This window comes from Ochotona curzoniae, unplaced genomic scaffold (assembly GCF_017591425.1).
Source record: "Ochotona curzoniae isolate NIBS_2020 unplaced genomic scaffold, NIBS_Ocur_1.0 contig_1221, whole genome shotgun sequence".
NCBI classification, from domain to species: domain Eukaryota; kingdom Metazoa; phylum Chordata; class Mammalia; order Lagomorpha; family Ochotonidae; genus Ochotona; species Ochotona curzoniae.
The window spans coordinates 477,171-617,723 of NW_024464993.1; the positions used below are offsets into that span (position 1 = coordinate 477,171).

At 51.2% G+C, this 140,553-nt stretch overlaps 5 protein-coding genes across 13 annotated transcripts; all 5 read left to right on the top strand.

Moving 5' to 3' along the window:
• Positions 1-14,718: 14,718 nt before the first annotated feature.
• On the top strand, positions 14,719-28,483 carry DDR1 (discoidin domain receptor tyrosine kinase 1). Of its 7 annotated transcripts, XM_040996952.1 has the most exons (18): positions 14,719-14,907; positions 18,583-18,715; positions 18,808-18,910; positions 19,107-19,335; positions 20,562-20,709; positions 20,963-21,062; positions 21,430-21,616; positions 21,731-21,977; positions 22,480-22,575; positions 22,690-22,841; positions 23,245-23,410; positions 24,174-24,284; positions 25,389-25,633; positions 25,756-25,883; positions 26,005-26,223; positions 26,591-26,825; positions 27,252-27,401; positions 27,542-28,483. In XM_040996952.1, the coding sequence occupies exons 2-18, from the start codon at positions 18,625-18,627 to the stop codon at positions 27,680-27,682; spliced, it is 2,748 nt and encodes a 915-aa protein (XP_040852886.1). In that variant the 5' UTR covers positions 14,719-14,907; positions 18,583-18,624; the 3' UTR covers positions 27,683-28,483. The 7 variants fall into 7 exon arrangements, with proteins under 7 accessions (XP_040852886.1, XP_040852912.1, XP_040852874.1 ...); XM_040996978.1 differs by lacking the exon at positions 24,174-24,284; XM_040996940.1 differs by lacking the exon at positions 14,719-14,907 and having other exon boundaries at positions 18,317-18,715; positions 25,978-26,223.
• Positions 28,484-31,180: 2,697 nt separating this feature from the next.
• GTF2H4 (general transcription factor IIH subunit 4) lies at positions 31,181-36,574 on the top strand. The gene is made up of 14 exons (XM_040997024.1): positions 31,181-31,374; positions 31,910-32,052; positions 32,576-32,680; positions 33,012-33,143; positions 33,331-33,427; positions 33,516-33,604; positions 33,823-33,934; positions 34,054-34,122; positions 34,295-34,378; positions 34,616-34,748; positions 34,967-35,097; positions 35,270-35,317; positions 35,843-35,921; positions 36,272-36,574. The coding sequence occupies exons 2-14, from the start codon at positions 31,913-31,915 to the stop codon at positions 36,442-36,444; spliced, it is 1,392 nt and encodes a 463-aa protein (XP_040852958.1). The 5' UTR covers positions 31,181-31,374; positions 31,910-31,912; the 3' UTR covers positions 36,445-36,574.
• Positions 36,575-36,721: 147 nt separating this feature from the next.
• VARS2 (valyl-tRNA synthetase 2, mitochondrial) lies at positions 36,722-47,706 on the top strand. 3 transcript variants are annotated; one of them, XM_040997012.1, is made up of 30 exons: positions 36,722-36,828; positions 37,234-37,460; positions 37,609-37,690; positions 37,794-37,894; positions 38,151-38,272; positions 38,404-38,470; positions 38,566-38,663; positions 39,258-39,339; positions 39,466-39,585; positions 39,888-39,999; positions 40,580-40,668; positions 41,800-41,890; positions 42,098-42,225; positions 42,336-42,439; positions 42,585-42,666; positions 42,882-42,958; positions 43,040-43,109; positions 43,370-43,475; positions 43,626-43,696; positions 43,826-43,951; positions 44,120-44,224; positions 44,369-44,437; positions 44,532-44,610; positions 44,704-44,831; positions 44,924-45,076; positions 45,751-45,957; positions 46,567-46,678; positions 46,839-47,014; positions 47,162-47,290; positions 47,395-47,706. In XM_040997012.1, exons 2-30 carry the CDS (start codon positions 37,257-37,259, stop codon positions 47,494-47,496), a joined length of 3,192 nt encoding a protein of 1,063 aa, XP_040852946.1. In that variant the 5' UTR covers positions 36,722-36,828; positions 37,234-37,256; the 3' UTR covers positions 47,497-47,706. The 3 variants fall into 3 exon arrangements, with proteins under 3 accessions (XP_040852946.1, XP_040852933.1, XP_040852941.1); XM_040996999.1 differs by lacking the exons at positions 36,722-36,828; positions 47,395-47,706 and having other exon boundaries at positions 37,182-37,460; positions 46,839-47,025; positions 47,162-47,228; XM_040997007.1 differs by lacking the exons at positions 36,722-36,828; positions 46,839-47,014; positions 47,162-47,290 and having other exon boundaries at positions 37,182-37,460.
• A 3,902-nt stretch (positions 47,707-51,608) lies between these two features.
• On the top strand, positions 51,609-67,318 carry MUCL3 (mucin like 3). The gene is made up of 5 exons (XM_040997114.1): positions 51,609-51,660; positions 54,512-54,612; positions 58,140-58,194; positions 66,164-66,699; positions 67,172-67,318. Exons 1-5 carry the CDS (start codon positions 51,609-51,611, stop codon positions 67,316-67,318), a joined length of 891 nt encoding a protein of 296 aa, XP_040853048.1.
• A 1,047-nt stretch (positions 67,319-68,365) lies between these two features.
• Positions 68,366-82,433, top strand: MUC21 (mucin 21, cell surface associated). Its single transcript, XM_040997130.1, has 3 exons — positions 68,366-68,387; positions 80,248-81,683; positions 81,816-82,433. The coding sequence occupies exons 1-3, from the start codon at positions 68,366-68,368 to the stop codon at positions 82,002-82,004; spliced, it is 1,647 nt and encodes a 548-aa protein (XP_040853064.1). The 3' UTR covers positions 82,005-82,433.
• The last annotated feature ends 58,120 nt before the right edge of the window (positions 82,434-140,553 follow it).

Below are 140,553 nucleotides of genomic sequence, written 5' to 3' on the forward strand. Positions count from 1 at the left end.
TTTGTACTGTGTGTTTCTGTGCTTCTTCCACTGTGTTGCCTACTCAGGTCATGGACTTTCCCAGGGTTTCATAGAGGAGAGGCTGCAAGCAGCCAGGCTGAGATGGCGTGAGTTCTGGCTCGGTGGAGAGGCACAGCCGGGTCTACCTTCTGTGGTTCTGAGATAAGGCCTTCCCTGTGCTAGGTCTCCTAGCTTCTTCCCAGGATCCACTGCCTTTCTTTAGGCTGGCCAGCTACATTTCTGTCTATAGCTTCCAGGGATCCAGTTACCCATGCTTTGATCAGGATCACCAAATACCTCTTGGTGCCACTGAGAACAGGTTGTAGCACAAAGAAAACATCGTGAGCCAGTGCCTTGTTCCTCTACCAGGACAATCAACTAGTTTCTTATTATCCATATCCAGACCCGAGCTGGCCGCCTGCCTACCTGGCATGCCCTCCCTGTGCTACTGAACACCTTTGCCCTGGGCCTGACATGAGATTCCCCACCCACCTTTTAGCTGTGTATTGCGCCTTCCCACACTAGCTGACCAAATCCCCCATGGACATGTGCAGGATACACCCTGGATCCCCAGTGATGCTGGTCCTTCCCTTGGTCCCTACTGCTGGTGCACAGGAAGGGCTTAGCTTCTGCACATTCATTATCTAGGGCAAGGCCAAGGTCACTGCCGACCTCTCCCATCCCCAGCCCACTCCCTCACCTGCAGGCTGTTCTGACTTCGCTCCAGAAGCCGCAGTAGAGGTGTGCCCACTGCAGAGCCAGTACATGCCATGGTGCTGACCCCAGCAGCCTAGGGATTCTTATCCCTGGGAGCAAGAATTAGTCTGTGTTAGAGTTCACAGTCTTTCAACAGAATTTCCAAAACCTGAGTGTCCCTAAATGTCGCTTGGCTTGGCCAAGGCGATGGAATGGGGTCACTTGAGGGTCAGAACTGTTTCAGTGTCTTTTTCTCAAACTCTGCCAAGCCCCTCCCCTCCCCTCCCCGGGCCCTGTATTTCTGGGGTGTCAGGAGAGTCTGGCAGGCCTCCTGGGAGGCTGCCATCTGTCTCCATCTGTTGAGTGTGAACCCCAGGGAGCCGAACCTGGGAGGTAGACAGAGTTTGGTGTACCGGACCAAGAGAGACCCTGCCCTGCCTCCTGAGCTCAGCCCAGTCCCTGCCTGCACTCCAGTGCCCGCGGGGCATGTGCAAGCACAGTTCTCATGTGGACACTTGCCTTTCTCTAGGCTGACAGCGGAGGCAGGCCTGGACTCGACCTGGCCGCAAGCTGTGTGCGCCCCCTCTCCACTCAGCCGCTCATCAAGGATTTCCTGAGTTCCTCCCTCACATCAGCCACACAGTGCACGGAGTAAACAGGGTCTCTGCCCACGGAGTTTACAGTCTGACGCAAGATCGAAAAGCACCACACACACACACACACACTTAAACACACATTCACACACAGATTCACATGCATACATTTTCACACATACACATGCTTAAAATGCACACTCATATACTCACATACACTTGCACATACAAACACATTCACACAGACTCACACACTCACATGTGTATACAAACTAGCACACTCTCACATACACATACACATATTCACAAATATTCACACACATACATAAGTAACTCATGCCCACAAGACTCACACACACAGATTCATATACACACAGACACACACACACACACACACACTCTCTCTCTCTCTCTCTCACACACACACACATATATTCACATGCACTTTATATTTAACAGCCATGACTTTGCTATCGGGTCAAGTTCATCATGCCTGGCTGCTTCTTTTGCTTGGAGGAGTTTTGTATGTGAAGCCTGTGGACCGTCAGGCAAATGGAGCCTGACAGCCTGCCCCTGCCTGCCCCTCCTGCCCCTCCTGCTCTGGGCTGCTGCAGCCGAGGCCTGAACTTAACCCTTGCCATATCTGATGTCTTTCACTGTCATGCAGGCCAAAGAGAACTTTGTCAAGAGTGCCTCCCATTGGGACTTGCTCCTTCCAACCCCGCACCCTGGTCCCCAAATACCCTGTGCCAGACACACAAATGGGTGGTGAGGAGACGGGTCCAGCATTCTAAGAAGTTCACATATAAAAGTGGGTCTGTGCTAATCTTGGGGAAATGGGAGACCATTGAATGCAGAAACAGGGGGAGGTGGCAATCTGAGGGTGAAAGGAAGGAGGATGTGTGGAAGGGGAGGGGAGGCTGAGGCTGAACCTGGGGTACAGTGAGGATCTAAGGGAGGTCTTGGGGGGACACTGCTACTTGTCTAGGGTACGTTTAACCTGAAAGCCTGGGCAGTGGGATCATCACAAGAAGTGATTGATGATGACTCTGACCCTGAAAACAAAAAAATTTCTTATTTACTTGAAAGGCAGATCTTCTATCCACTGTTTTGCTCCACAAATGGCTGCAACAACCAGGGCTGGGCCAGGCTGAAGCCAGGAGCCTGGAATTCCATCCAAGTCTCCTTATAGGGCAGTGAAAGTGAGCCCTAGTCCCTGGGCCACCCTCCCTGGCCTCCCTGGCACATTAACAGGGGGCGTGATTGGAAGCGGAGCAGCCAGGACTCAATGCTGGCATTGCAGGTAGTGCTTTAACGTGCTGTATGACCATGGCTTTGAAAAACCTTGGGTATGAGTACCATTGTTCGTTGGGGTTTCCTGTGCATGTGCAGAGCTTCCTCTGCTTCTGAAAGGCATGTGGAGGAGGTGTGTTTCTGCCCGTTCCTGCTGCAGGTGAGCACAGGACCGACTGTGGGAAGAGACATGGTGGAGCAGCAGCATGCCCAGCCCCTCCCGCTGCTCACCCTGTCCTGGGGCGCGCCTCCAACCCTTGGCCCCAACTCCCACAGCCCAGAGCCACAGACACTGTCGTGGCCGCAGCTGAGGCTCTAACTCTGCCTCACAGTCATCCAGGCCCGACAGGAACTGGGACATTCAGATCCATGGCGGGGGTGGGAGGGGGAAGAAGAAAGAAACAGCTATATAAACGATCATTTTTTCCCCCAGATTGTTAGAATTTCAAATTCTTTTTTTTTTTTTACTTGCCACCTCTCTAAATGGTCCTGTAACTTGGAACACAGGCCCTTTCATTCTCTCTCTATTCAGTGTCTGTGGATCTGCAAACACACACTGAAAGCATTGAGAAGATACTACTTGATGGGACCCGTGAGAAATTGCTTTATGACTTGGATAATTTTACTCTCTCTCTACAAGGAGAGAGTTCCTGCAGCCAAAATCCCCAAGTCGGTTTAAGCATTTGAAGGACTGCTTCCAAGGACACATCTTGGCAGAAAAGAACCCTTTGCTACTTCCTATGCCCCAGTCTTTTGCCTAGGGCTTTCACGGGTCAAATTATGCAGAAGGCGGACTCCTGCTAAGCCTGAGAGAGCAGTATGTTGGATCTGACGCCTGGAGTGGCCAGCAGCCCATGGACAGGTGGCTTCTCAAACGAGAAGGTTGAATGCTGTTTATCAGCATTTGATGGGAGGTACAGAGCTCACTGCAGGGTGGCGCGGTGGCTAGGCGGCAACAAAGGAAGTGGGCACTTAGGCTGTTTAGAGCGTGTGTGCCATGATGACAGTAGCGGACTCTGGCTCTCAGGTGGGGACAGGTCACTGTAAAGGCCTTGCAAATGGTTTCCTTCAGTCTAGGCAAGAAGTGTGTGAAATAACTCTTGGACATTGCCACCATTCCCAGCTGAATGTTCCATAGACAAAATCAAGGTAGTGGGAGTCTCAGCTTGTAACTTGAATGGGACCCAGCTACCTGGGGCATGTGGCTGTCTGGTGGCAGAACAGCTTCCTTTTGGTGAACTCATGGTGAGCCCCCTTCTACCCCTTCTACCCTGCCCTGAAATGTCAGGAGAGCCTCTGTGCCCACCCCGACCCCTGCCATGGCTCTGAATTCATGGCGCTCCACAGCGGTGATGTTCTTGGTGTAGGCCTCCAACCAGGGCTGTTCTTGCTGCTTCCATGATGCAGCAGGCGTGACAGCTGCCCATCCACCTGCCTGTTCTGATTCCCAACCTGTGTATGATTTAGCATGAGAAGCACTTAAGTCAGGCCTTTTGAGTGCCCCTGCCACTAATCTCACTTTCCCTGCATTTCAGCTTTTATAGTATTATGCGAATCTGATCATGCCCAGGATGATTTTTTTTAAGGCTTTCCAGAACCTACTGGATAAGATCCGACCACCTTGGCAGGGCAGATGACTGGTTTGAAGAAAACGTGGCCAACCCTGGGAAAGCTTTTTTGCTGAAGATGCTTTTAGTGCTTGTAAAACAGTCACTCCTGACTTCCTGCTGGCAAAGCTTTCACACATTTGCTCTCTTGATTGTTCCAGCACTGCCCTCCCAAATGGTCAGAGAAGAGAGTCCCTTCCCAGCCCAGGAGACTGCTGCTGAGACTGTCACTGTGGGCTGAGGAGCTGGGCTTTGCATGGGTTGTTGGGGAGGGATGTGACAAGCGCAACTGCAGCACCCTGCTGAGGTCTACGGAGGGGAACACACAGGTGGGAAGCAGCAGGCTCCAGGTCATATTTGCAAGAGGTCTGAGTGTGTTCCTCCAAGAAACATGTGTTGAGGCTTGCTCCTGCTGTGTAGTGCTGGCTTTACCAGGTGACATCTGACGGGAGGTATGCACCTGCGGTTGGAGCTTTAGTCCTTGGAAGTGATGAATGTGGTTTTCATGGGATTCCACTTGGTTCCCACAGAGTGATTGCTATAAAATAGGAAAACTGAGCCCTCTAAGTGCCCAGGCTCCCTGCCTCACCATGCAGACTCACCCTTCCTCATGCTCTCCCATGATGGCAACAATCACTGTTTTGGTCTAAGCCAAGGGGACGCTCCCAAGACCACATGTTCTCTCCTTCTTGTATTTCCAAGCTTCAGAACTGTGAGCCAGAGGTCCACCTTGTGGCATAGTGGTTAAGTCACTGCCTGCTATGTTGGCATCCCATATCAGAGTGTTGGTCTGAAGTCTGGCTGTGCCACTTCTCCTCAGGGTTCCTGCTAATGTGCCTGGGAAAGCATCAAAGAATGGCCCAAGTGCTTGGACCAGCAACACTTACACGGAAGACCAAGATGGAGTTCTAGGCTCCTGGTTTTGGCTTCAACCACTCCTGGGACCATTGCAGACATTTGAGGAGTGAATCAGCAGGTGGAAGATCTCTCTTTTTCTCTGTTTCTCCCTCTCTGTTACTCTGTCTTTTAAACAAATATATAAAAAAGAATTTCCAACTTTCTCTTTATTGAACCTGTTTCTCTCCAACCCTCCTAGTCTATCTAATGGGCAAGTTCAAGCATCTTCTAAGGATTCCCTCTTTGGGGGAACATATTTGAGAAGCACTTAAATTTTTTAATTGGAAAAACTTTCCACTATGGAAAACTTCAAACACAGTTTTCAAGGGGGTGGGGTGGGATAGTACTGCCCAGCTGCAGTTTATGACCTCTGGGCTCATCTTGGCTCCTCCACTGTCAGCCCCACCTGCTCCATTGCCTTGGGGGAATCTCAAACATGATGTCATCTCATCCATTAATATTTTACTGTGGCTCTGAGTGTAGCTCTCTCTCCCCATCTCATTTTTAAAGACATAGCCATCATTATTATTTTCACACTTGAAAAACATCAATAATAAGTCATTCACATTATCATCAAATACCCAAAGTTAAAGGACTAATTCTTTTTCTCATTCTTCTCACTCTGCTCATACATTTTCTTAAAAAAAATCAGGATCTAAGGAAGAACTGTACATCACAATGGACTGATCTGTCTCTTAAGGCCCCTTACAAAACTACATGGAAAAAAATCCCTGCATTCTCTGCACAGTGCTTTTCTCCTTTAGTAGAGTTTTTTCTTCCCAGTATGCCTGATTGGTTTGGAGCGGGAGGACAGACCCTGCACTTCCCTGACCCTGGGGCTGCTGCGGTCAGCAGTCTGCGGACTGAGGTCAGGAAAATCCTCTCTCAGAGAGCTGGCTGCAAGGAGCTCCAAACTCTCTTCTGAGCACACACAACCAGCTCCAGCCGTTGTGGCCATTTGGGGAGTGAACCAGCGGATGAAGATCTCTCTCTCTCTGTAACTCTGTATTTCAAAAACAAACAAGCAAGCAAACAAGCAAGCAAACAAACAAATCAAGATCTCTATGAATGTCAAACAAGGCACAAACTACACTGTTGAGAGCAAAGAGCAAGGAAAAATGCAGCACACATACAGGCTGTGGATTAAGCCAGCACTTGTGTACCAGAACCCCATATTGGAGTGCCAGTTTGAGTCATTTCTGCTCCACTTCTGATCCAGCTCCTTGTTAATGAACCTGGGAAATAGCAGATGATGGTTTAAGCACTTGGATTCCTTCCTCCCATGTAGGAAATCCAGATGGAGTCCCTGACTCCTGGCTTCGGTTTGGCTCTTCCCTAACTGTTGCAGCCACTTGGGAAGTGAACCAGTAGATGGAAGATCTCTCCCTCTCTCATGCTCTGCCCTTCAAATAAATAAATATTTTCAGGAGAAAAAAAAAACCACATATAACTTACTTCTCTTGGTTTTAAAAAAAAAGAAGAATGCATGCATTTTGTATGCTTATTATGTTTTCTTATATATCTATAACAGAACATAAAGACTATAAGCAAACATACAGAAGCCATTTGAGGGTCTGCACCATAGTGGTTAAGGTCCTAGCCTTGCATGTGCCAACATCCCATATGGGCGCCGGTTCTAATCCTGGCAGTCCTGCTTCCCATCCAGCTCCCTGCTTGTGGCCTGGGAAAGCAGTCAAGGACAGCCCAAAGCCTTGGAACTCTATACTGATGTGGGAGACCTGGAAGAGGCTCCAGGCTCCTGACTTCAGATCGGCTCAGCTCTGGTGGTTGAAGCCACTTGGGGAGTGAATCAGTGGATGAAAGAGCATCCTTTCTATTTTCTTCCTCTCTTGTATATCTGACTTTCCAATAAAAATAAATAAATCTTTAAAAAAAAAAAAAAGCCATTTGCATCACTGCTTTGGGGAAAGAGGACCAGAAGAGACAAGATTGCCATGGGAGAAAATCTTCTTTTATGTGTTTGTGAACTGTGGGAAGGTGTTATTTACCAAAAACCAATTCAAATTATCTCAATATGAAAAGAAGACTTAGAAGTTTCAACTGAAGGATTAGGAGTAGTATTTATGTATAGGCAGAATTCCAGAGACAAGATGTGAGGGAGAGAGAGAAATGTTTTCCATCTGCGATTCACTCCCCAAATGACACAATAGCCAGAGTTAGGCTGGTCATAAGCCAGGAACTTCATCCAGGACTCCCATGTGAGTTAGGGACCCAAGTACTTGGGCCATCCTCCACTGCTTTCCCAGGCCATTAGCAGGCAGCTGGCTCTAAAGTGGAGCAGTCAGGACTCGAACTGATGCTCCTATGGGATGCTGACGTTGCAGGTGGCAGTTTAACACACAACACCAGAGCCCAGGAGCCACTTTTCAGAATTCACGTAATACTGCTGGCCGTGTCAGCTGTGCAAGCTCACTTGTTTTGGCCTCTGACATGCTTTCCTGTGCTGCCTCCTCTTCCCCTGCTGACCACTCCAGGTTGGCTCATCTCCTGCCCATCCCAAAGCATGGATACTCTTCAGATCCCAGCATGGTGTCCTTCTTGTGGTACTGCCATGTAAGTGATTCTTGCTTGTTTTCCCCATGGGAACTTAGCTCCTAGTATACGGCTACTCATTTCTGTGCAAGTCACCTGTTTTGTTTTGCCCTACCCCTTTTTCTCTTTTTCATAGATCATCAAGGTTACCTAAGCAGTGAGATGGCTGTGGTCACACCAAGCTGAATCTGTAAAGGGTAGAGCTGCTAGGTAAAAGTAACATGCAAAGACTAACATTTCCCAGACACCATCATTTTATTACAATCGTGTGTATATTAGGGGAAAATTCTCAACACCCTCGCTCCAATTTTAATTTTACTTTAAACATTTATTTTTATTGCAAAGGCAGATCAGATTTACAAAGAGGTGAGACAAAGATATTCCATCTGCCGGTTCTCTTCCCAAATAGCCACAATGGTTGGAGCTGAGCTGATCCAAAGCCAGAAGCCAGGAGCTTCTTCCAGGTCTCCCACACAGTGTAGTGTCCCAATGCTTTGGGGCATCCTCCATCATTTTCCCAAGCCATAGTATGGAGTTGGATGGAAAGTGGAGCAGCTGAGACACAAACTAGCGTCTACATAGGATCCTGGCGCTTGCAAGCTGAAGATTAAACTATTAAGCCATCATGCCGGGCCCCCAGATTTTTGTTGGAGTTTCCCAGGTGCCTGCCATATATCCCTTCACTTTGGGAGTCACCCCTCTCATCCTTAGTCTGGTAATCCAGCAGCTCTAGGCTCTAACTTCCCTGTTTTGCTTCATGAGAGTCGGGAGAATGCTGACCTTGAATAGTGATTTCATCCCTGCGGGTTTTCCTTGGAGACTCATGAAGTCATTCAAAGACTTAGTTTAGTGCTGTTGTAAGGGCCAGAACTTGGAAAATGGATGGATGGACTCTTTCGAAAAGAAAACCATTTTCAAGGACTGGATTTAGAATTTAAATGTGTGCAAACAAAGCCAATGAAGCACGTTTAATCCTTCAGTCCTTAAACAGCCATAAAACCAAAACCAGTGGCAGTTAACACAAACAGACGCAGAAGGACAATTTTCAAATGGATTTGAATTTAATGTGATGAATGTGTTTTTTTTTGTTTTTTTTTTTTTTGTAATGAAACTGCTGCTGGCAACGTGAGCTTGTACTGCAAGTGCAGGTTCTGAGCTCACCACCGTTTCCCACCCCGTGCCCAGCTGTGACTCAATTCTTCCCCTTCCCATGCTGGTTCAAATTGCCAAGAAATCTTTGTTGGTACTTGTCTTCTAGCCTCACAATGAAATCTTGAAACATTAACATAAACACAAATGCAGGCATTTGCATGAGGCTCAAGATTAGTTACATCTGTCCCAAAACATGCTTGCAATACCTTCGGTTTCCAAGGAAACGGAAATACGAAATGCACTATCTTTTACAGGGAGTCCAGAAAACTTTGTCTGAGAAACCCTGCCCCTGGCGCTGACTTTGACTTCCAGCGCGTCCTTGAGTAGATCTTTTCGCTATGCCCTTGGTAAACTAACAGCAATGGTTTGGGCCAGGCTGTTCTTGGGAGAAGAAGGGAGTCGTGGGATGAAGGGCCTCGCTCTCAGATCTGCAAGGACGCTAAGGAAGAGAGGAGAATCCATCGGCCACCTCTGCAGGTGGACAAACACTGGTGGCAGAGACTCTCTCGTCCAAAAGCCTGCAGTTTGAATTCCAGACCTGTCGGTTACTCTGTGGATCGCCTGACTTCTCTAACCCCGAATTTCTGTCCCTCTCTATGGGTGTACAGCAAATGCCACATTGCATGCAGAGCTGTCCCGAGGGCCAAATGAGACGACTCTGCAAAGCAACGGCTTCCAGTAGGCTTGGTTTGCCCAGCTCACTGCTGCGCATGCTCAGGTTTTTTCCGCTAAGGACAACAGGAAAGAGAAAGTGAAGGTTCTAGGATTCTGCCTACAAACGACCACCTCTCTGACATGGGGGTGGATCTGGGAATTTTGTAGCCCACGGCTACCCTCAGCTTGCATACAACTCTCACCATGGCACCCCAGGCCTGCATCTCTTTCCCAGCATTCTCCTCTTTCTCCCAACTTGACGCTGGTAGCCTAGGCAGCAGGCGCCCCCATGTGGCCCTCCTGGTTATTGTTGGGGCCGTGAGGAGGCCAGTAGGTTGAGAGGTGCTAGGTTAAAGTCCACCCTAGGTGGGGACACCTGGGGCAGGACTCCAGCTGCCCAAGGGCGTGTCCAGTCTAGCTGCCCAGGGAGCCAGTCTAGATTTCCCTCTGCTTTTGGGAAGAGTGAGAGATCTGGATGTAGGAGCAGTCCTGAGTGGGAGTTAGCAATTTGTCACAGACCTAAAGCAAGGTGCAACCTTTGTGGACCTAGTTTTCTTTTTAAAATAGTTATTTTATTATTATTTGTTTTTATCTGACAGGAACAGACACACACACACACACACACACACACACACACCCCTTCCATTCCCTGGCTCACTTCTAAATGCCCACAACAGCCATGGGTAGGCCAGGTGGAAGCCAGGAGCCATGGACTCAGTCCTGGTCTGCCGTGTGAGTGACAGTGACCCATGTGCTTGGGCCAACTCACCTGCTGCTTCCCCCGGGGTGCAGATCAGCAGGCAGTAGCAGAACCTGAGCCCGGGCACCCAAGCTGAGCCCAATTCTCACCCTTGGGTTTCCTGTTCCCACCAGCCCTGGCTTGCCCCAGGAGACCCTGGAGAGACCAGCAGATGATAGGTGAGAAGACCAGGCAAACACCCCAACAGGGACTGTGCTGTCCACAGGCTCCATCATGCCTTCCCCAACTGCAGGCATGACAAGCTCCTCTCTCCCCCAGGCTGTGCTTCATGCACTGGTGCTAGGTGCTCTTGGAGGACACAGACCCAACTACGACAGCATGCAGCTCAGACCCAAGTCCTCCTCCTCTCTGTCAGAACTCCTGCCAGGAGGACCCAGGTCTGCCTTTCCAGCTTTTTCATAGCTTTCTCATGGGACAGGGCCTGGGGCTAGTCCCAGCCGCGTGTTTCTGAGATCATTCGTGCCACTGTGTACCTTTAGCTTCTTTAGCCAGGAACAGCCTTGCCTCACCTACAAATCTGAACCTGACTGCAGGTCCACTTCTAGGTCTTTCCTGAGGCCCTGCACAGCCTGGCTATCTATCATGTGCTGAGAGGGCCTGGCCCCTTTCTCCTGTGGGTGCCCACAGCCCCTTCTGACTCTGCCTACAGCAGGTGCAGCCCATCTCCCAGGACTGTGTACGTATCAGTGTCTGACTCTGCTCTTGGCCCTGGCATGGTGAACGCTCAGAGGGCATGGAGTGGATCTTGATCCTCCCTGTGTTGTGTGCGGTATCTAGGGCCACGGCCCTTCCCTGTGCAAACTCCCCCTAAGGACTGTGAGTGGACTGAATGGGAGACCATGCTGGTGAGACTGGGTGGTTGCTCCCTTCAGTTGGTCCAGAGAGTCACTGAGTCTATCTCGTGACTTTGGGGCAGGGGAAGGGGCTTCTTCATGATGAGCAGCTGGGAGGAACTCAGCCCAGGACCAGCCCTGAGTGGCAATTCCATAGGTGTAGCCTTGTTGTCTCCTGTCCCAGGGAAGGGTGTGTGTGTGTGTGTGTGTGTGTGTGTGTGGAGGGCAGGCTTGCCATCCTGGGTTGAGAGGCATTGATGTTATCTGTTCTCTCTTTCTCCCTGCAGCCCACTCCACCCCACAATTCTAATCACTGTGTGCTTTGGGGACCATAGTTCCCAAGAGGTGGACTGCAGTGTCTGATGACATCATCTGTATATGAGATGACAGCTCAAGGTGTCTTTGAACTTGGGATTTTTGCTTCTTGAGGGTGCTCTTGGGGTTATCACACTTCCTACTGCTATTGGTGCCCCCAGGCTGCCAGGGCTCCTCCACCAAGCACTTTGGGGATTCAGGATCTTGCTGGCAAGCACAGTGCTGGGACAAGGAAGTGAATTGCCAGGACCGCAAAGGAGGGCTCCGAAGGACCACTGCCATCAGCTCTAAACCTCCTTCTCCCTGCTCCAATCCCCTGCCCCCACCTTGCTCCCAGAATCTTCCCGCTCCTCAGGATTCCGGGCCCCAGCCAGCCCCTACAGCTTTCAGCCAGCCTTCATCTCCCTTTGTCTGGGGTCTCTTTTGTTTGGGGTCTCCCTTTGGTTCAGTTCGCAATTCTCAGCCTCCCCTCCCATTCTCTTGGCCAGGCTGTTCCCTCCCTCTCTGCGGGGGCCGGGAGGCTCTGCGAGGGGAGCGGGGTGGGTTGCCATGGTCACGTTGAAGCCAGCCGCAGCTGGCCCAGGCAGCTGCTCCAGGCCCCGGCCGCTTGGACAAAGCCAGGAGGCGGCGGTGGCAGCCCCAGATCTGGAACCCCAAGGACCTGAAACTGGGGGAACTGGGACCCAGGAGAACCCCAGGCAGGCTGGAGGTGAGAGGGAGAGGGAGGCAGCCAGATCTGGACTGGGAAAAACACGGAGTAGGCACACACGGGGTGCTGGGCCCTCCCCTTGTGGGGAGTGGCTGGGAGGGCCTGGCTGGAGGGCTGAGGGGAGGAGGGGAAGGATGAGGAATCAAGCTGGGGCCTCCCTGTGGTCAGTGTCCTGTGCCTACAGATGGGCTTGCTTCTGTGTCGGGGCCTCCCTCTGGCGGACTATGCCACAGGTGGCATGTCTTTCTCAGCCTCTTTTCATCTCTGCGTTTCAAGTCCTAGCTCTTCTGTTCCAACGCCAACTGCTTTCTGCTAACTGCTCTTTGTCCCCGACCCCCGTGTGCCTCTCTCTGAGCCCCTCTCTGAGCCTCTCTGGCCTTTCTCGCTGAGGTTCTGTCCTTCCACTCTTTCCCCCAGCGACCTCAGTCCCTGAGGCTACCCACAGCCCCTTCCTTCTCCCTCAGGGTCCTCAGTCACCCATTCATACTCAGTGGCATCAAGGTCTGAGTCACTCCCCCCAGAGCCTTGTCCACTCCTCTCCCAGCCCCCACTCTCCTACCAGGGCAGCTCACTCTCCCCAGCTGCTGACCCTGTCTGCCCCCCCACCCAGGCAGCTGCATCTCTTAGAAGGGGGCTGCAGCTAGTGTGTGTGCTGGCGGGGGGAGGCATCTGGTCCATCCATCCTCCCTCCCTCTCCCTGCTCCTGCTGGGCGCCCCTGTGGTGGTGGCCCGGTGGTCGGCTGTCCCAAAGCTGTTCTCCTCTCCTACGTGCCTCTCCTCACATTTTTTCAGCTGTTTCCCCTCCTTTCTTTCCCAGGCAGCCAGAGGCCACCAACTTGAAGGGGAGGAAGGCCCCAATGGGAGGGCACACATGGGGGAGGGGCTCTTGAGGATGTGGGGGTCTCTGAGGTTGGGAGTGACGTAAGAGGTGAGGCATGGGCACAGGCACTCTGGGTCTTTGGCACTGCTCAGTGGGCCCCTGGGTGGCTGGGATTTCCCTCCCTGGCCTCTGGGACTCTCAGCTCCCGGCCCACATTCCAGCCGGCTCCAGCCCCCTTTCTGTTGTCACTTGACTCCACTGGGCCCCAGCCCTGGATCCCTCCCACTCTCCCAGTTCTGGGCTGGGGTGAGGTGGGCATCACCAACTAGGAATTCTTCCTGGGGGAGTGGGAAGAGGGAACAGAGGCTCCAGGAACCCCTGTATCTGGTGCCGCCATGTCACCTAGCCTTGGTCGGTACAGGCCCGGGCTGTGGAATGTCCCAGTAGTGTGCAAGGGGCTGCCACCCCGGCTGTCCCAGACCAAGGCTTCGGGAAGGAGGAGCTGAGTGGAGGCCCAGGTGAGCCGACTGGGGAAGCCTTGGCCACACCCCCAGAGCCTGGCTCCACCCCAGGCCAGCCTCTTCAGGGCCCAGATTCCGCAGTGGCCGACTCTGGGTAGGTGCTCCGGGACCCCTGAGGCTTTGGTGGGAGGGACTGATGGGCTGGGGCAGTTGGTGGCCACTTAGTGTGCTAGCAAGTCCCTTGGCAGTCTGAGCTCCTCCGGGTTTGTGAACCTGTGCCCACGCTGTGGGGGCAAGCTCTTCCTGGTAGTGCCCTTGTGTACTCGGGACTTTTCAGTTTCTTCCTGGGAACCTGTTGCAGCTGCATGCAGGGTGTGTGTTAGTTTCTGTTGAAGTGCAATGGAGCGGGAGACGTTACCGGGACATGGTGATATTGTCCAGGTGGCTGGCAGGTGTGGGAGTGTGGGGAGATGCAGGGCAGAACACCTCCTACCTCAAGCCCACCTCAGCACCCGGCCCAGCTGTTCTCTTTTCTTTCCTCCAGACTACCCAGCCCATCCCAACCACAAGCTGCCTGCCTCTCTGGGGGCCTCTTGCTTCCCTTCTTTTCTGGGTGTGTCTGATTTTCACGGTGCGGGTCGTCCTGCTCTTCTCATCACCCTCCCCCCCCAACCCTCACCCCCGCCACCTCCCCTGGTTCCTGGATCCATTTCCATCCTTCTCTGCCAGCAGCCAGACTCTCCCTGCCTTCCATCATGGCCAGAGCTGGCCTGTCGTCAGGGCAGTGAGCAGTACGCTGGGCAGGGACAGTGTGAGCCCGCTTCCAGGCTCCGGGCTGGGGGAGTGAAGGGGGGCGACACAGGCTGAGGCCAAGGGCGACCAGACTGTTCCAGGAAAAAGAAGGTGTAAGAAGCAGGGCGGACAGGTGAGCCCAGCTCCCTTCCCCCTCCCGGCTGCGGCGGCTGGGCTGGGCGCGGGCCTGTGGGAACCTGCTTCCCTTCGCGCTCCGGCTCTCTCCAGGAACCCGGCCCAGGAGCGGGGGAGCGAGGAGGGGCGCTGTCACCTCGTGGCCTGCCTGTGGGGGGCGGGATCTCGGCTGCGAGGAACGCCCGGGTGGGCTGCGGCTGTTGGCGGGGGCCGACCCGGCGCCTGGCGGCGAGCGCGGCGGGTGGCGGTGGGGATGCTGCGCCCGGGCGGGCACTGCGGGCCGGGGTGGACCTGGGGGAGGCGCGCGCGGGCGCGCGGGCGCGCGGGCGTGGGAGCTGCGGGGCGGCGCGGGCGGGCGCGAACGCGCGGCGGCGCGGGGGCCGAGGGGAGGGAGCGGCGGCTGCGGCGAGGGGGAGGCGGCGCCTGAGCCCGGGCCGCCCCAGCGCTGGCTCCTCTCCCCGGAACAGGCCCCCGACAGCTGCTCGCGGGAGCCGCCTCCCGACACCCGAGCCCCGCCGGCGCCGCCTGCTCGCGGCTCCTGGCTGCCTCCGCCTCCCCCTCCCCGAGCCCCGCCGCCGCCGCGGAGGCCCTAGTGCGGGGATCGGACGCCTGGGTCTGCCAGGAAGATCGGTGAAAGGTAGGGAGCTAGCGAGAGGACTCTGGGGCTAGGGGTAGGGGATGAGGGGGAGACAGGACGCCCGGGCTGGGCTGCAAGCTCCTCCAAGTCTGTGGACTGCAAATGGCGAGGGCGCGCCCCCATTTCCGACAAACAGTACAGTCCTGTGGGGAGGAAAGACCCCCACCCCCTTTTTCTCGGAGTGAAGCAACTGAAGCCCAGGGGACAGGTGCTCCTGTGCAACGCACAGGGCCGAACTCTACATGGGCCAGTCCCTGGGGACATCAACTAATTGTGATCACCCCCTCTCCAGCCAACTCCCAGCTGGACACGCTGGGCGCAGCCCAGAAGACTGAGGGATCCACATCAGATCTACCAGCCCCTCAGCCCCTCTGGGTGGTCTGGGTTCTTCCCTGAGCTTATGTCACTGCCCAGTGAGCCCCTCCCTCCGCCTTCCCCCAAGTCCCCAGCCGCCAGCCCTGAGGTCCCCCTCTGGCTAGACATTCCTTCCCAGCACCTCGTCCCCACCCCCACAGCCAGTGGGTGGCTGGTGCTGGGACCCACTGTGGCCAGGAGATGTAGATATGTTTCAAACTGAGCCTGCCCAGGAAGCAGGTGAAGGTGGATAAATGGACCCTGTCTTTACTGCTGTTCTTCCCACCCAGATTCCACCTGTTCCACATCCCTTTGGCTACGGTGGGCCTTGGGTTCCACTTTTTGGGGTGTACTGTGCACTAGGGCCTGTGTTTGTGTACCCCACTGTGTCCGGCTCACAGAGCACGTGGTGTCTGTCATTTCATGTGCAAGTGTCTGAAGGTGCCTATTCATTAAGGGATGGGGTTGGACTTTGGATGACAAGGAGGTGTGGGTGGGGTGCGATGTGCCCAAGCGCTTGCGTTTGTCCTGGCTCTGGAAGTCCATGAGACACCCAGAGGTATATGTGCGTGCTTAGCCCCAGTGTTTACAGATGGCTTTGTTGTTTCATGTGTGATGGTGCATGTGTGCACGTGTGCACGGATGTATCAAGCTGTGTAAGTGGTGTTGTCTGGAGTGGGAGACAGGGATTGGGAGAAGCGAGGAGTGAAGGGGCTGAAGTGGGGTGTCCTGGCCTCAGGCTTCCTGTTGGCGGGAACGGGGCAGGACAGGCAAGTCCGGTGGGCCTGGCTCTGTGTGTGAGGCAGTGGGGTTAGAGCTGGGGGTTGGGGCTGTTGCAGAGCCACTGGGCTGTTCCAGGTCTCTCTGCTTGGCTCAGCGCCCTGTTTTGGAGCCTGTTCTATTTACCTCCTGCTTTGTGTTTCCCCTCGAGGCTCCCCCTGCTGCCTCTCTTCTGCCCGGCTTTGTATCTCAGCCCGGGGCTTCTCCGGGCTCTGTCTGGCTCCAGTGACTCATTTGGGAGAGGCATGAGGGTTACTCAGGGGAACAAGGGCCCGCTGTTCCTGAGGGAGGTGGGGGTTCAGGGTGGCACCCAGGGACTGGTGCCTGTCTCCTGGGACTCCCAGCAGTGGCTCACCCCTCTACGCCCCATGGCCTGGACCTCCATTGAACAAAGGTGTGCTGCTTCCCGGTTCTAGCCTCTTTTCATAATTAGGGGCCCCCACAACTCACTCATTCCCCTCAGCTGCTGCTTCTGAGCCCTGGGGTCTCAGCTGCTTCTTACATTCCTGCCCTAGAGCATTGTGGGAGCAGCTGGAGGAGGACAAAGGGATGGGGGAGTATCCCCCCCAACTCCTACCTCCTGGGGTGACCTGGCTTCCCTCTTAGACCCGCCCCCATCTCCAAGGCAACTCAGTCTTCTCTCCAGCCCTGGTCTCCCTTCAGAAGCAGACATTCAGAAAGTGAGCAGGCGCACGGGGCAGGAGGGACAGGCATGTTGGGGGTCTGGAAGGGCAGAGCAGGGGCAGCTGGGGATGCTTTGGAAGGTGTGAGGCTGAGGTGGCCCCGGGCTGTGGGAGGAAGTGGCTGGGTTCTCTCCAGAGTCCATGACCCGGAGCAGGTGTTTGGGACCAGCTCAGGTTAGGTAGGACAACATTTCCTGCAGCCTGGTTTCATGAGGTGACAGTTGACAGTGGTTTCAGGTGGGATCTGGCTACTTGCTACCTGGGAGGGGACGGAGTTGACATTCTCCAACTTTTCTGGGCACAGATCACTGGGTCTGTGTTATGGTGCAGATTGTGATGCAGCAGGGCTGCGGGTGGAGCGGGGTGGAGCCTGAACTTCTGCATTTCCAAGGTGTTGCCTTGGCTGCTGGTTCAGCGGGCCCTGGCTGCTGGCACTCTGGGCCCACAGAGCCACAGATAACAGTGAGATTAGAAGGCCCTGGGATCCCCTACTTCTTTTAGAATTGCAGGCTCCTAGATGGGAGGCACCAGGGTGAACTAATCCAGGTGTTTCTGATGTTTAAGTCTATCATATTCTCAATTAGTAATTGTCTAACCTTTTTGGAGACACACCTTTATTTTTTAAAAATGAGACAATTTTATATTTTGTGTATTGTGTGATTTTACACAAAGGCTTGATAGCTACCATACATTATATACTTTAGAAAAATAGTACCACCAGCCTGTCTTGCTTTTTTGTTTGTTTGCCTTCCCTTCTTTGGCCTCATTCTTGGTAATTTATGTCATATTCTGTTGCATATATTCTCTTTCTCAATACAAGTACCCATACAAACACTGGGATTTGCTTCTTTTGTTTTCAAACAGTGGGGCTCATTTTTCAAGTTTCTGTATCTTGCTTTTTCACATCCAGCAGCTGCATAAAGAAATCACACAGGCTGGAGAAGTGTTTGCTATTTTGTTGCTTCTCATAGACACGTGGTAGTCGGTGAACCTTCACCTCCTCCCTGCCCCCCTGCCCGGCTGGGCCTCTCTGGGCATCCACAAGCCTTGTGACCCAGAATGTGGGTCCTTACACACAGTGCTACAATGGATATCTCTGTGCTCTTCCTTCTGTGGCTCCTCCCACTCCCTTCAGTCACATCTTGGTGGTTGAGGGGGATGCAGGGTGCCGAGGGTGTGCCTTTTTAATCAGGAAAACTTCATCAGATTTGCCTTACAAATAGCTCGCAACACAACCGCTTTTGTCATTCTCTACCCCCTATAAGATACTACAGCCTTAAAAACAGTCAGTCTGATGTGTATTTCCTTGATCCTACTGAATTTGACTATTAAAAAGACTTGTTGGAATTTTGGCTTTATTTGTCTCTGTTTAGATTCTTTGGGCTATTTGTCTGATGGGTTGTTAATATTTCTTTCCTTGTTGATTTGTAAGAGTCCTTAGTTTGTTCTTAATATCACTCTGTTTTCTGTCATATGTATTGCAAGCGTTTTGTGCAGACCTGTTGGTAATATAAAGCAGTTGTGTGGGGTTGTTCTACCTTCTCTTGGTCCTCTTGGTCCAGGGGTGGAGGAGGAGTGGGGCTTTATTAGATAACTGATCGCTGCAGCGTTAAGAGTGGAAAGCAACAGTATCGACCTCGCAGAATAACTGAGAATAAAGTTATGGATTCTGTTGAAGGGCCTGCCCTTGTTTCTGACACATAGGAAGCTTTCTAAAAATATTGCTGCCTCTTCTGCTGCTGTTACATAGTGACTGTGTGTCATTCACTGCTCTTGCTCCCAGGGCAGCCTGTCCAGTCTCTGCTATGGGCTGTAAGTCAGTCCCTGTTTAACCTACTGTCCACTTTGTGCCCTGCAGAGATGCTGCCCCCACCGCCTTAAACCTGTGGGATCTGGAACTATGGGGCTGGGGGCCCTGTCGTGTCTCCTGCTGCTGTTGCTCTTGGTGGTGTCTGGAGATGCTTCCGACATGAAAGGACACTTTGACCCTGGTGAGGAGGCTGCACCCTGGGTCCCTAAGGGATGCACCTTGGGAACCAGAGGTCTGTGGGCCCTGACTTGTTGCACGCCCTTTCTTCATCAGCCAAGTGCCGCTATGCCCTGGGCATGCAGGACCGGACCATCCCAGACAGCGACATCTCTGTTTCCAGTTCCTGGTCAGACTCCACTGCTGCCCGCCACAGCAGGTACCTACCTGGCACAAGTGGGACTGCCCGAGGGGATGCTCCTACCTGTCCTTTCAGCTCCTTTGCCCAAGACAGGAGGCTTTTGGGAGGGCTCATGTCACTGAACCCCTTGCTGTCCATGGCAGATAGGGAGGGGACTAAATACCAGATGCAGAGGTGGGGCCAGCTGTTCCCATTCCCTCCTTCCTCCTCACAGGCTGGAGAGCAGCGACGGGGACGGGGCCTGGTGCCCTGCGGGGCCCGTGTTTCCCAAAGAGGAGGAGTATCTGCAGGTGGATCTCCGACGGCTGCACCTGGTGGCTCTGGTGGGCACCCAGGGGCGCCATGCTGGGGGCTTGGGCAAGGAGTTCTCCCGTAGCTACAGGCTGCGTTACTCCAGGGATGGCCACCGCTGGATGGACTGGAAGGACCGTTGGGGCCAGGAGGTGAGGCTGGCGAGGGTAGCATGCCAGGAACTCTGTCCCAGCTACAACTGAGACACCACCTTCATACCTGTACATGTCTTCCCTAGCCCAAATCGTTCCGCTGAACTCTTCCCTGTGTCACAGGCCCGACTGCCTCCTGTACCTGTCCACTGGGATGGCTCATGGGGTGGCTCATATACTTGCCAGGAGCTTCCCTGACTCAACTTCATTCCCATTTCCCATACTTGCCTCTCACTTAGCCTTCCCCAGCTTAGGAAATGCCTTTCTACTGTCAGGTGGCTTTGGCCTAGAGCTTAGATGACAGCACTGGTTCCTCTTTCTCTCTCACCTTCTCCTTCCCAGGGCACTAGCATGTTCTCACTTCTGTGCTGTTCCCTGAGTTCTTTCACTAATGCCCTGGCACCTTACCCACCGCCTCCCCACCCCAGGCCATGGACTTATGATCTGTTGAGATGAGTGCAGGGGCTTCCAAACCTGCTGCCTGCTGCAGCCTCAGACTGTGTCTGTGTAAATCAGATGGGTCACACCCAGGACACAGGTCCCACCTGCTCCTCAGCTGGGGGCAGAATGCCTGGTGTAAGTGGCCCTACTTGTACTTTTCACTCTTGTTCCACCTTGCACTGTCTTGCTGGCTGTTCCTGGAATAAGCCAGGGCTCATTGCCACCTGTCACGGCATGTCACTGGCTGTGCTCTGGCCAAGGATGCAACTCCCCTGGCTCCATTTGCTTTCCCCTTGCCATATCGCTTTCCTGGAGAACCTTGTCTGACTATTGTGCCTCATTGCTCTGTTCTACTTCCTGCCTCTGCCCTTCAGAGCTCTTTGTCCTCCTAGACTCCCAGTCCGGCCAGGACAGTGGCTGGGCTCACCTCTGAGAGCATGGCTTGCATGGAGTGGGCCCCAAGCCAACTGCTGCTGAATGAATGCAGGAAAGTGGAGCCACTTGGAGCCAGGGTTGGGTGGGGGGAGAGTGCAGGACTAGGCAGCACTGGGTGGAATGTGTGGCTTGGACGGAAGCAGGTGAACAGATGGGGAGCTGAGCCGGCAGTTTGAGGACAGGTGGTCAGGGCTGAAATAAGATGCCTAGCAGCCCTCATTTTCCAAATGTCCGGCTGCACCGGTATGGCTGTGCCACCCTTCACGGGTCTCTTGGCCACCAGCAGGAGTTAGCTGTTGGCTGAGAGGTTAGATGTGACTTTGACCTGGAGCCCATCTAACCCCCACTAGGTGATCTCAGGCAATGAGGATCCTGGTGGGGTGGTGCTGAAGGACCTTGGGCCCCCCATGGTGGCCCGGCTGGTTCGCTTCTACCCACGGGCTGACCGGGTCATGAGCGTCTGTCTGCGGGTGGAACTCTATGGCTGCCTTTGGAGGGGTGAGTAGTCAGCCTCCCTCCTCTGAGAATCCAGTTCCCTCCCTTAGGGCTGGGGCAGGGGATGCAAAGCAGGGCATCCTGTCACTCTTCTCCCTGTTGGGAAGAACATAGCTGCTGCTCTGGTGAGGAGGGCACTGGACCACATTGCTCCTTCCATGCCAATGGGGTTGGGGAGAGATTTGAGGAAGGGGCCTGGGACCCTTACAGGCAGCTTTGTGTCTCTGACACTCCCTTACTTTTACCCCTGTTCCAGAGGGCCTCCTGTCTTACACAGCCCCTGTGGGGCAGACCATGTACCTCTCTGAGGCAGTACACCTCAATGACTCCACCTACGATGGCTACACTGTTAGCGGGTGAGAAGACACGGGAGGGTGAGAACTGGGGAGAGGGATGGTCAGCCAGGGCTCAGTGGGTCAGGGATGGAGGGGAGCAGGATGACCATCGATTCTGTGTGTGGACTAGAAAGAGGGACCCCTTTCCTGAGACTTCTGATGAGTACCATCATGGTGCATAGCTTGGAAACTGGATGGCTCAGCCTAGGGGTGGTGCCTGTGTATGGCTGGAACCCATGACTTAAGGGCTGGGTAGCTGCACAGATTTTGGGCAGGAAGGGGATGACAGGATGGGGGCCAGACCTGCCGGGCCATGGCAGGGACAGGGAAAGAGTACCTGGTTAGTTTGAAGCCCCTTCCCTCCCAACCTTGGTGCCCCACCCTTCAGTCTGCAGTATGGTGGCCTGGGCCAGCTGGCTGATGGCGTGGTAGGACTGGATGACTTCAGGCAGAGCCAGGAGCTGCGGGTGTGGCCAGGCTACGACTATGTGGGATGGAGCAATCACAGCTTTTCCAGCGGCTATGTGGAGATGGAGTTTGAGTTTGACCGGCTGAGGGCTTTCCAGGCCATGCAGGTGAGGGGCTCCGAAGCCAGGGAGGGGGCTATGGGGCTGCTGGGCTGTAGGGAAGGTGTGTGGCCCTGGGGCTCTTCTGCCCTTGACCCCTCAACCCTCATCCCTTCTTGCCAGGTCCACTGTAACAACATGCACACGCTGGGAGCCCGTCTGCCTGCTGGGGTGGAATGTCGCTTTCGGCGAGGCCCTGCCATGGCCTGGGAAGGGGAGCCGGTGCGCCAGGTCCTGGGCGGCAGCCTGGGGGATCCCAGAGCCCGGGCAGTGTCGGTGCCCCTGGGTGGTCGTGTGGGGCGCTTTCTGCAGTGCCGTTTCCTCTTTGGGGGGCCATGGTTACTCTTCAGTGAAATCTCCTTCATCTCTGGTAAGCCCCTGGATTCCTCGCAACTGGGTTCGGTTCCTGGCCCCGCTGTGACTCCTGCTCCCAATAGTCCCCTTTCCTGCCATCTCACCTGCTGTTCGTCCATGGGACTTCTCTCTCAACCAGGGGTGCCAGAGTCCAGGAGCTCCCTCCTACCCCTCCACCCCTTTGTTTCCAACAATGAGCAGCATGACAGTACCTGCATGTTGTTGAGAAATAGGTGGCTGCTTCTAGAAGCTTCCTGATACCTAGGACCCTTGCCCTGGGCATCCCTCCTCCTCCCTACAATTCAGCAAGGGTAGAGTTAGTGTCCTTGCAGTTAGGGCCTCCAAGGACCCTAACCCACAAGCACTGGGACGGCTGGATGCCGGCCTGCTCAGCAGCTAGTCCAAGAAGAGCTTATGTGTCCCTGAGGGTCACTCTGCGTCTGTTTCCCTGCTTCCTGGGGCCCCTCCTCTGACACCCTCTCCTTTTCCTCCCTTCTCTCCTTCTCCTGCTCTGACAGATGTGGTGAATGACTCCTCCCAGGCTCTGGGAGGCACCTTCCCGCCTGCTCCCTGGTGGCCCCCGGGCCCGCCTCCCACTAACTTCAGCAGCTTGGGTGAGCACCCTGGGCCAGGCCAGGTGGTGGGTGGGCAGACCTTGGGCACTGCTTCTTCCTAGACCTGCCCTCCCCTTCTTGTCGTGCTGGTGCTGACCCTTCTGCCCCTGCCAGAGCTGGAGCCTCGAGGCCAGCAGCCTGTGGCCAAGGCGGAGGGGAGCCCGACGGCCATCCTCATCGGTTGCCTGGTGGCCATCATCCTGCTGCTGCTACTCATCATTGCCCTGATGCTCTGGAGGCTGCACTGGCGCCGGCTCCTGGGCAAGGTGGGTGGGGCTCCTGGGCAAGGTGGGCATGGCTCCTGGGCAGGGTCAGGGGAGCTCCTGAGCAAGGCAGGCAGGGCCCACAGTGCATTTCCTCCCAGGAGGGTACCTGGGCTGGCCCATGGGGCAATCACCAGGCGGTGGGGCCTGCCAGGGTGCAGGGCTACAATCACTGGAACCCAGGAGGAGGGAGTGTGGAAAGGCACATGGAAGGCCTGTGTCTTCTGAGTTCAGTGCTGTGGTAGCTGATGTTTATGGGCTGATCAGATGTGGGCTGGAATTTCATTGTGAGGCACTGGGGAATCATTTGAATGCTCCAGAGCTTCAGTCCCCTTCCCTGTGAAATAGAACCTGTAGTAGCTACAGTTGTGCTGGGCAGTTAACATGGCACATTCTTCATAACCAGGCTGAGCGTCGGGTCTTAGAAGAGGAGCTGACAGTTCATCTGTCCGTCCCGGGTGACACCATCCTTATCAACAACCGCCCAGGGCCTCGGGAGCCGCCCCCTTACCAGGAGCCCCGGCCTCGGGGGAACCCACCTCACTCTGCTCCCTGTGTCCCCAATGGCTCTGGTAAGACCTGTCTTGTTCCAGTGCCACCTCTGTCATCCCCTTCTCCCCATTCTCTTCTCTTCATGTCTTCTGAAGTTTCAGCTCCTTTTTCTTATTTCTGTGACTTATGTCATCTTCCTTATCACTCCTTATAGTTGCTCCAAGATTAGCCCATGTGTCCCCCACAATGCCCAGTGGTCTCATCTGTCTCGCACACATTTCTCTGGTGTATCCACTTGTGTCTTCTTGGGCCCTCTTCTTTTCTGCTAGACTAACTGTATTTATTCTGTCCATTCTATCCATTTTCCAACTCCCATCCATCAATACTCATATATATATCCATTTGTTCATCCATTTGTCCTCTACCATCTATCCATTTCATATATACATTTATATTTACTTATATCCATTTGTCCATCCTCATCATCCATCCATCCTCCATGATCCATCCAACTATATTCATATATCCATTTGTCCATGCATCCAGTCATCCAGCCATCATCCACTCACCTTTCATTCATCCACCCATGCCATCTTTTCATTCTACTATCTATTCATTACTCATAAATCTATATCAATTCATCATCCATCCATCATTCATTGATTTGTTCATCAACCTCTGTTTCCACTGGTTATTTATCCAGCTAGCCAGCACCCTGCAGGTTCTCTGTCTCTTGGGACATCCATTCCATCAACCCCGGTCTTGCCCTCTCCCATGTCTTCCTGTCTGTCTAACCTTGAGTCTCATCCCTTCCTGGTGTCTCCCCCCTCCTTCTCCCGACAGCGTTGCTGCTCTCCAATCCAGCCTACCGCCTCCTTCTGGCCACTTACGCCCGTCCCCCTCGAGGCCCGGGCCCCCCCACACCCGCCTGGGCCAAACCCACCAACACCCAGGGTAAGCCCCTCTGCCCATGGGCTCTGCCAAGGCTCCCCATACCTCTACTGGGGCAGGGAAAAGCCCTCACACCTTGCATTGCCTCCCGTCTCTACTGTGGCCTCTTCTGCTCTCCTGAGCTCCCGGGCAGGAAGCTTGCACACCCTTAGCTCCCTTCTGCTGCTTCATGCTCCCACTGAAGGCCTTTCCTGAGCTGAGGAGTAGAATGCTTGCAGGTCTCTGCTCTCTCCCCTCCTCCTCCCCCTGCTCTGCTCTACAGCTCTCCTGAGCTAGGGAGAAGGTGGCTGCAGTGGCCCCAGGCTCTCTTGTAACTCCGCCCCCCTTACTCTCCCCTCTCTCTAGAGCTGCGAGGAGGAGGGCCTCCCACCCTGGGCGCTTGCCCTCTCCCCTCATGTGTCCTGTCTCTGCAGTTCCAGAGGTGAAGGCTCAGCCCCCTCCCTTCTGTCTGCCCCTCCTCTGCTCAGTGTTGCCTTCTCATTGTGGCCCCTTCCCCTGGGGTGAAGAGGGGATGCTCCGCTCTATCTCCTGTCTGTAGACAGCTTGTGGTGGTACCATGAGCCACTGTTTTCCTCCCTCTCTGTATGCCGTGTCTCTGCTTGTCTTTGAGCTTGGTGTGTGGGGTTGGGAGGCTTTGGGCAGAAAGAACCAGAATGCAAGGGGAGAGAGGTGAGAGGAGCTAAGTGGGGAGGAAGGGCTGGGGGTGAGCAGGACAAAGGATTGGAAGGAGGGTGGCTGGGTGGCTGGTGGCTGTGTTCTTCCATGGTGGGTGGTGGGGCTCTTTTTTCGGCCAGATCTGTCCCCTGGTCTCCTTGGCTGTGACAGGGGAGTACCAATGAGTACAACTTGATGAAAATTTTTGCTGGACAATGTCCATTGCTGTAACGATTGCCTCCAGCCCAGCTAAATCACTGCACACCAGGACTTTCTCTGGCTGGAGGCTGTTGGGAGAGCTGTCATGGAAGAGGCAGGTGGAGCCAGCCTCTCACCCAACTGGGAGTCCTTGAGGGTGTGTGTGGGGGAGCTCCAGGAGCCTAGGGTTGAAGAACTGGCTTCATGAACTGTTTCTGATGCCCTGTACTATCTTCTTTCCCCTCACCCTTGCAGCCTGCACTGGTCATTATATGGAGCCCGAGAAGCCGGGCACCCCGCTTCTGCCCCCGCCTCCCCAGAACAGTGTCCCCCATTATGCCGAGGCTGACATTGTTACCCTGCAGGGTGTCACTGGGGGTAACACTTATGCTGTGCCTGCGCTGCCCCCAGGGGCAGTTGGGGATGGACCCCCAAGAGTGGATTTTCCTCGGTCACGGCTCCGCTTCAAGGAGAAGCTTGGCGAGGGTCAATTTGGGGAGGTAAGAAGGATGCCTTCCCAGCCCGCCACAGCATCTGCTCTGACCACCATCTGCATGGCCCTCTCAGCCACATTATGCCTTGAGAACCTGTGGCCTGCTAGCAAGTGGCCTTCTTCCCCCAGGTGCACCTCTGTGAGGTTGAGAGCCCCCAAGACCTGGTCAGTCTCGATTTCCCCCTTCATGTGCGCAAGGGACACCCCTTACTGGTGGCTGTCAAGATCCTGCGGCCAGATGCCACCAAGAATGCCAGGTGAGGACCCGGGTGGAGGCCAGCAGTTGGGGTGGTGTCAGTGCTTGTGTGCTGGGCCTGGGCAATGGAGGTTGGGAGCAGGAGGAAAGTGCAGGCCCCCACCTCCTCCCTGCTTCTCCAGGAACGACTTCCTGAAGGAGGTGAAGATCATGTCCCGGCTCAAGGACCCAAACATTATCCGGCTGTTGGGCGTGTGTGTGCAGGATGACCCGCTGTGCATGATCACAGACTACATGGAGAATGGAGACCTGAACCAGTTCCTTAGTGCCCATCAGCTGGAAGACAAAGCGGCTGAGGGAGCCCCTGGTAGTGGGGAGGCTGCTGCTGGACCCACCATCAGGTACCTGGTCTCCTGGCAGGACCTACCCTGAAATCTCCCAAGTGGGTCTCCTCCTTGCCCCTCACCCAACCTGGGGAGAGAGGGGACCACAGGGCGGGAGGTAGGCAGAAGCTTCAGAGAGGAGGGTGCAGCTGTAGGGTTGCATGAGGAGCTGATGACCCCTTATGCCAGGGTCCAGAATGACAGAGCATAAAGTTTGAGCTTCTAAGGGGTGGAGATGAGAGCCCACACTGGTGCCTGCAAGCATGAGTGACCATGTCTGGGGAGCAAGCTCTCCCTCCTCTCCCGGGCAGATATCTGTGTAACAGGGAAAAGCCTGAAGCTGTTCCCAAGTGACCCAGTGTTTTCCCTCGGCTCCCTTACTCAGCTACCCAATGCTGCTGCACGTAGCAGCCCAGATCGCCTCTGGCATGCGTTACCTAGCCACACTCAACTTCGTGCATCGTGACCTGGCCACACGGAACTGCCTGGTTGGGGAAAATTTCACCATCAAAATCGCTGACTTTGGCATGAGCCGGAACCTCTACGCCGGGGACTATTACCGTGTGCAGGGCCGGGCAGTGCTGCCTATCCGGTGGATGGCCTGGGAGTGCATCCTCATGGTGAGCAGCCGGGCAGAGGGAGGAGATGTGGAGTGTGGCCACACCCAGCTCTGTGGTCTCCTTGGGTCACTTGCCTGCTCTGGGCTGTCCTTTCTCCTGGCTTGGGACTGGAGCAAGCAGGACCCTGGCAGGTGAGGGGAAAACGGAAAGGAGCCAAGAATGGATGTGGGGCACAGAGTCAGGGTGGCAGAGAGATGAGGGGGAGAGGAAGCTGTGGATAGAAGGGGTCAGGTGGGGAGACAGAGCCAGACCAGAAATGAGAAGGACACATAGAAGGATGTGGGCCAGGACCTGGAGAGTGCACCAGGGCATGGCGAAGAAAGGCAGATAGCCCTGGAGGGGCAGCGCAGGATGGTGGAGAGATGGGTGATGTCACATGGAGCTGGGGTTTCTCCACAGCCTGATGTCTCCTTTTCCCTACACCAGGGCAAGTTCACGACGGCGAGTGACGTGTGGGCTTTTGGGGTAACTCTGTGGGAGGTGCTGATGCTCTGCAGGGCCCAGCCCTTCGGGCAGCTCACCGATGAGCAAGTCATCGAGAACGCGGGAGAGTTCTTCCGGGACCAGGGCCGGCAGGTCAGAGCATTACGGAATGTGGTGGGATGGGCAGAGGATCTGCAGTGGAGAGAGGGGAATATGCAGAGCAGGTCTGTCTGTCTATCCTGAAACTAAAGCATGTTTACCGCCCACCCCTCCTTGGTGCTGCCACCATGCAGGTGTACCTAGCCCGGCCGCCAGCCTGCCCGCAGAGCCTGTACGAGCTGATGCTTCGGTGCTGGAGCCGGGAACCTGAGCAGCGGCCGCCCTTCTCCCAGCTGCATCGCTTTCTGGCAGAGGATGCTCTCAACACAGCATGAACTGCAGTGCCCAGTTGCCCCCGCCTTTGGGGAGCCATCTGGGGAAGCCAGCGATGTTAGAGCCAGAGGAGCCAATGGCATCCACCCTCACCCTCAGCCACTCATCACCTCTGAGAGGCGATGTGACTGCAGGTGGGCCCCTCCTTGCGGCTCCCTGATGGCTTCTGTCGCCCACCCAGCTGGCTCTGTGGATGGGATTCTTTCTGACCACTTCCAGCCATGCCTGGGGGAAGGGTGGGGGCAGATGTAGGGCAGACACTGGACATGGCCTTCGGAGCACCTGGGCCCCACTGGACAACACTGGTGCTGGGGGGAGGCTGTGCCCCCTGGCTTCTCTCTCTTCCTGTCACACACTGGACCCCACTGGCTGAGAATTCGGGGGAGATGGTGAGGAGGACAAGAAGGGGAAACAGATATTCCCTTGAGCGCCATCCTGGAATTGTCCTCAGCTTTGACTTGTCCTCCAGCACCCCCTGCAACACTGGAACATGGGGGTAGCTCCTGCCCCGACCCTCAGTCACTCCCACTTCCCACCCTCCATGTTGTAGCTAGAACTTCCCTAAGCCTGTACGTTTCTGTGGAGTAAATATTGGGATTAGGGGGAATGGGGAAGCAATGGCCTGTGGCCTGGGGGTTGGACATCTCTCTTGTAGTTGCCACATTGGTTTTTCTATAATCACTTGGGGTTTGTACATTTTGTGGGGAGAGACACAGATTTTTACACTAATATATGAACCTAGCTTGAGGCAGTTGTAATCTCCTGCACTAGGCAGGTAATAATAAAGGTTGAGTTTTCCACAACTCTGCCTGGGTTTCTTGGAGCTTTGGTAAAATCTCTCTCCTGCCTTTTGCTCCCATACCCTTTCTTCCTTCTCTTCTTTTTACCTTTCCCTCCCGGTCCCATTTCATATCACCTCTTTTGCCCAGCACAGGGGTTTGTTTCTACATAAATGTTACAGGCTTGTTAAAACACACACACACAAACCCACATTTAAAAAAAAAAAAGGATTTATTTTTATGGGAAGGACAGATTTATACAGAGAAGCAGAGACAGACAGAAAGATCTTCCATTCCATTATTTACTTCCCAAATGGCTGCAACAGCTGGAGCTGAGCTGATCCAAAGCCAGGATCCAGGATCTCCCAGGTCTTCCTACTGGGTACAGTGTCCCAAGGCTTTGGGTTATCCTTTGCTATTTTCCCAGGCCATAAGCAGGGAGCTGAATGGGAAGTGGAGCAACTATGACATGAATTGGCATCCATATGGGGTCCTGGTGCTTGCAAGATGAGGATTTAGCCACTGAGCCCCAATTTTTATAAGCTTACCAAGCTGGTAAGGAATTATGGTAGAGTAATATACTTCCTTTTTTAATATATTTAACAAGATCTTACAACAAGATCTTTGCCAAATGGTGGTGACCGTGAATGGTATTCTGAGGTTTCTACAAAGACAGTAGCTTGTAAAAATGGCTATGGCATTTATTAATGACAAGTTACAGGTACTGGTTATACTATTTGGGTTTTGCCCATTAGATATAGTTGAAGGAAATGCTAACTTTCAGTTAGAGGTTAGTAAAAATGGGTATGTAGAGGCCAGATGGAAAATTCCTGGATTAGAATAATTAAATGTGCAGGGGACCCAGGAGGCGTGAGTGGCCTGGCTGGAGCCAGAACCAAGAATCTGAATTATCCCTGAGACTTGGAGGGAAGAGCTGCAACCTCCATGAAAGGCCTCCACAGGGGGCTCAGGTGAGCTGGGAAATGCAAGCACTGGCCAAGCAGAGCTGTCTTGCCAGCAATTTATGTGAAAACTGCTGGATTTTGATTGGTGACAGTCACAGCTGAGCAAGAGGATAACAACAAAGCTGATTTAATCTGAGGCCGAGGTAAAAGGCCCTCCGGATCCAGGTCCTGCTAAAACAGCCACAAGTCAGACAGACCACTGTGTGCTGTGGGCACGCGGACAGGTTTGAGTTCAGAGGCCAGAACCCAGAATGGTGAGCAATGAGGACACTGAATGAGCCTATACTTCCTGAGGCTTGGAGCCCACACTCTCCCTTAAGCTCCAGACCTGTGTAACCACCAGAGGCTCACTTGAACTTCAGTCTTGGCAGATCATAATCTACTCAGCTGCACGGCTGTCACCCTGACATCCTCCTCCATACAAATCCAACCAGTACAAGTCCTGTTGATTTTGCTCCCAGCTCTCCCTGGAACTTGCCTCTCTCTAGGCCCTCCTGGCATACTGCCTCCATCTTGTCTGGACCACTGCAGCAGTCTCCCAGCTGGGAACTCTCATATCTGTCTGACTGCTCTCTGGTTTGTTTTTGGCTTTGCAGCACAGTGATTTTTTTTTTTTTTTTAAGTTTTACTTGAAAGGCCGGCACAGTGGTGCAGCAAGTTAATCCTCACCTGCAGTGTACATCCTATGTAGGGGGTCTGGGTGAAGTTCCTCGAGGTCTCCCATGTGGGTGCAGGGTCCTGAGGCTTTGGGCCATCCTTGACTGCTTTCCCAGGCCACAAGCAGGGAGCTGGATGGGAAGTGGCGCTGCCAGGTTTAGAACCGGCACCCATATGGGATCCCGGTGCATTCAAGGTGAGGACTTTAGCCGCTACTCCATCGCATCGGGCCCAAAAAGTTTTATTTTAAAGAGCAACATATACATTCCCCTCACCCCAAAGGGCCCTCAGTTCTTCCTGCCACACAGACTTTGTCACATGCTGACAACCATATGGGGCAGTGGCCTCTGGTCAACCTTGCTGGCCCTTCAGCAGTCTCCCCAGTCTCGGTCATATCCACTGATGCTCTCAAGTGCAGACGGATCTCTTCTGTGCAGTACGTACTAGGGACGTGATCTCACATCTACTTGTAAATGCAATCTTTTAAGGCCCCCTGCCCCCTCCCATTCCAGCCGGAGGAGCCCATATGTGATGGCAGGCCTGGCAGATGGCGGCATATGCCAGCCCCTAGCAAATAATTTATTTTTTCAAATAATTTCTTTAGAAAATGTTTACCACGACCTTCTAGCTAAGAATTGGAAGTGCTCTGGACAACGACACTAACACTTACTGAATACTGAGTACTCGCGTGTCAAGTAAGGCGCATGGGATCATGGTAGCAGCTCCGACTCGCGAAAGTTCCCTGGGACGTGCATAATCCCAATTTTAGCAAGGACAACTGGACCCCGAAAAATCTGGTTCTGTAGTCTCCACCTGCTTCCCCACCCAGGACTGCCCCTCTGCCAGAAGGCTCCGGGCGTACTTCTCTGCAAGTCCCGCCTCCTGACGACGCGAGTTAGAAGCGCCGTTAATAGCGTGGGCGGAGAGAACGCCGGAACAACATGGCCCGGCCCTCTCAAAGGGCAACCTGCCGCCTCCCGGCTCCTCGCGGTGCCTTTCGGGAGTTGTAGTTAGAGGCTCTCCAGTTTGCTCGGGGGCGTGTAAGGACAAGACTCGGACTCCCAGTATGCCCCGCGGCCCACGAGTGCATCGCCTGCCTGTTCTTAGCCTGCCTTTCTCACTCCTCTTCCTTCTAAATTCTCCATTCTGGGTTGCGACCTGTGAAGTCATTCGTTGGTGTCTGTATCTTTCTCTCCCATTTCCCCACAGTCTTTTCCCCTCTCTCCGGGACATTGGGTCCGTTTAAACGTCGGCTCGAGACTCGGAACGAGAGAGGGGGATCGACCCAGAGTGGTGAGGGGGTCCGGGAGGGCGGGTAAGTTGAGGTAGGAGAGAAGAGAGGCGAGGAATGGCAGGAAAATAGAGAAGTTAAGAGACAGGGCGGTGTGGATCAGGGTGAAGGGGGTGAAGTCAGCTGGAAACAAAGTGGAAAGTGGTGGATTTGGATCTGAGCGGCGTGGAGGGGAGAGTTACACCTCGCAGAAGTTGACTGGGAATGGGTAACTGGCGAAGGAGTGGAGAGAGAGAGGTTTGGGCTCAAACAAGTTTCCTGGCTAATGTTTAGATAAGGATGAGGCAAGGCATAAAAACACAATTACCAGCCCCATTTTCACTTGGAAATTGGGATGAGGAGATTGGAAAGAAGGTGGGGTGGGAGGTGGGGATCATGCTAGGAGAGACAGGAGGAGATAAGCGCCGGGAGTGGAAACCACAAAACAAAACGATATTACTGTGTGGACTGAGGGATCTGGTATCAGCATGAGAAATGAAGAATGGGGGACTCTGGCGTGGATTGTGGGGTATGTGGCTTAACCCTTGCCTCTCTCAGGTGATGGAGAGTACCCCTTCAAGGGGTGGATTGAACCGGGTGCATCTACAATGCAGGAATCTGCAGGAATTCCTAGGGAGCCTCAGCCCTGGGGTTTTGGATCGATTGTATGGGCACCCTGCCACCTGTCTGGCTGTATTTAGGTAAGGAGTCCCCATCTGGGCTGGCAGGGATTAGTGGGGAAATGTAATGCCATGAAGACTGGAATCCGTTATCATGGGCAGAAACTTAGCAGGCTAGTGGGACTTGGGAATTATTCCATAGCATGAGAGACCGATTTTTTTTTTTTTTTTAAGATTTACTTATTAAATTTGAAAGGTAAAGGTAACAGAGAGAGAAGAGAGATCTTCCATCTACTGGCTTACTCCCCAAATGGCTACAATATTCAGGAGTGTACCAGTCCAAAGTCAGGAGGAGCCAGGAGCTTTTTTCCAGGTCTCTTAAGTGGATTCAGGGTTCCAAGGACTTGGGCCATCCTCCGCTGCTTTTCTAGGCCCATTAGCAGGGGACTGAATGGAAAGTGGAGCAGCTGAGACTCAAACTAGTAGTACCACAGGCAGTGAGTGGCTTTTACTCCCTATACCACCAACCACACCTGCCTCTGAGATGTTTGAGAGGCAGTTGGGGCAGCCTCAGATCTTAACGTTTGACTTCTAACCTCTGCAGAGAGCTCCCGTCTCTGGCTAAGAACTGGGTGATGCGCATGCTGTTCCTGGAGCAGCCTTTGCCACAAGCTGCAGTAGCCCTGTGGGTGAAGAAGGAGTTCAGCAAGTGAGTCCCCACTGCATCCTTGGTCACCTGAGGAGCTCACAGACCTCGTCCCAGCTAGCCTTGTCAAACTGTTGTTCAGTGGAACACAGAGAGGAAGTAGTCATGGGTGCACCACGGAGCTCAGCAGTACACTTGGGCTGTGTGCTGTGTTTTCCCACCTGGAGAGTTTTTTGTGATGTCTGTGGCAAGCTTCTGAAGCTCTTACTCAGAAGGTGCTGGCTTCAATCTGTGAATTGGTCAAGAAAAGGCAGAAATGGGGGTCCTTTCTGGGGCTCCCTGGTTTTGTTCTTCAGACACACCTGCTCAGCACTCTCCTCTGCTTCTGTCACAGGGCTCAGGAGCAAAGTACAGGGCTGCTGAGTGGCCTCCGCATTTGGCACACCCAGCTGCTCCCCGGCGGCCTCCAGGGCCTCATCCTCAACCCCATCTTCCGCCAGAACCTCCGCATTGCCCTTCTGGGTGGGTATGTCACTGCCATCTCTTCCTAAGCCAGCCCAGGGTAACTGCTCATCCTGCTCCTGGACATGGCGGCTCTTTGTGGGTTCTGTCTTTGAGAACTGCAGCATGGGGTAGGAAGTGTCCCCATGTGGGCAGAGGGGCAGCCGGGGCAGAGGTAGGGGGTCTTTACTCTCAGCACATCCTGGCTTTAGGGGGAAGGCCTGGTCTGATGACACAAGTCAGCTGGGACCAGACAAGCACGCCCGGGATGTCCCCTCCCTGGACAAGTATGCAGAGGAGCGCTGGGAGGTAAGGACCTAGGGCTCTGGGTGTCCTGTGCGTGCTGTCGTGGCCCTGTGGCCCTTGGATGCCTCAGTCCCTCTATTCTGCTCCACAGGTGGTCTTGCACTTCATGGTGGGCTCCCCCAGTGCCGCTGTCAGCCAGGATTTGGCCCAGTTGCTCAGTCAAGCTGGGCTCATGAAGAGGTGAGGCAGCCAGAGATCCAGCAACTCCCTGCTTTGCCATCTCTCTTTGGGGTCCTTGAGAAGCGCATCTGTGGTGGGTCAGGACTGGAGGGAGGTGGCTGAAAAAGGAAAGGTGAATCTAGCATTGTCCAAGCCCCAGGGCTGAAACGTGAGAGTGCAGGTGGAGGCAGCAGCCCTTCTCTGCCTGAACTCCCCCCATCGCCCCTCTGTGCCTCCAGTTCAGAACCAGGAGAGCCACCCTGCATTACTTCTGCTGGCTTTCAGTTTCTGCTGCTGGACACCCCTGCCCAGCTCTGGTACTTCATGTTGCAGTACCTGCAGACAGCCCAGGTGAGGAAGCCAGGGACCACCTGCTGGCGTGTTCAGCTCTAAGAGCTGTGCCCAGAGAACTCCTCTCTTCCGTTTGCTCCCTCCCACCCCTTCCTTTATATGTATCTCCTTTTCCCTAGAGCCGGGGCATGGACCTCGTGGAGATTCTGTCCTTCCTCTTCCAGCTCAGCTTCTCCACTCTCGGCAAGGTAAGCAGGGGCTGAGAGGCAGATGGAAAGGGAAGGCAGGGTGTGGGTGATAGAGTGAGAGGCTAGGACTGTATGCACAGTGACCAGACATGGGAGCAGGAGGAGGAAGTGTTTCGGGGTGGGCAAGGGAGGGTGGATGTGTTTGGACACCCGGCTCCTTTCTTCTCCCCAGGATTATTCTGTGGAGGGCATGAGTGACTCTCTGTTGAACTTCCTGCAGCACCTGCGTGAGTTTGGGCTTGTCTTCCAGAGAAAGGTATGAATGCCCAGGAACGCGACTTGTAGTAGGTGCTGGGTTGCCATGGCCTTCGAGGCGAGGTGGGGTCATGAAGCAGGAGCCAGAAATAGTTGCCATTCCTGAAGACTTGGGTCCCTTGTGAGAGAGCAGTTGGGACTTGAGATTCTGTGTGCAGGGTGGGAGTTGTCACAGAACAGGAATTAGTGCTGTGACACCTGACACAGGATTTTGATCTTCCCCTTCTGCCTTTCCTAGAGGAAATCTCGGCGGTACTACCCCACACGCCTGGCCATCAATCTCTCTTCAGGTGTCTCGGGGGTAGGGGGCACTGTGCACCAGCCAGGCTTCATCGTTGTGGAAACCAATTACCGGCTGTATGCCTACACAGGTGCGGATGGCTGCAGGGCCAGGGAGAGCAGGTGGTGATGGGGGGCGCAAAGGAGGGAACAGTTCTACATGGCTCGTCCCAAGTGTCACGTGTGTCCCTGACACTGGTACTCACCGTCCCACATGTCACGTGTGTCCCCTGAGACTGGTGCTCACCATCCCACGTGTCGCGTGTGCTCCCCAAGACTAGTGCTTACCTTCTCTCCTTCCCCGGGTCAGAGTCAGAGCTGCAGATAGCACTCATCGCCCTCTTCTCCGAGATGCTCTATCGCTTCCCCAACATGGTGGTGGCACAGGTGACCCGCGAGAGCGTGCAGCAGGCCATTGCCAGCGGCATCACAGCCCAGCAGGTATTCCTGCTCCAGGGAAGCAGGGCAGGTCATGTCACAAAGGGCTGGGGCTGGTCCTGGGTCTGGTACCCAGGCAGTGGTGGGGGTATCTGAGCAGAGCACTAGGCATACCCAACCTAGTTGGTTGTCCTGCCTCTTGTTCAAGTCCTCCTGCCATCCTGTGTCTCTGTAGATCATCCATTTCCTGAGGACAAGGGCCCACCCAGTGATGCTCAAACAGGTAAACCGGCACCAGGAGGCCTCAGCTGACAGTCCCTGGCAATTAGCTGTGAAATGCTGGAAGAAATTCCCCAATGCGGGTACCATGTGGGGAGGCTGGGGGATGTCTTCAAGGGCCGTTATTTTTGTTTGTTTTTCAGGTAGAAGTTTTTATTTTTAAAGGTTTATTCCTTCTTATTGGAAAGGCAGATTTACAGAGAGAAGTAGAGACAGGGCAAGATCTTCCATCCCCTAATTCACTTTCCAAATGGCCTCAGTGGCTGGAGCTGAGCTGATATGAAGCTGGGAGCCAGGAGCCTCCTCCAGGTCTCCCAGAGTTGCAGGGTCTCAAAGTTTTGAGCCATCTTCAACTGCTTTCCCAGGCTATAAGCAGGGAGCTGGATGGGCAGTGGAGCAGCCAGGACATGAACTGGTGCCCATATGAGATCCTGGTGCTTGAACGGGAAGGGTTAGCCAATCAAGGCATCATGCTGGGCTCCAGGGGCCAGTATTCTTGAAACCTTACAGCCGGCCTTTGTCGCTACAGACCCCGGTGCTGCCCCCCACCATCACAGACCAGATTCGCCTGTGGGAGCTGGAAAGGGACAGACTCCGCTTTACTGAGGGTGAGTGGCTCCTGGTAGCCAAGGCCAGCGGAGGGGCAGCTGGAGGGGCAGCTAGCTCCGCCTCCACTAGCTGTAGTTTACTTTTTGTCCACTGCATGGAGGGAGGGAGGATGGCTGGCAAGACACTTGACTGGGGGATGAGTCAGTAGCGGGGAACGGTCAGGACAGTTTGGATTTGGCTAGGAGATGGAGAGTGGGAAGGGTAACCCACAGTCATGTGTCTGGTTGTGGAGAGCATTCCTGGGCTTCCTAGTTGCCTTTTGGACCAGGCTAGCGTTGTGGTGACCCCCCCGAGGGTGCACAGACCCCCCGCCTCACTCTCTACCCCCACCCCGTCCTGCACACCCCAGGCGTCCTGTACAACCAGTTCCTGTCGCAAGTGGACTTTGAGTTGCTGCTGGCCCACGCGCGGGAGCTGGGCGTGCTGCTCTTCGAGAACTCGGCCAAGCGGCTCATGGTGGTGACCCCGGCCGGGCACAGCGACGTGAAGCGCTTCTGGAAGCGGCAGAAGCACAGTTCCTGACAGAGACCCGGACCCGAGGGGGCGGGACCGGGCGGGGCGGCGGGCGCGACCTTACAACTCAGGTGTTTTCTGTTGTTGTTGTTGTTTTTTAATTTATGTATCGGGACTTTTCGTATCCAATAAAGTTATGGAAGTGAAGTCCGCGGCCCCGGGCCCCTCGGCCAGGTTCCTCAGCGCGAGCGCGCTCCTCCGGGCGCCGGCCGCCATTGGGCCGCGGGAGGAAGGGGTGGGCCGAGGCCGGCGCAGGCGCAGTGCGCGCGGCGGGGAATGGCTGGTCTCCGCGAGTAGCGTGGCCGCGGATCTCGTCCCGGGCCCGGTTCCCTGCGGTCCCGCGTCCCTGCAGCCGCCGCCGCGGGGCGCCCGGGGATAGCGCTGGGGTCGCCGGTGAGCGCGCGCCGGGGCGGCCTGTGGGAGGTGCTGCGGGGCCAGGGCGGGCGGCCGGCCGCGCGGGGCTGGGGACATTGCCGAGGGCGCCCGACTCAGATGGCGGCGACCGCGCTGCGCCACCTGGTCGGCCCCTCACGCCGGCGTCCGTCAGCTCCCTGCGCCGGATCGATCGCAGAGAGGCTTAAGCACGGGGACGGAGACTCTGCCCTCCCTACTGGAGCCCCTGCCTACACTGCGTGCTCTAATCCACCTGGACGAGGAGGAGCCGTGTAGCAGGGAATAGATGTGTAGGAGACCAGGCTGGTGCTAGCCGGGGCTGCACGTGCAGGGGAGGAGGCGTGGGGGGCTGCGCTCTGCCCCCAGTCCCCCATCCTCTCCCTGTGCTCCGTCTCTCTGGAACAGATCGTGGCCCCTGTCCACTCCTGATGCCTCATTTGCCTCTGGCCTCCCTTAGACCATCACTTTGGGGTCTCAGGTCCTCGCGGGGCCTCCGCAGGCTCTGTCCCCTTTCTACACAGTCGCAACCCCATCATGGCTCTCCCATCTCCCGGAGGAACCGAGAGGCCAAACAAAAGCGCCTGCGAGAGAAGCAGGCGGCGCTGGAGGCCGGGATAGCCGGGGAGAGCAAGGTCAGGGGGATGGAACACCTTGAACACGGGTCCCCGAGACGGTCGGAGGGCGTTGGAGGAGGCAAGGGCAGGGATCAGATGGCTGGACCATACCGGGAACTGCAAGTCCCTCCTTCTGTTGGCATTCCCCCCTTGCTCCCCAACGCAGACACCTGCTGAATCCAGTAAGGCCTGGAGCCCTAAGGAGGTGGTGCTGTATGAAGTCCCTACAGAACCTGGGACAAAGAAAGGTAACTAGGGAGCTCCCAGACCTGGTGTCTCACGTGTTTGTTGCTGAAGTACAACCTGAGGGGAAAGTTGAGTAGGTAGTGGAGCTCCCTTCTGCTCCCACAGATGTCTCGGGCCCTCTGCCATCAGCATACAGCCCTCAGTATGTTGAGGCTGCCTGGTACTCATGGTGGGAGCGAGAGGGCTTCTTCAAGCCAGAATATCAGGTTAGTAGTTGGCGCCGGGCAGGGATGTGTGGTGTGTGTACTCAGGGTGTCCCCAGTTCACACTGCCTGGCTTGTCTTCAGGCCCCTGGTGTCTGCACAGATTTCCCTGGGCAGGTTCCTCCCTTCCTCATCAGTTCTGTCCTGCCTGTGACTTGCAGGCCGGTTCCCTTAGAGTCTTTCTGCTCTGTGGACACCAGAGGGCGCTGTCCATCCAGGGAATCGCCATCCTTTTGCCTTGACGCTGTCCTCCTCCTAGGCCCTGCTGCCGCAGTCCACGGGGGAGACGTTTTCCATGTGTATCCCACCTCCCAACGTCACAGGTTCCCTGCACATTGGCCATGCACTCACAGTGGCCATCCAGGATGCCCTCGTGCGCTGGTGAGAGGGGACCAGGAATAGCAGTATTCTCGGGGTAGGGGTTGGGGTGGCAGGTATGGAGGGGCAGTAGAGGGTGCAGGAGTAAGGGAGACTTAGTCCCACGGGCTTAGGTGAGGCTGCTTCCGTTGCAGGCACCGTATGCGAGGAGATCAGGTGCTGTGGGTTCCTGGCTGCGACCACGCAGGAATTGCTACCCAGGTAGACCTTGTCACCTTTTTCCTTCCCTTGGGTGGAAGCAGGTTCTCGTCCCAGGGAAGCCTCGGTCTATTTGTTTGGCACTCATCTTCCTGCAGACCGTAGTGGAGAAGCAGCTGTGGAGGGAGCAGGGTGTGAGGAGGCATGAGCTGAGCCGGGAGGACTTTCTCAGGGCCGTGTGGCAGTGGAAGGAGGCGTGAGTGTGGGGCAGGGCTGCGGGGGCCAAGTCGCCAGCTGATGCCCTGCTCCCCAGCACTTGTTGTCCTCCCTTGGAGTCCCTGGCCCTTCGTGGGGTGGCCCAGTCTCCTCTGGGAAAGACGTGCTAGAGCCCTTTGGTGTGTGGTGGGGTCACCAGTCCTGTGTGTGTATAGAGTGTTCACACATGTGTGTGTATACATGTGTAGATGTACACATATTTTTTTTTTTTGCCTCTGCTGACCCATTTTCCCTTGTTAAATGTCAGTTTCCTTGCCTCTCCCACTTGCTCGTTGCCACCCTTCTGATCCCATAAAGTTGCCCTCATGCCTCCCTGCCTGTTGTCTTCAGGCAGGAGGGAAAATTTCTTAATTTTCCACAAGGTGGCTGCCATGCTGTGTCCCTGTGGGCCCTTGGGCTTCTCAGTGTGGCAGTGAGCCCCAGCCTGGGTCTGGCTCCATCAGCATCTAGGGGCTGGCTCAGTGCCATCACACCTTATTGTCCTCTATCACCTGGCCACTGCTTGCGGGGACATGGGGTGTTGGGCATGGGGGATGCTCTGGGTGTCTTGCTGATGGAATGTCTCTGGGCACAGGAAAGGGGGCGAGATCTGTGAGCAGCTGCGTGCCCTGGGCGCCTCCCTGGCTTGGGACCGAGAGTGTTTCACTATGGACGTGGTGAGTGTCCCCTTTGGCCTGTGTGGGTTTGGGGTGCCTAGTGAGCTGCAGGCATGGGAGTGCTGGACCCTGGGGTGGGTGCTTGGCTGTGAAGAGCTCTAGATATGGATACTTGGCTCATTCCAGGGCTTCTCGCTGGCCGTGACTGAGGCTTTTGTGCGGCTCCACAAGGCAGGCTTGTTGTACCGAAGCCGTCAGCTTGTCAACTGGTCGTGCGCCCTAAGATCAGCCATCTCTGACATAGAGGTGAGTCAGGGAGAAAAGCAGGAGGTGAGAACTCCTGGACAGGGTGAGCAAGAGGTGACTAACATTGGTTCCGGAGCCAGATGCTTGAATCTGAACCCATGGCTCTTGGCCGGCTGTCAAGTTTAGTTAAGGCTGGCTTCCTCAATCGGTAAGTCAGGGAAGATGGATATGCTAAAAAAATCAAATGAGAAGTCATGTCATGTTCTTCCTGTGACTGCACGGAAGTGGGGTGAGAGGTGAGGGAGGTGGCTCCCACGTGCTCCCAGTGGCTGGCTGCGACCCAGCCTCCTGGCCCCCTGCAGGTGGAGAGCAGGGCTCTGCCTGGCCGCACAGAACTGCAACTGCCCGGCTGCCCCACCCCGGTGTCCTTCGGCCTTCTCTTTTCTGTCGCTTTCCCTGTGGATGGAGAGCCTGGTAAGTGTTTGCCTCCCTGAGGCTTACCCGGGTGTCCCTTGTTTCCTGGAGCCCAGGTTGGGCTGCTGAGACAGCCCATCAGTCTGTGGGAACCCTGGCAGTGTGTGTGAGGCCACGGACACTCACTTTGGGTGTCCTGGGGAGGCGAGAACAAGGCACTGGTTGCCGCCCCCTCGTGAGGTCAGTGGGATCCTGCAAGCTGTTGCCATCTGGGTGGTCTGTTGTAAAGTGCAGTTTGCGTGGGAGGGGTTCTATAGAGGCCAGAGGAGGGTGATGACAGGTGAGTGGGAGCTGAGCAGGTTGTGTGTAAGTGGGGCTGGCACTAGCCTGAAGAGTGCATGGTGTGTGTGGCTAGGACCTGAGTATGTCCCTTGGGCACCCAGCAGGATTCTGGGTGCCATCCCTGCTTGCTTCTGTTATTCAGGAGTTCCTTAGCACCACCACCCAAGTCCTGAGCTCTGGGGAGCCCCCAGGCTCCTGTGCACAGCACCGTCACTTCTGGGGCCTGCTCTAGGCTGCCGCAGTGTCAGGCCCGGGGAAAGTGGATAGCAGCTCTCAGTGCCCGAATGCTTGTCTTCAGATGTGGAGGTTGTGGTGAGCACCACGAGGCCGGAGACGTTGCCTGGAGATGTGGCTGTGGCCGTTCATCCTGACGACTCCCGATACACAGTAATGCACGTGTAGACCCCACTTCCCCTGTGCCCTTTCCTTTCCCTTCCCTTCCCTCCATGGTAGGGGCTCCTTCTCTCTTGCACCTGTTTCCTTTTCCTAAGACTTTCTGCGTCTCAGCTCAGCCTCTGGCTCTGCTGTTGTACCTTTCTCTTCCTGGTAACCTACTTTATCTCTGGATCAGTGGGTAACAAACTGTGATCCATAGACCAAGCCAGGCCCAGGGCCTATGTCTGTAGGAGCTGTGTTCATTAGTTTGTGTACCGTCTATGGCCGCTGTTGTGCGTATAATTTTTTTTAAAAGATTTTGTCATAATTGAAAGGTGGAGTTAGAGAGAGAGACACACACACAGAGAGAAAGCTCTTCCATCCAATGATTCATTCACCGCATGGCCATAGTGGCCAGAGCTGGGCCAGTCCGAAGCTGGGATCCAGAAGCTTCTTCCAGGTCTCCCACATGGATACAGGGTCCCAAAGCCTTGGACTGTCGTCAGCTGCTTTCCCAGGCCATTGGCTGGCAGGGAGCTGGATCAGAAGTAGAGCAGCTGGGGTGTCAATGCTACAGTTGGAGGACTGACCTGCAGTACCACCATGTACCCTTCCTTTTTTTCCCTTAAAAATGTAAACTCTTTTTCAAAAATCACTTTTAATTGCATCCTTCATGAACTTTCCAAAAAAGATTTACTTTCTCATTCATTAGAAAGTCCGAGTTAAGTCTGGGCCAACCTGAAGCCTGGAACTCCATTCAGGTTTCCCACATGTGTAGCAGGGACCTTGGCATCTAGGCTGTCCTCTGCCGCCTTCCCAGACATGTTAGTAGGGAGCTGGACTGGAAGTGAAGCAGCAAACCTGCACTCCCATAGGGGATGCTGGCACTGTAAGTGGTGGCTCAACCCACTGTGCCACAATCCTGGCCTGGTATATATTCTTTAACTGCTACAGTGGTAGAGTGTATTTGTCTCAAAAGCCTAAAATATGTGTCCTCTGGCCACTTCAGGAACACTTTGGTGACTTGATTCCCATTCTTTCCTTGCTGCTTTCCAACTCTCGTTCCCAGGGTCCTCACACCCCACCCCAGACCTTTCCATCCCCCACCATGGGTCTGTCCCTCATCCTTCTCCTTTTCTCCAGCATCTGCATGGGCGACAGCTTCGTCACCCGTTGACAGGGCAGCTTCTCCCTGTCATCACCGACCCTGCAGTGCAACCGCAAATGGGCACTGGTAAGTGGGCGGTCAAGGGCCTGGGGAGGGAGGAAGTATGTACGTGGGATTTGGGAGGAGGAGGAAAGTGAGACCACGAAATGTAAACAGGGAGTGGGGCAGACAGGAAGCCTAGACAGAGCAGAGGGGCAGGCAGGGCAGTGGGCAGGCACCTAGGAAAGCACAAGCCAGGGTCAAGTCCAGCTGCTCACAGCTGTGTTCCCTCAGGGGCCGTGAAGGTGACACCAGCTCACAGTCCTGCCGACGCTGAGATGGGCACCCGGCATGGCCTGTGCCCGCAGAGTGCCATTGCGGAGGATGGCACCATGACACCCCTCTGTGGGGACTGGCTACAGGTGGCACCTCCTGGTGGGGTGGGCGGCTGGGTGTCCTTGCCCTTCTCCACTCTCCCACTCTCCTTATTGCCTGGAGGCTTTCATCTCAGCGGCTGCCCCTCTGTCTCCAGGGCCTTCACCGGTTTGTGGCCCGGGAGAAGATTGTGTCTGCATTGCAGGAGCGGGGCCTGTTCCGGGGTCTTCAGAGCCACCCCATGGTGCTGCCTGTCTGCAGGTATCCCTGTGGAGGTAGCCTTGGGTGGCCGTGGGAAGGACCCTGTACCCCCACACCCGAATGCAAGTTCTGCGCCGGTTGTAGTCACTGCCATGTCGTCAGGACCAGGGGCCCCTGCCCCGGGCTCACCACATGTCCCTTGCAGCCGGTCGGGGGATGTGGTGGAATACCTGCTGAAGAGCCAGTGGTTTGTCCGCTGCCGGGAAATGGGGGACCAAGCTGCCAAGGTGAGACGTCTGTGAGTAGGAGCTGGGGCCCAGGGTAGGGGGCCACTTGACCCAGAGAAATCTCTGTGGCTGCAGAAGCTGAGAGGTTGGGACCTGTGGAGTTGGGAGAAGGTTGGCTTGGGTCTTAGTGACACTCCAGAGGCTTCCCATCCCACTGCCAGAGGCGTGGGACTGCATTCGGAAGGGAAGCCCATCTGAAGACCCTCTCCCTCTAGGCTATGGAGTCTGGGGCCCTGGAGTTCAATCCCGCCTTCCACCAGAAGAACTGGCAGCACTGGTTTGCCCACATTGGGTAAGGGGGCAGGGGTGCCCATGGAGATGACTGAGACAGGGGACCCCCGGTCATGCTAAGCCATCACTCTTGTCCTGGCAGGGACTGGTGCGTCTCCCGGCAGCTGTGGTGGGGCCATCAGATTCCAGCTTACCAGGTCGTGGAGGCCAAGGTCAGCAGGAGGGAGCTGGTGGGATGGTTGGGCTTGGTGGGAAGGACCTCTGCCCTCTTCTGCTAGCACACTTCACGCTCATAGTTATGTAACCCACTGAGGGGCAAAGGGGCCAGAGTGTGGGGGTCTGCAGGCTCCAGCTCAGTCCAGAGGGGCTGCTGCACTGAGACCTATGTGAGCAATGTGGAGGTCAAGTACACTGACACTTGTTTCATTCTTCCTTACTGCCCTGCCCCCTCCCTCCACACGTACTTTTGCAGGGCGACAGGCAGGACTGCTGGGTGGTTGGGCGGACGGAGGCCGAGGCCAGAGAGCTAGCAGCTGCCCTAATGGGGAGACCTGGAGCAGAGCTGACCCTGGAGAGGGGTGAGTGTCTGGGGAGGGAGTCTGAGCTGGAGAAGGTGGGGCAGAGAAGCCAGGGGTGGAGTGGCAGGTGAGGCTCCTGCTTGTGACTTAGGGTGGGCGGGTGGCAGCGATCTTAAGGGCAGTTTCCCCATTGCCTGCTTTCTTCCCCAGACCCTGACGTCCTGGACACGTGGTTCTCGTCGGCTCTCTTCCCCTTTGCTGCTCTGGGCTGGCCCCAGGAAGTGAGTGGGTTGGGAGGGACAAGAGTGGCCATGGGGTGTTGAGGGGAAGGGAGATAGTTGGGTCCCAGGGTCTCAGGAAGAGCTGAGGCCCTGGAGCTTGGCCTCTTACCTTCTGCCTCTTCTTTCCAGACCCCAGACCTGGCTCGTTTCTACCCGCTGTCGCTTATGGAAACAGGCAGTGACCTCTTGCTGTTCTGGGTGGGCCGCATGGTCATGCTGGGGACCCAGCTCACAGGGCAGCTCCCCTTTCGCAAGGTATCAGCCCCCCAGATGAGCAGACTCAATCCCAGCCTTCCATGTTTCTTATTACCTTCCTATCCTGATCCCTTTGTGTGTAGAGACCCAAGATCTCAAGGGACCCTCCAAACAAAGGCTCCTGCAGTCCCCTCTGCCCGTCCCCATTCATATACCCCAAACCCCTAGGTGCTTCTGCACTCCATGGTCCGAGACGGGCAGGGCCGGAAGATGAGCAAGTCCTTGGGGAATGTGCTGGACCCACGGGACATCATCAGAGGGGTGGAGCTGCAGGTGAGGATGGTGAAGGCTCAGGCTTGAGGGTGGGGTGGCATCTAAGGAAAGGAGCAGCTGGGAGGGATGGAGGGTGGGGACAGTGGAGGGTGCCTGGGGAGGTTTGGGCTCCCACCAGGCCAGCAGCCTCCTTCCCACCCCTAGGTGCTACAGGAGAAGCTGAGAGATGGGAACCTAGACCCTGCGGAGCTGGCCATTGCAGCCGCCACGCAGGTAAGGCTGTCCTACCCGGGTTTCCCCCGGAACCCAGGCTTGTGGCCTGTGGCTGGCTGCCTCAGTTGTGCTGCCCTTATCCCTGTGGTTGCAGAAAAAGGACTTTCCTCATGGGATCCCTGAGTGTGGGACCGATGCCCTGCGCTTCACACTGTGTTCCCATGGAGCCCTGGGTAAGCCGGACTGAGAGGTGCTGGGCTGGGGACTTCCTATGCTGGCTCCCCGTCCTGCGCAGACCCCGTTCCTCCTCATTTTCTCCTTTCCAGGGGGCGACTTGCACCTGTCAGTCTCAGAGGTCCTGAGCTGCCGCCATTTCTGCAACAAGATCTGGAATGCCCTGCGCTTCATCCTCAACGTCCTGGGGGAGGAATTCACACCAAAACCTGCAGAGGAGGTAACAGTGGGGTTGGAGGTGTGGGCTGGCGAAACGTGGCTGGGGGTGGACGTCCAGCTCCTCAGTGCTGCCCCCTCCCCACCCCGCTTCAGCTGTGCCCCGCCTCCCCCATGGATGCCTGGATCCTGAGTCGTCTGGCCCGCACCGCCCAGGAGTGTGAGCGCAGCTTCCTCACACAGGAGCTCTCGCTCGCCACCCACGCCCTGCACCACTTCTGGCTGCATAACCTTTGTGACGTCTACCTCGTGAGTCCGTCTTACTACTTCAGTCCACCTACTTCCTGCTTTCGACTCCTCTTGAGTTTGGGGTCCCCACGGCAATGAGCTCCTGCATGTGCCAGGAAAGGACAGGGGAGGGCTGGAGTCCCCTCTGCCTGGCTTCTGCAGGCTCTCTGCACCTGGTGGGGGTGGGGCACAGACTGTAGAAAGCTGTCAGGTGGTTTTCCTGGTCTCTAAGTTGCTGTGTTTGGAGTGGGAGGGGTGCAGGCCAGGTGTCAAGTGGGGCCTGGAAAAGAGTGAGCAGCCGGTTAGAGACCCAGGCTCCTCCCACTGGGCTCTGTGGTGGAGTCAGTATGGGGACCACTGTGACCACGTCTGCCTAGCTCCCCCTACGCCCTGGCAGCTGCTGCAGTGGGTTTGGTCGGGCACTGAGGACATTCACCTGCCCTTGGTGACGTTGGTGGCACTGCTTCAGGGCCATTGCCTTGGTTCAGGACTCTCCATCTTATTACAAACTGTCCCCTTTGATGAACAAACCCACATTTCCCTGGAAATCTGATGCACCCACTCTTGGTGGCACCACCCTAGACTTCTCTTTGTGAGCCCCGAGGTGTGTCGCAGTCAGCTGAAGAGGACAGAGAAGCTGCTGCAAAGGCTGTGGCCATGGACCTGCCTCTGACCAGTCACTCTCTGTCCCTCAGGAGGCCGTGAAGCCCCAGCTGTTGCGCTCGCCCCGCCCGCAGGACCCCCCTCAGGTCCTGTTCTCCTGCGCGGACATCGGGCTCCGCCTCCTTGCCCCGCTCATGCCTTTCCTGGCTGAGGAGCTTTGGCAGAGGCTGCCCCCCAGGCCCAGTGGCCCCCTTGCGCCCAGCATCTGTGTTGCCCCCTACCCCAGTGCCCGCAGCCTGGTGAGTCCTGTGGACATGGTATGTGGGGGTGGGGCTGCCATGGGGTTGTGCCTTACTGTGGAGCCTGTGGGAGGGTGGGCTCACACTAGGCTCCTGAGGGGCTGTGTTGGCCTAGAGGTCAAGAGCAGGGCTCCATTGTTAGGCTGGTGCTTAGCACCCGTGAGACTGCCTACAGAGAGCAGTGGGAGTCCATGTCATGACTGACAGGGCTGGGGGAGGTCAGGGACAGTGTGCCCAAGGAGTCTGGGCGGCCTAGATAACTGCAGAAGGTCAGATGCCATGAAGTCCCCCCAAAAGTCGTTTGAAGGTTGTGGCTGTTGGCATCTCTCATACTGATTTGACTTGAATTCACAGTGATGCAGTTTACCCTTAACCCACCGTGGGTGTCGGCTTTTGTGTCAGGGCACCTGCACACATACCTGCTGCTGGCCACTGAAAATCTTCCAACCGCCTGGCCGTGGCCCTCCGGGGGTGCCCTTTGTGTGTGGTGCCAAGGAGTGACTGTGGCCTCCCTGGGAGATGCGTGGGTGGACTGAAGACAGAGCCAGGGTCACCAAGTCTTGTCGGAGCCCTTTGGCCAACTCTGGGCTGTCCCCTGCACCCCCTCAGGAGCACTGGCACCAGCCCGAGCTAGAGCAGCACTTCTCCCGCATCCAGGAGGCTGTGCAGGTGCTGAGGGCCCTCCGTGCCACGTACCAGCTCACCAAAGCCCGGCCCCGAGGTGAGGCTGCTCCTAGTTCCTGACTGGCTGCCTACAAGAAGGAGAGGCTGGGGTGGAGAAGGGGCTGAGTGCCTGAGGGCCGACCCCAGAGTCAGGAGGGGTGGGGTGCAAGGGAGGTGGCTGCTGCCTGGGCCCCTGATTCCCTGCCTGCCTTTCCCAGTGCTGTTGCAGAGTTCTGAGCCCCAAGAGCAAGATGTCTTCCAGGCCTTCCTGGAACCCCTGGGCACCCTGGCTCACTGTGGGGCCGTAAACCTCTTAGCCCAGGGTACGGTGGCTCCCTCTGGTTGGGCCCAAGCCTCACTCAGTGACACCGCTGAGGTCTACATGGAGCTGCAGGTGACCACAGGGTACTTGGGGGCTGCAAGCAGGGACTGTGTGTGGAGGGAGGGCCAGGGTCCTGTGACAGGGGGAAGGGGCTTCAGGATACAGGGACAGTCTGGGCAGGCACAGCTGTTCCAGCTTCACTCCTTGATCTTCTCTTAGGGCCTAGTGGAGCCCGAGACCCACTTGCCACGACTAGCTGCTCGAAGGCAAAAGCTGCAGAAACAGCTGGATGGCCTCAAGGGTCGGAGTCCAGCAGATGGGGTGGCAGAGGCCCAGCGGCAGCAAAGGGTGAGGTCGGGGAGGCCATGCTGGGAACTGGCTCTGCAGGGAACCGGGGGCAGTGGGGTGGGGCCTTGGCCCGGGACCCTCACTTCCTTGTTGCCCCCCTCCAGCTTTCTGCCCTCCAGCTGGAGCTGTCAAAGCTGGACCAGGCGGCCTCTCACCTCCAGCAGCTGATGGCCAAGTCCCCCAGCTCTGGGAACTCGGAGCCCTAATGGACCACCCTCCCACACCTGTCTTTGAAGGACAGATGGATTTAGCTACTGTCTGATTGATGTGGGATTTCAGAGACTGGGGTCCACCCTCATTGTCAATGGAGAGGCTGACTATGTGATCCGCATGGCTGCCAGCCTCTCTGAGCTGACATGTACCTGTTCGTTTATACTCCTCAAGTGCAGGAGCAAGGAGTCAATAAACCTGAAAATCCCCAAACGTGGCTGCCTGTGGTCCTTTTATCCTCCCCACCCCTCCCCAGGGGTGACTCCCTTGCCTTTGCTAGTTTTCTCCTGGGAACCTGGCCTAACAGAAGACAAGGTACCCACCTTTTAGCTTCAGGCCCAGGGCCTCACAGGGTGTGGGTGCTGGGCCAGGCCTGCCTCGTGGCAGGAAGGAGGTGCTTTCCAGAGGCAGGACATGGGCGTGTGGCCCTGGTTGTTCCTGCTTTTGGGACTCGCTGATGGTGCCCCAGCGGTGCGGGCCCTTCCACCTCTGCTGCTCACCAGATGGAAGCGTTCTGGCTTCTTGGCCCTGGCCCCGGAGGTGTGAGAGAAGCAAGGACTTCCTCCACACAGAAGAGCTGCAGGTGCTCCAGGGCTTGCATCCTGTGCCGCCATCCTCTGTGCCAGAACCATACACACAGCTGCTGACTGAGTCACACTCTCACTTGCCCCCAGTACCTTTCCTCATCCCAGGGTTGTTCAGGGCCTGGCTCTGCTGTGCCCAAGTCATGTTCCAATCCATACTCTGATCTGAGCAGCTCTTTCGGACAGAGCCACCTGGGGCTGGGTTCCCCACACCCAATGTGTTTAACTCAGGAGGCTCTTTCTAGCTGTTGTAGTTGCTATTGAAATTTGAAGGAACCTTGGACAAGATGGGGTTGTTCTGTCCTGTGTTTTTGCTGGGCATAAGCAGTGCAGGACTCTGGGTAGTCTGATTTTCCTGCCTTTTTGACCCACTTAGCCCTCTGAGCCCAAGATCTGCTCCAGCTTCCATCACCACGTTTCCTTAATTTTCTGCCACCACCTAGTTCAACAAACATTTCTTAGACACTCGTCATGTGCTGGGTCCTGTTCTGGATGCTTGGATTCATCAGTGAATGAAACGTAGAGCTTGTACCATGGTGTAGTAGACTAAGCTTCCACCTATGGCATTGACATCCTGTAGGGGACCCAGCTGGATTCTGATTTCTCTACTTCTGGTACAGCTCCTGGCTTAAGGACTGGGAAGGCAGTGGAGGATGGTCATTGTAGCCACTTGGGGTGTGAAGCAGTAGATGGAAGATCTTTCCTTCTCTTTGTAAATCTGCCTTTCCAATAAAAAAAAAACCCAAATCTTTAAAAAAATAAAATCTTGAACCCAAGACATCTGTCTGCTAGTGTCTACACTACTGTTGAACCCTAGGGCAAGTAGCTTATCCTCTTTGGACTTCCATTTCCTTGACTGCAAGCAAGGACAATGACATCTGCTCTGAAACATTCAGGGTTGCAGTGAGTGACCATGTGGGCAGGTGTTGAGACTACAGTGCAGATCTGGCCTTCGTTTGCTTTCCTTTCCTCCTTAGGTGTTGCGATGGGCTTTGCTCCCATTGGGGTAAGTGTGATTGTGAGTGTGTAGGTCCCCAATTAGTTCCCTGATTCCCTCTGGGCCTTTGACTCCGGGGTTAGGGAGGCTGTCTTCCCAGTACCCCCTCTGCTCAGTGTTGGGGTCAAAGGCAGGGGCAGCTAGCACTGTGCCCCAGCCAGCCCAGCGCACGTGAGCCCACAGAGTCAGGCCATGGGTTCAGTAGGTTTATTTCCACTAAGGAGGGTGAGGTCCAGCCAGGACATAGGGCCAAGGGGGCACAGGCTCCAGGGGCCCTCATGTTTAGCACGCCATGCGATGAGGGGGTCCTGTGTGGTGAACGGTGACATTGGTCCCTGCTGGGAGCTGCAGGAGGAGGCAGAGCTGGGCGAAAGAGAGGCTGTGAGGGTGAGTTGGCTGGCTCCTGGTTCCCACCCGTGGGCCAGCCATATCCCAGAGGCAGGCCCTGCTCTCTCCCCTCCCATAGAAGTACCTGGTGAAGCAAGGCTGGCCAGTGTGTGTCAGAGGAGCGGTCTGCTGGAAGAGACTCCTTCAATCTCAGCTGCAAGGTCAAGCCTGGTCCTGGGATCCAGAAGTGTAGCAGTTGTGGCTGGGTCCCTTAGAGTGCCAGGAGCAGTCCCCTGCCATGTTAATTCTACCACCACCCGCCCTGCAACCCTGCAGTCTGGCTTCCTCATTAGTGCCTGTCCAGGACTTCTGGGATATGGAGGTTCAGCCTGGATCTATAGGAGCACAGAGCTGAAGTGCCTCCCCCGCCCCTGAGCCCCATCTTCTCTGGACCCAGGCATAAACCTGCTAGCGCTCACCTGCTCCACAAGTGCAGCCGAGGAGGGTCAGGAGGAGGAAGAGGGGTAGCCCATACCCCATGGCAGGTACCTTCCTTCTCAGTAGACACCTGTGAGAGATCTGTGATCCTGTGGCCTCTATGGACCCAACCAACAGTGGAGCCTGGTGGAACTGGTGGGGGAGTTGTAGGCAACTGGCTTTTCTGGTTCTCCAGGGATGGTCTTGAGGGCCATGGAGAGGGATGTTTGCTGGGCTCTTCAGTGAAGTGGAGAGGGCTGCTTTGCTCTGCGTCCACTCTTCTCGCTCTCCCTGCTGGAAGGGGTGGGTACCTGCTTTGGCAGGGAGGGAAACAGAAAGGAAAGCGGGGCTGGGAAGGTGTCCCACCCGCAGGTGCTTGAACCCCACCCAAACTTGGGCCTCTTGTGGCTCTTTGGGGATTAATTATTAACTGGTATTAATTTTCAGGATCCTTGCCACCCAAGGGCTTAGGAATGTGGGCCCAAAAGGGAGGGGTGGTTGGCACCAAGCCAAGTGTCCTGCTCCCCGACTCCCACCGCCCCAGCTGCTGATGAGAGAGCTGGGCTGTGGGAACTTCCCTCTTGCCTGTGTGGCCTTGGTGGCAGGGGCAGGCCTGAGCTTTGTCAGTGCTCCTGTGCTCCTGCCCTTGGATTCTCAGGGGGGCAAGCTCAAGGCAGATGCGGAGAGGGAGTTTGGGACCCACTGAGTTTAGCTTGTTGCCCTTAGAAAACAAGGCAGCTATGCACAGAGAGGACAAGTGGCTTGCTAAGGTCACTGTAGGTCAGTAGCAGAGGTCTGGGAGGCCCACGTTCATGATGCTAGACATCTATGTTCAATAGACAGACACTTGGGTCAAGAGTCCCACATGCTGGGGGCACAGGGACCCATGCGACCTTCCTGCCTCTTCCCTAAGTGTCATCTGTTCTCTCAGGCCCAAGGACACTGCATGCTGCAGAAGGGCCCCTGGTGGCGGCAAGCACCCGGCAGTCAGAGAATGCAGATGGGGCAGGGCCTGCAGCCTATATGTGAAGAGAGATGACCAGAGACCCCTGGCTTGTCTCAGAGGACAAGGGGCCACAGCGGTAGGGAGAATGGGTGACAATCACAGTAGCTTGCAAGGCTGGGGCAGGGGCAGGGGTGGCCACAGTCAGTCTGAGGCAGTGCGGTCTTCTTAAGAGTAGAGCAGAAGTATTTCCACTTCCTTCCTTGCTGGTGTCCCTCCCAGCCCCGTAACCTTGACCGCCATGTGTGTGCCAGGCTTATCACCAATGGCATTTCCTTTATTGCTCAGGACAAACCTTCCAAATTGATTTGTGAGCAAAGAAACGCAGACTCAGTTGATAGCACACAGTGGCCGAGCTTCAGAGTTTGGGATTCTGCGCGGTCCCTGAACAGAAGCAGGGATCTTGGGGGTTGGCACGAGGGTCTCCCTGTCCCCAGGATTGGCTCAGTCCTGGGGAGGAGGGCCCTGGTCAGGGAGAACCCAAGGGCCAGGTGGGGGAGTCCCCACAGTCTTACTCACTCTCCTCACTGCTGCTGGCTTCCTGGGATCAGGCTGGGACAGGTTAATCCCTGGGACAGCTTGGTAGCCTCTCCCTGGGAATGGCGATCCTGTGTTGATGGAAGCCCCGGCACGCCTGGCTTTCCAGGGACTTGTAATAGGCCTCAGACCCTTTAAAGAGCTGCGCTGATGGCCCTGGCTGGGTACACTGCCACCCACACCATGGACGCCGTGCTGGTGCTGCTCCTGGGCTTGCAGGCCTTGGCTGGACATGGTCAGCCTAGGGCTTAGGCAGGAGATCTGGGGGATATCGGTGCTGTCTTCATGGAGACAGCCAGCACTGTTGATCCCATCTCAATGCTTTTCTTCTACATCCAACAGCGCAGCTGACCTCAGTGGGGAATTTGGATGTCGTGTCTGGAGACCTGCCCTCAATCTCTGCCAGTTTCCCCTCTGTCTCTGGGAGTCTCCCTTCTGCCTCCGGGAGTCTCCCCTCCGCCTCTGGGGGTCTACCTTCTGTCTCTGCAGATCTCCCCTCCATCTCTGGGAGTCTTCCTTCCGCCTCCGGGGATCTTCCCTCTGTCTCTGGGGGTCTCCCTTCTGTCTCCGGGGATCTTCCCTCTGTTTCTGGGGGTCTCCCCTCTGTCTCCGGGGGTCTCCCCTCTGTCTCTGGGGGTCTCCCTTCTGTCTCTGGGAGTCTCTCTTCTGCCTCTGGGGATCTTCCCTCTGTCTCTGGGGGTGTTCCCTCTGTCTCTGGGGGTCTCCCCTCTGTCTCCGGGGATCTTCCTTCTCTCTCTGGGGGTCTCCCCTCCGTCTCCGGGGGTCTCCCCTCTGTCTCTGGGGGTCTTCCCTCTGTCTCCGGCAGTCTTCCTTCTCTCTCTGGGGGTCTCCCCTCTGTCTCTGGGGGTCTCCCCTCTGTCTCTGGGGGTCTCCCGTCCGTCTCTGGGGGTCTCCCCTCTGTCTCCGGGGGTGTCCCCTCTGTCTCTGGGGGTCTCCCCTCTGTCTCCGGGGGTCTCCCGTCTGTCTCTGGGGGTCTCCCCTCTGTCTCCGGGGGTCTCCCCTCTGTCTCCGGCAGTCTTCCTTCTCTCTCTGGGGACCTTCCATCTGCCTCTACAGGTCTCCCCTCCATCTCTGGGGGTCTTCCCTCTGTCTCTGGGGGTGTCCCCTCTGTCTCCGGGGGTCTCCCGTCTGTCTCTGGGGACCTTCCATCTGCCTCCACAGGTCGCCCGTCTGTCTCCGGGGGTCTCCCGTCTGTCTCTGGGGGTCTCCCCTCTGTCTCCGGGGGTGTCCCCTCTGTCTCCGGCAGTCTTCCTTCTCTCTCTGGGGACCTTCCATCTGCCTCCACAGGTCTTCCCTCCGTCTCTGGGGGTCTTCCCTCTGTCTCCGGGGGTCTCCCCTCTGTCTCTGGAGACCTTCCATCTGCCTCCACAGGTCTCCCCTCCGTCTCTGGGGGTCTCCCCTCTGTCTCTGGGGGTCTCCCCTCTGTCTCTGGGGGTCTCCCCTCTGTCTCTGGGGACCTTCCATCTGCCTCCACAGGTCTCCCCTCCGTCTCTGGGGGTCTTCCCTCTGTCTCCGGGGGTCTCCCCTCTGTCTCTGGGGGTCTCCCCTCCGTCTCTGGGGGTCTCCCCTCTGTCTCTGGGGACCTTCCATCTGCCTCTACAAGCCTCCCCTCTGTCTCTGGGATTTTCCCCTCTGTCTCTGGGGGTCTCCCCTCCGTCTCTGGAAGCTTTTCAACAGCTGCTCCACCCTCCGGGACTTACCCCAGCAGTCCCAGGCCTGGAGCTCCTGGAGCAGTGTCTCCAGCACCAGGTGAGATTCCTGTGACCCCATCCGTTGCCAGGGAGTGCTGGAACTGCCTGTGCCAAGAGCCCAGCAGTGTCCCCAGCGTCACTGGAGGCAGGGCCCTTGTCTGAGGCTCCCCAGGGGTCCTTCAGTTGATGAACTTTTTTCTTGTGCTTTGTACCTTTCATACTTGCCTGACACTTAAAATTTTTTTTTTGTTTTATCTACTCTGAGATCATGACAATATGCCCTTCCATCCTTCCAGAAACTTCACCATTTAACTTTTGCACTGAAACATGTGACTTGTCTGAATTTCCGTGCATGCAGGGAGGCAGTGGTCCAAGTTTACTTTCTGTGTCAGAGATATCCTGTTAGCCTAGACCTCTCATTGCGAAGACCTCTCCATTTCCTGTCCATTGACTTGTGAGATTGCCTTGGGTGGAAGTGGTGACCGCACCTGTGTGGGTCCCTCTGGGCTTTACTCTGCTCTTTGAAGTGTTTGGTCTCCCTTGGGTTCCAGGTGCTGAGTGACCCTGCAAGTCCTGCTCTATCGTTCCTTCAGACTGTCTTGGCTGTGTTCAGTTCTTTGATTTTCAGAGGATCAATCCATTGCTTTCTGCTAAGAAGCTACCCTGGTCAGGTTTTTGCTTGGTCTTGTGCTAGCGGTGGTTCCTTCTTGGCTCTGGTGTGGGTCACTCCCAGCCCTTGCCGCTTTGCCCTCTCAGGATGGGTCTCTCCCACCACAGCCCCTGGGAGTGTTCCAACAGTGCTTGTGACATCTGCATCCAATGTGGCTGCATCAGGGCATTTCACTGCTGTGGCCACCACGTCCCCCAGGCTTAGCCCTGTGCCAGGTAAGAAGCTCTTTCATGGCTGTGAGAGCCAGGTAGGGAAATCCCACCATTATGGGGCTGTTCTATCCCTTCCAGAGCATACCCTGCCCCATGCCACTCACTTTTAGGGTGAGGAACCAGGGAAAACTGCTAAAGGAAACTGGGCAGCAAGCTCTGGTTTGCTGCTAGGGACCAACACTAGGGATGATGTTGGGGAGAGGGACTGGGATGGGGGACCCTCACTGTGCAGAGGCATCACAGAAGTAGACAGACATGCAACAGAGCCTGCCATATGGGGGAAGGCTCAGAAAGGACAGCAGCCATGTGCCCAGGAGTTGGAGAAGAGGCAAGTGGACCACCCGTTCCCAGATGACAGAAGACACGTAGAGAGACAGGGACTCAGAGACACATGGACATCAGAGTTGCAGACAGACACGGTCCAGGGCATGGGGGCCATGGAAGGAATGGGGTCTCACTGCTCTGGTAGCCATCTCTCCCTTTGCTCCTCAGACCTGAAGCCCCAGAAGAGCTCCATTCCAGATTGGGCCATCGTGCTAATCACCCTCACGCTGGTGGCTGCAATTGTTGGCCTGATGTACGGGGTCAAGATGGTGAGTGAAGCTGTCATCTTGTGGGGCTGGCACCTGGGCCTGGAGGGAGAGTCAGGCTGGGAGGTGTGGCATGGCCTGCTATGTTGAGTGACAGGGTACTTGAGGGGAAGGAGCATTTGTGACAGCTGAGAGAAACATGCCTGGCAGGGGTGGTGGCTGAGGCTTCTGAGAAAGAGACTGGGTGGAAGATGGCATAGAGCAGCCCCTGGAGGCCCCGGGTGAGCTTGGGCAATGCTGGGTCAGGACTTTTTATCTCAGCCCTTCCGTGGTAACTGTATGGCCTGGTACAAGTTAGTTAGCTCTCTGTGCTTCAGAATCTTCAGTAACAAGGCTAACTAAAACTCACAGGGTGTGTGCCAGTGCAGCACGGCTCACTGCAGCTGGGTGATACACTCCAGGGTGATGTTATGGCTCTCCAGGTTGCTGAATGCTGGATTAAATGAGCATGATGGCATCTGTCCCAGCGGGCTGGTGGGAAGCTCCCATGGCTCCCATGTGCCCATGGGTGTTCAAGGTGCAGGCTCCCTCATGGCCATTGCCTCTGTCCAGGGAAAAGCACTGGGAACTTGGTTTGTTGGGGCGGGAGCAGTGGTTTGCAGTGTCTGTGTAAAAAGCAAAAACAAACCAACATAGACTTTCCTGTGCTCATCTGAAGACAGCCGAGCATTGCAAGGGGCGGCATTGATGGCAGTGGGCCGTGGGTGCTTCCCAAGGGGCACTAGGAGGACGGCAGCAGCACATGCCTGTGCCTGTGGTAGTGGTAACCAGCAGGATGCTGGTCTGAGGCTGAACACATGTGCAAGTGGAACTCCTTGCTGTGTGAGGCCGTGGTGGCCTCTGAGAGGGTGTGTGGTTCTGGAAACGTCTTGGTGAGGTGGCCCATCTGGCAACTGTGCTCAGGAACCGTCCTTCCTGACCCCCAGCTCTAGTCTTTGGCTGGGGCTGACACAAGGGACTCCACTGTGTGCTCATGACTTGCAGGTGCCTATCACCGTGGCAGGGATGTGGGCTGGGCATCAGCATCACAGGCTTCTTCAGCTAACCTCTCCCCAATCCCTCTCATCCCACAGGCCTGCCAGCTCCGGAGGGAGATGCATGTGGGTTGCGGCTGTGGCTCTGTGACCCCTTATAGCTGTCACCTGGAGGCCGGTGGCCAGCGCCACTTTGTCAAGTGAAGGGGCGGGACCAGGAAGGCCACACCCCACCCCTTTGGTCTTCTGCAGATTAATCCCCAGGCCCTTCTGTCCCATTTGCCCCGGCTGAGGCCATTTCCCAAGAGTAGATTTCTGGGGTCTCTGCCTCTACCTCATCCTGGTGTCCCCCTGTCCGGCTCAGAGGGAGGCTGAGGTTCTGGCCCCTGTCCCGCCCCAGCCCTGCAGCCTGCAGCAATCATTTTGCTCCCTGAGACTGTGGTTCTTCATCCACAAAGGAAGGACTAGGGTCAGGTGGGCACCAGGGGCCTTCCCAGCCTCACAGAGTCTGGGTTGGACCAAGAGCAACATTGACTTCTTCCCATTCCCACCCCGTGTCCAGCTGCCGGAGATGTTCCTGAGCTGAGGCCACTCAGGGCCCAGGAGCAAGATGGGGGTTTCCCCTTCATGCTCCTTCTATAGGGAATCTCACTGGGCCCCCTGATTTTATCCCTCCAGGAAAGATGCGGGATCTGCTCTGGGCCACAAATGCTGCTAAATAAACTAATGCCCTCCCCTGCCACTGTGCTTCCAGCTGCTGTGTTTGCTGTCACTTGCCAAGTGTGTGGCCTGGGACACGTCGCTTCCCTATCCTGAGACTCACTTGTGTTTAGTGGAGAGGGGAGGAGGGCCTTGCCAGCCTCAGGCTGGGCCTCACCAGGGAGGTGCTCAGCACGTTCAAGCCTTGGTATCAGTGGGGCTGCCTCCCTCAGCCTCCTGCCCCAATGCAGTAAGACTTTCAGAGGTCCACTTGGGTCTCTCCTTGCCCCCAGGTCCACCTGCCCTGGATGTCTGGGCCCTCTGGGTAGAACGGTAGCTACAAAAGGAGGGAGTGGGACAGCCATTCACAAACACTGAGTCAGCTTATTGCATGGACAGGCATTTGGTGCAGTGACTAAGACCCTGGTTGGGTTGTGCATATCCTGTCTCAGAGGGCCTGGGCTCTAGTCCCAGCTGTGCTCCTGAGTCCAACCACTAGTTTAATGTGCTCCTGGGGAGGCAGCAGATGATGTCTCAACTACTTGGGTCCCTGCCACCCACATGGGAGAGCCACATTGAATTCTGGGGTCCTGGCCTGACTTGGTGCAGTTTAGACTACGGCTGGTATCAGTGGAGTGAGCCAGTGAATGGAAATGCTCTTTCTTCTCAACATATCCATCAATAAAGACAATGGAAATCATTTTTTCAAAAAAGGCTTTCCAAAGTGGAGACTTGCAAGTGTGGCATGACTGGCATGCTGGGCTGGGTCATTGCCAAGGAGGCTATTCTGGGGGTTAGCAGCACCTCTAACCTTTACCCACTGAATGCCAGGAGCATGCCTCCCCTTCCCTGCCTGAAAGCCTAGTAGCAAGAAGATCCTCAGAAATGGCCCCATTTCTCCTGGATCTCTGTCTTGGAGGTCTAGGTCCCTAGGCACAGGGAGGGCTGGGGAGCAGGTGGAAAGCCCAGATGGAGTCACAGGGGAAGGTCTGCTTCGGCCTCAGCCTCTCCACCCTGCATCATGCACGGCCCAGGAAGCCCAGTTCTGAGGAGTCAGGTTTTGGTCGGTCTGCACGGAGCCTCATTAATCTCCCATCAATTGTACTAATGAACACTTGGCCTCCTGTTCTCTTCCCACCCATTCCAGCCCTGCCTAGGGCTTAGGCACGAGTCATGCCAGGCGAGGAGAGAGAGCCACGGTTTTAGTCCTCTCAGCCTCTCCTGCACCCCAGCTGGCCCCGGGGCCCGGCCTCCTATTCTCCAGGCCTCAGCCTCTCTACTTGTTCTGCTGCACCACTTCGCTAAGCTAGCCTGCCCTCTGTATGATGTAGGGCAGGAGGCACCTGTGAGGGCTGTGGGTGAGGCACCAGCCCGGGTGCAGGGGGATGCTGGGGTGCCAGAAGCAAAGCCTGACCCTGGAGTGCTCCCACTGGGGAGACCTGGAGCAACTGAATGAGCCCATGGCGGAACAGGTGGGATCTCTTAGAGATCCTAGAGTGCATGCACCTCTCTCCTAGCCCTAAACACTAGGGACGCAGGGACTGCTACAACACTAGGGAGACCACCCTAGAGCTGATGCTTGCTTTAGGCTGGGCATGAGGTGGGTGGGAAGCAGAGGGGGTCTCATCTCCAAGAGCAGGTCTGTGGAGGAGCAGGTGGGGGTTTTGAGGCAAAGAGCTGCTCATCAGGCTTGGGTGGGTAGGGCAAAAGGGGCAGAAGACCCAGAATGCTGAGTAACTACCGCACTTGGGCCTCAGCGCCCCTGGTTGGCCTGAGCTCTTTGTGAAGTGTGTGGTGGCGGTCCCCACACTCTGGATTGGTCTCCCATTCTTGACCGTGCCCTCGCCGTCCCCACAGCTTGCTGTGCCATGTGTGGGCATCCTGAAGCACCTGCCTGTGCAGCAGTGGCTGTGTAAAGGCTTCTCCCTTCTCTGATCTTTCACCTGATCCCTGCGGACAGCTCCACCCAGGGCAGCAAGAGTGGCCCGTGTGTGAGTAAGGGGTGTGGAGAGCCCAGCTGACGCGTGAGGCCCATGGAGGGCTGCGATCGGGGAGCCCTGGGATGGGCTTGGAATGTGAACTTTCACCCAGAACGCCCCCTTCCCTCTGCCCCCGCCTGGCCTACCCCAGTCTGATCTTGGTCCTTCTAGAACTTACCAACTACTGCCTTCCTGCCCAGAGTCATCCCTGCCCAACCCTTCCATTTGCCGGGGCTGGGTCGGGAGTCCTCCCTCCTAGTTCTCTCTCCCTGTCGCTGGATCCCACCCCTTACGTAAGCTCTATGACACAGCGAGCCTGCGGTATCCTCTTATCAGGGCACCCCCGTGGGGTGGGGCCACTTCATTTGTTTAAGGCTTACTCTCCAGGGGCCCCAACCCCCATGACGTCAAACTAGCTCCATATAAGATGAGGGGTCCCCGGCCCATGGTTCTGAGCAGTCACCCAGCTCTGACATGGCCCAACCACTGGCCTGCAGACCCCGCTGTGTCGTTGGCTTCCAGTGCTATCTTCTGCTCCTGCTAGCTTCTTTGGAGGCAGGTAAGATGCTTGCGGGGCAAAGGGGATGCCATTGCTCAGGGGAGGGGTGGTGTAGAACTCAGAAGGGGCTTGAATTTCAGTACCTGTGGCTGGGATGGCCAATCCCTGAGATGGGGTGAAGGGGAGCAGGCATGGGGCTGCAGGGGCCAGGGTGCACGCTGCTCTGATTTGCCAGCCAGAGGGGATGTAAGAGACCAAATCCACCCTGTACTCCCTGCTGCTTAGGTCAAGGCTTTTAGGGCCACACCCACCCAAGGGGGCTTCCTGGAGTTTGTATCAAGACTCTGTATGGGCTGGCAGCTCTGGTGGGCTGGGTGCAACAAGTGTGTTGCCATGTCCCCCAAGGTGTGGAATGACACTCCTACCTTATAACTGAGAAGAGGGAGACCCAGGAAAGTAGCGGGGGGTGGGGGGGCTTCTCAAGATATATAGGTGGGGTGTAGTGGGGTAAGTAGGTGAAGCACCCCCTGCCACCTGCTGACCCGAGGGTGGGCATGGGTGAGTTTCTTGGGGTGTGATGGGGAGACCCCATCACCTGCCACCTGCTGCCCAAAGGTGGGTGTGGAGAGCTTCTCTCCTGGGAGCTCGGTCTGTGCAGATCTGGGTTCTGGTCCTAACTCTGGCCCCTCTGCATCTCCACTGCTTGTTGAGTTGGGGAGGATGCTGCCAGGCCAATCTGGAGAGCTGGTGCTCTCTGGGTACTGGCTGAGCATCGGATGGTGCTCTGGGCATCCCCACCCCCATGTTCCCAGCTCAATTTTATCCTCATGCAGCTCATTTCCCAGCCAGAAAACACCCCAGGGCTTTGGTGAGAAAATGAAGATTGATGAGTAAAGCCAACTCCACAAAGTGAGAAAAAATTGCTAGGTTAGTTCACAGTGATTGGACCCAGGAGCAGAGATGTGGAGTACAGGGCCAGTGTGTGGAGGGGCTGGCTGGCAGTGTTGGGGACAGTCTTCATAAGGGTGACATACAGTGGTGGGCTCTGACTGAGGTGGGATACGGTCACTTGCGGTAATCATGTGGATGGCCAGGGCTGGGGAAGCTGTATTGGATATGGCACTTTGCTCCTCCCTTGAGCACAGGATCATGATGCCATCAGAGGGGAATGGGCAGGGGGCTGGAACCACAGGGCTGGAGAACGTTTAAGCCATCTGTGATCTGTCTTCACCATGAATTCTGTCTGCGCCTGGATCACTGCTGGCTCGCTCCCTCTGCACTAGGGCCTGGGGACCGAACACCAGAGCTGCCCTCTTGCTTTTCCCTCTGGTTCCACTGTGCATACATCTTCCGTAGCGAGGAGCCGCCAGCAGAGGGCGGAAGAGACCAGGTCCTGAATCGCTACACGAGTCCACAGGCAGAGGAGTTTGTTCAGAGCGGCGGGCAGAGGGAAGACAACATGGATGGGAAATGCAATGTGGCTGTGGCCTCACTGGAGCCAGGCTGGGGAGGACACAAGGAGAGGGTGGTATGAGGGGCAAGGGCAGCTGGGTGCTTGGATCCTGCAGAGGAGAGGGAGTGAAGAGAGCAGGGAGGACCGCAGTCTGGGGTGGGGTAGATGGGTGGACTGCGGCTGGGCGTACACTGTGTCCACAGAGAGTGAGGCCATCAGGGAGGGACAGGCATGATTGGCATGGAGGAAGTACTTCAGCTACAATTCTGAGGTATCTTCCATATCCCACGGATGTGGTCTGCCCCATCCTCACCTGTAGGAGCAGGCAGTCCCAGAACTGCAGGGGCAGAAGCAGTCAGCCTGATAGCACAGGTGCGGAGTCCATCTCAATCAGCTCCAAGAGAGACACAGGTGGGCCGGAGATGGCACTGAGGTGGGGTTCCTCAGAGAATCTTTTTTTTTTTTTTTAAGATTTATTTTATTTTTATTGGTAAGTCAGATATACAGAGAGGAGAAACAGAGAAAAATCTTCCGTCCGATGATTCACTCCCCAAGTGGCCGCAACGGCCGGTGCTATGCCGATCCGAAGCCAGGATCCAGGAACTTCTTCCACGTCTCCCACTCGGGTGTAGGGTCCCAAGGATTTGGGCTGTTTTCAACTGTTTTCCAAGGCCACAGCAGGGAGCTGGATGGGAAGCGGGGCTGCTGGGATTAGAACCAGAGTCCATATGGGAACCCGGCATGTTCAAGGTGAGGACTTTGGCTGCTAGGCCATGCCGCCGGGCCCATCCTCAGAGAATCTTAAAAGGACTTTCTACAATGAATGTTACTTAATTTCTATGATGAAAATAATGTGTGCTCCCTATAGTACGTGAAGTATGGAAGAAATAAATCCCTCTGAAAAATCTTTAGAATTTAGGCAACCATTTGCACCTGTTTTCCCTTAATTTTTTTTTTTCCTGTGCCTGAGTTTTAGGTCACATATTGAGCTCCTACTGAACACACTTTTTAGTGAACATTTACCTGCATTATTGTCAATGCAGTAAGCCACTTTGGGGGGGACTAGGACCCCAAGAAGCACCAACAATGTCTTTCTGGGTGAGGTGTGAGTGGCTGGGCTGATGTCTTCCTTTTCAAACAGGATCAGCTGGTGGGAAAGACAGTTCCTTCCAGGTCATTATTGTAGTAAGTGAAATGAATATCTCACGGTGAGAACCTCTCAGGAAAATGAAGTTGCTGCCCCAGGTAGAGAGGAGATGGCCCCTTCATTCTGGGAGTGCAGTTACTGCTCGGCTACATGATCATAGGAGCAAGGACTTGCCAGGGCTCCACCCCGGGCCTAACCGTCTATGGCCCCATGATGTTTCGATGCAGACATGGAAGTGTAAGACCTAGCTCTCTGCATCTAGTTGCCAACTGATCCTGATGATGACTGACAGCCCAGATGACTAAAGGCCTCCTTCCCACATCATAGATCTCAGGCCCTTAATTATCTAACATGGCAAAGTCATCCTTTCATGGTCCAGTCTTTAGAGGTTGTCAATATGTTTGTCTTAGCTTAATGAACAGTTGTTAGTGATACTTCTGAGGAGTTCCCATCTGCCTTAAAGTACAGATATATTTCTATATTTGTCTTATTTGAAAATTAGTTGCAGGGAGAGAGAGGTCTTCCATTCATTCACTCCCCAGATGGCTGTAATAGCCAGGGTTGAACAAGGTCAAGGTCCAGAGTCAGGAATTCTATCTGGGTCTCCTGTGTAGGTAACAGGGGCCCAAGTGCTTGGGTAATCTGTTGCTTTCCCAGATCATTAGCAGGGAGCTGGATCAGAAGTGAAGCAGCTGAGACTATAGTGAGTGCTCATATAAGATGCTGGCATCGCAGTTGGAGGCTTAGCTTGCTATGCCACAAGGCCAGCCTCTATAAGTTTTCTTTCATTCATCATCCAGTTCATATTTATGAAGGGCCTCCTATGGGCCACACACCATTCTATAGATAAACAAGATGAAAACTCCTGCCATGGTGGAAATAAAAGCGCACTTACAGTATACTACTAAGAAGTGGGTATTGATGAGACATTGCAGGAGAAGTGACCCAGAAAGGCACAGGGCTGCCTTACAGAGGTGAGGAGGCAGGGGGTGCAGGAGAGACCCCTGGGCTGTTCCAGACAGATGGGGAGACTTGGGCTCTGCCACTCCTGCAGCTGGGAGGGTGACAAGGCATAGCATGGGCCTGATTTGAAGTCTGCAGTTCATCCCGTGTTTTTATGTTCCACATTTCCTAACCCTCACCCTGAGCTGAGACAGGGAGCATCCTTCTTATCCAGGGTTGAAGGTGTTGGAGTGCTGAAGGGACCGGGGCAAGGCTGTGGCACTGGCGAGGCGTGGAGCCTGGGTTCCAGCTGCAGCTTTGTCCTCTGACTGTCCAGCCAGGCTGAGTTGCTGCTCTGAGCTGCTGCTGTTCCGTTGGCTGTGCAATCCCTTACCGTGTAGCCGAGCCTGGGGCTGCAGTACTGAACCTGGCTTTGCCCATGACCTGACCTTGCTCTCTGCTTCCCCTTCCCACCTGTAAAATGGAATGATCATGGTTTTGGCTTTGTGATTTCATGGGAAAAATTCAAAAACCAAATGATGTGAACATCATACAACAGGAGCTTCCCAAATATCAGTGTCCTTCTTTCCCAGAGAGCCAGAAACACCTCACAGGCTGTGCCCTGTGACCTTAATCGGTAAGGGCTGGGGCTCACAGTCTAGAACTTGCATTCAGACTCTGGCTCAACTTGCTGGGTGTTCTTGGGGAGATTGTGCAATGTCTCTGAGCCTTGACCCTCAAAGGGAAAGGCCGAGAATGATTTTCAGCCTCCAAGGAGAGTCAGAGTGAATGTATGTCCTCCTCATAGGCCCCGCCTTCTAATGAGTACACCCCAATGGTTGGCTGTGGCCCCTGCTGGGGGCAGCATTTCTTCTGTGAAATTCATGTTCTCCAGATGTGAAGCAGGGTTGATAGCTCCTGAGGGAGCTGATGTGGAAGGTGGGAGATTGATCATGGCAGAAGAGAGTCCAGCAAGACAATGTCTGGGGGTGCAAAGGCCTGGGTGCCTGGGTCTGGCCGATGGAGGCTGCCATTGCTGTGGCCTCCAAGGAATCGGAGACTGAAACTGGCCCAGCAGGAGGATGACAGGAAGCATCCCCTCCTCTCTTCCCTGATCTTGGTTCCCTGGAGTCACTTGGGTCTCAGTATCACCCTTCTCTTGTCTCGCCATGTTTGCTCATAGTCCCCTCTGTTACTTGTCAGCGAGGGGCTGGGTGGATTGTGGTTGCCCATGATTGGGAACAGGTGCAGGTTCTGGTTGTTGCCTTGAGCTAACAGCTGGGAAATCTCAGCTGTGTAAGGACACAGTCCCTGAGGGGATCTCCTCGTTCTTGCTCTCTGGACCACATACCAGAGACACCTCATCAAGTCCCATTGGATTGCTTCCTTGTAGAGTTAAGATTTGTGTCCGCTTGTCCCGACTCCCAGCTGGGACCTCCCACAATCTAGTCGCCTTGTTTGATGCTGTCAAGACTGCTAAGCCAAACATCTCTTCCCTTTAAGGGGGCCGCAATCATCTACCCCCTGCTGGCTTTGGGGTGTAAAGTAAAGGCTCCAGTGGCATGGGGGGACCCCAAGGTTGAGTCATTTCATGTCTTCCTTCGTCTGGATCATACTTCACCTCCAAAGTAAAATTACCTGCTCCTTGCTCTACTCTTCCTCTGCTCCTCTGCTTGTACTTACTCCTCTCACTCACTTGTGAACCATGTGGAAAGTTCTGCTGGAAATCTCACCTCATCTCTCACACTATTAGTTTTGGGACAGAGTTGGGGTAGGTAGATGAGGTTCTGATGATTCCTTTGACTCTCAGTTCATCCCCTGGGGAGAGGATCCCCTGTCATCAGCACATGGGCTCTGAAGGAGTGCAGGTGAAGCCAATGCAAGCCCATGCCTGTTCCCACAGCCTTGCCACATGATGGGCATGGCAGGAGAAGTGGAGGCTGAGGGGCACACAAAGAGTGGTGTCAAGTGAAAGTCATGGGCAAGAGTGATTTGCCCTGAGACAAAGCCAGGCTTCACTTGAGGGCATTGGAGAAGGTGCCGGAAGGACCTGGGATTAAGAGTTGAGGAGTAGAGGAGGGAAAGAACCGGCCCGAGGCAGCAGGTTTACAGAGGGCACAGCCTGAGCAAGGCATTTGGAGAAGCCTGCCTGGGGAGATAGATCCCTGGGGAACCATCCTGGAGATGGCGGCAGGCAGGGAAGAACTTGGGGGCGGTTTCTTATTTACTTTTCTACTTGTGCAGGTGCGGTTACACATCAAGAACTTCAGAGGACGGGTGAAGCCTCCACAGTGGATCCTTCGCTTCTGCTCACTTCAGGCCTTGTTTCCAGCACTTCTTCCTCCAACCAGTTGGTTCTGCCATCAGGGCAAAGGCCCACAGGGCTCCCTAGTTCTACAGAGACCACAAAACGCCGCTGCAACACCACTTCCAGTCCAGGTCACAAACCTACAGTCAGCTCCAAACTTACAGGCCAGGGAAGCTCTACAACTCGTCCTGAAGCTCCACCCACTTCCAAGCAAAGCCCCAATGATCAAGGTGGGAAACAAGCCATCCGGAGCAGCCGCTCTGCTGATAATGCTAACACAACAACAACAGGATCAACTGCTGGACATCCAACTTCAACCCCCAAGAGCAAAACAACATGTCTTAAGTCAACGACAAGCAGAACAACAGTGACAAAAGTCCCTACTACAAGTTTAAGACCTTCAGATAAGGGGAGCACGACTTTAGACAATGAAAGTGTCAGTTCTCACAAGGCCACAACTCCTTTCCATGACTTAAGCAGTACAGAGGTCCATGGAAGCACCACATTGTTCTCAGAGAAAACCACAGTGACCTCAAGGCCCTCAGGGGAGTCAGAAAGTACTAAGGATTATGGACATACAGACAAGTCCCCAGGGACCACACAACACATAAAGGAGACTTCATCAGTTGCTGAGAATGGAGCACCCTCAGCAACACCTACAGGGCAGGAAGAAAAGACCACATCAGCCCATGGGCTTACAGGTACCCAAGGAACATCTGTTGGGCATGACGAAGCAGCTACACCAGTCCACGGACTCACAGGTACCCAAGGAACACCTACAGGGCATGAAGAAAAGACAACAACAGCTCTTGAGGAGACCACAGATGCCCAAGGAACAGCTACAGGGCATGAAGAAAGAACAACATCATCCCATGGGATTACAGATGCCCAAGGAACACCTACAGGGCATGAAGAAAGGACAACATCAGCTCCTGAGGAGATCACAGGTACCCAAGGAACATCTACAGGGCATGAAGAAAGGACAACATCAGCCTATGGGCTCACAGGTACCCAAGGAACAGCTACAGGGCATGAAGAAAGGCCAACATCATCCCATGGGATTACAGATGCCCAAGGAACACCTACAGGGCATGAAGAAAGGACAACATCAGCTCCTGAGGAGATCACAGGTACCCAAGGAACATCTACAGGGCACGAAGAAAGGACAACATCAGCCTATGGGCTCACAGGTACCCAAGGAACACCTACAGGGCATGAAGAAAGAACAACATCATCCCATGGGATTACAGATGCCCAAGGAACATCTACAGGGCATGAAGAAAGGACAACATCAGCTCCTGAGGAGATCACAGGTACCCAAGGAACATCTACAGGGCATGAAGAAAGGACAACATCAGCCTATGGGCTCACAGGTACCCAAGAAACACCTACAGGGCATGAAGAAAGGACAACATCAGCCTATGGGCTCACAGGTACCCAAGAAACACCTACAGGGCATGAAGAAAGGACAACATCAGCCTATGGGCTCACAGGTACCCAAGAAACATCTACAGGGCATGAAGAAAGGACATCAGCTCCTGAGGGGATCACAGGTACCCAAGGAGCACCTACAGAGCATGAAGAAAGGACAACATCAGCCCACAGGGATATGACAGAAACCCTAACAAAGGCCACAGAAACCCTCCAAAAAACCACATTAACCACAGAGGAAACCACAAATGGCTCAGAGAAGTCTACAGCACACCCAAGCAATACCAAGGCAGACACAGAAACCACAACATCCCCAAGGAAGTCCACAGAAAGTCCTGACAAGACAGCAGCTGCCACAGAAACACCAAGACCTGTAGTTAGGACTACAAGGAACACATCCACGACAACATCCTGCTTAAACAGAACTGTGGTTACCCATCCAGCACTCAATAATTCTTTCCCCAGCGCCACATCTAGAACGGATCCCAGTTCCGGCACATCACAAGTTACAGGCCACACGATCCAGGATAAGGTCACACAGGGAGGTCTGCAGGCCACAGAAACGGAAGGGGAGGATCCATTTCCTGCCTGGGCCATAGTCATCGTGGTTCTGGTGGCTGTGATTCTTCTGCTCATGTTCCTTGGCCTGGTTTTCTTGGTAAGGGATAGGGGAGTCCCAGAGGAATGAAACAATGAGGCAGGATGAGGCTAGGGGTCTGCGTTAGGAGGAATGATGACTCCAAGAGATGGTGGGGGAGGAAATGGCAATGGAGGGGGCAGTGGTGGCAAAACTCAGGGGAAAAATAAGTAATGCACAGCAGGATGGGGAATGTTCTAATTGGTGAAAAGGCCATGTCTCAGATGAAAAGGGTGTGAGAGAGAAAGCTGAGGGGTGCGAAGAGAGGGGATATAAGGCTATAAGGATATACAGGACAGAAGTGGGTAGAGATGGGATCTGGGCCTTGTTGTGTTGGATCTGGGGCTGGAATGAAGATCAAGGCTCAGATGAGATCTTGAGAAAAAGGGAACCTGAAGGCTCAGGAATAATGGAATAAAGGGCCTCAGGAGGAGATAGTTGAGGGAAGCAAGTTGTGTAGCAGGTGCATCTCATTCTTCTCTTCTGACCACAGATCTGCTACTTGACTCGAACACGCCATGCACGGACCCAGGACGCTGAGGACAACGAGCCAGATGATGATGGGGGCCCCAACTCCTACCCAGTCTACCTGATGGAGCAGCAGACTCTGGGCGGGGGCCAGATCCCCTTCCCGCGATGATCTCTGAGAAGAATCCACCCCCAGAGCCTCCACACTCTGTCCCTCTCTTGAATGAGAAATGAGACTCAAAATGCTGATTTGCTGGACTCCGGGAAGGGTAGCCAACATTGGCACTCCATTTGCTGAGGTTCTTTGTTGAAACTGGCCGGGAGGTGAGATGATTAACAAGAAGAATATTAATTGGGAGGAAAGAGAAGAAAAGGATGACTCACACCAGTGGGTGTTCTCTTAGAAAGTGATGGCTGGAGACCCAAGAGGGGCTTGATGGACATGTGGGGTGAAGAGCAATCCAGGACACTGAGACTTGGGATGGGTGTGGCCCAGGGAGCCAAAAGGAAGGTGCTGCTCTTGCTGACTTGTGAGTGGGCCTCTGACTGATGTGGAAACAGGCTGTCTCTGAGCTTCCAAGGCTCTTGCCTCTCCATTTTTCTCCCTTTTTAGTGAAAACAAAAGGATCTAAAAAGAGGTTTTGTTTCCTTCTCTAGCCTCTCCATTCCCAGAAGCAAGGAAAATTTTAGAAAAAAATGCACTGCTCTCACACAGATGATTCCCCACTCTTCCTTCCCAAGCCCTTTGTCTTTCTAGATGTCTGCAGGAGTTTCTGCTGGCTTGGCCGGCTCAGCCTTGGGTGGGTCAACACCCTCATCTGCTGATTTTCATCCCAAGTCTTCCTGGGGGTGTTCTCCACTCAGCTTGGTTTTCTGTCTCTTTCACTAGAAAAAACTCGTGGCTTCATCTTGTAGGACCCCTTGTCTTCTCTCCTGCCCCTATTCTCCCTCCTCACACCCGCACCCCCAATTCTGGCTTTCCTCCTGTTGGCGTTCCATGTGTGTATGCCTTTTGGATTCTCTTTCCAGCGTGGAACAACCTTATGCTTATTACTGACCGGACCAGGTTGGAACATGGAGAGTGATGGACAATCATATTCCCTATCTATTGATATTTTATAATAAAATGTGACATATTTATAAAGCAAGGACATTGTCATTATTAATGTCTCAGATGTGGAAAGTCCTGACTGGGGTTCCTGGCACTGGCTGGAACCTCATGGGTGACCCCGAGCAGGAAGGTGCGGAGAGGGAAGGCTGTTTCTATGGTGACCACGAGGGCTTATTTCTGGCACTTCAGCTTATGTTGCTCATATTTGAGTGGTGACAAAAAAAGAAGAAACCATGCCAACCCATTATACACTGTGTTGAGGATATAGAGGTAAGGCATGGTTCCCACCTGACATACAAATAGAAGAAAATCAAAAAGAAATAATTCATCAAGCGTTATCACAAGGCAGGATGACACAGTGAAACACCCCAATTCATTAAGCTCAATATTTATGAGCAGGCATCACACCTATATTTACGATAGTCTGCCCAGTGACCATCCCAGCAGAGCCCTGCCCATCAGACACGTAGCCTTGGCCCTGACTCTCACCAGCAGGCAATGGCAGCTGGCACTGTGGCTGAGAAGCAAGGCCCTTAGCTGGCTGTAAGCCTTCCAGTCTTACCTCCACCCAGGATCAAACAGCAAGTCTGGGGTCACAGCTGGCTGCTTTCACGGCATCCCTACTCAGAGAAAGCCAGAAGCCTGTGGCAGACAGTAATGTTGTACCCGACAATGATGTCACAAAGTCATGTGGTCCTGGCTGCCTGGCCTGGCCTGGGAGCTCTCTCAGGGGCACCCAGAATCTCCCTGCAGAAATACTCCACCTAGGGTGGAACTGCAGCTTAGTCTCATAGAGGAGGAATGCTGGTGTCAGAGGGAGCCCAGCCTTGAGGGTCTGCAGAAAGCCTGAGGCAAGGGGGGTTCCGACAGGAAAGGAGGAAGATGCAGGCATTTGGTTGCCTGGGTGTGTGGCAGCTTTGGTACAGGAGTGTTGGTACAGGAGCTCTGTTAGCTGCTGATTGAAGCTGCAAAGAGAGGAAAAAGTGCATTTGTTGCAAGGTTAAAGTAGGGTCAGACTTACAGTCAGGGGGTAGTGGGGGTGGGAGGGGCAATACTGACATCCATAGAAATGGACAAAAACAAGTCTGGGAGGGACTCAGGCCCCACCCCCCCACCCCCAAAGTAGAAGTATCTCAGCTGGAACCCAGTTAAAAAAGAAAATGTAATGAACATACCCCAGAATCTTAAACACCAAATGCAATTGGCCCCTCCCCTGCCAAGGCACCAGCCAGGCATCCTGGCAGGCGCTTCTCCAGACCCCAGGCCCTGGGCTGTGTAGGTGATGTCTTCCCCTCTCCCCTCTTCTCCTTACTCCTCCCCGGAGTTTGGGCTGGGCCCTCAGTAGCCACAATTACTTAGTGAGCATGGGGCGGGGTTGTACCTGGCAGGCTTCTCACTGCCTACTAGCCTGTGCCCAGGGAGCTCCCTTCTGAACTCACATCAGATTCAGCCTGAATTCGTATCTGTGGTGAGGCACCCAGGCTGGCTTTCCTGGGTGAGCTTCTGGCTGGGTAGATAACAGACCTGGTCTTGTCCCCCTGCAGTGGTCATGAAGAAAGTCCTTGATGCTAGTGCTGGAATTGCTTCTTAGACCCATTTTACAGGTGAGAACGCAGAGAAGGGGCCTTGTTCGGACACACACAGCTCCTGCGGAGCAGAGGGGTGTTTGTGGCATCATGGTTACAGCTGTCTGTCATCCCCTCCTGGAGCCCAGAACCAGTGAGTGCTGGTGCCGTAAGTAGAAGACCAGGCAAGCCAGACCTCACTCTGAGGCACTAACATTCTCTCGCAGGGGCACAGTCACAGCCAAGCAAGAAAGGAATTAAACCAGATATCCTGGGTGAGCTGCCAATGGAAGCCAGAAGTTTGGCTGTCCCTGTGCATGGCTCGCTGCAAGCAGGGAACCCAGCCAGCTCTGCTGACTCCTGTCAAGGCCAGCCTGGACTCCTTCCAGGCACCTCCATGCCATTCCCGCCCCGCCCCGGCTCACCGCTGCAGAACCCAGGAGGCAGTCTAGATGCAAACTGCCCCATGTAGTCCCTCAAGACAAAGAGAGGGAAACCTGCCCCATGCATCCCCGTGCTGCTGCTTCTTTTCTTCCTTTCTTCTTTTCTGGGACCCTGGGAGCTGGCAGCGAACTCCCCACCGCAGCACAAGGAGGCCATGAAAAGTTTGGCAAAGACAAGGGTCCCTGTGTCAAGGCATGCTGCTTAGACATTCTCACTTTCTCAGAAAGCAAACTTGACCGACTTGTTTTTTCCATTTCTGTGGAAGTCAGTATTGCCCCTCCTACTTCCCCACTACCCCCTGACTGCAAATCTGACCCTACTTTAACCTTGCAACAAATCCACCTTTTCCTCTCCTTGCAACTTCAGCCAGCTGCAGCAGCAGCAGTGCAAACACAAATCCTGGGGGTGTGGTCATGGCTGCTGGGTGAATGCTCAAGTGCTCTGAAAATCCTCCATTCCGTCTAATCCTTTGCTCCCTCTTAGAGTCAAGGCCCCGAGGCCAAAGCTGAATTGAACGAAAATATTCCTTCCAGAAAGTGCTGCCTAGATAGAAGACCTCAGCTCTCAGAGCCCCTGCTCGGAGACCGGTGTGGAGGGACCACCCCAGACCCAGGGCTGTGTCAGCTGTGAGGGAAATTACTGAGCAGAGCAAGAGCAATAGCATCTCAGCTCCTCTGGAACTTTCTTGTCTACTAAAACCCTCTGACACACAACTTGCAAAGCCCCTCCACTGGCAGTACAGGCTGCAACACGCTGAGCAGGGGCAGAGAGAACAGGTGCGGTGGGAGAACTGGGCCTGGGTTGGATGAACATGACGGGTTTTGTGGGCTTTTCCTTTGCCCTCTGGGTTCTCCTTGGTGAATCCTTCCTCTGCCCTACACGCATGACCCTCTGCAGCACTGATTTACAATCTATACTGCTGCTCTGTGCCCCCGTCTGTCTCAAACATGTTCAGCTCTTGTTGCAACTCAAGAGCCAAACATGTTTGAGACAGATGCTTGTCTCCGGACAGCTTTTTGAAAAAAATATAATGTCTAGACATTGTGTTATAATGAATGTAATATTCTCCTGTTTCTTTGGTAAGCATTAAAAAAAAGTTTCCTTTATTTATTTGAAAGGCAGAGTGATACAGAGAGTTAGATCTTCCATCCACTGGCTTACTCTCTAGATAGCCACAATGGCCAGGGCTAGGCTAGGAACTCCATCTGGGTTTTCCACATGAATACAGAGGCTCAAACGCTTGGGCCATTCTCTGCTGCTTTTCCAGGCACACTAACAGGGAGCCGAGTCAGAAGTGGAGCAGCTGGGATTCAAACCATTGCTGGACCCAGCACAGTAGCCTAGTGGCTAAGTCCTTACCTTGCATGCACCAGGATCCCATATGGGCACCAGTTCATGGGCTCCACTTCCCATCTAACTCCCTTCTTGCAGCCTGGGAAAGCAGTGGAGTACGGCTCAAAGCCTTGGGACTCTGCACCCGCGTGGGAGACCCAGAAGAGGCTCCTGGTTCCTGGTTTCGGATTGGCTCAGCTCTGGCTGTTGCGGCTGCTTAGGGAGTGAATCATTGGACAGAATATCTCCTTCTCTCTCCTCCTCTCTGTATATCTGACTTTCCAATAAAAACAAATAAATCTTTTTTTTTTATTTTTTTAAAAGTAAGACGGCACAAATTAAGACAACTTTAAAAAAATCCATTGCTCGCTTAACCTGCGGCACCACAGTGCTGACCTTTCAGTAAATATTTTCTGGACCATGTACTGTGCTGAGTCTGAAGACACATCTGTGAACAAAGCAGCGACAGGTTCTGCCCTCCAGGTGTCCGTGTCTGCTGGGGAAGGCACAGAGGAGACACCCAAGGAAAGCAAGCCCCAGGTGTGCAGAGATGTCAGCAGGGCCTTCCCGCTGCCCAGCCTGAAAAGCCACTCTGTTGCCTGGAGGAGAGTCCCTCCCCTTCCCTCCCCTCTCCCCACTCCCACTGACTTCCCAGTGGGGTGCTCCCCTCACCTTGCCACTTTTACTTCTCCTGCTCCAGGGTCCCTCCCATCAAAAGCCAAATAAGATTTCAACATAGCACAGAAAGCACCTGCAGGGGATTACCTAAGGAATGCGGGTATCTGGGCGCTGAGTCAGAGTGTGGGGCAGGGACTGCATCTGTTTTGTTTTTTTGAGAATGCCTCTGTGTGTGTGTGTGTGTGTGTGTGTGTGAGAGAGAGAGAGAGAGAGAGAGAGAGAGAGAGAGAGAGAGAGAGAAACACTCCCATCAGCTGCCTCAGTCTTCACATACCTGCAATGGCCTTAGCTGGGCTGGGGAGCCAGGAACGCCATCCAGGTCTCTTCTGAGGGTTTCTGGGACTCAGTTCCTTGAGCCATCACCCGCTTCCTCCCAGGATCTGCAGCAGCAGGAAGCTGGAGTGAGACATTGGAGTTGGGAGAATTCAACTGTGCTAAAGGCCTGCTGTGGAGGCACCTGTGATGCCTGTGGTTCAGGGCATGCGTGAGCAAGCTCTGCTCTGCCCACCTTAACAGCCCTGTCCTCCCCAGCCCCTAGGCCTCTTCAACCCTGCCTGTTGGAACGTTCCTTCATCATCAAACCTCTTTAAATAATTCTGCACCAACACCATCACCATCTCCTTTTTTCTTGCTCACTGCATAGGCATTTTTTCCACAGGCTGAACCAGAGTAATTCAAGTAATTTGTTTGAAAAGTCCAACACTCCTGTAGGTTTGCTGTGACAACAGCTCATGGGAAAAGCATATTATGTACAAAACTATGGGGTTTCAAAAGCATTTCCCAAGCAAGAAACTTTCTAAAATTTTCTGTCCAAGATCTACATATTTATTTGGAAGGTAGTGTTCTAAGGAGAGGGAGACAGATATCTTCCATCTATTGGTTCACTCTCCAAATGGTCGCAACAGCCAGAGCCGGGCCAGGCTGAAGGCAGGAGCCTGAGCCCTTAGTCAGAGACCTTTACCACAGTTCTCCAAACTCCAGCTCCTCACAGGATCTCCCTTATTTGCTTTGTAACAACTGGAGTATAATTCTTGCCGTCAAAAATGATGTGTGAAATGATGGCGATGTTAATTGGCTTGATTCAATTACCATAAGGTGTATGCATGTATCAAAAAGCATCATACTCACTTTAGATAGATACAATTTCAATTTCTCCATTCTACCTTAATGAAGTTGACATGGGGAATAGAAATTAGGTTAAATTTTGAAACAAAAGAAACAATTAATTTAAAAAATACTGTTCACAGCTAAAAATTATTGAAATGCAACTTACAAAATGTGTCCAAATGTTATCACACAGGTTGATTAACATTTTGAAGGATTTATTTATTTTAATTTGGAAGGCAAAGTTACAAAAGAAGAGACAGAGAGAAAGAGAGAGAGAAAGATCCTCTATCTGCTGGTTCACTTCCTAGCTTTAATAACCAGAGTTGAGCCAATCCAAATCCAGGAGCCAGGAGCCTCTTCTTGGTTTCCCACATGGTTGTAGGAGCCCAAGGACTTCATCCTGCCACTTTCCCAGGTGAGTTAACAGAGAACTGGATCAGAAGTGGAGCATCTGGGACTCAAACCAGTGTCTGCATGGGATACTGGCAACGTAGGTGGAGGCTTATGCCACAATGCGGGCCCCCTGACCTGATATTGTTAAATCTTTAAAATAGGATGCACATTTAAGTTAATGCTAATTACCTTATTTCTTTTGGAAAGATTGAATTAGTGATTTATCTCTTCAGCAGTGTCTTCCACAAGTCTGTGTAAGGCTTAGGCAGTTTCCTGTGGGGGACACTGTCATGGCGGAGATGAGGGAGACAGGCTGCCTTTCTGAACAGCGCTCTGTGTCTGTGGCACTGACAAGTGGCACAGGGAGTGGCAGGCAGGTTGGGGCCACAGAGGGAGGCGCTTCTGTAAGACCTGCGCTTGGCTTTCCTTTTGTCCTTCCTGGCCTCCCTAGGAGTGACTGCTGTGCTATAACCCAGGGCCCCGAAGCAAGAGACCTGCCTGTTGAATTAGAGAAAAGTCTGCTTTTTATGTGCCGTCCTCTCCTCTACAAAGACAGAGGTGACCTGAACATCACTTGACTCCTAGAGACAGGGACTTCAGTGACTCAGGCTATGGTGAGCAGCAGGTCCCCCAGACTGGGTTTTACAAAGATTGGTCCTGCAGATAAGTGCTGGCTTTATTTTTGTGATGATATGGACATTTAAAGACTGCCATTTTTTCATATTTTTTGGAGGGGACCAGCACCATGGTGTCTTAGGTTAAGTCTCTGCTTGTGATACAAGTATTACATATGGGTTCTGGTCCATGTCCCACTCACATAGGTACAAAGGCTCAAGAGAAAAGAACCAGAAACAAGATCACAGAGAGCCTGGCCAAGAGGGCATCAGAGAAACAGACAATGGTTCTGGAGGAGAGTGCAGCTTTGACAGGTATCAAAGGGTAATCCCTGAGCTTGACAGGGTCATGGCCTCCAGGGCAGGGGATCCTAGGGGAGGAAGCCCAGAGCAAGTCCTCTCTGATTCCCCGTGTACAGGTCACAACCTGTGCGCCTCTGGGTTTGGACGTTTCCTCTTGTTTCTTCATGATGTATCATGACCCAGAAGAGGAAGAAAGGTATTATGACAGCTTACAGAAACCAAAACTGTGGTGTTCGGGAAGCCAGATGACACGCTCCCTTGTTTATCTGTTTGGACAATCTAGCCCTTCCTTTTCTCCCTTATTATTACATGTGTCTCATATGCTAAGCTTTGTTCTGAGTAACTTTAAATAAACTATCACCAAATGACCAAAACAGCCCTTGGAGAACTACTTTTCTGGCAATAAGGTAAATAAGGCACACAGGTCACTCCTATCAATGAAAGCAACAAATATTTGTAGACAAAATACTTTAGATAAAAAGCTTTTTAATTATACTAGTTGGCTCAATGGTGGGTACTGTTTACTCTAAAGATCTACCCATTTGAAAGGAAGAGGCAGAGAAAGAGAGAGAGAGAGAGAGAGAGAGAGAGAGAGAGAGAGAGAGAGAGAGAGAGGAGAGATCTTTTATACACTTATTTGTTCTTCAAATAACCCCACCAGGGCTGTGCCAGGCTGCAGCCAGGAGACAGCAACTTCTTCGTCTCCCATGTTGGTGTAGGTTTTGAACCATCCTCCACTGCTTTCCCAGACCATAGATTGAAAATGTAGTAGCTGAGACTCAAACTGGTACCAATTTGGGATGCCAGTACTGAAAGGCTACATCTTAGCCTGTAATGCCAGCCCCTGATGAGTGATACTTAAATAAGTAACTGACAGAAGGAAGAAACTCACAGAGCCCAGAGAGCCCTGAGTCAGCTTTTGCTGAGGGGATTCGCTGCATCTCTTGAACTTGAGCTCAGGACTGTCTTTTGGCAACTTCTTACTGCTTAGCATAGAGGTGGAGCACAGGGCTGGCACAGAGTGGAGTCAAGCAGGAGAGTCTAAATAAACCAGAGGCCTAAAAGGGCTTAGCCTTCACTGTGTGGTTAAACAAAAAACTACATTGTCCACCTCACGCAATGGGATCTGTGAGGAACAAGTGTCTCTTAGCTCAGCACCAAGTATTGGGGGCTTAAAAAAAACCTCTCTCATCAGGGTTGTTAGTTACAAAAGCTTCATCTGGGTTTGCAACTTCAAATCACACAGATTGAGTGGCTGTTGATTCAAATATTTCCGTCTTCCAGGATATAGAACCCTAATGGGAAGTGTTTCAGCTATAAGGGCTCCACTCACAAGCAATGCTGCATTGAAAAGAGCTTGGGGATCTCATTTCCTTCCCATATGAAGACAGGCAGAGAGAGAGAGAGACAGAGAGAGGGGGACAGCAATTAAAATGAGACAGGAGACAGAAAGACAGTAAGAGGGAAAGGGAGAGATCATCCATCTGCTGGCTCACTTCCTAATGGTCACAATGGTCAGGGTCAGGCCACAGTGGTCAGGGAGAGGGAGGGGGATGCCTCCGGTGGAAGGTTGAAAAGAACCCTCACCCTTTTGTTTGCAGTGAGTCTGGGGGTAACTTGCTCCTGTACCCTAAACCCCCTCCCTGTGCCCACAGCCCAGAGACCCTGTCCTTGTTTCCAGATGGTTCCTCCACCCCAGGAGGCACAGGTGCTGGAGGCTTCTGTCCTCACAGTGGTGAATGTGAAAAGAGCTGGCACCTTTAAGAGGTGGGGCCCAGTGAATGGTGATTAGGCCTTTGGAAGGGATTTGTGTTTTCCTCAAGGAGCTGTAAAGAAGCAGGTCCTTAGGAGGGCACCTGACCTGTCCCTGAACCTCTCTTGTCTCCTGTCTCACTGGTGAGCCCGCCCTCTGGTGCAGGCACATGTTGCACCCACTGGGGCCAAGCAGATGGGGGTATCCAGGTTCCGGCTTCCAACCTCCTTAGCTGTAAATGAGCCTCCGCTTTGCAACAAGCACTTTGTCACCGAAACCCAAACTGCACCAACACCCCTAAGTCTCTTCCGCTGTTCACTCCACAGGCAAACCCAGAAAAACCCCACTTGTGTTCTGGCCCTTGCCCAAGGGCCAGATCTCCACGTACTGTTCGCTTTTGAGCCTCACATCCCTGTTAGTTTCAAGGCTAAGATCTGGTCCCCCTTAGCTGCATTCATGAGGGCTTGCTTCTTCCGTGGCTGGAGCAGGTCCATGGTGAGTCCCTGGCCAGGCAACAGGTTTCTACTGCCATCCCTGCCCCTGAGGGTGGGTCTCCTCCACTCTTAAAACTTGATCTCTTTATTCTTTTCTACTTCCTGCTGCAGCCCAGCCCAAAGCCCTGCCTGAAGTGATCATGTCATTCTCCCTTCTCACCTTCCTCCTGACCCACCCCCCAACCTTGGTCTATACCTCCCCAAGCTCAGTACTGCTTTGTCACCTGCTCACAGCTGGCAAAACGTCAGCTCCTCTGCCCAACCCCTTCCCAGCCCATGGGAAGCTATAAAGGCCCCTGCGTTCCTTCACAGTTGGGCAAGAGGCACAACATTGCACAGAGGAAGCAAAAGGAACCCTAGCATCTGGCCCCTTGCCTGCTGACCTGCAGCTCAGAGTTCTTCCCAAGAGCAAAGCTTTAGGAGACCCAAGCCCCCAGAAGTGCCAGCCTTTACCTTTCTCAAGACCATCTAGGTCTCAACTACATCTGGGATCCAAGCACCTTGCTTTGCAGCTGTAAAGAGGCAAATGATGATGAAGAAAAGCAATGTCCTTCTTACGTATTGGTTACTCTTGTGTCTCCTACTTTTAACACTTGGTAAGTCCTTTTATTTAACACTGGGTGCTCTGAGAACCTTTTCAGCATAGTAGGAGATGTGACTGCAGCCAGGACTAGCTGGCTCTTCTCCCAGGAATCCTTTTCCTCTTATCACCTCTGTCTAGCATTGTATCACCAAGGAGGCGATTAGAACGCATCGGTTAAGACTGTGGGCTCCAGTCTCAGGCGGTCCAGGTGAACAAATCAGCGCTGCACCTGTGAACTGTGGCCTTGAGGTGAATGGCTCTTCCAGGGTCTCCATGTCTGTGCCTGTGAAATTTGTGAGATAGTTGGGATTTAAAGAGAAGAGTTGACTATTTTGAAAAATTACTTCTCTATGCTCTGAACGATTTCACTACTTAACCCTGATTCGACATCAGCCTGAGTCAGCCTCAGACCAAGGAGAAAAGTATTTCTGAAGCAAAAGGCGCTCCCATCCCATTTCCACAGCTCTGATACCCTATGCTTAAATGGGAAGCATGCATCTTTTTAAAATTGGAAATGCAGACTTACAGAGAGGAGAGACAGAAATATCGTTCAACTGCTGGCTCACTCTCCAAATGGTCGCAAAGGCCAGAGCTGAACCAACTCAAAGCCAGGAGCCTGGAGCTTCTTCTGGGGCCTTCCATGTGAGAGCAGGGGCCCACGGCATTGGACCATCCTCTGCTGCTTTTCCAGAAGTGCAGCAACTGGGGCATGAATCAGCGTCCACATGAGATGCCAGCCCTTGGAGGTGGATGATTAGCTGGTGGAGCCAACGTGCTGGCCTTTAAAGCATGTATCTTAAAGAACAGATCCTAAGCCCAGTGTGGTAGCCTAGTGGCATAAGTCCTCATCTTGCATGCACTGGGATCCCACATGGGAGCTGATTCTAATCCTGGCAGCCACATTTCCCATCCAGCTCCCTACTTGCGGCCTGGGAAAGCAGTTGAGGATGACCCAAAGCCTTGGGACCCTGCACCCATGTGGGAGATCCAGAAGAGGCTCTGGGCTCCTAGTTTTAGATTGGTGCAGCTCCAGCCATTACGGCTGCTTGGACAATGAATCAACAGATGGAAGATCTTCTTCTCTGTCTTTCCTCCTCTCTGTTTATCTGACTTTCCAATAAAAATAGAATAAATCTTAAGAAAAAAAAAGAATAGATCCTTATGAATTATTATTGTCCTATAAAATGGACTAGTTAATTCTTTCTTCCCTAAACTCCTAGATCAGCTCTACCTATCCCCTCTCCACTTGTCCCTCCTATTTCTGGTTACCCTGATCTCTTGTTATTTTTTGTTCATGCTCTGACCTTTACATAAATTGTACCTCACTGCTGCTTTTTGGGAAGCCCTACCCAAATAGAGCTAGTTTCTAATCCTGTTAGTTCCAATAAGTCTAAGGAACACATTTGCTGGGTGAAGTGCTGGGTACCTATGTTCTGGTTAGTACTGAAGTGAGTCATAGTTGAACGGAAAGCTTCAGGCTGCCCTGATGGTGAGAGGCGAAAACAAGGCCCAGCTTAGCTCCCAGATGTTGGAGACCTCCCCCCTGTCTGTAGGCGAGGGTTTGCAGCTCTTAATACTAGAAGATCGTATGCATGTGAGCTACTGAAATTCACCTTTGCCAGAGCTGCAGCAGCCCTTGGAACTTCATAGCATTTGGAACCACCTGGGCCTGGGAAATACCTGGACCCCACCTGAAATTCTGCTTTACTTCCTTTGGAACCTGGGAAACTATGTATTCAACAAGTTTGCCCAGGCGATTCGGATGCAGATTTTTCCAGAAGCATTTTCTACAAGGGAACAGCACTATTTTTTTTTAAAGATTTATTTTATTTTTAGCAGAAAGGCAGATCAGATTTATGGAGAGAAGAAGAGACAGAAAGAACTTCCATCTGCTGTTTCACTCCCCAAATGGCTACAGCGCTCAAACTGTCAATCCAAACCCAGAGGCCAGGAGTTTCTTTAGGGTCTCCCACATGGGAGAAGGGTCCCAAGACCTTGGGTCATCCTCTACTGCTTTACCAGTCCATAAGTAGAGAGCTGGATGGGCATGAAACAGTAGGGACATGAACTGGTACCTGTATGGGATGCTGGCACTCACAAGATGAGGATTTAGCCATTGAATCATTGGGCTGAGCCTGAGCAGTACTATTTTAAGAAAGAATTAATCAAAATCTACTAGTTTCGCCTTCCTACAGTGTCTTTAATACCATATGTATATTGGATCTTGTAAAAGAGAACTTGCAATAAGCTTATCTACCAGTAACTCTAGGTCACAGGATTTGGCCATCCGGGCTATGTGGGAGAGTGATTTACCTTACTTAGTCCTTGAAAGTATAGATTCAACAGTCAGGGTAAAATTGTTGTTATAGATGTTACTAGCTGTATAAAGTTAGACAAGTGCCAATATTTTTGATCAGTAACTACATAATTTCTGTAAGTGATAATATTATATACGTACAGAGTTAAAACTGCATTAAATAACATTATTCATGTGATGACTAAAGAGTATATTGAATGGGGGAGGGGTATGGGAGGGGTGGGGGGAATCCCCAGTGCCTATAAAACTGTACTACATAATACAATGTAAGCAACAATAAAAAAAAAAAAGAGTATATTGAAAATATATGCAATATGTATTTGTCATTATACATGATTAGGATTAACTTATAATGAGGTTGGCATGCTTAGCAATATTGGGCCAAATCCTATTACCTATTACCTTAGGTGAAACCAGCACAAGCCTTGCCAGTACAACCAACACAGCCTCAACTGGGACCAGCACAGCCACCAACACTGCACCTAGCGTAACCTCAAGTGGGACCAGCATAGCTACAAACACTACAACCAACACAGCCTCAAGTGGGACCAGCACAGCCACCACTACAGCACCCAGCACAGCCTCAAGCGGGACCAGCACAGCCTCAAGTGGGACCAGCACAGCCACCACCACAGCACCCAGCACAGCCTCAAGCGGGACCAGCACAGCCTCAAGTGGGACCAGCACAGCCTTGAGTGAGACCAGCACAGCCACCACCACTGCACCCAGCACAGCCTCAAGTGGGACCAGCACAGCCTCGAGTGAGACCAGCACAACCTCAAGCGGGACCAGCACAGCCACCACCACTGCACCCAGCACAGCCTCAAGCGGGACCAGCACAGCCTCAAGCGGGACCAGCACAGCCACCACCACTGCACCCAGCACAGCCTCTAGTGGGACCAGCACGGCCAGCAACAGTGCACCCAGCACAGCCCCAAGCGGGACCAGCACAGCTTCAAGCGGGACCAGCACAGCCACCAACAGTCCACCTAGCACAGCCTCTATTGGGACCAGCACAGCCACCACCACAGCACTCAGCACAGCCTCAAGTGGGACCAGCACAGCCTCTATTGGGACCAGCACAGCCACCACCACTGCACCCAGCACATTCTTAAGTGGGACCAGCACAGCCTCAAGTGGGACCAGCACAGCTTCGAGTGAGACCAGCACAGCCTCAAGCAGGACCAGCACAGCCTCAAGTGGGACCAGCACGGCCACCCACAGTGCACCCAGCACAGCCTTGAGTGAGACCAGCACAGCCACCACCACAGCACCCAGCACAGCCTCAAGCAAGACCAACACAGCTACAAACACTGCACCCAGCACATTCTTAAGTGGGACCAGCACAGCACCCAGCACAGCCTCAAATGAGACCAGCACAGCCTCAAGTGAGACCAGCACAGCCACCAACAGTGCATCCCACACAACCTCTAGTGGGACCAGCACAGCCTCAAATGGGACCATCATAGCCACCCACAGTGCATCCCACACAGCCTCTAGTGGGACCAGCACAGCCTCAAGTGGGACCAGCACAACCACCAACAGTGCATCAAGCACAGCCTCAAGTGGGACCAGCACAACCTCTAATACCACATCCAGCATACATTCAGATGGAAAAAGCACAGCCTCAAGTGGGACCACCGCAGTCTCCAACCTTGTATCTAGTGTGAGCTCTGGCCCATCTGCTTCCACTGGACTGTCTACCACCTCCAACACAATCAGCACAAACAGTACTACTTCGCCAAAGCCTAGTAGTTCCCTGGAGCCATTGGAAATCACCCTCATCACCCTGTTCACAGTTGTGGTGGCCGTGGGACTCTTTGCTGGACTCTTCTATTTCATTGTGAGTTCCTAAGAGGATAAGGACTGAAGGGAGGAGTGTCAGGGGTGGTGGGGGTGGGGAGATTCTAGAGCAGTCAGTGGGGAAGCCTTGGGAAAGATACAGTTCTCAAACCAGTGATTCTTCCTTTTCTAGAGAGAATGCCTGTCCCTGAGAAGCACTTTTGACGCAGCTCTCTATCGCCCCCACTTCTCCAATCCTGGCGGGGGCCCACCAAGACATAACGGAGTCCACCACAGACCTCGGTGGAGCACTGACAGGTTCTGGAGGAGACCAGGATCTCCGGAAACCATGGAGATGGACGGGAGACACCACGGGCCCTGAGGGCCACCTCTTCACCTGGGGAGTCAGCAACCTGAGCTGCCTTTTGTTCATCCCCAGTGACTCCTCATGGCATTGTTGGAGTCCCTGACACTTCCTCCCCTCTCTTGTCTTTACCACGAAGAGGATGATACACTGGTCATTAAGCTAAAAAATAAATACATCCAATACAGCTGACCACACTCACCCATGTGTGCCCACAATGCTGAGTAGAATTTCTCAGTTTTCTGAGAGACCCCCCCCCCCATTCTGAAATCCACCCACCGACCCAAATCTCCCTGTGGAGGTTAAAAGTAAAAGTCAGTAGAACTTGTTTGTGTCGGTGCAACTCCATTTTCTAATCCTTCTCGCTCCAGGCAGGACTCCTGTGCATCTCTAAGACTCATTCAAATCGGCAGAGAGGGCAGGTGGCGAGGTTCTGTGGGCTCTTTGCTTAGTTAGGCCCTTGGATAATAGAGACAAGGGTGTGGCACAAGGACAGCCAGGAGCCCAGCAAGATGAAGATCGTGGGGACAGGGTGTGTCCATTCAAAGACACAGTTTCCAGGGCACTTCAGGTACTTATGGAGCTGGTCTGTTTGTTGGGACAGGGATGCTAGCTAACACCGGCCTCTGAGTGCTCTCTTGTGGCTCCTGTTTTCCCAAGGGAAAGACTTTCTGGCCTGCTAAGATCTCACCTCTAAAGGATATGGGCAGAGGCCCGTGGTGGGGGCAGGCCTGAGAGTCTTGTACCTCCACGTGCATGTCTTCCTTCTGTGGGTCTAGGGAGAAGGTTGCTGGATGCTCCAGGCCTTGGAGGATGGGGAGAGCTGTTTTGGAGGTTCAGTGGCTCTGAATCCACTGAGAGGTGTGAAGGGATGACAGAGCCCTCAGGAGAGAGTTTGCAGTTCACTGGTGGCTTCACCCCAGTTCAAATCAGTGGAATCTGCTCTGTTTTCCAACACTAGTGGGCTTTTTCTAGGGTCTGCAAACCTAACTGCTATAGCTTATCATGTAGGTCACGTTGAGCCACAAGTGGGCAACCACTATCACCATCATTATCATTATGTCAAGGGAGGGACCTAGCACTCAGAAAGAGAAGCCAAATTGAATACCCAAAAAGATGCCTTTCACTAGAGGGGCCTGTGGAAAGCATCTTGTGAAAGATATGGAAATAAGTAAGTTCAGGCAAGAGGATCCAATCAGATCCCTAAAAACATATAACTAATTATGTATGTAATATGTATTATGTATATTATACAAAATGTAAATATACAAATATGTAAATGGATATTCAAGTTTCAAATTTTAGTAGATTATAGGAGACTGGACTCTGTTGAGAATATTAGCAAGATATTTGGAAGAGCAAGCAGGGATGCTAGTTCAATTAGCCACATCAATACAGGGATGAAAGTCAGTCAGAAAACCTAGCCCCTGGGGGGGCGGGGGCTAAGATCCAGGAGGACTAAGCTGCAAGTATAAGGATCAAAACTCAAGAGAAGGGATCCTTATGATGGCTCAGAGGCTAAATCCATACCTTACAAGTGCAGGTATTCTTTATGGGCCCCAGTCCTAGCTGCTCCACTTCCTGTATAGCTCCCTGCTTGTGGCCTGAGAAAGCAGCAGAGGATGGCCCAAAGCCTTGGAAGCCTGCACTCATGTGGGAGACCTGGAAGAAGTTCCTGGATTCCAGCTTCGGATCTGCACAGCACCAGCCATTACAGTCACTTGGGGAGTGAATCATCGGACAGAATAATCTTCCTCTCTGTCTCTCCCTCTCTCTGTATATCTGACTTTGTGATAAAAATAAAAAATAAATCTTTAAAAAACAAAAAGAAGGAGTCAGCCCTCAGGCTCCTGGCTTCAGACCGACTCAGTTCTGGTTGTTGTGGCCACTTGGGGAGCAAAATAGTCGATGGAAAGTCTTTCTGTTTCTCCTTCTCTCTGTAAATCTGCCTTTCTGATAAAAATAAACAAATCTTAAAAAAAAAAACACACTGAGAAGAAATGGGATAGAGGAAGAAAAGGAACTATTATGAAGGAAGATTTGGGTTTATAGATAGAAAGGTATAACTCTGAAATGCACTGAAAATCATGATTTACACATTTTAGACAGGTGATCTATATGATATGTAAATTATATCTCAAGAAGGCGGTTAAAACAGGGGCAGACACACCTTATAATTAAAGATGTGGATTCTCAAAGACAAACAAGTACCTTGAAGGGACAGGTGTTTGGGAAGGAGGATCCCAGGTGAGCACTGCAGCTTACCACTGCTCCCTGTGCACACAGCCCATCACTGCGGCCACTGGGGCACGTGTGGAGACTGCAGAAGCATCACTGTCCCACCTGTGTCTCAGAATGCACCCGTGCCTTGAACCTGACAAAGCTCCAGCCCACCAAGCACACTGAACCCCTCAAAAAGTTCAGGGGCATGGACAGGTCTGGGCTGTGCCACCTACGATGTGGGCCAGGATCCTCATAGACGCCTATGTCCCATCATTCTGCAGGTACATAAGTTGGCTTGTCTTGCTTCTATCATGTTTCTTCCAAACACATGTTTATTTCTTTGAAGGGGTGGGAAGAGACAGAAGAGAGATCTGTCCCTTGGCTCACTCCCTAAATGGCTACAATGGTGGGGATTGGTCTAGGCTGAAGTCATTAGCCTGGAACTTCATCCAAGTCTCCCATGTGGGTGGCAGGGGTACAGATACTTGATCCCTGCTACTTTCCAGGTGTTTAGCAGACAGCTGGATCAGAAGCAGAGCAGTTAGGACTACTGACCAGCACTCTAGACCTAGGACACCTCAGCATTGCAAGTGACAGTGTAGCTGGCTGTGTTCCCATGAAGTCTTCCCAAAGAGTATTAGGCACTTGTGGGCTATTTTATAGGGTTCCTCTTCCCAGCCTTCAACTTCCGTATGTGCTTTGGTGTCTAAAATGAATCTACCTGAGGGGAACCTCTGTGGTCAGTCTGAAAAGTTCTGACTCCCCTTTTCCAATTACCTAATTTTTCTTCATAGTTCCTGTATTAAGATTTATTTCCCTGGCCCACTGCAATAGCATAGTGGTTAAAGTCCTCACCTAGCATGTTCCAACGTCTCATATGGGCACCGGTTATAATCCCAGTGGCCCTGCTTCCCATCCAGCTCCCTGCTTGTGGCCTGGGAAGGCAGTCAAGAACGGCCTAAAGCCTTGGGACCCTGCACCTGCATGGGAGACCTGGAAGAAGCTCCTGCTTCCTGGCCTCGGATTGGCTCAGTTTCAGCCATTGTGCCTGCTAGGGAAGTGGATCATCGGATGGAAGATCTTCCTCTCTGTCTTTCCTCCTCTCTGTATATCTGACTTCACAATAAAAACAAATAAATATTTATTTTTTAAAAAAGAGTTATTTCCTTAGGATGCAGAAAAGGGACACTTTTGAGATGTCAAATAAAGGGACACTTCAAAAATTAAAAAAAAAATTATTTGAAAGGAAGGCTTACAGAGAGGAGAGACAGTCAGAGAGAAAGAGAGAGAAGGTCTTCCATCTGATGATTCACTTCCCAAATGGCTGCAACTGTCAGAGCTGACCTGATCCAAAGCCAAAAGCCAGACATTAGGATCTAGAGGCTTCCTCTAGGTCTCTCATGTGGCTACAGGGGCCCAAGGACTTGGGTCATCCTCCGTTGCTTTCCTAGTATGTAAAAAGGGAGCTGGATTTCACCTGCAGCAGCTAGGACTAGAACTGTTGCCCATATGGGATGCTGCTGACAATGCAGGTGGAAGTTTCACCTCTTATGACACCATATCAGTCCTTCAAAACCTTTTCTAATGTAGGCATCACATACCCAGAGTGGGGTTTATTGTTTTTTCTCAACCACATATACATTCCTGTTAAGATCTAAGTAGAGTTTAAGACACGAATAATATGGGTATGTGTTAGAATGTTGTTAGGGCAGTGTGGTACAGCAGATTAACCTGCCACTTGCAATGCTGGTATCCCATATTGGAGTGGTTGTTGGAATCCTGGCTGCTCCACTTCTGATCTAGCTTCCTGCCAATGGAATGGGCCTATGAAAGAAGTAAATGAAGGCCCAAGCCACTCACTCACTCTTAGTTTCAACCTGGCTCAGCTTCAGCTGTGTGGGCATCTGGAGGAGGGAGCCAGTAGATGAAAGACCTGCCATCCTGCCCTTCAAATCAATCAATCAATCAATCAATCAATCAATCAATCAATCATGCTTTGAAAGAGTTTGCTTGTTCGGAAAAATTGTAAATGGAAATGGCAGCATCAATACAATTTCTAATTAACAATCTCTTCTCTTCCTTTCACAGTCAAGGGAGGTGTCCTACAGAGGAACCATCTGGGAAGGTAGGGCTAGAGCAGGCTTGGTGTCTTTTTAAACCTCAAGGAATATCCCATGTAAACTCCAGCCACCCCACCTGTCTCTTACTTCTTTTCTTTTTTTTTTTAAAAAAAAATTATTTGGAAAGTCAGATATGCAGAGAGGAGAAGAGACAGAGAAGATCTTCCCTCCAACGATTCACTCCCCTAGCAGGCACAATGGCTGAAACTGAGCCAATCCGAGGCCAGGAAGCAGGAGCTTCTTCCAGGTCCCCCATGCAGGTGCAGGGTCCCAAGGCTTTAGGCCGTTCTTGACTGCCTTCCCAGGCCACAAGCAGGGAGCTGGATAGGAAGCAGGGCCACTGGGATTATAACCGGTGCCCATATGAGATGTTGGCACATGCAAGGCGAGGACTTTAGCTGCTATGCTATCAAGCTGGACCCCAACCTGTCTCCTATTGTATAATATCCAGGCCTCCTGGAAATGTGCTGGGATGCAGCCATGGCTAAGGAGCACACATCCCTGAACAGGATGGCATCCTGTGTCAGAAGGGCTTCCAGGCCATCAGTTTCTTGGTTATACTTGTGCATTTTGAGTGTTCAAGGAGAAAGATGCTAAAAGCTGCACGCTGACTTCCACCTGCTGGATGTTACCTGTGAGGAAGAAAGATGCATGGGTGGTGGAGCAGAATCTCTGGCTCCCCATTTAAGCTTGGTGTGACACTGCACATACCCCTCAGTTCTCTGCATCTGAGTTTCTGTAGGCCCCAGTCTCCCAAGGGTTAACTCCACAGCTTAGTTTGTTTCTCAAGGTCTAACAGGAGACATAATCTTGACCTGATACATTTAGCCCCTGGCTTGACTGCAAGTTCCCTCCTTCCTGCTTCCCCTTTTTACATGCCCTCAGGGGGAACTTAGGTGTTGCTTGAGCATTGGGAAAGTGCTGGGAGGGGCCAAGCAGACTATAAAGGTGCAGCTTGACTTTGAATAAACTGGCATTCTCTTCACAAGAATGATCCACTGTGTGTTGTCTGTTTTGTCTGTCTCATAACCCTAGTCCCTCCGCTCGGCTCAGGTACACGGCAACACGGGTGTTGCCCACAAGTTTCCTGGTTTTTAAGACTGGGGGTGCGCCAGGGCTGGTGCTCTGAAGTAGCAAGCTAAGCGTCTGCCTATGGCACCAGCATCCCACATGAGCACTGGTTTGTGTCCCATCTGCCCCTCTTCCATTCTATTCTCTGTTAATGGCCTGGGAAAGCATCAGAGAGGGGGCACGTCTTTGGTTCCTATATCCACGTGGGAGACCCAAAAGAAACTCCTGGCCCTTGGCTTTGAGCTGATTCGGCCCCTGCTGTTGTGGCCAGTAAAAAGTCTTTGGGCAGTAAAAGACTTTCTCTCTCTCTCTCTCTCTCGTCTCTTTCTCTCACTCTTTCTCTCAGCCTTTCAAATAAATAAATAAATCTTTTAAAAACTGAGGGTGAACATGGTAACTCCTGCATGGGTATGTTGCCAGCCTATTAGAATGGTCCTGAATTTCATAGGCACTCAGCACATTTTATTATTCTTCAATTGGGTAAGTCAACTGTTCATATTTTCCTGAAAGTATGGAAAAACACATCCTCAGGAAAAATATTTTCATTTCATTGTTCACCACAAGGTGATTGGGGGTCATACAGTTGACACATGGGGTTTTCCTTCAAGACACAGGATGTTTTGAAAGCTTATCAATGTATCTTTGGGAGCAGAGGAGCATGTTAGGGCAGAAATATTGCAGATGTAGGACATGCTAGGAAAGGCAAAACTACAGGCAGTAAAGGCATTAGTGGTTGCGGGGGCGGGAGGACTGGGGAGGAGAGGAGTGCAGAGGCAAAGCATACAGGACTCCTGGAGCAGGGACCCCACTCTCTGAGAGGCTACAACAGCAGAACCCCATCGTGATCTACTTCTCAAAGTCTGTAGGCTCCACAGTGGCAAGAGTGAACCATGAGGTGAGGCAGGGGCCTTGGGCCATCCGCTATGTGCGTGATGTCTGTCAGTTGCAGCAAGGGTGTCACACCAGAGCAGGAGGCTGGCAGTGAGTGATGCTGTGCAGCTGTGTGGCCAGAAAATTTGTGGGGATGATCCGCATCCCCTCTGCTTTGGTGTGAATCTAAAGCCATTTTGAATGATTATTCATTTTAAAATGTAGTTATATATTACTAGGTTCATAGGCTAGTAAAATGTTTATGTAAAATGTACTTCCTAATTTTCATATATATGAAAAGCATTATATATATGCTATATATACTATATAAATACTATATTTATACAGTATATTTATATGCAGCATGTGGTATATATACTGCATATTCTATATATAGTATATACATACTTACATACACATACTATATATATTATATATAGACTATATAAACACTGTATTGTATGTATACTTTATATACAAACACACACACTATATATATAGTAGCAAGTGTGGAGGAACTGAAATGTATGGTAATTTCATAAGGCAGAAGGAATAACATAAAAGCCTGGACTGCTCAGGAAGAGCCATACACATGTTGTTAGCAAGAATGATGTGGGGATTGAGTTACTGTGGAGTTTAGAGTGTGCTGGGGACATGTGAGTGGAGGAAGCAAGGGAGCAGCATTCTGCACAGCTGCCTGGGAGGTCCTTATCCCACACAGGAGCACTTGGTTCAAGTGCTGACTTGACTTCCCATTGCAGCTTCCTGTTCCTGTGTGCCCCGCGAGGCAGCAGCTGATAATGGCTCAGGTCCTAAGGGTCCTGCCGTGCATCTGTGAGGCCTGGATGGAGCTACTGGCTCCCAGCTTCAACCTGGCCCAACCCTGGCCAGTACAAGCATTTGGGGACTGAATACGTGGATGAAAGATCTCTTGGACTCCATCTTGCTCTGTCTTGACTTTTAAAGAAGTAATAGTTTTTTGTTTGTTTGTTTTTTAGTATTTGTTTTTATTGGAAAAACAGAGCAGATTTGCAGAGAGACAGAGAGAGACTGAGATCGTCTATCCACTGGTTCACTCCCCAGACTACCAGAGCTGAGCCGATCTGAAGCCAGGATCCAGGAAGTTCTTTGGTGTTTCCCACATGGATGCAAGATCTCAAGGTTTTGAGCCATCTTCAACTGCTTTTTCAGGTCACAAGCAGGTGACTGGAAGGGAAACAGAGCAGGGACACGGACCGGCATCCATATGGGAACCTGGTACTTGCAAGGTGATGATTTAGCCATTGAGTATTGTGCCATGCCTAGAAGTAAATAAGTTTTGTAAAAAGTGGTCAAACAGTTTTATTAGCTCAATGTCTATATTTAAATCACATTATTGGGGTGATTAAGTTTATGATAAAAATTTAGGTGAAATAGAGGTGTGTAGGAGAGAGCACCTAATTTTCAACATTTTGTATCTATGCACACATTTGAAGACGGCAGCCCATGCATGTACAGGGATTAGTCCACAACAGGGGTTCCAGATGTTTGATGAACTCTCAGCAGCCTCACAAGTGGCCTCCAAAGTCAAGGATGGCTGCCACTGTGGCAGGCCGGGGAGGAAGGGGGGGCATCAAAGCATCGCCTTTCACAGAAAATGCTCTTTCTTATTTATTTTTCTGATAGACCATATGCCTGTGTGGAGGCATCTGAGACACCTCATGAAGAAGGTGCTGTTTAAACTGCGTGTACATGAAAAGAGGCAGGGCATAGCTGACCTCTTGAGCAGCGGGGTTCAGAGCTGAGCCAGGGCAAGGTAAGGATGGGAGAGGCGGCAGGGAGGATCTGGAACTCAGGCGTTTCTTCCGTGGCCCGGTCAGCACAGGTCGTACCAGAACGGATTTCAAATCTATGGTACGTCTTTCTAAATTGCCTACACTGTGCAGGTGTGTTTGGTTCCTCGAATTCCTTACCTTGTGACAAATTGAGCTGTTGCCCTCTAAAGCAAACATGAGGTTAAGCTCTTGCTGCGTGTGCTGCTTCCTTCAGCGTCACTGAACTGACTCTGCAAATAGGCACTCCAAAAGTCACCTCTGGCTTGTCCACTTCACTTGGCAGCCTGCCCTTAGCTCATCAGTTCTCCTGGCCTATTCCTTCTGACAATGTTTTCATCTATATTTTTCAAACTCCACACACTAGGGTCTCTTTGACTTCTGTCTTTTGATGCATTCCAAGAGCAGCTTGACAGCTCCAGCATTTCAATCAGGGCTTTCTGGTGGGGAGGAGAGGGATGGGTGCCAGATTCAAAGCCCTATCTGCACGTGACAGGCTCATTTATTTATTTATATGGGAAAAGCAGTTCAGATTTATGGAGAGAAGAAGAGATAAAGATTTTCCATATCTGCTGGTTTACTCCCCAAATGGCTACAATAGCTGGAGCTGAGCCAATCTGAAGGCAGGAGCCAGGGGTTTCTGGGTCTCTTACGCAGGTACAGGGTCTCAAGGCATTGAGCCATTCTCTGCTGCTATCTCAGGCCACAAACAGAGAGCTGGATGGAAAGTGGAGCAGCTAGGGCAGGAATGTGCTCATATGGGATCTTGGTGTTTGCAAGGTGAGGATATAACCACTGAGCCATGGTGTCTGGCCCTTGTGACATGCTCTTTACAACAGCCTAGGGCACAGCCTACCAACTGGACCGATGGCTTAATACCTGATTCTCCCTCTTACTAGCTTTGTGAGTTTGGTCAGTCCCTCAAGCACTCTGATTTATTTTCCTCTTTTATGCAAAGGAGACAGGGGCCAGTGTTGTGGCACAGCATGTGGAGTCACAGACTGTGGCACTGGCATCCTATATGCACACTTGTTTGTGTCCTGGCTGCTGCACTTCCAATCCAGCTTTCTGCTTATGAACTGGGAAAGTTCATAAGCAGCGGATGATGGTATAAGTGTGTGGGCCCCTGCACCAACATGGGAGATCTGCAAGAAGTTCCTGGCTGGGCCCGGTGTGATGGCGCAGTGGTTAAGGTCCTCGCCTTGCACGCCCGGGATCCCATATGGGCACTAGTTCTAATACAGCTTCCCATCCAGCTCCCTGCCTGTGGCCTGGGAAAGCAGCAGAGGATGGCCCAAAGCTTTGGGACCCTGCACCCTGGCTTCAGACCAGCATAACATCGGCCCGTTGCGCTCACTTGGGGAGTGAATCATTGGACGGAAGACCTTCTTCTCTGTCTCTCCTCTCTGTATATCCGCCTTTCCAATAAAAATAAATTAAATCTTTTTTAAAAAAAAGTTCCTGGCTTCAAATTAGCCAAGCTCTGGACATTGTGACTATTTGGGGAATGAACTAGTGGATGTAAGGTCTTTGTCTTTCCTACTCTCTCTGCAACTCTTCCTTTCCTATAAACTAGATAAATGTTTATAAAATACCCAAGCACTGGGACCATCTTCTGCTGCTTACCCAGGCCATCAACAAGGAGCTGGATTGGAAGTGGAGCATCCAGGACTTGAACCAGTGCTCCTATGGGATGCCAGCAACACAAGTGGAAGATTGGCATGGTATACCACCATCCTGGCCTCAATAAATACATTAAAAAAAAAAGGAGCCAGTAGTGGCAGTGTGGCTTGGGACATCTGGGCATCAATGCAGGTTCCCAGGGAGCAGATGAGATGAGGTGAGGTGCAGGAGACAGAAGCTGGAAGAATATGGGGAGATACCCCCCAAGGAGGCGGTAGTGCCCCTCGGGCCCACCCACTTCCTAGTGGAGGGGAGACCCCTTGAAAGGACAAAAGCAGCCCGAGATGGGGTACCGAACTTCGTACAGTGAGTATATTTACCTAATCTTCCAAAGTTTTTTGGTTTGTGTTGCTTGTCATTTTTAAATTGAAGTTTAAAATCTGTACAGCTAGGAGGTGTAAAGCATGCCTGGTGGCCACAGGTGTGGGAGATGCTAAGCTTTCACATGCGTGTTTTGGAAAGGACCCATCTTCCAGGCCCAGATGTGCAGCATCCCTCTTACCCAGCATTGCCACCCCCATCAGCAGCATCTGCTCCGACCTTGATCATCATCCATGTTTCCCCCACACTTTTCTGGAAGTGGAACCATGTATTAAGTCCTCCAAAACCACCCTTCCTGGAGAAAATGCCACAGAAGTGCCAATGTTGGCAAGTCCACATCCCTCCCCTTGCCTCTGCTCTCCCTGCCATGGGTGGCAACCAATGTGAGGTCAGGGAGACCCCCATCAGGGCACATATGTCCTTTGCACCCCTGAGTGGCACACTGCAAGCTACAGCCTGAGGCGATTCGTGATGCTCAGAAATCCAAATCCGGAAATTGGTCCAGGCCAAAGAGTCACAGCCAGGGGTCCAGCAAAGCCGGCAGTCTGTACCTCATCTCCAGCCCTCTCACCTGAGCTTGACCTAGGAGTGAGAATTGCTCAGTGTCCACCTTCCCTGCCCTCAGAGGAGCCAGGGTGAGCCAAGTCTGTCTTTCACGCAGTCACGCGCTGCTCTGCACCTAGGAAGGAACTTTCTGGCGAAATCTGGTGTGTTCCTCATACTCCTCATACCCTCCCAACACCTGGCTTCCGCCAAAGACACCAACTGACCTTTAACATTAGTCTGCTTGCTTCTTTTCTTCTGCAAAGGGTTCCTGCCCTGAAAATGAGGCATACTCAAAGAAAACAGGTTTCAGATCACCTCTGGCTCAAAGGGTGGGTCCCTTCCACGCTGACAAGTTTGATCTGCTCAGTTGGATTCCCTCCCTGCTCGCTCTCTGGTCTGCACCCTTTGATCCTGCTGACCTGGCCTGGGTTCCTGCAGGGTACCTCTTTCTTAAGAACACTCTGCTGCCAGCACTGGGAAAAGATGCCCCTCCCTGGAGAGGGAGGACCCGAAGCTCTGGCTGCCCCCACCCAGGAGCAGCTATAAAGGCCACAACTATGCCCATGGGACAAAAAGAAGAAAAACCAGAAGGTAAACAGTGGAGCAATTCGTGAGGTCCCCACACGCCCACAAGGCTTAGCCCGGCACCAGCCGGCCTTCAGCTCTTGTTGTGTGTACCTGGGCTTCCCGGCGGTGCCCTACAGGTGTGCACACCTCAGACCGAAGCTGGAGAGTGGCCCCTTCCCTCCAAAACGCAGGCGCTCTGATGGCGACCCCTGAGAAGGGGAGAAGTGGAAACCCCTCGGCTGCTGTCTGGTTCCTGTGGCTGTTTCTCTCTGGACCTCTAGGACCCAGTAAGTGACATCTCAGGGAAAGGCAGAGGGGTACAGAAGCTGCCCAAAGATATCTTGCAGAGGCAAAGATAACCCACTTTCTTGTGCATGCCTACAAAGGCCAGTACTGACTCCAATGGCAAAAAGGAGGCTACCTCAGTTGCAAATCTGCACCCAGTTCCACCTGCTGTGGGCCTGAGCACAGATAGGGGCTGTGGGACAAGGGGGTGGTCTTTCTTATGCTTCTTGAATAAGTGAGTCTAATTGGAAACCCTAGTTACATTTTTTATGTGAAGTTAGAATCAGGTTGTTAGTCTAAGTTCAAGTAAAACACTCCTTCCTTGAATGCTGCTTAATTTCTTTTTTTTTTTTAAGATTTATTTATTTTTATTACAAAGTCAGATATACAGAGAGGAGGAAAGACAGAGAGGAAGATCTTCTGCCCGATGATTGACTCCCCAAGTGACTGCAACAGCCGGTGCCGCGCTGATCCGAAGCCGGGTACTAGGAACTTCTTTCCAGGTTTCCCACGTGGGTGCAGGGTCCCAAAGCTTTGGGCCATCCTCAACTGCTTTCCCAGGCCACAAGCAGGGAGCTGGATGGGAAGTGGAGCTGCCGGGATTAGAACCGGTGCCCACATGGGATCCTGGCACGTTCAAGGCAAGGACTTTAGCCACTAGACCATGCCGCCGGGCCCGAATGCTGCTTAATTTCAAGTTGGATTCTGAGAGTTTCATCTTTCAGAATTCCCATAGAAATGGTCATTTAACTCCCGTGGAATGTCTGTTATCAAAAAGATACATAAAGAAAAAACAACAAGTGCTGGTGAAGTGTGGAGAAAAGGGAACTCTAATGCTGGTGAGGATGTAAATTAGCACAGCATTGTGGGGACCAGGAGGAGACAGCCTCAAAGACCTTAGACCTGGCAGATGACCCAGCTATTCTGCTTCTAGAAATACATCCAGAGGAAATGAAGTCAGCCTATGAAACAGATACCTACACTCCCATGTTGACAGCTTTACTATTCCTATTAGCAAAGATGTGGATCCACCTGGATGTCCACTGGTGGGTGAGAGGAAAAGGGAAGTGTAATACACATTATATATACACAATGAAATATTACTTAATCACTAGAAGAATGAAATCCTGACAGTTCTAACAAAATGGGTGCAATTAGAGATCATTATGCTAAGTGAAATAAGACACAGAAAGACTAGTATTGCATGTTTGAGGAATTAGAAAACAGGCTGAAAATATCTGGTATACAGATACCTATAAATACTTTCTTTCCTGGATTATACCCCTAGTATACCCATATATGTAATCTTATGATAATATACCCTTCTTTCCTCATTTTATGATCTAGGTCTTGAATTCCATCTTTTGCAGCATGAATATATCTACCCTGCTTTGTTTGTGTTTATACTTCTAGAGCATCCTTTATTCTCAAACTTTCCAAATGTTTTGCTTTGGATGTATCTCTTCCATATCGCATGTAGTTGGGCTTGCTGTGTGACCCATTCTGAAAACCACTTTTACCAAAATGAAGATTTACTTTTACTGAAGAAAGAAGGGAGGGCAATTGGATTGATGCAAGAGTGGCTCTGAAAGGAAACAGTGGGGAAGTGGTGGGGGAGAACAGATCCTGTTTGGTGAGGGGCCCCACACATTGTCCCAGCCCAGTGGTACCGGGGGACTTTGGTTCTTTGGTTTCTTTCAAAGCCAGCATTTCCTCTTAGCTGACAGAGGCCATGTTAATCAGCCCTTCTGATTCCTTTGCTCTGACTCCAGGATGGTACATCCAAGAGAGGGACATATGAGGAACAGGTGGAGGTTCAGTGGCAAGGATGCTAGGAGGCATTTTCTCATAGCTCTCCACTTATTTTTCAGCCTCACTTCCTCACCATTTCAACTCTCCCTCCAGCATTCTTTTTTCTTACCCTTTCCTGCAGCTTTCATTCTGAGTGCTTAAACCATCCTCTATTTACAAATGACTTCTAAAACCCACTTCTCATCTGTCCTAACTGCAGTCCTGTCCACTTGATCTCAAACAATCATCATTCATGTAATCACTCAACAAACATTTAGACACACCTGCCCTAGACACAGAAAACCACAGTCCCTTCCCTCGGGGCACTCTCAGTGTCTGTGAAGGAGAAACTTACAGTTTCATTACACATGGGGAAGGGGTGGATGTTTGTTTAGCCTAGTGAGTAAGGTATTAGACGAAACTCCATTGCTATGCTGGGTCCTCGTCTCCCCTCCTGCCATCTTGGGGGTTTTGCTCAGTATGTTCCTGCCATCTTCCCCTACTGCCTCTCTTGGATGCTTTCCAAAGGCATCCAAACTAACTCTAGCCTGGTGTGCACAAGTGTCACCCAGGGAGATGACTACAAATGCAGGTTTCCAGGCCCTATCTCCTACAGAGCCCAAATGGGTAAGCTGAGTGGGCTGCGCAGACACTTCTGTCTGAGGCAAGCTCCTTGGGCAAGGGGATGGCAGAAGCCCCCTGGACTAAGACTGAGCAGGACCCATACTGACACCTTCCCACTCACCTTCTCCCGGACTGCTCCACCTCTGCACTGCCTCATCAACCACCTGGAAAGCACACCCTTACCCTGGATAGTTCCACCTCTCACTTCCCATTCACCCGTTTAGTTTGTTTTATTAGACAATGCCTCAAACACAGCTTTGAGAAAGAAGACCATCCTCCGAGGATTTTAACAAAGCTTCTGCCCTCCTTCCTCTAACACTTTCTCACCTCAACACCTGCTGCCCAGAGCTACTTCCGGCGTGGACACTCATTCTCAGACCTCTGCCACCTGTTTGTTGGGTGGGTCTTCCCTTCCTGCTTCAGCGGGATTTATCAGCTTGCTTGTAATGAAAACAAAGACGGAATTTAGAACCTTCCTCTTGCAGATATAGATTTCATATCCTGTCTCCTAATTCTCTCCAAACGACTATATCAAATGTTGAGTGCTCAATCAGTATTTACTGATTACAATACAGAGACTATGTAAGTAAGTAACATTTACATCTGGGTCATATATTGCATCATAATGACTCTCCTTTATTCTTGTTCATTTTTGTTTCTCTAAGTATTAATCGTAGCCTTTAAACATTTTTTGAGCTTTCTTCACTTATATATGTATAGATTATGTATAAATGTAAAATTTCTTTTGCTTTCTTAATGTATGTGTAAATGATATGTAATATAAATTATATATAGATGTATATATAAATTCAGTCCAAGTTACACAGCAAACCCTCATTCAGTTGTACTCCTTTCCCTTGACAACACATATTTGAATGCCTTTGTCCATCTTCAGTCAATCTGGTTACTTTCTGGACCTCCTGTGCTGCTCTTGTTCCATAATTTGCTTTCACTGGCATTCTAAAAGCTTCCCTTTCTGACTTGTAGATTCCTATCTTCTTTCTGGCTTTATTTTTATTATTATGGAACAACACTTTTTCTAGAAGTTTCCTGAGAGAGGATTCATGTAAAACATTTAAAAAACCTATAAATTATTAGAGTAATACCAGGCTGCTATGAGTCGGAGACCTTAAAATGACTTTGAAAAGCAAATAAATTATTTTTCTCCCTTGTAATATGCCAAGGGGAGTCTTCTGGGGGAGTGGGTACTCGGCTCCACAAGTCCTTTAGGGACAGAGTGTCGAGGCAGCTCTGCCATCTTCAACCCATGACTTCCAGACTCCCCATCATTTTAGTCTACAGAAGAGCAATGTTTTGTGTTAGTTTATGATCAGGTCAGTCAAGGTGTAGCCACAAGAGAGGAAGCTTAGGAATTCAAAGTTTAGTATACTCACAAATGTGGGAATCAGCAGGCACAGCACAGCCACGCAGGGTCACTTAGAAAAGACACCAGGGTGGTTGGGAGGTGAAGATGGGGAGGATGGATAAGATCTGAGAGCGGCAAGGCAGGGCAAGGTCAACAGTTTAGGATTGACTAGCTTGAGTAATTTCTCTTTGGATGAGGCGTTCTCTGTAGTGTGCTGGTGCCTGACCCTGGGAGGAGTAAGGCTGAGTACTGTTGTTTCCTGGGTTTACAGGACAGCTTAAGCAGCTGTCAGCACCACGCAGTTTGCAGATCTAAGGCAAGCTCCCTCTGGGCCCTTTGCTGCCTTTAAGAACTGACAAGTCCCAGGCAGAGCAGTCTTTCTCTGGCCAGAAAAGTTTGGGAGAATGCAACCCATGATAATATGGTACATAACACAGAACTAGAAACTCCAAAACATATTAGAGAGAGGGAGAGAAAGAAAGAAAGAGAGAGAGATTTATATATATATAAAAAAGGGAGAGTTCACTGCCTACTAAGACCAGTTCATGCTGTGTGTGTGTGTTGGAATATTGCTGTGTGCCCCATAAGAATGTGCAAGTACTACATGTTATTCTAAAAATGCTTTAAAATATAAAAGCATGATATGTTGAAAATCATGAAACATGTGCAATCAAAGCAGAAATGAAGGAATAGGGGCCAGCGTTCTGGCTTAACAGACTAATCCTCCGCCTGGAAGCGCCAGCATCTTATATAGGTACCAGTTTATGTCCCCACTGCACCAATTCTGATCCCGCTCCTTGATTATGGCCAGGGAAAGCAGAAAAGGATGGCCTAAGTCCTTGGGACCCTGCACCCATGTGGGGACCCGGAAGAGGTTATTGGCTTCTGGTTTTGGATTGGTTCAGCTTCAGCTGTTATGGCTATTTGGGGCGTACGTAGGCAAGTTACCTGTATTTCTTCCCTTCATGGTGCTCTGATGAGGTCAGGGTTTACCCACACAGTCACATACAGCCGGTGGAAGAGTGGCTGGGATGGCAGCCTGGCACGATGCCCAGAACAAAGAGGAAAACAGATCGGGCAGTCTGTAGACCCTCCACATCTGAAAATATTATTCCAAACTCCCACTTGATTCATAGTATGGCTGGTTATCAAATTTTAGGATGCATATTATTTTCCCTTGGAATTGTGAAGGTCTTGATCTACTGTTTTCAGATTCCAGATGTGAAGGCAGATGAGATTTTGCTTGTTTACTGATCACTTGTCAAAGACTCATTTGCTCCAGAACATTGGATTTTTTTAAAAGCCAGTGTTCTACAAATCTCACCCTGGCAGTGCGGATTCCTCTTTGATTGTGTTAAGAATTTACCATATGGAATCACCCTGGTCTAGGCTTGGACATTTCCATGTGTGACTGCCTCCCAGCCATTTCACCTGCTCTCTCTTACTGAAAATCTTATTATTTGGATGGTTGATTTCCTGGATATATAGTGTAAGTTTTTAATATATCTCTGTCTTCCAACCTTGTCATTTTATTTTTCTGCTGGGGAAACATTCTCACTTCCTAAGGTTTCCCAATCTGTCTAGTGAATTTTGAAATTATGTTTTCATTTTTACTTCCAAAAGGTTTCTTATGCACTTTTAAAAACAATCAATTTACTTAATAGTAGTATAGATTTTATCTATCTATCTATCTATCTATCTATCTATCTATCTATCTATCTATCATCTATCTATCTATTTATCTATTTATTTATTGGAAAAGCAGATTTAGAGAGAGAAGGAGAGAGAGACAAAAAGATCTGTGTGTTGGTTCAACTCCCAAGTAGCCAAAAAGACCAGAGCTGTGTTGATTTAAAGCCAGGAGCCAGGAGCTTCTTCCAAGTATTCCATGTGAGTGCAGGGTCCCAAGACTTTGGCCCATTCTCCACTGCTCTCCAAGGCCACAAGCAGGGAGTTGGATGGCAAATGGAACATTCGGGACATAAACTGGTACCCATAGGGGATCTTGGTGCAAGCAAGGTGAGAATAGAGCCATTGAGCGATCATGACAGGCCCTGAACACCCTTTTTAAAAGTGATGTTCTTTCATTTGTGATTTTTCTGCATAAATGTTATACTTTTGCTTCAACAACTACTGAAACCACCATAACATCCACAACTTCTGCTGATACCTCCACAGTCCTCACTACAGAAGCTGGCACTACCTTGGGGTCCACCACAGCCTTTGATACCACCTCCACCACACCTGCTGACACCACCACCGAGACCAACACGGAAACTCATACCACCATGGTACCATCCACGCCTACTGACACTACAAGCGTGCCTACAACTGCTGAGACCACCACGGTTTACACGAGCACTACTCACAGTACCACAGTGTCCACCAAAGAAACTGACACCACCACAATACTGACCACAGAAGCTGACACTACCTCAGTGTCCACCGTGCCTGCTGACACTACCACGGTATCAACTACATCAGTTGGCAGTACCACGGTACCAACTACAGAAGCTGGCACAACCCTGGTGTCCACCACAGCTTCTGACACCACAACGATCTCCACCACAGCTGTTGCCACCACTAGAGTGCCAGCCACACAAGCTGAAACCACCATGGTGCCTTCCACAACTACTGAAACCACCATAACATCCACAACTTCTGCTGATACCTCCACAGTCCTCACTACAGAAGCTGGCACTACCTTGGGGTCCACCACAGCCTTTGATACCACCTCCACCACACCTGCTGACACCACCACCGAGACCAACACGGAAACTCATACCACCATGGTACCATCCACGCCTACTGACACTACAAGCGTGCCTACAACTGCTGAGACCACCACGGTTTACACGAGCACTACTCACAGTACCACAGTGTCCACCAAAGAAACTGACACCACCACAATACTGACCACAGAAGCTGACACTACCTCAGTGTCCACCGTGCCTGCTGACACTACCACGGTATCAACTACATCAGTTGGCAGTACCACGGTACCAACTACAGAAGCTGGCACAACCCTGGTGTCCACCACAGCTTCTGACACCACAACGATCTCCACCACAGCTGTTGCCACCACTAGAGTGCCAGCCACACAAGCTGAAACCACCATGGTGCCTTCCACAACTACTGAAACCACCATAACATCCACAACTTCTGCTGATACCTCCACAGTCCTCACTACAGAAGCTGGCACTACCTTGGGGTCCACCACAGCCTTTGATACCACCTCCACCACACCTGCTGACACCACCACCGAGACCAACACGGAAACTCATACCACCATGGTACCATCCACGCCTACTGACACTACAAGCGTGCCTACAACTGCTGAGACCACCACGGTTTACACGAGCACTACTCACAGTACCACAGTGTCCACCAAAGAAACTGACACCACCACAATACTGACCACAGAAGCTGACACTACCTCAGTGTCCACCGTGCCTGCTGACACTACCACGGTATCAACTACATCAGTTGGCAGTACCACGGTACCAACTACAGAAGCTGGCACAACCCTGGTGTCCACCACAGCTTCTGACACCACAACGATCTCCACCACAGCTGTTGCCACCACTAGAGTGCCAGCCACACAAGCTGAAACCACCATGGTGCCTTCCACAACTACTGAAACCACCATAACATCCACAACTTCTGCTGATACCTCCACAGTCCTCACTACAGAAGCTGGCACTACCTTGGGGTCCACCACAGCCTTTGATACCACCTCCACCACACCTGCTGACACCACCACCGAGACCAACACGGAAACTCATACCACCATGGTACCATCCACGCCTACTGACACTACAAGCGTGCCTACAACTGCTGAGACCACCACGGTTTACACGAGCACTACTCACAGTACCACAGTGTCCACCAAAGAAACTGACACCACCACAATACTGACCACAGAAGCTGACACTACCTCAGTGTCCACCGTGCCTGCTGACACTACCACGGTATCAACTACATCAGTTGGCAGTACCACGGTACCAACTACAGAAGCTGGCACAACCCTGGTGTCCACCACAGCTTCTGACACCACAACGATCTCCACCACAGCTGTTGCCACCACTAGAGTGCCAGCCACACAAGCTGAAACCACCATGGTGCCTTCCACAACTACTGAAACCACCATAACATCCACAACTTCTGCTGATACCTCCACAGTCCTCACTACAGAAGCTGGCACTACCTTGGGGTCCACCACAGCCTTTGATACCACCTCCACCACACCTGCTGACACCACCACCGAGACCAACACGGAAACTCATACCACCATGGTACCATCCACGCCTACTGACACTACAAGCGTGCCTACAACTGCTGAGACCACCACGGTTTACACGAGCACTACTCACAGTACCACAGTGTCCACCAAAGAAACTGACACCACCACAATACTGACCACAGAAGCTGACACTACCTCAGTGTCCACCGTGCCTGCTGACACTACCACGGTATCAACTACATCAGTTGGCAGTACCACGGTACCAACTACAGAAGCTGGCACAACCCTGGTGTCCACCACAGCTTCTGACACCACAACGATCTCCACCACAGCTGTTGCCACCACTAGAGTGCCAGCCACACAAGCTGAAACCACCATGGTGCCTTCCACAACTACTGAAACCACCATAACATCCACAACTTCTGCTGATACCTCCACAGTCCTCACTACAGAAGCTGGCACTACCTTGGGGTCCACCACAGCCTTTGATACCACCTCCACCACACCTGCTGACACCACCACCGAGACCAACACGGAAACTCATACCACCATGGTACCATCCACGCCTACTGACACTACAAGCGTGCCTACAACTGCTGAGACCACCACGGTTTACACGAGCACTACTCACAGTACCACAGTGTCCACCAAAGAAACTGACACCACCACAATACTGACCACAGAAGCTGACACTACCTCAGTGTCCACCGTGCCTGCTGACACTACCACGGTATCAACTACATCAGTTGGCAGTACCACGGTACCAACTACAGAAGCTGGCACAACCCTGGTGTCCACCACAGCTTCTGACACCACAACGATCTCCACCACAGCTGTTGCCACCACTAGAGTGCCAGCCACACAAGCTGAAACCACCATGGTGCCTTCCACAACTACTGAAACCACCATAACATCCACAACTTCTGCTGATACCTCCACAGTCCTCACTACAGAAGCTGGCACTACCTTGGGGTCCACCACAGCCTTTGATACCACCTCCACCACACCTGCTGACACCACCACCGAGACCAACACGGAAACTCATACCACCATGGTACCATCCACGCCTACTGACACTACAAGCGTGCCTACAACTGCTGAGACCACCACGGTTTACACGAGCACTACTCACAGTACCACAGTGTCCACCAAAGAAACTGACACCACCACAATACTGACCACAGAAGCTGACACTACCTCAGTGTCCACCGTGCCTGCTGACACTACCACGGTATCAACTACATCAGTTGGCAGTACCACGGTACCAACTACAGAAGCTGGCACAACCCTGGTGTCCACCACAGCTTCTGACACCACAACGATCTCCACCACAGCTGTTGCCACCACTAGAGTGCCAGCCACACAAGCTGAAACCACCATGGTGCCTTCCACAACTACTGAAACCACCATAACATCCACAACTTCTGCTGATACCTCCACAGTCCTCACTACAGAAGCTGGCACTACCTTGGGGTCCACCACAGCCTTTGATACCACCTCCACCACACCTGCTGACACCACCACCGAGACCAACACGGAAACTCATACCACCATGGTACCATCCACGCCTACTGACACTACAAGCGTGCCTACAACTGCTGAGACCACCACGGTTTACACGAGCACTACTCACAGTACCACAGTGTCCACCAAAGAAACTGACACCACCACAATACTGACCACAGAAGCTGACACTACCTCAGTGTCCACCGTGCCTGCTGACACTACCACGGTATCAACTACATCAGTTGGCAGTACCACGGTACCAACTACAGAAGCTGGCACAACCCTGGTGTCCACCACAGCTTCTGACACCACAACGATCTCCACCACAGCTGTTGCCACCACTAGAGTGCCAGCCACACAAGCTGAAACCACCATGGTGCCTTCCACAACTACTGAAACCACCATAACATCCACAACTTCTGCTGATACCTCCACAGTCCTCACTACAGAAGCTGGCACTACCTTGGGGTCCACCACAGCCTTTGATACCACCTCCACCACACCTGCTGACACCACCACCGAGACCAACACGGAAACTCATACCACCATGGTACCATCCACGCCTACTGACACTACAAGCGTGCCTACAACTGCTGAGACCACCACGGTTTACACGAGCACTACTCACAGTACCACAGTGTCCACCAAAGAAACTGACACCACCACAATACTGACCACAGAAGCTGACACTACCTCAGTGTCCACCGTGCCTGCTGACACTACCACGGTATCAACTACATCAGTTGGCAGTACCACGGTACCAACTACAGAAGCTGGCACAACCCTGGTGTCCACCACAGCTTCTGACACCACAACGATCTCCACCACAGCTGTTGCCACCACTAGAGTGCCAGCCACACAAGCTGAAACCACCATGGTGCCTTCCACAACTACTGAAACCACCATAACATCCACAACTTCTGCTGATACCTCCACAGTCCTCACTACAGAAGCTGGCACTACCTTGGGGTCCACCACAGCCTTTGATACCACCTCCACCACACCTGCTGACACCACCACCGAGACCAACACGGAAACTCATACCACCATGGTACCATCCACGCCTACTGACACTACAAGCGTGCCTACAACTGCTGAGACCACCACGGTTTACACGAGCACTACTCACAGTACCACAGTGTCCACCAAAGAAACTGACACCACCACAATACTGACCACAGAAGCTGACACTACCTCAGTGTCCACCGTGCCTGCTGACACTACCACGGTATCAACTACATCAGTTGGCAGTACCACGGTACCAACTACAGAAGCTGGCACAACCCTGGTGTCCACCACAGCTTCTGACACCACAACGATCTCCACCACAGCTGTTGCCACCACTAGAGTGCCAGCCACACAAGCTGAAACCACCATGGTGCCTTCCACAACTACTGAAACCACCATAACATCCACAACTTCTGCTGATACCTCCACAGTCCTCACTACAGAAGCTGGCACTACCTTGGGGTCCACCACAGCCTTTGATACCACCTCCACCACACCTGCTGACACCACCACCGAGACCAACACGGAAACTCATACCACCATGGTACCATCCACGCCTACTGACACTACAAGCGTGCCTACAACTGCTGAGACCACCACGGTTTACACGAGCACTACTCACAGTACCACAGTGTCCACCAAAGAAACTGACACCACCACAATACTGACCACAGAAGCTGACACTACCTCAGTGTCCACCGTGCCTGCTGACACTACCACGGTATCAACTACATCAGTTGGCAGTACCACGGTACCAACTACAGAAGCTGGCACAACCCTGGTGTCCACCACAGCTTCTGACACCACAACGATCTCCACCACAGCTGTTGCCACCACTAGAGTGCCAGCCACACAAGCTGAAACCACCATGGTGCCTTCCACAACTACTGAAACCACCATAACATCCACAACTTCTGCTGATACCTCCACAGTCCTCACTACAGAAGCTGGCACTACCTTGGGGTCCACCACAGCCTTTGATACCACCTCCACCACACCTGCTGACACCACCACCGAGACCAACACGGAAACTCATACCACCATGGTACCATCCACGCCTACTGACACTACAAGCGTGCCTACAACTGCTGAGACCACCACGGTTTACACGAGCACTACTCACAGTACCACAGTGTCCACCAAAGAAACTGACACCACCACAATACTGACCACAGAAGCTGACACTACCTCAGTGTCCACCGTGCCTGCTGACACTACCACGGTATCAACTACATCAGTTGGCAGTACCACGGTACCAACTACAGAAGCTGGCACAACCCTGGTGTCCACCACAGCTTCTGACACCACAACGATCTCCACCACAGCTGTTGCCACCACTAGAGTGCCAGCCACACAAGCTGAAACCACCATGGTGCCTTCCACAACTACTGAAACCACCATAACATCCACAACTTCTGCTGATACCTCCACAGTCCTCACTACAGAAGCTGGCACTACCTTGGGGTCCACCACAGCCTTTGATACCACCTCCACCACACCTGCTGACACCACCACCGAGACCAACACGGAAACTCATACCACCATGGTACCATCCACGCCTACTGACACTACAAGCGTGCCTACAACTGCTGAGACCACCACGGTTTACACGAGCACTACTCACAGTACCACAGTGTCCACCAAAGAAACTGACACCACCACAATACTGACCACAGAAGCTGACACTACCTCAGTGTCCACCGTGCCTGCTGACACTACCACGGTATCAACTACATCAGTTGGCAGTACCACGGTACCAACTACAGAAGCTGGCACAACCCTGGTGTCCACCACAGCTTCTGACACCACAACGATCTCCACCACAGCTGTTGCCACCACTAGAGTGCCAGCCACACAAGCTGAAACCACCATGGTGCCTTCCACAACTACTGAAACCACCATAACATCCACAACTTCTGCTGATACCTCCACAGTCCTCACTACAGAAGCTGGCACTACCTTGGGGTCCACCACAGCCTTTGATACCACCTCCACCACACCTGCTGACACCACCACCGAGACCAACACGGAAACTCATACCACCATGGTACCATCCACGCCTACTGACACTACAAGCGTGCCTACAACTGCTGAGACCACCACGGTTTACACGAGCACTACTCACAGTACCACAGTGTCCACCAAAGAAACTGACACCACCACAATACTGACCACAGAAGCTGACACTACCTCAGTGTCCACCGTGCCTGCTGACACTACCACGGTATCAACTACATCAGTTGGCAGTACCACGGTACCAACTACAGAAGCTGGCACAACCCTGGTGTCCACCACAGCTTCTGACACCACAACGATCTCCACCACAGCTGTTGCCACCACTAGAGTGCCAGCCACACAAGCTGAAACCACCATGGTGCCTTCCACAACTACTGAAACCACCATAACATCCACAACTTCTGCTGATACCTCCACAGTCCTCACTACAGAAGCTGGCACTACCTTGGGGTCCACCACAGCCTTTGATACCACCTCCACCACACCTGCTGACACCACCACCGAGACCAACACGGAAACTCATACCACCATGGTACCATCCACGCCTACTGACACTACAAGCGTGCCTACAACTGCTGAGACCACCACGGTTTACACGAGCACTACTCACAGTACCACAGTGTCCACCAAAGAAACTGACACCACCACAATACTGACCACAGAAGCTGACACTACCTCAGTGTCCACCGTGCCTGCTGACACTACCACGGTATCAACTACATCAGTTGGCAGTACCACGGTACCAACTACAGAAGCTGGCACAACCCTGGTGTCCACCACAGCTTCTGACACCACAACGATCTCCACCACAGCTGTTGCCACCACTAGAGTGCCAGCCACACAAGCTGAAACCACCATGGTGCCTTCCACAACTACTGAAACCACCATAACATCCACAACTTCTGCTGATACCTCCACAGTCCTCACTACAGAAGCTGGCACTACCTTGGGGTCCACCACAGCCTTTGATACCACCTCCACCACACCTGCTGACACCACCACCGAGACCAACACGGAAACTCATACCACCATGGTACCATCCACGCCTACTGACACTACAAGCGTGCCTACAACTGCTGAGACCACCACGGTTTACACGAGCACTACTCACAGTACCACAGTGTCCACCAAAGAAACTGACACCACCACAATACTGACCACAGAAGCTGACACTACCTCAGTGTCCACCGTGCCTGCTGACACTACCACGGTATCAACTACATCAGTTGGCAGTACCACGGTACCAACTACAGAAGCTGGCACAACCCTGGTGTCCACCACAGCTTCTGACACCACAACGATCTCCACCACAGCTGTTGCCACCACTAGAGTGCCAGCCACACAAGCTGAAACCACCATGGTGCCTTCCACAACTACTGAAACCACCATAACATCCACAACTTCTGCTGATACCTCCACAGTCCTCACTACAGAAGCTGGCACTACCTTGGGGTCCACCACAGCCTTTGATACCACCTCCACCACACCTGCTGACACCACCACCGAGACCAACACGGAAACTCATACCACCATGGTACCATCCACGCCTACTGACACTACAAGCGTGCCTACAACTGCTGAGACCACCACAGTTTACACGAGCACTACTCACAGTACCACAGTGTCCACCAAAGAAACTGACACCACCACAATACTGACCACAGAAGCTGACACTACCTCAGTGTCCACCGTGCCTGCTGACACTACCACGGTATCAACTACATCAGTTGGCAGTACCACGGTACCAACTACAGAAGCTGGCACAACCCTGGTGTCCACCACAGCTTCTGACACCACAACGATCTCCACCACAGCTGTTGCCACCACTAGAGTGCCAGCCACACAAGCTGAAACCACCATGGTGCCTTCCACAACTACTGAAACCACCATAACATCCACAACTTCTGCTGATACCTCCACAGTCCTCACTACAGAAGCTGGCACTACCTTGGGGTCCACCACAGCCTTTGATACCACCTCCACCACACCTGCTGACACCACCACCGAGACCAACACGGAAACTCATACCACCATGGTACCATCCACGCCTACTGACACTACAAGCGTGCCTACAACTGCTGAGACCACCACAGTTTACACGAGCACTACTCACAGTACCACAGTGTCCACCAAAGAAACTGACACCACCACAATACTGACCACAGAAGCTGACACTACCTCAGTGTCCACCGTGCCTGCTGACACTACCACGGTATCAACTACATCAGTTGGCAGTACCACGGTACCAACTACAGAAGCTGGCACAACCCTGGTGTCCACCACAGCTTCTGACACCACAACGATCTCCACCACAGCTGTTGCCACCACTAGAGTGCCAGCCACACAAGCTGAAACCACCATGGTGCCTTCCACAACTACTGAAACCACCATAACATCCACAACTTCTGCTGATACCTCCACAGTCCTCACTACAGAAGCTGGCACTACCTTGGGGTCCACCACAGCCTTTGATACCACCTCCACCACACCTGCTGACACCACCACCGAGACCAACACGGAAACTCATACCACCATGGTACCATCCACGCCTACTGACACTACAAGCGTGCCTACAACTGCTGAGACCACCACGGTTTACACGAGCACTACTCACAGTACCACAGTGTCCACCAAAGAAACTGACACCACCACAATACTGACCACAGAAGCTGACACTACCTCAGTGTCCACCGTGCCTGCTGACACTACCACGGTATCAACTACATCAGTTGGCAGTACCACGGTACCAACTACAGAAGCTGGCACAACCCTGGTGTCCACCACAGCTTCTGACACCACAACGATCTCCACCACAGCTGTTGCCACCACTAGAGTGCCAGCCACACAAGCTGAAACCACCATGGTGCCTTCCACAACTACTGAAACCACCATAACATCCACAACTTCTGCTGATACCTCCACAGTCCTCACTACAGAAGCTGGCACTACCTTGGGGTCCACCACAGCCTTTGATACCACCTCCACCACACCTGCTGACACCACCACCGAGACCAACACGGAAACTCATACCACCATGGTACCATCCACGCCTACTGACACTACAAGCGTGCCTACAACTGCTGAGACCACCACAGTTTACACGAGCACTACTCACAGTACCACAGTGTCCACCAAAGAAACTGACACTGCCGCAACCACCGTTGTATTTGTGCCTACCCCTGCCTCTGTGGTAACATCTGTTCCCACCACAGTCATCACTACAGCCCTCGAGAGCACCATAGCTTCTAGAACAGCCTCGGAGCCTTCCACCGCCTCTGCCACCGTTTCTGTGCTCACTCTGACCTCTGTCACATCTGAGAATACCGTAATCTCTGAATCTTCCACAACCTCTCCTTCAACATCTGATAGCATCTCAATCTCCGCTATGGTGTCTGAGCCTACAACACTGTCCAAAGCCCCTAGGCCCTCCACAATCTTCACTGCAGAGTCGGAAGTCATCACCTCCCCCATAAGCTCATCCTCAGCCTCTGAAGTTCCCACGAGCCTGTCCACCTTCACTTTTCCCCTCACAGCCAGCATTACACTTGCTGAGACTCCCCTTGACTCAAGCACAGCCTCTCAGGACTCTACAGATTCTACTCCAGCCTCTGAGTCCAGCACATTCTCCACAGCTGGGGATACTCAGGCTTCTGCCTCATCTTATGGATCCACCATAGCCTCCAGTTCATCCTCAACACCCATTCAGGCCTCTACTGCAGTTCCTGGGTCTATGTCAGGCTCCACCAAGGTCTCTGGGCCTTTCACCATTTCAGCCACCACCTTCATGCTCACTAAGGCCACTGGAGCTTCTACTGAATCCACCAGCAACACGGCCGAATCAGGTATCAATACTATATTTTCTCTGGGCACTTGTATTTCAGTGTTCACCATCTTTTCATTCATTTCTTTTGTCTCTGCCCTAGTCTCCAGGCCTCTAACTCCTATGCATAGGGTGCAGTGTGCCATTTCAAAACATGTGCATGTATACCATCAATAATGATCACATCTGGTAACCAGCATTTCCATCATCTGAGACAAATATTATTTGTGTGTGTGTATGTGTTGAAAACATTCAAAATTCTTCCCATTAGCTATTTCAAAATATTCCAATAAGGCCCAGCAATTGGCTAATCCTTTCCTTGCAAGCACTAGAACCCCAGATGAGTGCTGGCTCACGTACTGAATGCTCCACTTCCCATCAAGCTCTCTGCCTAAGGCCTGGGAGATTATTACGGGATTTCCCAAAGCCTCAGAACCCTGTATGTATGTGGGAGACCTGGTGGAGGCTCCTAGCTCCTAGTTTTGGATAGGCTCAGCTCCAGCCATTGTAGACATTTAGGGAGTGAATCAGAATATGGAAGATCTTTCTCTCTGTCTTTCCTTTTCTCTGCAAATCTGCCTTTCCAATAAAAATATGACTCTTGTGCCCAGTGCGGTGGCTTAGTGGCTAAAGTCCTCACCTTGAACGTGCCAGGATTCCATATGGGTGCTGGTTTCCATATGGAACCCCAGCAACTCCACTTCCCATCCAGCACCCTGCTTGTGCCCTGGGAAAGCAGCCAAGGATGGCCCAAAACCTTGGGACCCTGCACCCGCATGGGAGACCCAGAGGAGCTCCTGGCTCCTGGCTTCGGATTGGCGCAACACCGGCTGTTGTGGTCAGAGGATCTTCCTCTCTGTCTCTCTGACTTTGCAAAAAAAAAGAAATATTTTATTTAAAAATGACTCTTTAAAAAAGATATTCCATTAAGCTTTGTCAAACACTCGTGTTCTTATGCTATAGAACATTAGCAATTGTTTCTCCTATCCAGCTGTACCCCATCACCACTAACCATTTTCTCCATTTGTCCCTTCCCTACATTCCTTCAAGCCTTTGACAGTCCTAGTGTATCTCATATTTGTTGAGATCACTTTAACTTCAATGTGTGTGTAAGTGACAACATTATTTTACTTAATGTCTCTTAGTTCTATCCATGTTGTTGCAAATATTAGATATTTCATTCATTGTTACGGCTAGATGTTACAGTGTGTGTGTGACATTCTCTTTAGCCATTCATCCACCTGTTGGTTGGTTCCATGACTTGGCTATTGTGAATATTGCTACAACAAGCAAAGGAGTGTAGATGTCTCCTTGAAACGTTGTAATAATCTCTTTCAAATAAGTATTTCCAGTAGTGAGATTTCTAGATCATATGGTAGACCTATTTTTCACTTTTTGAGGAGTTTCCAAACTACTTGTCATCCTTAATCACAGTATGTGAGAATTCCATCTCTCCATTTTAAAAATCTTTATGATTTAGAAACTCTGATGTGAAATGCTGTCTTCCTGTGGTGTTGAGTTACTCTGCCATGATTAGTGATGCTGTGCATTTCTTTCATATGTGTTGGCTTTTTATGTTCCTGTTCTCAGAAATGTCTATTTGACCACTTGCCCATTTAAAAAAACTGATTATTTGCCTTATTTTTATCGAGTTGTGTTCCTTATAAATCCTAGAAATTAATTCTTCATCAGATGAACAGCTTGGAAATGGTTTGTCCATTTTATAGGTTGTCTTCTCTTTTAAAATATTTATTTATTTGTTTATTTATTTATTTGAAAGGCAGAGTTACAAAAAAGAGAGTGTGTGAGAGACAGAGCTCTTCCATCCACAGGTTCACTGCCCAAATGGCCAAAAATGGCCAGAAATGTGTCAGGGTGAAGCCAGGAAATTCTTCCAATTCTCCCACTGTAGTTGCATGGGTGCAAATACATGGGCCATTTTCCACTACTTTTTCAGGAGCCTTAATAAGGAGATGGATCAGAAGTGGGGCAGTCAGGACTCAATTCAATGCTCTTATATGGAGTTATGCTAGTGTTGCAGATGGCATCTTAACTTACTATGTCGGGCCCAGCGCGGTGGCGCAGTGGTTAAAGTCCTCACCTTGCACACCCGGGATCGCATATGGGTGCCGGTTCTAATCCTGGCGGCCCCACTTCCCATCCAGCTCCCTGCCTGTGGCCCGGGAAAGCAGTCATGGATGGCCCAAAGCTTTGGCACCCTGCACCCACGTGGGAGACCTGGAAGAGGCTCCTGGCTTCGGATTGGCATAGCATTGGCCGTTGCGCTTACTTGGGGAGTGAATCATCGGACAGAAGATCTTCCTCTCTGTCTCTCCTCTCCGCTTTTCCAATCAAAAAAATAAAATAAATCTTAAAAAAAAAAAAACTTAGTATGTCACAATGCCTGCTTCTGCATCCAGTTTCATCAGGGACACAGGTCTGTAGTTTTTGTTGTTGTACCCCTATTTGACTTTGAAATTAGACTAATGCTGACCTTGTAGAATGAGCTTTGCAAAGGAATTCTACCCTTCTAATACACTGGATAGCTTGAGACAAATAGAGATTAGTTACTTTCTGGTCAAAGTGTTTAGTGAAGTTCTAAGCTTTTCTTGTTGGGAGACTTACTACTTCACCCTTACTAGTTGTTACTGGTCTGTTCTTATTTTCTGTGATCTCCTGGTTCAGTTTTGGCAGGTCATATGTGTCCAGAAATTTAGTTCCCTACCTTGTTACTTACATAGTGGTTTATAATTGCTTCTAATCTCCTTTGCATTTCTGTAGTATCATTGGTAATGTCTCTTTTTTTACTTCTGATTTCATTTATTTGGGTCTTCTATATTTCTTTCATCGCTGATATAGCTAAAAAAGTAACTCCTGGCTTATTGCAATTTAATATTCCTAAGCCTTAATTTTACTGATTTCTGTATGGTCTTCATTATTTCTTTCCTTCTACTAATTTTGACTTTTGTTTGTTCTTTCTTCTCTAGTTCCTTGAGTTGTAATGTTAGACTGTTTATTTTAAATCTTCCTAATAAAAAAAAAGATTTATTTATTTGTACTGGAAAGGCAGATCAGATTTACAGAGAGAAGGAGGGAAAGAGAGAAAGATCTATATGCTAGGTCACTCCCCAAATGTCTGTAATGGCCAGCGCTGAGCCAATCTCAAGCTATGCGCTTCTTTCAGGTCTCCCATGCAGCTGCAGGGTTCTAAGGCTTTGAGCCATACTTTACTGCTTTTCCAGGCTGCAAGCAGAGAGCTGGAAGAGAAGTGGATCAGCTGGGGACATGAAGCAACACCCATATGGGATACTGGCATTCTGATCACAGATTAATTATTTCTATCATTGTGTCTGTCAACAAGCCTTGCCATCACCAGCAACATAGGCATGTTAGACTCAAGCCCCTCTGCTCAACCCCCAATTCACCTGTAATGATCTCCATTACAAATGTGCCATCTTCCATGACCTGTTTCCTAGGCACCAGGACCACTGGAATGAGACCAACCACCCTTGTCTCTTTCACGACTTCCCCTGAAAGGGGATCCACAGACTCTGCTACCAGCAATATCACGCCTGGAACAACCCTGAACACCTCTGGCCTGGGTACATCCACTGTTGGAGCATCAGCCACCACCTCAGTCCCAGGCAGCACTGATGAGTCAACCAGCACCACCTCCAATAGAACAGGCCCAACAAGCCCTACATCCACTGGCACAGCCCCAGCTACTGTGAGCCACACGCCAACAAGTGTGATCAAGCCAGGTGGATCTTTACAGCCCTGGGCCATCATCCTCATTTCTCTGGCTGCTGTCGTGGTTGCTGTTGGACTGTTGATAGGACTGAGTTTCTGCTTGGTAAGTATGCAGAATGGGTTATCAGGTGAGCAGGCAGCGCATAAGTGAGGGGGAAACTCACGGAACCAGTGCTGTTAAGGAATTCAGAATGGAAGAGAAGAATACATTGGCATGCTGGGAAGGGAAAAAAAAATCCCTATAAGGGAGCTCTCATAAGAGCAATAAGTATAAACAGCTAAAGTTTTGGAGCTAAGCTATCCTGGGTCCCTAGAGCCTGCAAGTCCCTTCCCAACTCTGAGTTTCATGACATGTGTTGGAGGCCTCACAAATGCCATGATGGAAGTATTTATACCACAGACGTTGATAAGCACTGCAAACAAGAGCTTGGCTGGCCCTTGAGATCTGATTATTGAGAATACAGACCCACACTCTACTGGCAAAAATGGGCAAATGAAAACCATTTTGCAGCTGTGAAAGGCTGGACTGATATCTTCAATTTGCTAGAGTTCTTTGCCTCAGAGTTCTTGGCCTCACTCCATGTAGGAGGTATAAAATAAATTTCCACCTAGAAAGAGTGACTTCCTAGACTGTCGGATTTTATAATTCAGATCAGGAGAAATAATGAGAATAGACATATGATGTTTCAGTAAGTGCTAAGCTCAAAGCTGAATATTTCAAGTGCAACACATCATTTAGCCTGTTCTCTGATCAGATGTTACCCTCACAAGTGAGAGCTCTGGGGCTCTAGGGTCTTAACTGTTTGCCCCAGCACATGATGACAATTGGCAAGGCTTGGACTCAGATTCGGGTTGGTTGACTCGCAGAGTTTAGTGTCTATAATCCCAAGACTTATGAGGATTTGAGGGCTCTCATTCCGCATACCTGCCCTCACTTTATTAACAGACAGAGACACTGTCCTTCAGGCCTCTGTGTCTGTCACATCAGGGCGTGGATATGCCCTTGTCTAGAAAGTCCAACAGCATAAAATCTCACTGCAGGGTGAGGCCTGACCATTCACACAAGCTTACATTACTATTGTACATATTAAGGAGGTCATTTCCTCAGAGTAGCAGAGAAAAGCAGCAAGAGAGAGAAAGAAAACAAAAAGGGATTACAGTGAGGATGGTGACAAAAAGAGCTTAGGCAGTTTTGAAAAGTGCAATTGAAAGTGACATTGATGAAACAGACATAAAGTGATAAAGGAAAAGGAACCTCATTTTTAATGATATTATCTTTTTTTTCTTCTTTTAGAGGGGCAGTTGCTTCCCCCTGAGAGGGAGTTATACTTTTTATCCTCCAAATCACAGTCATGGCCTTAATCTGGACCTGGACTTAGGCCTGGGCTCTGGAACATTCCACAGTCAGAGAACTGAACTTTTTCATGTAGGTGGACTTGACATCGGATACAGAGGAACGCATGGCCAAGGAGTAGGTCACGGACTAAGCCACAACCTTGCAAGAGGTCATGGGGTGGGTCATGGCGAGCATCAAGAAGTTGCAGGTAGCCGTCACAGTGGCTTTGAAACGGGCGATGGTAGAGGTCACCGAGGTCACCACAGTGAAGGTCACCGAGGAGGTCGCCGAAGAGACCACAGCAGGACAAGATGGCTGCTGTGGCCCTAGACTGTCAGAAAATACTGTGAGCAATGAAAGCTTGGAGTGGACGGGATCATGGGGAATAAGAAAACAATGACCAAGAAAAGATGAAAATGAAGCCAAGAATGTTTCCCAGGAGTGAGCTGTGGAGATGGACGTGACCTCAGTTAAGAGAGGAGTGGGTGAAAGGATGACAGAGCCCTTGGCCTGCGCTAGGGAAGGGCATGCTTTGGCAGCTTCTGAGGAGGCACAAGACCTTGCCACATGTGGAGATGACATCAGGGCAAAGTTCCCTGAGCACCTCCAAGTCTCAGACCCTATTGTGGGAGTCATGGCAACACCAAGACAGCTCTCCTCTTACCAGTACACGGTCATGTTTTTTTATCCTTGAGCTTCCTTGGGATACTATCATGTTACAAACTCATCTGTAAGGAAGGGAAGCCCAGAATAAATGATTATTGGAACGATATGCTTGTTTTCATTCATTGTTCTTGAAGTGTTCTTCAAGGGTTTTTGTTTTTGAGAGTCTTATATATACCAAATGCTAAGTTTTAAAATACATCATCATTTAATCCTGAAAAAAACACCTGTGTTGGAGGAGAATGTTGTGATGAAGCAGGTGAAGCCACTGTCTGCAAGGTTGATATCCTACATGAGGCAAATTCAATCCCTGGCTGCTCCACTTCTGATCCAGCTCACTGTTAATGGCCTGGAAAATCAGTGAAAGATGGCTAAATATTTGAGCTCTTGCACCTTTTCGGGAGACCCAGATGAAGCTCCTGGCTCCCAGTTCCAACCTGGCTCATCCCTGGATGTTATGAACATCTGGGAGTGAATTAGCAGGTGAAAGATCTTTCTCAAGATTTCTTTCTCTATATATAACTCTGCTTTTTTAATAAATAAGTAATAAATTATTTTTTTAACAAAAACAACACATCTATGAGGAAAATATGATCTTAAAGTAGCCAAAGATATTTCAGTAAGATAAAAAAAGAACCAACTGTAAATGAAAAGTTTAATAATTTAGATTTCATTCAAATCTAGTATCAGGGGCTTGATTTTTTAATTTTAATTTAAACTTAGCAGTTTATAATATTCAAGCAAGATTTTACAGAACTTTGTGCATTCTAGGGCAATCAAAACAGACTTATAACTCTAATAAGCCATATATTAACAACTGAATAGCTGAATAGTCTTAGGCGGTTAAGCAGCAAAATCTCCAATAACTTAGCAGGTAAGGAAGTCTACATCCTACCTAGTGAGGTCTCAGAAAAGCCAAATCGGGAGCCTGACCAATAAGGTACAGGCTGAGCAATTATAGGCCAGCTGACTTCTTCCTGTCTGTTCAAAATTTTCTGTATTAGTCTCTCTCTGTCTGAGCTAATTTTGGGGACTCCTGAGCGACCCTGTTGCTCAGTGCAAGAGAGGATGGGGAACCAAAGATGGAACTAAGTAAGGACCAGAGAAAGCTTCTCTCTTGAGTCCACAAGGAAATCTACAATTCTTTTATTTCTGAAGACCACCTGGGTTTCCTAGCTGCTGTTCCATTGTCACCAGATCCTATGACCAGATTCTATGGACCCTTGTACCCACATGGGAGATCCAGAAGAAGCTCTTGACTCCTGGCTTTGGATTGGCTCAGCTGTGGCTGTTGTGGCCATTTGGGAAATGAACCAACAGATGAAAGACCTTTCTATCTTAGTAAATTTACCTTTCCAAGAAAAATAAATAAATATGTATTTTTAAAAATCCAGTATCAGAACTTCTCTATTTTGTTGTTGTTTTGTTGTTTGAAACACAGAGTTAGAGAGGGAGAGAGAAAAGGAGAGATTTTCCATCTGTTGGTTCACTCCCCTGATACCTGAAATGGTCAAAGCTGGGCCAAGGTGAAGTTAGGAGCCAAGAATTTCATCTGGGTTTCCCATGTGGATGCAAAGGCCCAAGTACGTGTGCCATCATCTGCTGCTTTCCCAAATGCATTAGCAGGGAGCTGGATTGGAAATGGAACAGCTGGGGCATGAACTAGCACCCATTTGGAATTCCAGCACTGCAAAGGACAGCATCAGCCCCCCAGAATATACCTTTAAATGTGAGCAAACATTTCATCAAATAAAATACAAAAATGGTCCACAGGTGTATAAAAAGGTTCTTGACATCATTAGTGATCAGAAATGCATGTTAAAACCATAATCAATTGTTCATACAACTAAGGATGACCATTATCTGAAAAACAAGAGACAATAAATGCAATGAGGTTATGGGAAAAAGGATACGCTGGTACACTGTTGGTAGGAATGTTTATGGTACAGTAATTATGGAAAACCATGTCAAGGTGCCTAAGGAAATTAAAAAATAGAACCATCAGTTATTCTAGCAATCCATCTTCTGGACATACAGTCAAAGGGGATTAAGTCACTGCCTCATCTAGACAGCCCCACTCACATGTTCTTTGCAGCATTTTTATGATAGCCACAATTTGGACACAACCCAAAAATGTACTAATGGATGAATGAATGAAGAAAATATGAATGAAATGTTATTCAGGCTTAACAACAAAATCAAAGCCTGCCACTTGTTATTCACAAATGCATGTGGGGGACATCATGCTAGATGAGACACAGAGAATATGCCAGACCTAGAAATAATTGTTATAGGATTTCACTTATAGGCACACTTAAAAACTGCTTATTAGAGAAATGTTGGGGTCCGTGCAGTGGATGTGGGGGACATGAAGGTGTGAAGAGTATTGTTCCATTGCAGGCAGGGCCGCAAGGAACTTCTGGATGTTTGGCAGGGCCCCGTGGATGTCTCTACAACCACCTGAATGCAGCTCCACCTTCTTTGGCATGGACACCGGACCACCCTGCGGAAGAATTCTAATCCATCCAGGCATTGTTTGCTACTGTGAGGCTGGCCTTTTACTCAATGTGAGCTTGGAGGTTAATGTCAATAATACATCTTGCAAAAGGGCCTTCTATTATTCCTACTGTCTTGGTTGTCCCCATTGACCTTATGCTAATCGAGGGTCCTATATTTAGGCTTTCATTCTTTCCTTGATCTTTAAGTTTTCCTTTTCTTTGTGATACAAGATTAAGTTGTAGAATAATAATTGTAGTAGGAACTTCTATTGTTTGTAGGTAAAACTAATGGCAGAATTATCCTTAGAAATACCCACTTGACCGTGATGTAAAAAGTCTGAGCCAGAGTTTGACTGATTTTGTATAAATAAAGCTGACAGCTTTCGTGTATTGTCCATTATGATCATGAAATCCTAGTGGTCCATCTTTCTTTCCTCTTTGCACCTCAGGCACGCACCCTTCATGAGTTGGGAACTCAGCTGGAGCTGGACTACGGCAGAGAAATGGACTTAAAGCCACATTTTTAAAAAGATTTCTTTCTATTGGAAAGGCAGATTCACAGAGAGAGAAGGAGAGACAGAAAGATCTTCTGTCTGCTGGTTCTCTTCCCAAGTGGCCACAACAGCCAGAGCTGAGCCAATCAAAAGCCAGGAGCCAGAAGCTTCTTCTGGGTCTACCATGCGAGTGCAGGGTCCTAAGGTTTTGGACCATCCTCTACCACTTTTCTAGGCCACACAAAGGAAATTGGAAGGCAAGTGGAGCAGCCAGGACATGAACTGATGCTTACATGTGATCCGGCGAGATGATGATATGGCCACTGAGCCGTTGGCAGAGAGAATGTTGTGTTTTGTCTGAGTGGTGACCACTTAGGTGTTGACTTAAGTGAAACTTCACTGAAATAGTCACATAAGACTTGCAGATATTGTTGTATATGATTTATACTTCAGTTTTTAAAAGATTTATTTAATTTTTATTAGAAAATCAAATATACAGAGAGGAGGAGAGACAGAGAGGAAGATCTTCCATTTGTTGATTCACCTAAGTGGCCACAATGGCCAGAGCTGCACTGATACAAAGCCAGGAGCCCAGAGCCTCTTCTGGGTCTCCCATGCAGATGCTACACCCTCAACTGCTTTCCCAAGCCACAAACAGGGAGCTGGATGGGAAGTGGGGCTGCCAGGATTAGAACCAGTGCCCATATGGGATCGAGACGCATGCAAGATGAGGACTTCAGCCACTGAACTACCGTGCCAGGTCCATTACTTCAATTTTTCAAAAATTAGAAACTGTCCCTGTGGCCTCCTTTTTTTTTTCATCAGTATCATAATTTCCTTGGCCAGCGGCTCTGGTGGGGGCACATGATGATGAAAAGGCATGCAGTAGGCCCAGGAGTGATGCAACAGGTGCACTGAACATAGGGAAAGCAAAACACCTGTCACACCAGTGAGGGTGATTCACTCCTCCTGCCATGGGAAGAGGTCAGTGTGACCCAGCTGCCCGCAGGCCTCTCTGGAGAAGGATGCCCTTAGCGGGGTTTACTCTGATCTCTGCAGTTAGTAGGTTGGGTCGTTAGCAGTAGAGCGTTCTGTCCAGGTCACTGTCTCCTGATGAGTCACTGTGCCCTCTGAGATCAGGAAGCCATTTCAAAGGTCAGCTCTTCCATCAAGGCTTCCAAAGAGCTGCCTGCCACAGGGGTTTCTGAAGACATAAATACTTGCCTCAATTAAGAAAATATCAAGGCTGGTATTGTGGAGTAATGGGTTAAGTTGCCACTTGTGACTGGCATTCCACATCAGAGTGCCAGCTGCTCTGCTTCCAATCGAGCTCCCTGATAATGCCCCCGGTGAAAGCAGTGGAAGGTGGCCCAAGTCTTAGGCTCTTGCCACCCACATGGGAGACCCAGATAGAGTTTCTGGCTGCTGACTTCAGCTGTTCCCAGGCTCCATGATAGTAGGCCTTTAGGGAGTAAACCAGCAGATGGAAGGATTTTTCTCTCTCTCTTTCTCTCTCTGTTTTTCAGATTAAGTATGTCTTTTGGAAAGTATCGAATCATCTGAGGGTACCAGTCATGACACATTCTCTTCCTTATTCTCTCCTTCAGTCTGCAGACTTTTGATTCTAATTATATCGAGGAAACACTGGAACCTCATCTTCATTTAATGTGGACCACCAGTAAGTCCGTATTTTTTTTTAAGGGGATCACTTTGTGTGATGCCCCTCTTGCACATATTTTTTTAAAAAAGAACAGGCGATTATGTCAGCACACTGTTATAATTAACGCAAATTTGACATTAACCAGGCACAGAATGCCTGCCAGCTATTGACTGCTTTTCTTCCAACACTGTGACACTTGCCTTGGTGCTAGGTAACCTAGACAGTTACCTACTCATTGCCTGGGGCAATAAGTCTGTTTTGAAAACATCTATCTATCTATCTATCTCTCTTATATAAAAGAGAGAGAGAGATCTTTGATTTGCTGGCTCACTCCCCAAGTACCTACAATAGTCAGGGCTAGGCCAAACCAACGCCAGGAGTCATAAACTCAATTCAGGTCTCCCTGTGGCTGGCAGGGACCCAAGTACTTGGGTCATCATTCACTGCTACCAGATGCATTAGCAGAATACTGGATCAGAAGTGCAAAGTGGGAGGGACGCAAACCAAGCCCTCTGATATGGGACGTAGGTGCTCCAAGCAACGGCTTGGCCTGCTATGCCTCAACACCTGCCCAGTGAGCCCATATTTCGATCACCCAAGAAAGCTATTAGGGCGAGTCCCAGCTACGTGAGCTAATATTTTGAATCTAGAATGTATGATAAGTTCATTAATGTATTTGTTTTTCATTGGTGAGTAATGATTTTTCTACAAACACAGTAGCTACAACAACACCCAGGGATTAGCGCACAGCTGAGTCAGAGGACTGGGCCTGGCATGACTGGATTCTTTGCTCAGGACTCAGGACCTCCCAAGGCCAAAGTCAAGGCTGGCTCCCCATTTGACCTCCGCTTCCTCTTCTGGGGACACGCACTTGTTGCAAAATTGCCTTTTCATGATTGTAGACTTGAGGTCCCTGTTTCCTTGGCTGGGCGTCAGCTGAGCTAATTCCAGCCTCCTTGATTTATTTATGGAGCTGAAAGTCAGGAGGGGTATCGAACTAGGGTCTCTGGTAGCCAGGATGATGCCCCTTATGTGCTAATCTCCTGAGCCTACAAATGTGTTATCTCTCATGGAAAAAAGGACTTTTTAGGCATGAGTGTGTTCAGGAAGAACATCCCAGATTGTCTGCGTGAACCCAAGGCCACACAAAGGTCCTTAGACAAGAGACATACAGGGCCAGAAGCCTTGAAGATAGATGCTGTTGTACTTCCTTTGAACACAAAGCAAGGGGCTGCATATCAAAGAGTGCCAGAGGCCAGTAGAGACTGGAAAATACAGGGACACAGATGGTCCCTGTAGAGCTTTCAGAAGAAACACAGCCCTCTCAGTCCGTCAAATCCAGTGCAAGAAAACCTGCATTTGCTATTTATTTATTTATGTATTTATTTATTTTATTACATTGCATTATGTGGCACTGTTTTCCAGGCACTGGATTCCTCCTACCCCTTCCCTAACCCTCCCCAGAAAACCTGCATTTGTGCCAGTCTCCTGAGCTGTGGAGAATAAACCCGTGCTGTTTTTAAGCCATTGACTTCCTGGTCTTCTGTGACCATGGCAACAGACAAGTAAAATAGGGTCCAAGGAAGAATTGTACACTCTTGCCCAGAGAGTGCTCCAGGGACAGAGGTGGTTGCCAGGGAGTCTTCCAGCCAGAGAAAGTGAGTTCCTCACTTTGGGGGAGGAAGTGCTCTGCTGATGGCCAGGAGAACCTGGTAACACTGGAGGTGCAGGTTTCTCAGACTCATCTAAATCTGCCTAGGCATCTCCACTCCTATTTTGGGCTTCCATTTTTATTTCATTTTAATATTTATTTGCTTTTATTTGAAAGGAAGATTTACAGAGAAAAGGAGAGACAGAGAGATCATCCATCTTCTGGTTCACTCCCCAAATGGCCATAATGTCCACATCTGAGCTAATCTGAAGCTGGGAGCCAGAAATTTATTCCAGGTCTCCCATATAAGTGCAGGGTCCCAAGAACTTGAGTCATTCTCTGCTGTTTTCCCAAGTCTTAATCAGAGAGCTGGGTGGGAAGCAGAACAGCCAGGACTAGAACTGGTTTCCATATAGGATGCCAGCACCTGCTAAGCTTAACGCCTGTTGAGCCACAACATCCATTTTTTAAAAAAGGTTTTATTTATTTTTATTGGAAAGACAGATATACAGAGGAGGAGAGACAGAGAGGAAGATCTTCTGTCCAATGATTTACTCCCCAAGTGGCTGCCATGGTCGGAACTGAGCTGATCCAAAACCAGGAGCCAGTTGCCTCTTCTGGTTCTCTCATGCGGGTACAGCATCCAAAGGCTTTGGGCCATCCTCGACTGCTTTCCCAGGCCACAAGCAGGGAGCTGGGATGGGAAGTGGGGCTGCAGGGATTAGAACCAACACCCATATGGGATCCCAGCATATGCAAGGCGAGGACTTTAGCAACCAGGCTACTGTGCAGGGCTCCACGGCTTCCATTTTTTAACAAAGGCCCACATATTTCAGAAGTGACTGGCAAGGATACAAGCACAGGCTGGAGGGAGCCTCTGATATGTGGGATCTGATTTGGTCTGGCTTTTTTACCCGCAGTCCCTGTGGCTTTAAGAAGTCAACGTATGTTGCAGAGTTGTCAGAGAAAGCTCTCTAGCTCCTTGACCCCCTCCCTGCCCAGGAATGTGGCTCTCAGGATCATTCTAATTCTGGAGTCTCCAGAGCGTCCACCTGCAACCAGCCTGTGATCACTGCTCACTTGTCACCACAACCACCTGCACACCCAGCCCTTCCCTTCATCAATTACTTCATCCCAGACACAACCACAGCTGATAACCTAAGTAACTTTCACTATCATTCACTATGGAATGCAAATACCCTATTTTACATACATGTAAAGTCACCTGCTTTGTGCTTGGATCAGATAAGCCATCCAGGGCCCATTTTTGAAGCTCAACTTTCTGAAACTTTTTGTTATAGCCAACGCTGTAATAATCAGTGCTCACTCAGGAGAACAGAAGCTCTTTGGGAAATTTTGAGTGTAGAGGATTTAGTGCTAGAAATGGGTGGTTACTTAGAGAACTGGAGGAGGAAAAGCTGGACGACAGATAATCACTTTCAAGTTCACTGCCACACAGGGCAGAGCCCTGCTATCCCCCGGAAGGAAGGGTGTATAGGTGGGAGATGCCAGCACCCCTTGTGCTCCACAGCTCCCCAGTGTGTGGGGATAGGGATGAGCACTACCTCAGCTGTGCTCTGGAAGCCCTGATGTCCAGCCAGCCATTACCACCACAGAGCTGGATCTAATCTCTGTGGAGAAACAGAAAAGTGCCTAGTTCCTGCTAGCCAGGAAGCATGGAAAATGCAATTCCCAGGTTCACGGTCCTTATAGCACAGGGCAGAACAGGGAAGGAAGTCAACGGTGCGTTACTGATCGGCACAGGTCTACACTGTGGAGGAGCCATGGTGGAACTGCAGATCCTGAGCAAAACTAGACAGAGAAGGCAGACTTCTTGTCTAGACGTGTGAAGGTCGTCTGAATTAGGATGCTAAAAATTCAAGGGTGGGGCAGAGAGAATCTGAAATTTAGACATTCCTAAATAAGACCTTGTATTTATTTATGCCTGATTGGGATAAAGAACAGTTCCAAAGTTGTACTGTGTGACTACAAGTTTCCTATTTTATCTCGAGTGTTTGAATCCTGAAATACGTAATACTGGTATAAGTAAATAAGACAAAAGTTACAGGGCCTCAGTCCTGCATCTTTGTTCCTCATGTGTCACGAAGTGACTCTTAAAGCAGACATGCAAACTTGACCTTGTCCATGTCAGCTGAGTTTGGGAAATCTGCTTCTAACTAGTTCTTGCTAATGAGATGTCCCTCCTGGTAAATAGTACCTCTAGTTTTGTTTCAGATTTAGCTTTGCACAACGCTGTGGCTTCTATGGAAGCTCCAGAATTTCCCTGAGGAGGTGTTTAGATACACTGGGTCGGAAGGGGCAGTTGGGACCATTCTGGAAGCAATGTTTGCGACTAGCACCATTTATATGTATGTGATGATTGAGAAGGTGGTGGAGGAGCCAGACTGTTTGATTAACACCTCCACCTTTGTTAGTTTCATGGTGTGGGCAAAATGCCTTGGTATCCTCAGTTATAAAATGAGGATAATTATGGCACCTAGAGTATAAAATAGTTACGAATATTAAATAAGCTAACATCCATAAAACACTTTGAATGGTGTTTGGCACATAGACTATTCAATAAAACTATTGTTAGCTATCTATTCATGGATATTCTGTGGAAGAGGGGAGAATTTTTAAATAAAAACGTATTTCTATTTGTTTGAAAGTCAAAGAGAGAGAGACAAAGTGGGCCTTCCATTTGTTGGATCTCTCTTCAAATGGCCACAAAAGCTAGGACTGGGCAAGGCCAAAGTCAGGATCCTGGAACTCCATCTGGCTCTTCCACGGGAGGCAGGAACTCAAGTACTGACTCATCAGGGCTGCCTCCAGGGGTGCAAGTCAGCAGGAAGCTGGAGAGGAAGCAGAGCTGGACTTGAACCCAGGCCCTGGGGTTTGGAAAGCAGGCTTCCTGGGTAGCATGTTAACAGCTGCACCAACACCCATTTCTAGAAAATACTTTTTAGGAGGAGATTAATAACAGCTGTTTTTGTAGTGACCACACTACTTTCATATTTGATGTTACATTTGGTGTTTCTTCAGGGTGTCTTTGAAGGGGCAGATAGAGACTGTGGGAAGGAGGGTGGGGCACTTCCTTCTCAGCCTCCCTGGCTACTGCTGCTGCTCTCCAAAGCTGTGAGCCAAGAAAAAATGCCTTCTCCGCAGGTCAGTGGTATCACATTGTTGGACCACATCCCAGTATGTTTTCCCTTTTAGGTCATTTGACGTGTGTCCTCCGCTACTTTCCCTTCCCACATAACCAAAAGGCTGCAGGGGTGAAGGCTTGGTGCTTACCTCTTGTCAGAACACTCCCTTCAGGAGGAGTGGGAAGCAGAAGTCCTGTCTTCCCAGAGAGAAAAGAAAGGGGGAGAAGAGGGCAGGCGGCTCCAGGAGAGTGGGGCTGCAAGGGGGACATTTGATGTTCAGCTTCTTGAAGGTGAAATCTCAGCAGATTTTTGTCAGAAACAAGTGGAGAGTTTTAGAAGGTCTGGGAGCAGGGGATTTAGCTTTATTCTCCATCCCACCCCTTCCTGATCCCAAATGTACCCCCAGGACAATCTCAAGCTCTTTCCAGAAGTACCATTCCCAACACTGTGCCTGTGTTAAGCAATATGGTGCTACCCACATTTGTCTTGCACACACAGGTGGCACCAGGTAAACTGTGACCAGTGCTCGCTGCTCAGGAAGTCACTGTAGAGGTTACAGTTAGGGAGACAGGCAGTAAGCCCAGCTGAGGGAGTGGGACATGTACCTGCTGGCCGCCTATCGGTGCTGTCATGGAATATGCTCTAACAACCTGCCCTACGTAGGAAAAGCTCTTCTGTGTAGTAACATTTTCTGGTTTCTCTGGCATAACTATTCTCAGCATGGCTGTGCCAAGCTAATGGCGTGATATCATCTTTGTGAAGAGACACACAGCAATAAATTGATAATATAAAGTTTAAAAGTTAGGTTATGGGGACATTGGATCATTTGTTTAACTTTGAGTTAAGATCACTTATTATTTTTTTTTTTTAATGAATTTTTTAAAAAGATTCTTAAGAGCCAGGCGTGATGGTTCAGTGGCTAAATCTTGCATACTCCAGGATCCTATATGGGCTCTGGTTCGTATGCTGGTTACTCCACTTCCCATCCAGCTCCCTGCTTGTGGCCTGGGAAAGCAGTCGAGGACAGCCCAAAGCCTTGGGACCCTGCCCCATGTGGAAGACCCAGAAGAGGTTCCTGGCTCCTGGCTTCGGATTGGCTCAGCTGTGGCCATTACAGCCACTCAGGAAATGAAACAGTGGATAGAAGATCTTTTTCTCTGTATCTCCTTCTCTCTGTAAATCTGCCTTTCAAATAAAATTAAATAAATCTTTTTAAAGAGATTTTTATTTATTTGCAAGGCAAAAAGGCAGAGAGAGAGAGAGAGAGAGAGAGAGTTCTTCCATCTACTGATTCATGTTCCAAATGGCCACAGAAGAAGCCAGGAGGCCATAACTCCATCTGAGTCCCCCACATAGATGGAAGGGGCCCATCAAATTCTGTTTTCCTGGATTCAGTTGCAGGGAGCTGGATTACAAGCTCTGCAGCTTGTACTGATGCAGGTGATCTAATATAGGATGCTGGATCACAAGCAGCAGCTTACCCAGCCCCTGGACTTTATGTTTAAAACTGTTTTGAGTGGATAGAAGAATTGTTCAGAAATGGGCCAATGAAAAAGTTTATTTATTTATTTAAAATTTTGTTTTTGATGATGTTTACAAAGTTGAGAAGGATGCACGCCCATGTAGACCACTGGTTAGGATGGGAAGACTTGAGGATTAGGGGAAAGTGAATGAGACCATTGTTTTCAAGTTTTAAAGAATAAGTTTAAAAGAAGTTAGGGAAATGTGAAATCAAGGGTAACAATAACAACACTTTTGGTATTCAGCAAAAGCAATACTGAGATGCAAGTTTATAGCCATAAATGCCTACATTTAAAAGGTCAAAAGACCTCAAATAAGCAACATAACTTTCACCCAGGGCACACCCACTGGTGGGTTGACACTTCCAACCTCATGGCATCCTCCCAGACACTTTCATTTCCAAAACAGGTGCTGTCACTTCTTTCCAAGAATCAGCCCCCACTGAAATAGGTACAGGCATCATCCAGACACAATCACCCAAGTCCCAAACACTGTCACTGTGGGAACAAGCACAGCCACTCTGCACAGGACACAACTACCACTGGAGTGGGCACTTCTGCTCTTATCCCAGGCTCCATCATCCTCAGAAGAGAAATCATGTCATACCAGCCTGAGGATCATCTATACCTGAGAAAGAAACAGTAGCCTAGGTACATGTACCATGACTACTGAAACCAGCACTCCAGGGGCCAGTGTTGCACGTAAAGCCACTGCCTGCTGTGCTGGCATCTTATATGGCACCAATTCCTGTTGGTGCCACTCCACTTCTGATCCAACTCCTGGCTTATGGCCTAGGAAAAATACTAGAAGGTGGTCCATGTGCTTGGGTCCCTGCCACCTATGTGGAAGACCTGAAAGAAGCTCCTGGCTTCAGCCTGGCCCAGACCTGGTCTTTGTGGCTGTCTGAGGAGTGAACTAGTAGATAGAAGATAGCTCTACCCTCTATCATTTATCATCCATCTCTCTCTCTCTCTCTCTCTCTCTGGGGCCTTCACATTGGGTAATACCAGCCCTAGAGGATGAACAGTCTCCTCTGGCTGAGGCACCGTCTCATGGCAATACAGGTGAACACTGTTTCTAAAGACACAACCAGTTTCAGAGTATGGTCTGCCACCTCTGTGCTGGGAACCAGCTATGCTCCTGGGACTGGAACATCTCACGAAGCAGCCCTGGTACCTTCCACTGCACACAGTGTGAGCTGCACATTGGGGACTGGGGCAAAGCCAAGGATACATTCACAGTCTTCCTCCTGTCTCTCACCTCGGTGGCAGCTGTAGGCGTTCCATCAGTAGGACATGGATTTTGCCCCAGCATTTGTGACAGTCCATGAGCGGGCTGCTGGGGACTAGAAATCCTACTATGCTGGGGGCTAAGTTGTGCATGGAAACATTTAAGGATGCCATGATGAGAACAATGCAAAGTCATGTGGTTGAAATAAAAACACAGACAAGAACATGTAGCACATAATATGGGCAAAAGAAGAGCTAGAAAGGATAATATAACAGAAATGGAGAAAGGAAACAAAAGCAGAGAGGGCATGAGGCCTGAGAGAAGAACAAGGCAGGGAACAAGGGGCCCAAAACTCAAAGCCTCACAGAGTCCAGTACCGCAGGGAGCCTCCCTGGAGTGCAAGAGGGGACCCTAGTTATCCACCTGACTTCCTGCTGGGGTTTGCCTGCATCCTCATGCCCTCACAGCGTGCCTTCTGAAACCACAAGCCTTACCCCTCTGATGCTTTTATCCCTCTGAGGGTGAACAGTACTGGGTCTTTGTAGGAGACTTCAGGGGCTGGCACAGAGCCCTTAGGCAATACCAAGGCAGATTAATGGGGGCTGAAGGCAGAGAGGACAGAAGCAGGAATATACCAGCATCCACAGCATGGGGTGTCAGAGCCCTGCTGTGATGAGAGTCATCTAGCACCTCTCATGTGGCTTGAGAGCGCGACCCCAGGCCCACAGGCCCAGCCAGCGTGCTGCACTCAGGTTCCTACTCACATTTCTTCTCCTAGTCCCGTGTATTGTCTTCTTGTTCAGAATTTTTAATTTTTGATCTTTTGTCGCGGGCAGGTGCCTCCATGTGTGGGAGACGGCAGGATGCAGATGTTGAAGGCCACTCTCTGGATGCTTCTTTGCTTTTAAGCCCTGGATGGTGTCCAATGGGATGGCATCATACTCAGAGCTCACCTACAGGCTTCCTTCAAAACATGCAGGTACCCATTTACTAGAAACCAACAGGCAACAGCACTAACAATAATAGTCAATATTAATTACATATTTTGTGATAAATACTGAGTATATTTTTATACATGTTGTTTCATTTTATCCACCCAACATCAATTCAATAAGGAAAAGTATTGTTACTATCTTCATTTCACATGTAAGAAATCCATAGACAGGGCTTGCAGGGGTGCAACAAGCTAAACTTTCACCTGCAGTGGCTGGCACCCCATAGAGGGCCCAATAGAGTCCAAGCTGCTTCACTTCTCCCATCCAAGTACTAACCAGGCCTGACCCTGCTTAGCTTCCGAGATCAGTCGAGATCAGGCACATTCAGGGTGGTATGGCCGTAGACAGCTGCTCTACTTCTAATCAAGCTCCCTTCTAATGCAGCAGAGGATGGCACAAGTGTATGGGCTCTTGCACCCTATGGGAGATCCAGAAGAGGATCCTGGATCCTGGCTTCAGATCAGCCTAACTCCAACCATTTGGAGAGTGAACCAATGTATCTCTTTCTCTCTCTCTCTCTCTTCCTTTCTTCCACCCTCCTTCCTTTCCTCCTCCCTCCCTCCCACCCTCCCTCCTTTTTTCTCTGTAACTCTGCCTTTCAAATAAAAATAAACTCTTAAAAAAAAAAAAACCTCCTGAAGATACAGAGAGATTAAGTCACTTAGTCATGGGCAGAGTTAGAATTTACATTGATAGCTTTTCATCAGTATAAAAGAATATCTGCAGTGGTTGAGTTTTGAAGGGAGTTTTATCTAACACAGTTTTGAAAATCCATGATCTGAGATGGGGCAGCTCCACTGTGCTCACCTCCATGACAGAGGCGTTAGACAATGATAGACACATGTGGAGGAAGGTCCACATGGCAAACCAGGAAGAAAAGGGATCAGATCAAATCATAGGCTTCCCCCGTGAGAATTATCCTCCAATAACACACCCCAGGGCTCACAGGACTACCACCACATCCACCCCCTGACACCATAGTTGGACTACATTTCCACCCTCTTAGTTCTTAGGGCTCTTGGTCTTAAATGTCTGTATGAGTTTTGAGAGCCAACCCAACTTAAAATCACAGCATTCTGACATTGGATCCCTAAAATTCACTCATTATGCAAGTGTTCCACCCACACTGGTTTCAAAAGTATTAACTCAGTCTAACATTAGTGCAAAAGTCTAAAGAATTAGAACTCTATCTAGGATTTTAAAAAAAGCAAATTCAGAATCCATGCTCATAACTGCAAGGTTATACAACAATTTTAAAACTCTGGCTCATCCAGAGCTTTATTCGTAATCTCACAAACACACAGTTCTATAGCTGTAGAATGACTAACTCCCATTCTTTGAGAGTCCATCCCTTCAACGCTGGAATGTTGATTTAGTTTTTGCTTAGCAAGTTCCACTGTGTGGTATTAGAACAGAATAGTAAGCAGAATATACAGGTCTGTTTTTATATTTGCTTTTTAAAAAGGATTCATTTACCAATTGGAAAGGCAGATCAGATTTGTGGTGAAAAGAAGAGACAGAGCTATTTCTTCTGCGGTTTACTCATTAAACATCCACAATGGCCGGAGCTGAGCCGATCTGAAGCCAGGCGCTTCCAGGCCTTCCACATGGGTGCAGGATTCCAAAGCTTTGGGCCATTCTCTACTGCTTTCCCAGGCTACAACAGGGAGCTGGATGGGAAATGGAGCAGTCAGGACAGGAACTGGCATTCCTACGAGATCCTGATGCATGCAAGGTGAGGATTTAGCTATTGAGCCATCATGTTGGGCCCTTATGTGATTTTTGCTTGTTTTGCTGTTTTCTGAGAGAGACATAAGCAATAACACAACAAGGACATGCAAAGAGGCACAGAGAAAGCAAGGGGTATTAGAGATTTCTAAAAGTGGGGTCTCCTAAAAAGTGAAAGTCTGTGCCAAAGGTTGTGAAATGGAAAGGTTCGTCTCTTACATTGTCGTCATTCTTCTCTTTTGGCAGAATAACTTCTGCCCCTGAGAAACACTGACACTTACTACACCTGTTGCCTGGACCTGGGTCTGTGGTCCTGCAGACTCAACTGTGCATAGTTATAATATAAACTGTGATTAAGCCACATTCTGAAGGCGATCACAGTGTGAGTCGTGAAGGTGCTCACTGAGGAAGCTGTGGTTGAGGCCACGAGCCTGGGCACTGCGAAGAGGTCACATCAATGATGACCACAAGGAAGGCCACAGAGGAGCAGATGGAGGGAGGTGCCTTGATGTGAGCTACTAAAGACATCATTTGAGGAAGAGAATTTTATGGGAGAAGAAGGTGGGGGGCGGGAATAAAAGTGATGCAGGGGAAGTGAGTCAGAGTGAATGATCAGAATGTTCCCAGGGAATGGCCATAGGTCATGACCCAGGGTAGGAACAGAATCAAGGGAAGCTTCTGATCAATAGGACAAGGACAAGAGGAGAGTGGCTCTGGAAAAAGCCCCACAACATTAAGCTTGGAAATGATCTCAGTTAGTTGCAGCCCCAGGACACTCACTGTGACAGGACTTCAGGAATCCAGCAGGTGTCTGGCACTTGATGGGGCAGGGATAGACATGATGACTGCCCTTTGCTTTCCCTTCCTCCCTTCTCCCAGGTCTATCTCTGGACCTCCAGGGTTGACATCATCTTTGGAAAGAGTCTTCCTCTCTCCTTCTGTTTCAATTGCAGATATGACAGGATGCCTGAGTCTGTTTTGTCTGTCTTCAGCAGAACATCACAGGCTAGATGATGTACAAAGAACAGAAATCTATTTCTCACAATTATCAATTCTGACAAAGTTCCAGATCAAGGTGAGAGCAGCGAAATGTCATGCTGAGTCCTCACAGAAAAGCAATCAAAACAAAACCAAAGAAGGAGCAAACCCACTCACTCCCACAAACCCTCTTGATGGCAAGGCTGCTGTCATTCATTACTTCAGCATTTCCCCTCAATCCCCACCTCCCAAGGCTGTGGCTTTGGGAATTATGTTTCTAGCCCATACAATCTGAAAAACACATTCACACTATAGCAACAAAGTAATTGGACAATGAAAGAAATAAAGACACTCTAAGACATCACTTGTTAATGTACATGCTCTCCAGGTGAAATACTTTCTTCCCTACTTTCTTCTTTTCTCTTTTTACTTCGTGTCTGCTCTTCCATTGCCGTTTGGTCTGAGTGACTTCTGTGTGTCAAGCACTGTGCCAGGAGCCTTCATATACACCCTCGCTTCGCCCTCCCAACCACCTCGAGTTCAGATCCTAATCCCTACTAAGCAGGTGAGAAACTTGCTACTCAGAAAAAAGAGCTGATACTCATACATGAGCAAGCTGGCACATGCTTTCTGGCTTTAGTTGGTTTCAGAGAAGAAAAAAAAATGTATCATCCTACTTGGAAGAGCTGCCAGAGTTTTTATCCTGAGAGCAGGAAACTAAGGTCTAGTAGTTATTGATCACTATGCCCATCCACTCCCCACCTGGGATTTCTTCTCACAGATATAGGGCAGTTCAACTTCCAGCCCCTAACCCAGGGAATTCCAGAATGTTTTTAGTAGTAGTGGTGGTAGTAGTAGTATCATTTATTTATTTTGAAAGTCAGATTTTACAGAGAGGAAAACAGAGAGAAACAGAGAGATCCTCCATTTTTTGGTTTACTCACCAAATGGCCAGAATGACTACAGCTGAGCTGATCTGAAGCTGGGAGCCAGGAGCCTCTTTCAGGCCTCCCATATGGATTCAGGATCTCTAAAGACTTGGGCCATCCTCTGCTGCTTTTCTAGGGCCTAAGCAGAGAGCTGGATTGGAAGTGGACACAAACTGGTGCCTGTATGGGATTCTGGTGCTGAAGGTGGAGGATTAGCTTGATGTGCCATTGTGCTTAACCATCCAGAATGTTTTTAAAGATCTATGTATTCATTTGAAAACTAGACTTACAAAGGGAATAGGAGAGACAGAGAGATCATCCATTTAATGGTCCACTCCACAAATGCCCTGGGTTCGACTGGACCAGGATTTTGAATTCTGTCCAGTTCTCCCACATTGAGTTCAGGAACACAAGCACTTGGGCCACCTTCTGCTGCTTTACCAGGCACATTCAGCAGGAAGCTGAATCAGAGGTGGAGCAGATGAGACTTAAACCAGCACTCATATAGCATGCTGGCATCACAGGCAGTAGCTTAACCAGGTGCACCACAAAGCCAAACCCATTCTAGGATCTTGATTTCTGCCCCTTGACACTCCACACCTTATTTCTACCTTAGCCCATTCCCTGCTAGCTTCAGGAGCACATGATTTTTTCTTTTTTAAAAATTATTAATTATTTTTTATGATTTTTATATAGTTGATTAGGGTGAAAAGGAAAATGGTTGAGCTCACCATTTCCACATTCTCTTTTCTTCCTTCCTATATCTGGGGGAAGAGAGGAGACAAGGAGAGAAGCTACACCCAGCCTCCCAAATGCCTCCAGACCCTTGGATGGAGGGCAGCCACCCGATACCACCCCAAGAACCTGATGTGAGGCATGCCCCAAGGTTCCTGCTCATGAGGTTTCAATAGTTCAACAGTTCCAAATTACAGCCAATCTCACCACTCAGAGCACTATGAATTCTCTCCAGAATCCACTGGTTAACATAATTCACCTTAGAGTCTCCATTTGTGCAGTTATTCAGTCAATACTTGACTGGGGTAGTTGATCGATTTGTTCTGTCCTCCATCCTCTGTTGTGGTACCAGGTGTCCTCTGCAGTCTCCAATGTACTGCCATATCAACCATGTGCATCTGGATATGCTGTCCATTGCTTGGTCTAAGCCTCTGAGGAGGCTGAGCTCTGACACATGCACTCTACAGTCAGACCATGGAACCTACAATTCTCTCCATGGTTGGAATTTCAAGTTCAGCAATTCAGCTGAGGAGAATTGCCATAGAAACTTCACCTGAGGTAATCCCAAACCTGATTCTTGTGTGTGCTTGCCAATACAGGGTCTGGCACAGTCTATCACCCCAATCAGTTTATGCAAATATTGGTTGTTGCAATTGCTGGGTCAGTTCTGTCTCCAGCCCTGTCTTTTACACTAACCAATGAGTGTGTCAGTCCAGTCCAATTCTGCTCACCACACAATCGGCCCTCATGAACACTAGTTGGAGCTGTAGTCTAGTCAGAGTGACCCACAATAACCTCCACCAGGCCAGCCCTCTGCCCTAGTCCCATGCATGCCAGTATGTATAGCAGTTTGGTCCTGTCTATCCCACATCCCATTCAGCTCACGTACATGTCAATGGGTGGAAGCCTAGTTCAACCCACCAGCTCCACTATCCAGCCCACACACATGCTTGCAGGTGCCACTCTCTGTCTAGTCATGCCTGCCCCAGTCCTCGTTCTCATGCTCACCAGTCACAGTGGCAACCCAAGAGGGAAGTGCCCACAGTTTCCTTACTGGGCCACTCCCGGATGATGTACTCTCCAAGTGGTTCTGCAGTTTAACTGTGCCAGCATATGTCAGCTGATGCTGCAGCAAAGCCCAACTAACCCCACTCACTCTAGTTTATGCATGCACCAGTATGAACAGTCAATCCAGCCTGACTTTCCCCTGATCTAACCCACATGAGGCCAACAGGTATTGTAGCCCTGCCCAGCCTGGTCTGCCCCCCAACCTAACTCTCATGTTCACCAGTAGGCGTGATGGTCCAGCAAGGGAACCCTCTACATTCCCCCTACTGGCTTCGCCCCCTAACCCTCAGGTCTCATGTGTGTTGGTTGGGTGCTATGGCCCACTAGGCTTGTATGGTCCACCTTGCCTTGGCATTTGCCAGTGGGTGCTAAAGCCTGGTTGGACCCAGCCCACCCCCAAATCCAACTCGGGCTGGTGGGCCCCTAGTCTGGACCTCAAGTGAACTAGCTTGTGTTGTGACCCAACCCGGCCTGACCCACACTCTATTCTGGTGCTTGGATTTGCCAGTGGGTGATATGAATTAGCCTTGCCTGATTTGTCCCTGACCTGAGCCAAATGTTTGCCGCTGGGTACCATTCCCTGGCCTTGTCTGGGTTGCTCCCTATCATGGTTCTTGCGCTCACCTGCAGGGACTATGTCCCGACAGAGGAGCTGCCCAAGCTCCTCCATCAGAACCCTTCCCAATGTCAGATCTCGTGCACATCAGTGGGTCCAGTGGCAACCATACGTAGTCCACCTCCTGTCTCAGCAGGAACAACACCCATTTTTACTGTTGGGTGTTTCAGCCCAGCCAAGCCTGATTTACCCCCAGACACAGATCACACATGGCTCAGCAGGGGCAGAAACCTAGCCTAGCCTATCCTATACCTATCTTGGTTCTCACAAGCACCGGTGGGTGCTAGGGTCTAGCCCATTCTGGCTCACCCCAGACCCAGCCCACACTTGCACCAAGGAACACTGCAGTCATGCCAAGACTAGACAGCAGCCCCCACTCTGACCTTTGCACTCACCAATGGGAATCACAATCCAGCCAGGGCTTCCCCTTTGCTCCCCAACCAGGCCTGCTTCCAGCCATAGATCTTGCACATGCCAGTGGTTGCTCTGACCCAGTTTGGCACAGTCCCTACCCTGTTTTGGCCTTTGTCTGTGGATACTACAGCCTGGCCTGACGCAGCCTGCCCCCAGTCCCAACTCTCACTAGCGAGTGCTGGAACCTGACCCTTCTCAGTCTGCTCCCATCCTTGGCGCATACAAACTGGTAGGTGTGACAGCTTAGTTCAGCATGACCTGTGCTCCAGCCTGGTTTTTGCCCTTGATGGTGAGCTAAGGCTTGCTTGACCCTGTCTGGCCTTCCCCCTTTCAAAATCAACCCCCACATTTGCCATCAGTTGGAGCTACCTTGCCCAGCTGGTCCAATTCCCAGGCCTGGACCATGTGCTCACCAGCCAGAGCTATGACCTACTAGGGGAGTTTTCTAAGTTACCCCATTAGGCCCACTCCAAGACCAAGATGTCACACATGCCAGCAGGTGCTAGGCCCTTGCCTGGCATAGCCTGCCACTCCACTTGGCCTTGTATGAGCTGGTGAATGTTGTGACCCAGCCCACCCCACACTCTGTTTCAGGATGCATATGCAGGTGCTGCAGCCTGGACCTGCCCAAACTATTCTTGGGCCCTGTACCTGTCAGTGTTGGTAGGTTCCATGGTCACATCTAGCTCAGCCCATCACGATCCCAACTCTTGAGTTAATCAGCAGGACTTGCATTTCCACAGGGTTGGGCCCCCACATCCCCTACAGAATCTACCTTGGACCTGGTTTTCTTGCATGCTGATTAGTGACAAGGCCCTGCCTGATATGAACTGTCTGTTCTGACATTTAATCAGGTACTGGGATCTAATCCTCTAGACAGGCCCCCAGCCTTAGCTTTCCTGTGGGCAGGTGTGTGTGGTGGTCAGCAATGTTCCATGCTAACAAGCCAAACTCTGGATTCCCATGTGGGCTGGTGCATAAGTCTGAGCCATAAAGATATCTTGCAATCTCTCCCCTCTAAACCACCATGTCTCAATTCCCTCGCTAACCTGCAAGTACTGTGGCCCTGTCATTGAGTGTCCCTCAGGATCTATTCTTTACCTACAGTGGCCTTATCCACGGATGTCCCTAGACAGTAATTCCAGACCCCCAGGACTCCAGAGCTTGCCACCAAACGGCCAAAGGGCGAAGCCCAGCTCCATTGTCACTCTGGCTGTCCACAAGCCCAGGATTCACCTATATATTGACAGCGGTGGACAGGGAGCTAGGATTCCCAGCAGGAAGCCTTGCATGGCACAGATTCTCCCAGCCACAGCTTTGTGGTTGGGAGAGTCAGTCACCCACCCACCTCTGAGCAGACTTACTTGAACTCTGCCTACCAACATGGTGGCAGTAGGTGGAACTGCACATGGTTCTTTCAGGTCTTAGAATGTCAGCTCCAAAAGAATAGAGATTTGTCAATCTTGTTCCAAGGCGCACAATGTCCAGCACAGAATAAGTACTCACCAAATAGCCATGGGAAGAACCCCCCATCATCTCTGCTGGTTAGCTTACTGCCACCTGTATTTTCTCCTGAATACTCTTTCACTTAGATATCATTTTTTCCCGAAATATTTATTTATTTATTTATTTATTTAAAAGTAAGAGTTAGAGAGAAAAGGAGAAATCTTCCTTGGCTGGCTCAGTGGCTCATTTGGGTCATTCTCAGCTCCCAAGCCCTGGAAGCTGCAGAATCCAATCCAGTTCTCGCCATCTACCCATTCAAGTTCCGTTTTGTGAACCTCTGACTCATTCACACCCAGAGGGCCAGGCTCCGGTTCCCCTTCACTTTCCACATCCAGCCCTTGAAGCTCTGCCCACTGTGGTTTCCTCCTTGCACTCCTGCTTTCTGTTCAACCTCCCAGGCACTTGAGACCTTTTTATTCAGGAATCCTGGTGCCAAACTAGGCCAAGTTTTTAGTTCCTCAGAGGGTGGGTCCCATTTGCACTGACAGCTCTGATCCCTTGAACCACCCTACTTCCTGTTCCTCTGCAGGCCCCACCTAAGGGACCAACTCATGCTCCATCCTCATGATCCTCTTGGCCTCTGGCCCCTCCTTTGAACTTGGGTATTCTGCACAGCTCACAGCTGCAGGAACAACAGGCTGTACAGCCAGCCCCTGCCAAGCCCTGATGATGCTATTCAGGTCTACTTTAAAAGAGAACAGAAAGAAGTGACATTCCCTGTAGGGAACCTAGAGGGAACAGATACCCAGCCTGCATCCCCAGACACCTTTGTCTACACCCTCTGGCAGGCTGAAGACATCCTCCTTGGAGACCCACGCTCCTGGTGTTCCAGCTTGCCCATCTCCACCTGGGAACTGCTCTCAAGAACCTCCCGTGGTGCTTTGTCTTCTAGGTCTTCATCACTCTTGGGACTCAAGACCCTCCCTTTCAGCTCTCTGCACGCAGACTGGCTCAAGATGAGGAGAAAAGACATTTTACCTGCATTCTATTTGTTTCAGCTCCTTCTACTTTTAGGAAATGGTGAGTGATCTTCTTAAGAATGCAAGGAGTAGAGTTTGGAGGGAAAATGCTGGCAACCCCAGATATAGGCGTATCATGGTTGGAAGTGTTTTACCACCTGCAGGAGGTCAGATCCATTTTTTTAAAAAAAAGATTTATTTATTTTTATTGGAAAAGCAGATATACAGAGAGGAGGAGAGACAGAGAGGAAAGTCTTCCGTCTGATGATTCACTCCTCAAGTGGCCGCAAACGGCTGGAACTGAGCCAATCCGAAGCCAGGAGCCAGGAACTCTTCTGGGTCTCCCATGCAGGTGCAGGGACCCAATGTTCTGGCCCATCCTCTACTGCTTTCCCAGGCGACAAGCAGGGAGCTGGATGGGAAGCGGGGCTGCAGGGATTAGAACTAGCGCCCATATGGGATTCTGGTGCATGCAAGGTGAGGACTTTAACCACTACACTACCGTGCCAGGTCCCAGATCTATTTCTAATGTCTCTGGCAGTGAGCCCTTAGTCTGTACATGAACACTTCATGAAGCTGCTGTCCCACGCTCACACAGCTTTGTTCTCTCTAGAACTTGCTCCATCATGGCATTTGGCATTTGTACTTATTTTCTTCTCTTTTTTAAACAAATAGATTTGTTTACTTGAAAGGCAGAGTTAGAGAGAGAGAGAGAATCTTCCATCTACTGGTTTGCTCTCCAAATGTCCTAAGCTAGATGATAGCCAGGAGCCTGGAGCTTTATCTGAGTCTCCAATATGAGTGCAGGGGCCCAAGGGTTTGGGCCATCATCTGCTGCTTTTCCCAGGTGCTTTAGGAGGGAGCTGGACTGCAATTGAAGCTTGAACTGGCGCCTGTGTGGAATCCCTGTGTCAGAGGTAGTGGCTCAGTCCACTACACCATAACGCCTGTCTCCCACTCCCATCAGAGCTTTGACTCATTTAGTCTATGCCCCTTCAACAACACAAAACAATCTATCCCTTCTCCACACTCTGGCTTCTTACCTCAACTTCTTGCTCGGTTTCTCTCCCTGCTCACCCTAACTGTAATCTGAGGCATCAGCATGAGGCTTTCAAGATTTTTTTTTTTCTGTGAATCAAAATTTGTAATCCTTATGTTAGTCCAGGCAGCACAGGCAGAGGTAACGGGACAGAACCCCTGTGTTCCAAGGGGAGACAGAACCATTGATAAAGTGAGGGTGGCTAAGCACCTGGAGGCCAAGGGTTTGGTGGTTATTGGGATGGAAAATCAGGGAGAGTAGAGAGACAGGCATGAACTAGAAAGGAAGCAGCCCAGGTTCTCACCTCAGCTCTAACTGACCAGCTCAAGGCGGAGGAGCCTCTTCGCCATATGCTGGAAGGTCTTACTTGTTCAAGCTAAAGCTGTATGGTTTTTGTTGGATCATATGCCAAAGCTAGAGTGGTGGCTCTCTAATTACTGGCGCATGAGAATTACTTGCATATTATTGTTCTTTGCCAGTGCCCCCTGGCTGCTCTCTCTCCTGGAAGAAGGTCCACTACCTGGGTGGGTGTTTGGTGCAGTAACTAAGATGCCACTTGGGGACACTTGTATCCACACAGGAGAGTGCCTAGGTGTGAGTCCAACTCCAGCTCTGACTCCAGTTCCCTACTAGGTGGGAAGCAATGCCTGGACTGATTGGATTTCTGCCATTCACATGGGAGATCTGGATTGATCCCCAGAATCCTGCCATTGGCCCTGCCCAGTACTGGCCATTTGTGGTCATTTGAGGAGTGAACAAGGATTGGGTGCTTGCTCTTTCAAAAAAATGTTTAAATTAAAACAATACACAATACCATTTGGAGAATAACTAGATGTATATACATGGATGCTTTCTTTGCCACATTATTTATCTGGAGAGTTCCACGAATACTTGGAGCAGAAATAGCATCTCCCCAACCTGCATGACTCCTGACCATGGGCTGGGGGAGTGCATGGGTTCTGGCTGGCTGAGATGACAAACTGAGTCCTTGCTCTATCGTCCACTCACTGAGCTGGGACAGTTGCTTATTTATTCAAACCTCAATTTTGAAGATTTATTTATTTTTATTGGAAAGTCAGATATACAGAAAGTAGGAGACACAGAGAGGAAGATCTTTCGTCTGATGATTCACTCCCCAAGTGAGTGCAACGGCTGGTACTGTGCCCATCCGAAGCTGGGAACCAGGAACTTCTTCCGGGTCTCCCACACGGGTGCAGGGTCCCAAAGCTTTGAGCCGTCCTCTACTGCTTTCCCAGGCCACAAGCAGGGAGCTGGATGGGAAGTGGGGCTGCCAGGATTAGAACTGGTGCCCTCATGGGATCCTGGAGCGTTCAAGGCGAGGACTTTACTCACTAGGCTAGCCCACGCCTCCAGGCCCTCAAACCTCAATTTTGATGTGTATAAAATACGGGCAACAATAGCCCTGGCCTTGTGAGGATTTAAAGAGCCAACCCATGTATAGCACTTAGCACAGTGCCTGGAACACAGTGAACACTGAATGATATCAATTATTACCATTAGCAATAGAAGTAATGACAGAACCAAACCAAATTTCCAATGGAACTAACCAGCCATCCTTTCCTAATCAGCTATAACTTCCAATGGTAACACCACAGCTGTCACATCCACATCAGCCTCGACTTCCAGTGGCGTCACCACAACCACCTTGTCCACCGCAACTTCCAGTAAGGTCTCTACAACTGTCCCGTCTACACCAACCTCAACTTCCAGCAGCACCACGACAGCCACCCAGTCCACCTCAACTTCCAGTAAGGTCTCT

Excerpts from the sequence above, each read along its gene's own strand:
- DDR1 (XM_040996940.1), top strand. The coding sequence starts at position 18,625 with ATGGGGCTGGGGGCCCTGTCGTGTCTCCTGCTGCTGTTGCTCTTGGTG. Across the intron at positions 18,716-18,807 it reads GAAAGGACACTTTGACCCTG|CCAAGTGCCGCTATGCCCTG; the intron begins GTGAGGAGGCTG and ends TTTCTTCATCAG. Across the intron at positions 18,911-19,106 it reads ACTGCTGCCCGCCACAGCAG|GCTGGAGAGCAGCGACGGGG; the intron begins GTACCTACCTGG and ends TCCTCCTCACAG.
- GTF2H4 (XM_040997024.1), top strand. The coding sequence starts at position 31,913 with ATGGAGAGTACCCCTTCAAGGGGTGGATTGAACCGGGTGCATCTACAA. Across the intron at positions 33,428-33,515 it reads ATGCAGAGGAGCGCTGGGAG|GTGGTCTTGCACTTCATGGT; the intron begins GTAAGGACCTAG and ends TCTGCTCCACAG. Across the intron at positions 34,379-34,615 it reads GGCTTGTCTTCCAGAGAAAG|AGGAAATCTCGGCGGTACTA; the intron begins GTATGAATGCCC and ends TGCCTTTCCTAG.
- VARS2 (XM_040997012.1), top strand. The coding sequence starts at position 37,257 with ATGCCTCATTTGCCTCTGGCCTCCCTTAGACCATCACTTTGGGGTCTC. Across the intron at positions 42,440-42,584 it reads ATGGTGCTGCCTGTCTGCAG|CCGGTCGGGGGATGTGGTGG; the intron begins GTATCCCTGTGG and ends TGTCCCTTGCAG. Across the intron at positions 44,832-44,923 it reads CACCAAAACCTGCAGAGGAG|CTGTGCCCCGCCTCCCCCAT; the intron begins GTAACAGTGGGG and ends ACCCCGCTTCAG.
- MUCL3 (XM_040997114.1), top strand. The coding sequence starts at position 51,609 with ATGGACGCCGTGCTGGTGCTGCTCCTGGGCTTGCAGGCCTTGGCTGGA. Across the intron at positions 54,613-58,139 it reads TGATGTACGGGGTCAAGATG|CTTGCTGTGCCATGTGTGGG; the intron begins GTGAGTGAAGCT and ends CCGTCCCCACAG. Across the intron at positions 66,700-67,171 it reads TCCTTGGCCTGGTTTTCTTG|ATCTGCTACTTGACTCGAAC; the intron begins GTAAGGGATAGG and ends TTCTGACCACAG.
- MUC21 (XM_040997130.1), top strand. The coding sequence starts at position 68,366 with ATGGGTGACCCCGAGCAGGAAG. Across the intron at positions 68,388-80,247 it reads GGGTGACCCCGAGCAGGAAG|GTGAAACCAGCACAAGCCTT; the intron begins GTGCGGAGAGGG and ends CTATTACCTTAG. Across the intron at positions 81,684-81,815 it reads CTGGACTCTTCTATTTCATT|AGAGAATGCCTGTCCCTGAG; the intron begins GTGAGTTCCTAA and ends TTCCTTTTCTAG.